The sequence below is a fragment of the Diabrotica virgifera genome, chromosome 3 (assembly GCF_917563875.1).
Source record: "Diabrotica virgifera virgifera chromosome 3, PGI_DIABVI_V3a".
In the NCBI taxonomy this organism is placed as follows: Eukaryota; Metazoa; Arthropoda; class Insecta; order Coleoptera; family Chrysomelidae; genus Diabrotica; species Diabrotica virgifera.
The window spans coordinates 75,865,189-76,009,367 of NC_065445.1; the positions used below are offsets into that span (position 1 = coordinate 75,865,189).

Genomic DNA, 144,179 nt, shown 5'->3' on the forward strand with positions numbered 1-144,179 from the left:
CAAACTCTCACTTTCCTTGTATCAGGGTAGAGGCAAAACCTAGGTTCATCTATGAATAATACAGAACTCCATTCCTGTAATCCCTAATGCACAGGTTGTTATCAGTTGCGCACCTAGAACTTTCTAGTATGGGCGGGGGCTTGGCTTGGGCACCAAATTTTTTTTGTATTGTTTGTGAAAGACAAAGTTACATTTATCTACTATTCACTATATATTTTGTATATGCTCTGGGGTGGGTTTAACCCCCAAACTCCCCTCTCCGGTTGCGCCACTGGTTGTTGTGTCACCTTAATTTGAGTCGACGATTTCCATGACGTAACATGACATGACGTACTATGGGAACATAGTCTGTCCTGCAAACTAGCTTCATGGAACGATATCTTTCTATGATCACTTCTTAAATTGTCTAGCATTATTAATTGTATGTGAATCATTTGTTAGGTATGTTATTATCATACCTAGTTAAAGACATGTAGTGGTATAATCATTGTTACGATCTTATATAACTTATATATCTACATTACATCTTTAAGAAAATCATGGTGGCAACTTACCAGCTTCCTACCTGCCAACGGAATGATGTTTGTTGTCGTAAATGGCGTCTTGGTTGCGGTATTGCTGATAAAAATATACTTGCTGTTATTTGAAAGATAATCGTTCAATCCCATGTTAAGCATCATATATATTCACTTCTTTGAGTTCCCTGCTGTATATTATTTTTCTATTAATATCTGACTCAGTATCAGTACGGAAAATAGCTCTCGTGTGTCTTGATTTCTGAATAAATTCTTGAAAGATGTTACATTTAAAAAAATACATTTTGTGTCTTTTTCTTCTGTGGTATCGGCATCGCTTGATTGGGACGGATCAAGATTTATCGTGTCTATATGTATTTTAAAATGGTCGTTTATAGAAACTGCACATAACTAACAATAATTCACTTGGGCTTGTAATCATTTACTGGTTGTAGATAAAATTAATATCTACACAATACGACAAACATGAAGAATGCCCTATTGTGTAGATATTAATTCTATCTACATAAGTGGTCCTTCGAGCCGGATCAAATTAATATCTACACCAGCGGTTCTCAACCTTTTTGAGTGATGTACCACCTACAGTTATTTTTATTAATTTTGGTACCACCTATATTTTTAAATTGTATTATCAATACTTACTAAGTACTACTATTTTAATTTTTTCCTTGTTTTGTGTATCACCGCCAATAACGATATGTACCACCAGTGGTACATCTACCACATATTGAGAACCTCTGATCTACACAATAGGACATTCTTCCTGTTTTTCCTATTATCGCAGTATAAAGAGGGACAGTAAAACCTCTTCTATGTCGGCACTTTGATCTTAAGAAGTAATACCGGCAGTACGCAATAAGTAATTCACCAGTGGTGGATGCGGGTTTTCCCTGTTAAAACCCGCACGCTTCTACGCGACTAGCAATGCAAGAGTGGTGGTCTAGCGACTGGGAACCTTGCGCAGTCGTCATGCGCGTTGAAAGATTTTACTTCCAATTTTTCGGAGAGTAGTTCTACTGTCCCTCTTTATACTGTCCTATTATGTAGATATTAATTTTATCTACACTGGTTAAACGTTGACTCACATAGCATATTTGCAAAAGTGTAAAGATTAAAAAACTATTTTATATTTCTTAGTGGTAAAACTATTGTGAAGCATAAAAATTTAATTACTTATGTAAAAAGAAGTGTCTACAATTACAAAATAAAATACATTGCTGATGTATTTACCCAATTCAGACACTACCCTGTACCATATGAATCATATAAATGAGTATAACAGTGCCCCTTTGATTGTAATTCTTTGAAAATAAGATAAAGGTATCAACAGTTAAGTACTTACTTCTATAATTTATTTGAGCTAGGATACTACTGCTAACAGCTACGATTTTGACTAAATTGATTTAAAATACACAGTTACTGTGGTAAGTCCAAGAATAATGTTCAGATTAGATAGCGATTATAATTTATTGTCTGGGGAATAGTCTTAGATAAAAACTGATGCAAAAACTGTTCTATTGATACAAAAGTGGTTCTCCAAAATTTGGATATTATGAAATGGTTCTCAATAACGTTATTTCTTCGTCAAATATGATTTCTTGATTTGGTTTTACAGTCGATAAATGTTGACATAGATATGAAACCAAAAAATAGAAGGGTTGACAGTATTATCTTTAGTAAAATTTATGGATTGAAGGAAGCTATAAGAAGCAATAGGTATAGATAGAACATAATATGTGTATATTTTCCTTTCCTGCTACATCTCCCTCTCTTCAGTCCTCCTGAAGAAGTATAGTTGTCATCATAATGTCGTGTATTGTCCGTTCCCAACGATCTCTGTCTCTGGTCATTTCTTTTAACTCATGCATAGGTCTTTTGGATATTCCTCTAATTTGGTCTATCCCTCTTGTTGCGGATCTTTCTCGTGATCTTCGGCCTTCTACCTTTCTTGGAACATAAGTCTATCGATGTTTCCTGTATATACTCTCATAGCATGTCCTTCTTCTTCTTAAGGTGCCGAGACCGCTTGTCGGTCGTTGGCTCTCATGTTGCCCAGCATATTAAAAATCAATGTCTTATTTACAGCCGCACGAGATAGTTCCATAATAGCATGTCCAAAGTATTTTAATTGTTGAAGATGGACTTTGCCGAAGAGACGTTTGCTGACCTTAAGATCATTTATAATTGAATTATTTGTCCTGTGGTCGGTCAACGGAATTCGTAAAATTCTTCTCCAACAGAAGATTTCAGTGGCATCTATCTTACTTCTTTCCGCGGTCGCGACATCGATGTCAAAACAAACCTTCATTTTCTTATGAGTCGAGAGACCACGATGCAAGGTCTCTCGCGACCTTGCATCGTGGTTTACAGCGATGGCGATGCCAAAACAAAATATGTAGTTGTTTTACATCGCGATCAAGCTGCTGATCGCGTGGTAAATTAAAGTTTATTGGTGGTTTTTAAACCACGTGACATTCGCCGGAGATACGGCTGGTGTATTTATTCATTTCTTGTTGTAATCAGGTTGCGACAAGTTTTGGTTATATGGAAACCGCAAAGAACACTGAAAGGAAGGTATCTTCGGTAGGTATGTTCATCGATGTAAACCTCGACCGCGATCGCGACCTACACCGCGCTCATCCATGTATTTTCGGCATGTTCGTATCCTAGTTGTCCAAGATTCACATCCCTATGTCAGTATTGGGAATAGTAAGCAGTTGATCAACCTCATTTTTAGAGTTCGTGAAATGTGAAAGTCCTTCCATATTTTGTCAATCTTTCTTATTCCTTCCTGCAGTGACTCTGTGTTTGTCATCAATTATCACAGATATAAATATGAGCTCACAACCTCAAATTGGTTAATCGTGCTTATCTGTGGATGATTGTTATTGTCCGACCGCTATAACTTTTCTCATGCGTCACGATTCATTTTCAAACCAATTTAAGGCGGGTTGACATTACTAGTGAATAACGAACGTGGCTCACGCTTACGTATTTTGGTTGTGTTATTGTTAGATATTTTATTATCTATTTTCAAACTCGAGCGGTACATTTGTATTTGTATGCAAATGCATAAATACAAATGTACTGCTCGAGTTTGAAAATAGATAATAAAATATCTAACAATAGCACGGGCAAAATACGTAAGCGTGAGCCACGTTCGTTATTCACTAGTAATGTCAACCCGCCTTTAAGTCAAAATATTAAGTGAAACGAACGTCCATGTGTAGGTACATAATATACATTTTGTATACTGTATACTATATATACTACACACATCTGCGTACGTTTCACTTTATGTTTTGACTTAATTTGTTTGAAAATGAATCATGGAAAATGACCGTTATAGCGGACAACTACATATTATATGTAATCTATCCATTAACATGATCTGTCTTTGATATACCGGGTGTCCACTTATATGTTCCCCCATTTTAACTGCCTATAACTTCTAAACGACTCAAGATAGAAATATGCGGTTTTCGCTGAAATATTTTATTTTAGTAAAAGTTCTGTTTGAATGGATTGAATTTTTTATATCGCTTTTAAATAAAAAAGGGCGGATTTTTGAAAAAAAAAAACGTTGTTGACTTGTTTTATTGAAACACCCAGTATATTTTTTTTTTGTAAATTGAAAGAACGGTCATTTACTGATCCAGCGATATAAAGTTTTTTAAAATCGGTTGTCACATAACTGAGCAATTAATCCAATGGGGAAATCACATAACATAATATCAAATTGTTAGTTATGTTATTTAGTTATGTGATATACACGTTGCACCTCTCATTTTAAAAATTAATTACTCAGTCATTTGACAACCGATTTTAAAAAACTTTATATTGCTTGATAGGTGAATGACCGTTCTTTCAATTCAATAAAAAATATACTGGGTGTCCCGTAAAAAAAAGGCAACAAAGCTTTTTTCAAAAATCCGCCATTTTTTTTCGTAACTGAAAGCGAAATAAAAAACTCAATCCATTCAGACAAAACTTTTACTAAAATAAAACATTTCAGCGAAACTATCTTGACCCGTTTAGAAGTTATAAGCAGTTAAAATGGGGGAAAATATAAGTGGACACCCGGTATTATACGAACCTTTTTTTAAGTTATAGGAATTATCACAGAACAGTTTCTACTGTCAGTTATTAAATGAAAATATACATCGAATAATTCAAAAAGGTACCAGAAAGATATTTACGTACTATTTGTTGCATGATAATTCTGATTTCGATATAGTTATTGTTTAATATGTACAACACAAAACTATAGCACAATCATATAAGTTTCGTATAAACTCTATGTACAGACTAAAAATGTTGAGACACATTCAGAAAATAATCTCGAAAATCGGAAAAATCCTTTACTATATCTTTATGTACTTTATCGATAATATTATATAACAAGATAGTTTTACAGATTATAACTATAGTATATATTTATAGTTACTCGAATAATATACTGATTAGTTACAAGATAAAATCAATTGACAATATATATAGTAACTCTTAAAACTTTTATTCATAGCAGTTTCCCATAACTTTATTTTGGAATACAATTTTGCTGTTTTTTGTAATTTTAAATTAAAGTTACGTATAATCGAGACATCGAAATGATTTTTTACGAAAATGTCGAGAAAAGATATTTCGCAATATAAATAAGATGTATCGTTCGTTTCTAACAAATAACACAGAGTGTTGTATAAGGTAAAAAAACAAAACTTAATTTTTACACCACATACAGGGTGTTTCATTAATAATTGTCCATATAGTAACTGGAGAAACCTTAGCACAAAATACGAAGATTTAACCTAAAGCACTTAAATAAAATGTGGTTCCTTACTGAGTTACAGGGTGTTTTATCCAAAAATTTAAAAAAAATTTTTGCTCAGCATTTTAAAACTATTCGACGTATCCTTTTCATACTTGGCAGAAAGTATAGGTACTAAACAAACTACTAAATTGCGTTAAACAAACGTTTCTGGCTATTACCAGAGGCGTACGACGGGGGAAAGTGAATGGTTGACCCTTTCCAAATTCTACGCCACTGGCGGAATTGCTATTTTAATTCAATTTTTGGATTCTCCAATACTTTCTATGAAAATAATATACTCTTGATTCGTAACGACAAAGTCATTAGTTTTCGAGATCTTTGAAGTTAAAAATAAAACGACACGGTTATTTTGGTTAATGTATTGTGTCGCTTCATTTTTAATTTCAAATATCTCGAAAACTAATCATTTTATCGTTACGAGTGAAGAGTATATTATTTAATAAAAAGTATTGGAAAATTAAAAAATTACACTAAAATAGCAATTTCGTCAGTTGCGTAGAATTTGGGAAGGGTCAACCAGCCACTATCCCCTGTCGTACGCCTCTGGTAGTAGTTAGAAACGTTTATTTATCTTAATTTAGTAGGGTGTACAGTCCCTACACTTTCTTCGAAGTATGATAAGGATACGCCAAATAGTTTTAAAGTACTGGGTACAAATCATTTTTAAATTTTAATCATATGAATCATATCATAAATTAATCAAAATAACTGTGCCGTTTCATATTTAACTTCAAATATCTCGAAAACTAATAACTTTATCGTTACCAATGAAGAGTATATTATTTACGTAGAAAGTATTGGAAAATCTAAAAATGGCACTAAAATAGTAATTTCTCCAGTGGCGTAGAATTTGAGAAGGGTCAACCATTCACTATCCCCTGTCGTACGCCTCTGGTAGTAGCTAGAAACGTTTGTTTATCATAATTTAGTAGGGTGTATAGTAGTCGCACTTTTCACCAAGTATGAAAAGGATACGTCAAACAGTTTTAAAATGCTGAGCAAAAATATTTTTTAAATTTTTAGATAAAACACCCTGTAACTCAGTAAGGAACCACATTTTATTTAAGTGTTTTAGGTTAAATCTTCCTATTTTGTGCTAAGGTTTCTCCAGTTACTATATGGACAATTATTAATGAAACACCCTGTATATGGTAAAACATTGAAATTTCCAAGAAAACATTAGTAATATGATAGTAATTTTAGCAGTAATTCTTTAGAAATATACCTCTGTGAAAATAAGTTTTCGAAATCCAATCCACGGTTTATATAAGATAAATAGCTTCAAACTTATGGTACATTTAAGGTAATGCGTTAAGTTTGGAGATTAATGTATAATATAAAGATATGGATACAGATAAATAGGAGGGGTGAATATGCGAAGCTAAATATTTGGGGAGAAAATTGAAACATTTGAAAAAAGCGTTATGAAGTCAAGGATGTATTCCAAGCAACCGAACGACATATATGTTCAAAAAGACGTACAACAGAAACACGCGTATAGATGAAAAACAACTGCAATATCGACCAACCATGAGAACCACAAGGCAGAGCTTTTTTACTGTATACTAAAAATTGGCAAAACCTTATTAAAACATATGTCAAACTCATCTTCAAACCAACGAAAAAAAAAATACTAGAAAGTCTAAAATCAGCCAAAGATCCAAGAAAACAATATGTAATTGTTAACAATTATTGTTCTTGTCCATGAATTTATAGCACTGCCTGTAATTGGTCGCGTCAGTCAGTTGTTCTGCCTAAAAGTTCATCCGTTGTAGAATAGATTACCAAAAAATATAACCAAATTTTAATAATAAAATATATCACAACCGTTTAATTTTCACAGAATATGTCGGCATCACAAAGTTGCCGCATCGCATTTGACATCGAAGAAATGTGTCCAGAAAACGGTCAAATGTGTCAGAGGTGTAACATTGATAAACTAACAGTTTTGGAAATACTTTATTGTAAAACTCAAACATCAACTGGTATGCTCTATCAACAATAAATTCTAAGACTTAATTTTTTTTGGTTTAAATGTTAAACGCAAATTGAGTAAAACGTGATTCATTGGGTTATCATAAATACTTAAAAAAAATTAACGAGAAATATACGAGTTTGTACATTTAAAAGCTAGTCACAACCACTTTCCTCAAAATAATTTTTCAGTAATAATCATAGTGATTTCTACTGACTGCGAATCTGTGTTACCCGTTAATAAGATGAGAGGAAACTGCTATGTAATATAAATACTGAAGTATTCGACAAAGTAATTGTTTTTATTATAGCGTATAAAAGGTGCTGTTACACATGGAACAGCTTTTTCTTTATTGTAATATGTCTAATATGTATTATACTACTGCTTCTTTAGTCCATTCACTAACTGTAAAATATTGCGAAACCTCTAAATTTTAAAGAACCCCTTGGATTGACATGAAATTTAGACATTTTGACATTTGATAAATTAATTGTTATTGTAATACCATACAAAAAACAAATAGTCTGGCTAATTGGCTAAGCCAAAGCCATTATAAAATAAAAAAGACATTGTGTGCTTTTGTCCTAGGGGGCGAGTTTCACCCCTTGAAGGGGGTGAAAAATATACGTTCAAAATAAATCCGGAAATGGATAAACTGACTAATTCTAAGCAACTTTTGTTTTATAACGTTTTTTCACTAAATTGATACTTTTCGAGTTATTTGCGAGTGAATATGTTCATTTTTCAACAAAAAAAAAATACGTTTTTAAACGGTTTTTCGCAAATAAATCAAAAAATAAGTATTTTATTAAAAAAATACTCTTAGCAAAAGTATAGATTATAAAATTTTTTAAAAAATAGTGTATGTATGAAATAGAAATATACCTAGAAGAAGCAGATTTGTATTTAATGAAAAATGGGTTCATATTTGTCAAATTCCAAATCGAATATTTCAAAATAACCAAAAAATGAAGCACTTTTTGGGGAAAACTCATTACAACCTTTTTTAAAGTGTTCTAAAAAAGATTTATTTTTGTTTATTTTTACAAAAGTTTCTAGCATCAAGAGTAAGCAAGTTACGCTCAACATAAGGTTTGTCTTTTTTTTTTGTTGAAAAAATCGTGAAAATCACCCTCTAATTAGCATCCCGAATGAAATTAATCGTTACCGCTTCACAAGTTACTTTCCTTATATATTGTGTATATGATCTGTAAGTTTCATCGGTTTAAAGTGCTTATTTTTGAAAGGCTTGAACGAGTCACTAATAACGAGTATATGCAAATTTTGAACAGCCATATCTTAACAAATTTTTGTGTTACAGAAAAACAAAAAATCCAAAATACTCAGAAAAGCAACACCTACATTTTTTTACTATTTGCGATTTTTGATATCACTAATAATTTTTAAGTTATTTAAAAAAAAGCATTATTTTCGAAATTAAAAATATTTTACTTTAAAAACATTTTTTTTTTCAAAAATAAGCACTTTGAACTGATGTAACTTACAGATCATATAAATAAGACTTAAGTAAAGCAACTTGTGAAGCGATAACGATTAATTTCATTTGAGATCTAATTATTCCTCTTCTTCATGTGTCTTGTCCATTGCGGACGTTGGCTATCATCATAGCAATTTTAATTTTGTTTGCAGCGTTTCTGAATAACTTCGATCGATGTTAATCCAAACCATTGGCGTAATTTTTGAAGCCATGAGAGTCTTCTTCTTCTGGGTTCGCGTTTGCCCTCTATTATCAGTTGAAGTATAATATGATATTTGATAGGAGGATTGGAGTATATGATGTAAGATCTAATTAGGTAGTGATTTTCCCGATTTTCTTCACACAAAAAGGGACCAACTTTATGTTGAGCGTAACTTGCTTAGTTTTGACGCTAAAAACTTTTTTAAAGACAAAAATAAAACTTTTTTTAAACACTTTAAAAAAGTTGTAATGAGTTTTCTCCAACAAGTGCTTCATTTTTTGGTTATTTCTCGTTGAAATATTCGATTTGTAATTTGACGAATATGGACCTATTTTTCATTAGCTACAACTATGCTTCTATTAAATCTAGAGACCTCATACATACACCATTTTTTTCACTGTTTTATAAGCTATATTTTTGCTAAAAATGTTTTTTTGATAAAATACTTTTTGAGTTATTTCTGAAAAACCGTCTAAAAGCGCGGTTTATTTGATGAAAAATGAACATATTCACTCGCAAATAACTCAAAAAGTATTGGCGGAGAAAGAAATAGAAGATATAGAACAAAAAAAAGTTAATTAGAATTAGTCAGCTTTAGTCAGACCGGACTAATTTTGAATGTATATTTTTTCACCTCCGAGAAGGGGGTGAAACTTACCACCAGGACAAAAGCACACATCGGCACAATATCACTTTTTTTCTTTGACATGTTAGCTATGTGTATGCAAATTTCATGTCATCCAAGCGGTTCTTTAAAATTTGGAGCAAAAACCGTGAATAAATATGGACTATTTGTAAATGCATTACGATAAATGTTATATTGTTTCTTGTGTTCCACGAACACATGCCTGTGTAACTAAACTTATCTGGCCAGTATGATCAACTGGTTTTCATGTTTTCCACATTTAATTTAATATATTAAATAATTTGTGTACTTGAGCAACCAAATTTCAAGCTATTTTCATCATGCCACTAAATACGCGAGTAATTTTGTTGGTAAAATGTCTAAGTGGGAAGCCAACGACCTACGAAACATTGAGCAACAAAAAACCGTTTACAGTGTATACCTCCCATAAATGTACTCTTTAATATAAGTGATCATTTCCTAATAGATCTCAATAGTACCTATTATATATTACAACCATAGATTATTACAAAGCTGTTGCGTGTAGAACAGCCCTTAAATATCTTTAGCCGTAGATATCTTATTATTTATCTAATCACTCTTACTTCAAATTATAAAAGCCAATGTCATATTTTAATCAAGCACATTTGGTATTTAACAAACATTAGACACTCGTGATGTCAGTTCGTTAAATTTGGGATAAGTCTCTAGGATTAAAGTAATTCACGATACATTCATATCGTTTTAACTTTTAAATATTTTTAAAGCTATAATCCCTCTTCAGTGTTAGCCGATATACGCAGTTAATACAGTGTATCGGAATCTGAAATAGTCGACCAAAATAAAATTACAACACACCTAAATCATAACGAAGTTAAGATCGTCATGTATAAAATATCGTTCAACTACCTGTCTCCTTTTACGAGCGAGCCGCGATATGCAACACTCGATCGGTTACTTTCGGCTGAGTGGAGTCACCCTCAATCCAACCAAAACCCAAATGATTGCCTTCAGACATCCTAATGGCACCCGTTACAAAAGGGCTAGGATAACCCTCCAGGGCTCTTTAATTTCAAAAATGTATAAACATTTTCAATTTCTTTGCAACACGAAAATGCAGGAGCTACATAATACTCTGGTTAAATCGGAGAGTGCAGGAAGAGTCTATACCGGTTTCAGAGGTCTGTTCCCCCTCATCAATAGTCCCATATCCTATGGTATGGGAACGCTATTTATTGTCGTTTTCTGTGCTACTTCGATTGATAACTTACTTTGTTTTTCGGTAGATGGTTCTAGTTCATCCGTGACATTTCTTTCTTTGCAATTCGGAAAGGCAAAAAGTGTGATACCTGAAGAAATCGGAGAGAAGAGGATATGGGACTACTGATGAGGGGGAAAAGACCTCTGAAACTGGTATAGACTCTTCCTGCACTCTCCGATTTGACCAGAGTATTATGCAGCTGCTGCATTTTCGTGTTTCAAAGAAATTGAAAATGTTTATACATTTTTAATTCATTTACTCTTTTGTAGGAGTATTAAGGAATCTGTCTTGTTGGAACTTTTACCACGCTGGGCAGATGAGTTGTGAATTATTTAAAATTCTCTCATCTTAATTTCCTCGGCATCCTGTTTGATTTATAAATTTTGAAAATCTCAGGAGGTGTAACCAAAGAAAGTATTCCACCTGTTGTCAATCTGGTGGTATGGGAACGATATTAAATATCGTTCGTTAACGAATAAATTTTATTGTCGTTTTCTGTGCTACTTCGATTGATAACTTACTTTGTTCTCTTGAATTTCGTTAATCGGTGGTCTATTTGGGGGTTCATTTTAACAGGACACTCAACTGGAACATTGATATCCAACACACCTTAAACAAGGTAAGGAATAGAGCTAAACTCCTTGAAACGCTATCTGGAAGGTTTGGAGGTACATCAAACAAGACTCTCCTTCACACCTACAAAACATACATAAGGCCTGTTATCGACTACAGAGCTTGTCTCTATGCCTCACTAAACCGACCACATAGCAACACCATCCTTGGTTGTGAGCGTAAAATACTCAGAAAGTGCCTCAGGAAGCACTGGAGCTATTCGTCGGTGTTAGTACATCTACTCGCAAAAATACCCCCTATCAACGAGAGAAATCCGTTCTCTCAGCAGCAAGTACGTCTCGCGTACGATTAACGTTAATAATCATCGAGCTAAAAATTTTCTAAAATCCTCTTGCAATCGGCGAGGTCACATATTCACCAGGATTCCAAAAACAAAGTTCCATTCCCTCCAGCTAATCTTCTACAATTGGCCAGAAACGAACTTCCTGATGAGTATTACGAAATCCTAGAACAAATCCTCTTAACATATCGCAGATAACTTTAACTGCATCCCTACATGTTGAATCCAAGAGCCGTTCCTCATTAGTGCAGCTTTAGGTTCTCCCTGACTGGTACGGGCAAGTTCACGGCAACCTTTCTTCTCCTTCATCTCCATAGCTTCTGTGCTTAAAACTACATCACCTTCTAAAGCCCCAGTTTCACTGGCAATCTTGCTCCTCCCTTACATCATTTTAACATTCACAAACTAGTTTACTTACATCGTCCTTATACTCCTGAAAAGTTGCTTCCAGTACCCTGAAGAGACTCGGGCCTAATAATCCAAGAGGCAGCGCTGAAAAATCTCTTTGAATTTACTAAAGCTACTTTTTTTCCTAGTTGATTTCTGTGATTGTGTAGAGAAACATACTGCGGTCGGTCAAGCGAAACGTAGAACAGGGGTTACTGAGAGGGTATCAAAGTTGCTTTCCTACGAAGGTAATTAAATCCATTTACTAAGGCTGAAAATCAATACACACATTCTAAATTAAATATAAATTAAAGTTATTATAGTCGGTCAGCTGTATGACGGGACAGAGCCGGTCGGTCGGCCCCAGTGAATGTACAGGGTTATTCACTATATTTTGACCCCCTTGTAAACTGCTTTATTTACAGAATTAGAAAAAAATGTAAAATACAAAAGTTATCCGATTTTTTTAACGCTTTTCTTTAGTTCAATAGTTTGCATCAAATCTTTATTAGACGTTAATTTGACTGCCTTTTCTTCAACGCAAATGAATGAAAATTTGCAGACATATGCATTCGCGTGAACAATACACGAATAGTCAATAAAATTTTTTGTTTATGTTTATTAATTGTTTAAATAAAAAAAAAACGATTTTAATGGAAAATGCTTAAATTCTCTTGATTTTTACAATGTAGAAACTTGAAACTTTTACGGATTGTAGCTAATGATATGAACTATACATAATTTCACTTTTTACTTTAATTGTTTACGTTATGCTTCATAGATAAACAATAAAGTTTCAAATTTTGAACGCTCATATATTTGTTTATATAAAAATCGGCGCTTATTCGTGTCAAATTTCAACACGATACGAAAAAAAACTTCAACCAAAACTCGAATTCAAAAAATTCGTGTTTTTATCGTCTTAGAAAAACTACCGGTAGAGACGTTTTGTGCTACAATTAAAATTATAATTCGTTTTGGCGTATTAATTAGTTAAACGATTTTCTTTAGTTCAATCGTTTAGGTCAAATCTTTGGACGTTAATTTGACTGCCTTTTCTTCAATGCAAATGACTAAAAATTTGCTGACATATGCATTCGCGGGAACAATACACGAATAGCCAATAAAAAAAAAATTATGTTTATTAATTGTTTAAATAAAAAAAACGACTTTAACGGAAAATGCTTAAATTCTCTTGTTTTTACAATGAACAAACTTTTACAGATTGTAGCTAATTATATGAACTATACATTATTTCACTTTTCACGTTAATTGTTTACGTTATGCTTCATAAATAAACAATCAAGTTTCAAATTTTTTGGCGATTCCTACTACTTTTCATGTTTGTACATCATATGTTTTTGTACATATTTTAATAAACATGACGATATATTTTAATGTTTGAAAAGTGTAAGACTAAAAAGTAAAAAATAAAAAAATACGAAAAAATTTTTGAAGAAACGCTTTTCTTTAGTTACGAGTGACTAAAATTTAAAATATTATAAAAAAAATCAACTAAAAAGCGGAATATAAAAAAAATCTAACATACTCGTTAAAAAAAAGCGTGAGCCGAACACCGTTTATTCGATGAAGACGCGCCACGCTTTTCTTTGACGAATGTGTTAGATTTTTTCAATTTTTTTTATATTCCGCTTTTTAGTTGATTTTTTTTATATTTTTAATTTTAGTCACTCGTAACTAAAGAAAAGCGTTTCTTAAAAATTTTTTTTGTCGTATTTTTTTATTTTTAAATTATGATTTTTTGACATATATATCGTACTAGTTACGTCATCCATCTGGGCGTGATGACGTAATCGACTATATTTTTAAATGAGAATAGGGGTCGAGTGCTAACTCATTTGAAAGGTTATTCAATTCCCTATGCAGTAATATAAACATTAACATGATTAATTATACAGGGGGTCCAAAAAAAAATTTTATAATTAAATTAATTGTTTAATTAATAATTCAAAAAAATTTTTTGGACACCCTGTATAAATAATGATATTAATAAAGATAAAAAAGATCAAGGCAGGTTTTGTCTATATTTGATTCAGAGTTGGACCACCATCTCCATATAGCTATTTCAGCATCCTTATGCCTCATCAGTGAAGCTCAGAAGTCTCAACTCTGAAGGAAATACAAACAATTCTGCCAATTTAAGTCAAATCATCGCAATGCAATGAACCCACCTCTGAGACGCAATTTAGCGACATCTCTCGTATTACGAGGAAAACAACGAAAAGCCCCAGATACAAAGTTTACTACCTTTTAAACAATTAGAATAATTCAAATAAAAATATAATAAACAATATTTTAAATCTAAGACTTTTCGTTAATAAACTGCTTTCTGGCTGCATCCCGTATCTCCGAATTTCACAATATATAATCACAAGAGACGACGAAAGTAGGAGAAAGCAAATAGAGGACGCTTAGGCCACGCATTTACCTTCCCTTCGTCAAGGAAAAGGACCGAAACACAGTTTCTAAATACTCAAACTGAGTAAAAATGAAAAAGATAAAAAAGATCAAGGCAGGTTTTGTTTATATTTGATTCAGAGCTGGACCACCATCTCCATATAGCTATTTCAGCATCCTTATGCCTCATCAGTGAAGCTCAGAAGTCTCAACTCTGAAGGAAATACAAACAATTCTGCCAATTTAAGGCAAACCATCGCAATGCAATGAACCCACCCCTGAGACGCAATTTAGCGACATCTCTCGTATTACGAGGAAAACAACGAAAAGCTCCAGATACAAAGTTTACTAGCTTTTAAACAATTAGAATAATTGAAATAAAAATATAATAAACAATATTTTAAATCTACGACTTTTCGTTAATAAACTGTTTTCTGGCTGCATCCCGTATCTCCGGATTTGACAATATATAATCACAAGAGACGACGAAAGTAGGAGAAAGCAAATATAGGACGCTTAGGCCACGCATTTACCTTCCCTTCGTCAAGGAAAAGGACCGAAAGACAGTTTCTAAATACTCAAACTGAGTAAAAATGAAAAAGATAAAAAAGATCAAGGCAGGTTTTGTTTATATTTGATTCAGAGTTGGACCACCATCTCCATATAGCTATTTCAGCATCCTTATGCCTCATCAGTGAAGCTCAGAAGTCTCAACTCTGAAGGAAATACAAACAATTCTGCCAATTTAAGTCAAATCATCGCAATGCAATGAACCCACCTCTGAGACGCAATTTAGCGACATCTCTCGTATTACGAGGAAAACAACGAAAAGCCCCAGATACAAAGTTTACTACCTTTTAAACAATTAGAATAATTCAAATAAAAATATAATAAACAATATTTTAAATCTAAGACTTTTCGTTAATAAACTGCTTTCTGGCTGCATCCCGTATCTCCGAATTTCACAATATATAATCACAAGAGACGACGAAAGTAGGAGAAAGCAAATAGAGGACGCTTAGGCCACGCATTTACCTTCCCTTCGTCAAGGAAAAGGACCGAAACACAGTTTCTAAATACTCAAACTGAGTAAAAATGAAAAAGATAAAAAAGATCAAGGCAGGTTTTGTTTATATTTGATTCAGAGCTGGACCACCATCTCCATATAGCTATTTCAGCATCCTTATGCCTCATCAGTGAAGCTCAGAAGTCTCAACTCTGAAGGAAATACAAACAATTCTGCCAATTTAAGGCAAACCATCGCAATGCAATGAACCCACCCCTGAGACGCAATTTAGCGACATCTCTCGTATTACGAGGAAAACAACGAAAAGCTCCAGATACAAAGTTTACTAGCTTTTAAACAATTAGAATAATTGAAATAAAAATATAATAAACAATATTTTAAATCTACGACTTTTCGTTAATAAACTGTTTTCTGGCTGCATCCCGTATCTCCGGATTTGACAATATATAATCACAAGAGACGACGAAAGTAGGAGAAAGCAAATATAGGACGCTTAGGCCACGCATTTACCTTCCCTTCGTCAAGGAAAAGGACCGAAAGACAGTTTCTAAATACTCAAACTGAGTAAAAATGAAAAAGATAAAAAAGATCAAGGCAGGTTTTGTTTATATTTGATTCAGAGTTGGACCACCATCTCCATATAGCTATTTCAGCATCCTTATGCCTCATCAGTGAAGCTCAGAAGTCTCAACTCTGAAGGAAATACAAACAATTCTGCCAACTTAAGGCAAACCATCGCAATGCAATGAACCCACCCCTGAGACGCAATTTAGCGACATCTCTCGTATTACGAGGAAAACAACGAAAAGCCCCAGATACAAAGTTTACTAGCTTTTAAACAATTAGAATAATTGAAATAAAAATATAATAAACAATATTTTAAATCTACGACTTTTCGTTAATAAACTGTTTTCTGGCTGCATCCCGTATCTCCGGATTTTACAATATATAATCACAAGAGACGACGAAAGTAGGAGAAAGCAAATATAGGACGCTTAGGCCACGCATTTACCTTCCCTTCGTCAAGGAAAAGGACCGAAACACAGTTTCTAAATACTCAAACTGAGTAAAAATGAAAAAGATAAAAAAGATCAAGGCAGGTTTTGTTTATATTTGATTCAGAGTTGGACCACCATCTCCATATAGCTATTTCAGCATCCTTATGCCTCATCAGTGAAGCTCAGAAGTCTCAACTCTGAAGGAAATACAAACAATTCTGCCAATTTAAGGCAAACCATCGCAATGCAATGAACCCACCCCTGAGACGCAATTTAGCGACATCTCTCGTATTACGAGGAAAACAACGAAAAGCCCCAGATACAAAGTTTACTAGCTTTTAAACAATTAGAATAATTGAAATAAAAATATAATAAACAATATTTTAAATCTACGACTTTTCGTTAATAAACTGTTTTCTGGCTGCATCCCGTATCTCCGGATTTTACAATATATAATCACAAGAGACGACGAAAGTAGGAGAAAGCAAATATAGGACGCTTAGGCCACGCATTTACCTTCCCTTCGTCAAGGAAAAGGACCGAAAGACAGTTTCTAAATACTCAAACTGAGTAAAAATGAAAAAGATAAAAAAGATCAAGGCAGGTTTTGTTTATATTTGATTCAGAGTTGGACCACCATCTCCATATAGCTATTTCAGCATCCTTATGCCTCATCAGTGAAGCTCAGAAGTCTTAACTCTACAAACAATTCTGCCAATTTAAGGCAAACCATCGCAATGCAATGAACCCACCCATGAGACGCAATTTAGCGACATCTCTCGTATTACGAGGAAAACAACGAAAAGCCCCAGATACAAAGTTTACTAGCTTTTAAACAATTAGAATATGTAATTGAAATAAAAATATAATAAACAATATTTTAAATCTACGACTTTTCGTTAATAAACTGTTTTCTGGCTGCATCCCGTATCTCCGGATTTTACAATATATAATCACAAGAGACGACGAAAGTAGGAGAAAGCAAATATAGGACGCTTAGGCCACGCATTTACCTTCCCTTCGTCAAGGAAAAGGACCGAAAGACAGTTTCTAAATACTCAAACTGAGTAAAAATGAAAAAGATAAAAAAGATCAAGGCAGGTTTTGTTTATATTTGATTCAGAGTTGGACCACCATCTCCATATAGCTATTTCAGCATTCTTATGCCTCATCAGTGAAGCTAAGAAGTCTCAACTCTGAAGGAAATACAAACAATTCTGCCAATTTAAGGCAAACCATCGCAATGCAATGAACCCACCACCGAGACGCAATTTAGCGACATCTCTCGTATTACGAGGAAAACAACGAAAAGCCCCAGATACAAAGTTTACTACCTTTTAATCAATTAGAATAATTGAAATAAAAATATAATAAACAATAACAGACTTCTGAGCTTCACTGATGAGGCATAAGGATGCTGAAATAGCTATATGGAGATGGTGGTCCAACTCTGAATCAAATATAAACAAAACCTGCCTTGATCTTTTTTATATTTTTCATTTTTACTCAGTTTGAGTATTTAGAAACTGTGTTTCGGTCCTTTTCCTTGACGAAGCGAAGGTAAATGCGTGGCCTAAGCGTCCTCTATTTGCTTTCTCCTACTTTCGTCGTCTCTTGTGATTATATATTGTAAAATCCGGAGATACGGGATGCAGCCAGAAAGCAGTTTATTAACGAAAAGTCTTAGATTTAAAATATTGTTTATTATATTTTTATTTCAATTATTCTAATTGTTTAAAAGATAGTAAACTTTGTATCTGGGGCTTTTCGTTGTTTTCCTCGTAATACGAGAGATGTCGCTAAATTGCCTCTCAGAGGTGGGTTCATTGCATTGCGATGGTTTGCCTTAAATTGGCAGAATTGTTTGTATTTCCTTCAGAGTTGAGACTTCTGAGCTTCACAGATGAGGCATAAGGATGCTGAAATAGCTATATGGAGATGGTGGTCCAACTCTGAATCAAATATAAACAAAACCTGCCTTGATCTTTTTTATCTTTTTCATTTTTACTCAGTTTGAGTATTTAGAAACTGTCTTTCTGTCCTTTTCCTTGACGAAGGGAAGGTAAATGCGTGGCCTAAGCGTCCTCTATTTGCTTTCTCCTACTTTCGTCGTCTCTTGTAATTATATATTGTAAAATCCGGAGATACGGGATGCAGCCAGAAAGCAGTTTATTAACGAAAAGTCTTAGATTTAAAATATTGTTTATTATATTTTTATTTCAATTATTCTAATTGTTTAAAAGGTAATAAATGATATTAATGTTTATAGTACTGTATATAGAATTGAATAACCTTTCAAATGAGCTAGCACACGACCACTATTCTCATTTAAAAAAATAGTCGATTACGTCATCACGTCCAGATGGATGACGTCACTAGTACGATATATATGTCAAGAAATCATAATTAAAAAATCTTTGTATTTTACATTTTTTTCTAATTCTGTAAATAAAGCAGTTTACAAGGGGGTCAAAATATAGTGAATAACCCTGTACATTCATTGGGACCGACCGACCGTCTCTGTCCCGTCATACAGCTAATCGACTTTTATATTCAATTTAGAATGTGTGTACTGATTTTCAGCCTTAGTAAATGGAAATAATTACCTTCGTAGGAAAGCAACTTTGATACCCTCTCAGTAACCCCTGTTCTACGTTTCGCTTAACCGACCGCAGTATGTTTCTCTACACACTCACAGTAATCAACTGTGAAAAATCTAGCTTTAGTAAATTCAAAGAGATTTTTCAGCGCTGCCTCTCCGTCTATAAACGGGGTATAAATAAGGTGTTTCGTTCGTTCGTTCGGCTGAGCTCATTGGCTCGCTCGTAAAAGAAGACAGGTAGTTGAACGATATTTTAAATGCCGATCTTACGTTGCTATAATTTATGTGTCGTACCTTTTATACTGGTCGACTATTTCAAAAAATGTAGTGTCGATGCACTCTACTAACTACGTATGTCCCGTTTTTATTTGGCTTATTCTGTATATGTATCTTAGGACATCGTTAACATAGATGAACAAGAATGTTTATAGAGTATTTTCAGTCAAATTTAACGACTAACACAATTAATTAGTACGTTTCATGTTTTAACCTTCCGATGACCAACCTTTTTTTTTACACGGATGACCAACGGGGGTAAAAAATGACCTCTAGTTAAAAATGACAGTTGACAAAAAAATGAGGTTGTTTTAAGAAATGTAATAATGTATTCGTAATTTTAATGTTACTATTTTATCAATAAATTATAAATAAACATTAGTAAAACACATTTTTAATTACAACTGAACAAAAACAGGAATCATCATTCTGAGCTTAGAACTAAAGACATTTTCAAATATACACTAATTACGTCGCCACAGGTTTAGCAAACAATTTTTTTTCAATAATGAAATGTTTCTTACATAAAATTCCAAATAATAGACGGTATTTACTTAATATAAAATTGGAATATGGAAGGCCATGGGAGTTCGTCTTTGACCTCAAATTCAGAAAATATATTTTTTTTTTTCATAAAATATAGGGATTTTTTTTATTACAATATATGAGGGTATGTAGAATGATATTAAAGTCAAGTAAAAAAATAATGAGTTTAAAATTGAAAATATTTCTAAATTTATTAAATAAAAATATGCATTGGGGTCCAAATTTACCCCTCTTGGTCATCCGAAGGTTAAAAACATTATATCTAATACGTTACAATCGATACGTTTTCATAACTTTATCAACGTTAAGCATTTTTAGTAATACATACACGATTATTATCTTGAATTAAATTCACATAGTTTATAATGGACGAATTTTAATAATTTTTTCTTTTAATTGAAGCATATACTTGATATACTTTCAAATATCTTTCTCATGTCATTATTTATATGGACGAAAGTTATAAATCACAAAAAAATGTCGTATGATGACTTAATTTTACCATATAGCACGACACTGATTTTGAAATTAAACAATTTCATTGTTTACTTTTTATCCTAGAGTCTAGAGTGATACAAAGTGCTAAATTGTATTAAAGTGAAAAAAAAATAAATAACCATTTTCAATTTCGTTGCAACACGAAACTACAGCCGCATCATTATTCCAGTTCAATCAGAGAGTGCAGCAAGCACGTCTACCGGTTTCGAAACTTATTAGTCTCTCATCAGGACGCACATAAGCTGCTCTCTCTGACCCAACTAGGACAAACCCAGGCGTGCAGTCACGGATTGTAACGAACGAAATGACAGGGATGCCCTAGCGCCAACTGCTAGCAAAAACTAAGTTTTCAATCTAATAGCATATAAAGCAACATCCAAAAATGTTACTCTACAATCGTTGCAATCCGTGACTTCACGCCGGGGCTTGTCCTAGTTGGGGGTCAGAGAGAGCAGCATATGTGCCTCCTGATTAGAGACTAATAAGTTTCGAAACCGGTAGAGGTGCTTGCTGCACTCTCTGATTGAACTGGAATAATGATGCGGCTGTAGTTTCGTGTTGCAACGAAATTGAAAATGGTTATTCATTTTTGATTTACATGTTTACTCTGATTGGAGTACGAAGGGAACCATTCTCGTTGGAACTTTACCGCGCTGAGCAATGAGACGTGAATTATAAATTGTAAAATTCCCTCATCTTCCTTAGTCTCAGCATCCCTTATGGCTTGCAAATTGTAGAAGCCTCGGAGGTGTAACCAGAGAAGGTTCCCATTGTTTTCAATCTGGTAGGATGTAGAGTAACATTTTTGGATGTTGCTTTATATGCTATTAGATTGAAAACTTAGTTCTTGTAATAAAGTGATTTATTGTATACAAAAGACACTATTTTTTTGTCAGGCCTCCACCAGGGGAGGAAAAACCGGAAATACCTACCGGTTATAAAATACAACCGTTTTCTATCCGCAATAATCGATTTTCCAGTAGTTTTTTGTTCATGTTATTACCGGTTTTTTCTTTTTAAAGTAATAAGTAGTGCACAACCAGATAAGTTACCTCTGGAAAAATAACGAATTCAGAAAAAATAGGTCCATATATTTAACTGTATTTTCATTAGTATGCCAAAATTGTGGATTACTGTAAATACAGAGCAAGCTCAAGATAATTAGCAAGAAAAAGATAACAGAAGGTCAACTCAACGTCAACCAAACCTCAGTAGAAAGTTAAACTACAGCTACCTCGGCACCATAGTGAATTAGACCGGACAGTATCGTCGCCCCCGCTAGCGAAATTATTCCGATTCGATTTTTTTGCACAAACTTACTCAAAAAGAGGTCTTTATAACATATCCACAGGGTGCCGGGCGGTGCCGTGGTCGAAAAATTGTTTAAACAATTTTTTTTAAACAAATTCACAAAAATAATTTTTTCATTTCGAACAAAATTTTTTTAGATAAATTGGCTTATTCTGAGCAAAAAAGGTCTCTTGTCATTTTTGTCTGAAATTGATTGTTGTCGAGTTATATGCGATTAAAAATTTGAAAAATGCGAAAATGGCCATTTTCAAGGCTTAATAACTCGAGTAAACATTATTATTATGAAATTCAAAAAGAGACCAAATCAAGTTTCAAACCCCTTCTTCAAGGTTCTAAAGAGATCTTTGTCATTATTTTATTACAAAGCTGTTATTTTTAATTATTAACAATTAGCGCTATAGTCCAGGATGTATCCGTCGCCCCCGTTAGTGAAATTATTCCGATTCCATTTTTTTGCAGAAACTTACTCAAAACAAGGTCCTTATTACATATCCACAGGGTGCTGGGCGGTGCCGTGGTCGAAAAATTGTTTAAACAATTTTTTTTAAACAAATTCACAAAAATATTTTTTTATTGCGAACGATTTTTTTTAGATAATTTGGGTTATTCTGAGCAACAAAGGTCTCTTGTGATTTTTCTCTAAAATTAATTGTTGTCAAGTTATATGGCCAATTTCGCATTTTTCAAATTATAAATCGCGTACAATTCGACAACAATCAATTTTAGAAAAAAATCACAAGACATTTTTTGCTCAGAATGCCCCAAATTATCTAAAAAAAATTTGTTCGAAGTGAAAAAATAATTTTTGTGAATTTGTTTAAAAAAAATTTTTTCGACCACGTCACCGCCCGGCACCCTGTGGATATGTTATAAGGACCTCATTTTGAGTAAATTTCTGCAAAAAAATGGAATCTGAATAATTTCACTAACGGGGGCGACGATAAATCCTGGACTATAGCGCTAATTGTTAATAATTAAAAATAACAGCTTTCTAATAAGATAATGACAAAAATCTCTTCAGGATCTTCAAGAAGGGATTTGAAACTTGATTTGGTGACTTTTTGAATTTCATAATAATAATGTTTAATCGAGTTATTAAGCATTGAAAATCGCCATTTTCGCATTTTTCAAATATTTAATCGCATATAACTCGACAACAATCCATTTTAGAAAAAAATGACAAGAGACCTTTTTCGCTCAGAATAAGCCAATTTATCTAAAAAAATTTTGTTCGAAATGAAAAAATTATTTTTGTGAATTTGTTTAAAAAAAATTGTTTAAACAATTTTTCGACCACGGCACCCTGTGGATATTTTATAAGGACCTCTTTTTGAGTAAGTTTGTGCCAAAAAATCGAATCGGAATAATTTCGCTAGCAGGGGCGACGATACTGCCCGGTCTAAATGAAGATTGAACAACAACCAGAATCGGAAATGATAGATCCACCTTCAACCGGATGAGGGTCTCCTTCAAGAACTACAACCTCGCTCTTGGTATAAAATTAAGAATTCGGCGATGCTACGTCTTTTGTGTCCTTTTTTGCGATGGAGATTAGTTAGTTGACTAATGTTTTCATCCATTTAATCAAACTAATGCTTCAGAAAACATGTGAAATTTATTATACACAGTAGAAATTAAAAAAGGGTTTTATGTTTAGTAATTACTATACTAAATTTACAATCAAGATGCAGTAGAAATAAACAAACCAAGACACGTTAAATGCTACTAGGAGCATTCCCGAATCATAATTTACAATGTAAATACATTGTAAATCACAAATCATGATTTCCAAAGTTTATAGATTATAAAATATGATTCGGGAGCGCTCCTAGTAGCATTTAACGTGTCTTGGTTCGTTTATTTCTACTGCATCTTGATTGTAAATTTAGTATAAGTTTATTAGTTACTAAGTTATTGGAGGAAATAATGTTTTTATTATCAGATCTCGTATACTTACATCCCTTTTCTATGATATTTTTCGTCCACCTTATCATGAATTAAAATGGCAGTAAATACAAAATTTGCTAACAATTATTTATTTTATATGTATAGAATATAAAACCCTCTTGATTGACAACAATACACAATGTAAAAATAACAAAAATCTGTAAAAAAAAATTATAAAAAACTCATAAATATGGATCAATGAAATAAGAATATCTAATCGATTTGCTCGTTTCTATAGAGCAAATATATAGCAAAACATGCTACTTTATTTGGAATCTCTTGGCAGGAAATTGGTAGAATCAGCACATTAACAACCTTTTTAGAGTGACTAGTTCAGAATTAAATTACGAAGAAGAACGATTTAGAATAGTTTTAATTTTATGATGACTAAATTACTTTGAGGATATTTTAAAATTATAAATATATTCTGAGGGATTCATTAGTGCTTATTGTAATGTATATATACATGTATATTTTGTTTTCTGCGGTTTTCCGGGTTTGACTCCTCGTTGAATAATTTCGGTTCTGAGAAAAAACATTATTTTGACGACAGTTCGTCAAAATCACACTTGTCATTGTCAAGTCAGGTAGTTCCGCTTCGCGATGCTGCTTAAAGTACAAAATTACACTTGCCATTGTCAAGTCAGGTAATTCCGCTGCGATGCTGCTTGAAGTAAACTGAATATTTATTCGCGATACGGTCATTTATATAGTTGATCCTGATGCGTTCGCCTGGCCTGCGCGGCTTCTGGCTCTTGTGATTGGCCCAGTATAGGTTGGGGTGGCAGGAGGGGTGATCCACGTCGATGTTATTGCCTGATTTATTTTGGTTTTTTTTTCTTCAATAACGTTTTCCTTGTTGTAGGAAGCCGTTGAGCATCATATCTTTGGTTTATACCGTTGGAATTTTTTTCAATTTCTATCGATTCTCTGATTTCACGTTTTTTTTATTTCTATGTTAGCTAACATCGTTGTTTCGTTCAGGTTTATTGTATGTCCTGTATTTGCGACATGTTGAGGAAGGGATGACGTGGATCCCTTTCGATGGCATTTCGGTGTTCTTCTCGTCTTACATGAATTCTTCGGTTGGTCTGTCCAATGTACGACTTTCCACGATCCCCACACGGAATCTCGTATACTCCTAGACTTTCTAACGATATTTTGTTTTTTTGGTGTTGGTAAAATAGTTGAGATCTTTCTGTCCGTGTTAAATATCGTTTCTATGTTGTGTTTTCTCAGCACTCTCCCTATTTTCTCTGTTGTACCCTTTACATATGGCAGAATGGTTTTGCCGATCGGTTTTTCGTCAAACCAAAATTATTCAATGCGGAGTCAAACCCGGAAAACCAACATATAGCTACCGCGGAAACTTCAAGTGTAACATGTATATTTTGTTATATTATACCGATCGGAGTGAATTTTTTTACAAAATCAGTGTCGCTATACATACTTTAATGCAATTTCCTAAAATTAATTAATGTTATAATAAACTTTCAAATAAAACAGCCTTATCTGGTATATAGAATAATAAAATTAATACAAACGATTTACAACAACTTTTTTACAACCAATCTTTTTGTACAATAGAGTGATGTATCTGAAAAATTTGAATCACCTTTTAACTAAAAATAAACAATACTTTATAATATTAAAGGAACCTTTATGTATACCTAAAAGCATATGTGCCATTTTAAAAATCTAAATTCAAGTTTTGTTTGTTAATTATTTGGCATTAACTTTAAAGAAAATTACTAATCGCCTCAATTTAGTCCATCATTTCTTACTCTTGGTCGGGATTGGCTCTCCAGTTTTAATTCAGTGGATATATTTCCTTTATGTAAAGTTCCTTGTTATGTCGGTCTCAGATTAATAAAATACGTTAAAATTGTTCAAACGGTTCAGCAAATTTTCGGTCATGGCCAGCGTTCACGTAGATGACACTTTTGTGGGAAGTTCCAAGACATTTAAGTATACAATCATCAATAGTACGATCATCAAAGTACTCACATCAATGAGAATATCGGTCCTGGAGTAGAAAAAAGTGAAAAACTTACTTTAGTCTTTTAATAAAAAAAGGTTTCGTGTTTTTTGTTTTTAGGTTAGAGTATGCAGAAATTCAGTTTTTGTCTCTTTTTTAAAATTCTCTGTAAAATGACATATGAGGTTTTCATACTAAGCCATCGATATACGGCTTTCGTAGAACTTAGAAGTTTAGAGTGACGATACATGAATAATAACTTAACACGTCAGAAGGTAAGATAATGATAACCACGTTCAACACATGCAGTTGTTGGGTAAGACGGAATTTATCGATTTCGTTCAACTCAACAAATCGACGGGCTTCGGAACACGTTCAACTTACCTGATTCGATGGGTAGGTAGTTACTCTCCGTTCAACGCACCGAGAATGGCCATTAATAGATTTCTGTTCGGTCTTGTATACTGTCAGTGACGGATAAGAACATGTTTTGTTGAATACATAGGCGTCCTCTAGACGATAAGAGTATATCATCGTCACAACTTGTTAGCATAATGTAACTTTAATAGCCATGACAAAAACTGAAAGTTTTGAAGTTTGTCAAAAAGAAACGAACTAAAATATTTTACAAGTTTTAGTTGTATAAATATGGTCAACACGTTTATAACGGTCAAATTCAAGACAACTTAGAATGGACTGTAGATAGGTTTAGTTGCAACGTTGCTGCTTCAAGCCTCGAGGTACGAATAAATGTTCCTTTAATTATTATATTAAGCACTGCAATTAAATATACAGTAGTTTACATTCTTTCATAAAAAATTAAAGTTTTGTAGCATGTTATAATTAAAACTAAAAATTCAAGTTACTTAAAAATATTTGATACACTCCAAAACCAAAAATATATTATCCTTATTAGATACTTCATTCCATAACAAAAACCTTGAAATACTAAACAGTTTATTAATCTCCAATTCCACCCCAAACACATTAATTAATATGATCTTGTTTAACACAGTCCATAATAAAGACATAACATCATCCCCTGCAACCTACACTGTTGATACTGATGGCTCAGCAATGATAGAGTCACTAAAACTCCAACTTTAAATAGAAATTTTACAATACCTTGCATCAAAGACATTTTTCAGGGGTTGACTATGATACTGAATAATTTAGAACATGAAAATAATAACAATGATAATTACATATAAAATAAGGAAGGTAAATTTTTCAATCCTAATAGCAACATTAATAATATTGAAAAATATTAAAAATATTACTAAGATTTTTAAATTGAAAACTTATTGGTCCATTTCCCTGGTAACACCTCCAAGGCTTCTAAAATTTGCAAGCCAGATGGATGCTGCAGTAAAGACAAAGGGAGGGAATTCTAAAAAGTTGCAATTCACAACCCCCGTCTGCAGCTTGGTAAAGTTCCAAAGGAAAATGGACCTAGTTACTCTATAGGAGTAATACTAATATAAACTAAAATAAAAATGTATACCATTTTTATTCACTTGCAATCCGAATGCAAAACAATCTTAAAATTTTAACTATTTAGAATGGGAAATAAGCCACAATATTATTAAAAAATGATTTTTATTAACGTTTCGACGCCCAAATAATAGTATTTTGTATTTTGACAACGGCACCCGATTTGGGCGTCGAAACGTTAATAAAAATCATTTTTTAATAATATTGTGGCTTATTTCCCATTCTAAATAGTTAAAATTGTAAAAATGCCACAAGAAAATAGCTTCAGAACAACATCAAAACAATCTTATTTTTCACTTAGAACAGGGAGCGCAGTCCAGCACTCTGAATCGACGATTTTCGACTCTTAATTGAGTCATCATCGGAGAGGCGTAGGCCTGCTGCTCTCTGCTCGAAGTGACCAAACCTTGAAAGCTTATCCCTACATTGCAACTGACGTGTATGGATTAAGTGACTAGCGTCATCTGGCAACTGAAAGGTAAAGTTTTCAATCCTAATAGCAACATTAATAATATTGAAAAATATTATATATATGTTACTATTAGGATTGAAAACTTTACCGTTTACTTTTGCCGTAAAGGTAAAGTTTTCAATCCTAATAGCAACATTAATAATATTGAAAAATATTATATATATGTTACTATTAGGATTGAAAACTTTACCGTTCAATTGCCAGATGACGCTAGTCACATAATCCATACACGTCAGTTGCAATGTGGGGATAAACTTTCATGGTTTGGTCACTTCGAGCAGAGAGCAGCAGGCCTACGATTTTCCGATGATGACTCCAATGAGAGTCGAAAATCGTCGATTCAGAGTGCTGGACTGCGCTCCGTATTCTAAGTAAAAAATAAGATTGTTTTGCCTTCGCATTGCAACTGAATAAAAATGGTATACATTTTTATTTTAGTTAACATATAAAATAGTTGGAGTATTCATTGTTTTTCTTCTGGCAGTGGTTTTTAATATTTTATATTGAATTCCGTATGAGATTAAAACAGTTGATATTTTTAGGATCCATTTTTTTTTTTCGGGCACGCGTATTTCCAAGTTTCGTGAAGTTTTCAATCATTCCTTCTACGTATCCAAATTATAGGCTATGGATTATGTTCAAAATAAGATAGCTAAAAGAAACTACAACGTTAACGGGGTTTTATTATTTCATATGGTCAACTGACATCTATATATGAAAAAACCGCGGAGTGCTACCATTTAAAGGGGTGCGTTTTTGAGAAATGGGTGAATTAGTCTCTGGGCACAGGTTACATTAGGGTGAGTTCTATTCACTTTTGGTACAAACATATCTACATAAAAATTGTTCCTGGTTAAATTTACTATCTAAATATCACTAAAGTCAATGATACTTTTTTTTACAAAAATATATTCAAAAGAAAAAGCACAAAGAAACCCAAAAGAAAGAAATTTTGTTTTTTGTCCCATAACTTTTGTCCACGAGGATATAGGTATAGACATTGCTTTACAGAAAAGAAACCGACATATTTCTTCTTTAAAATGTTGTTTAGTAGAGGTAATTAGGATTTATAGTTTTCGAAATATGATTTTTCAAAGTTCGCCACTCACAGCAATTTTGGGCAATTTTCCTTGTTATTTTGCAAATATTGTTCTGTAAGTTTTTTCTACGTAATTTTAGGTATATGCAATGGTACACGTAATAGGATTAGAAATCAATTACCTTAAAATGGTCTACTGTATAACGTTATACGACTTTTTTTTAAAGAGATTATGGTTTTTCAAGGTTTAATACTTTTAACGATTTTTTATAATATAATATAAGAATAAAATAATATTACGTATTTTTTATGGGAAATAAGCCACAATTTTACTAAAAAATGAATTTATTAACGTTTCGAAGCCCAAATCGGGTTTCGTTGTCAAAATACAAAATACTATTAAAATAAAACAAACATGTTGTTGCTAAGTAAAAAAATTCTTCTAATAATTTATTTAATCTGACTCATTTATATTGGCAATTCTGACGTATATTATACATTTTACAGTAGAAGACTTTAAAATGATATCGCCAATATTTATGAGTTGCGTTCCTGGGACGACTTTACTAAAAGATAATTATTTTTTTTGCGACGGATATTCTTGAGTTGGGATTGATTTCATGTAATCGAATGAACTATCTTTTAGTAAAGTCGTCCCAGGAACGCAACTCATAAATATTGGCGATATCATTTTAAAGTCTTCTACTTTAAAATGTATAATATACGTCTGAATTGCCAATATAAATGAGTCAGATTAAATAAATTATTAGAAGAATTTTTTTACTTAGCAACAACATGTTTGTTTTATTTTAATAGTATTTTGTATTTTGACAACGAAACCCGATTTGGGCTTCGAAACGTTAATAAATTCATTTTTTAGTAAAATTGTGGCTTATTTCCCATAAAAAATACGTAATTATAAAAATGCCACAAGTAAATAGCTTCAGAACAACATAAAATAATATTATTATATAATATATTATATATTATATAGTATTATATTATATATAGTATATATAATATATTATATTACATATATTATATATGATATAATACCTAATATAAAAAATACTATTTTTTACATTTTTTACGATTATTTTTGAAATCTCTCATTATAACTTTTTTTTTCTTGTACATGAATATATTATATATTGTTCAATAAATAAAGAGGGCTTACTTTTTGTTCTTTAAAATGGTGTATCATCTATATTTAAATACATAATGGAAACCGAGTGAACGATTCTTTAATATTTTTTTACCTGTATTATTTAAAATTATTTCTTTTACAAAAATTACATAAACATTAGTCTTAGAAAACATCACTTTAGTTAAAATTATTTAAACGTTGACATTTAAAAAATTTTCAAAATCAAAGTCCATCTTTTCGTTAGCATTAGCTTCAATATCTTCCTCTGACACCTCATTTATCTTAGAGTTCCCACAATTAGTACCCATGCACATGCACCCTTTGCAGAATATTGAACAACTAATTCCTATCTTTCTACAACCGCAGTTTTTTGTACATCCTTTGGTACATTTACAGGTTATTTTTTCAAGCAAAACTTGTGGTGCAGGAGCTTTGACAGTAAATATTGGAATTAATACATATTTTAAGTTTGTCCGACCGAGTCAAGTGGATCCAAAGTATTACCTATAAAAAATAAGATTCAATGATAACACACAATCACATAAAAAAGTTATAATGAGGAATTTAAAAAATAATCCTAAAATCAAAAATCGTTGCAAGTACATATTACATTTTGAAAAAGCATATCTTATTCAAAAATAATCCTAGAATTTTTTATAATACACTATTTTAAAGTAAACAGAATAAGCTTTCTTTTTTGTTATATAATATATACCTAAATGTAGAAAAAAAAGTTATAATGGGAAATTTAAAAAATAATCGTAAAAAATATAAAAACTCGTTAAAAGTATAAAGTCATAAAAAAAACCTCTTTAAAAGAAGTCGTACAACATTATACAGTAGAACATTTTAAAGGTAATTGATTTCTATTCCTCTTATATGTACCATTGCATATGCCTAAAGTTACGTAGAAAAAAGTTACAGAACAATATTTGCGAAATATCAAGGAAAATTGCCCAAAATTGCTGTGAGTGGCGAATTTAAAAAAAAATAATATTTCGAAAACTGTAAATCCTAATGACCTCTACCAAACATCATTTTAAAGACAAAATATGTAAGTTTTTTTTCTGTGAAGCAATGTCTATACCTATATCCCCGTGGACAAAAGTTATGGGACAAAAAACAAAATTTCTTTCTTTTGGGTTTCTTTGTGCTTTTTCTTTTGAATATATTTTGGTAAAAAAAAGTATCTTTGACTTTAAAAAGTTATAGTTAGATAGGAAATTTAACCAGGAACAATTTTTATGTAGACGTGTTTCTACCAAAAGTGCATAGAACTCACCCTAATATAACCTGTGCCCAGGGACTAATTCACCCATTTCTCAAAAACGCACCCCTTTAAATGGTAGCACTCCGCGGTTTTTTTATTTATAGAGATTAATTGACCATATGAAATAATAAAACCCCGTTAACGTTGTAGTTCCTTTATATAGTACATAATCAATAGACTATTAGAATTATGCTTGATATTCTTCTTTGGATCGTGGATCTTTTGTCTCGCCAACCACATTGGCATTACTATACGTTAGAAGGTTCCATGCTTTACCATGAGAATTCACTCAATAGGTTTTGTATTCAAGTCATTATGAAGTCAAGTGTCTTAATTATTGATTTTTGTTGAATCATATTGATTTTTATTAGCGATACTGATTAGTTATATTCATTTTTTATTACATTCATCCAAGGAAATAGATACATTTGAGATGAAATTAAGGTATATTTTGTACAGAGAGTTATTCAGTCAAACTTTATAGCAGCCGGATTAAATACTTTTAAAGTTCTTTCCTTCTCAAATTTTGAAAAACGGCAATATATACTACCACCATCGAAAATCTTAAATAAAATGTTGATGTTATAAGCTCTAAAAAATTAAAATGTGTTTGGTATTTGGAGTGTATTGATAAGTAACTTCATCACAGTAATAAAAATAAAAATAATATTGTATATCACTTAAAAATACAGTCGAACCCGCTTATTGGAATAGCTGTCGTGCCAATCAAAAGTATGCCTATAACCGGGATATTCTAATAACGGATCATTGGTCTCTAGTAGAAAAGTTTCGGGACCTCAAATTTCTATTCCTTAAACCGGTATATTCGTTTAAGAGGTATTCTAATAAGCGGGTTTGACTGTATAATATTCATGTAAAAGTTAATGTAAAAATTGAGCAAGTTCTTACACTGTAAAATAAATTGTTTAAAAACTAATCATTTAAAATAAAATTCTGACTAATAAAAATAAATTATGTTGGGTACAGAACATGACGTTTTCTAGAATCAAAGATAATCACTAAAATGTTTTTTAAAAGTATTTCTGTCAAATTAAACTGCATTCGTGTCAATTATTTTATTTACAGTTAGGTTTGCATTCCAAAAATGATACAAGTGTCAATAACTAATTTTGTACATAATATTTATGGTCTCTCAGAATTTGTTATAAAACTTTATTTAATATGTAAACAATTATCAATTAACAGTACGCCTATGTAAATGATAATTCCTTTGCACTACTTTTTATTTATTTGATTGTCAGTATGATTAATATTCAACTCTACTTGTTGAATAATATTGTATTCAAAAACGGCAAGGACAGTTTTGTAGCAAATATAACAGTCTCAAATTGGAATAAAATCAAGTAATCGGATATTTATTCCTCCGATAAAAAATAAACACTCTCTGATGAGGTAGGGTATACTGAAACATGTAAGCACTTATCAACACCGATTCATATATGTAAAGAGGGTTTTAAAGCGTTGATGAGACTTTTGCCGAAGTCCTACATTCACGCACATTTCATACAGCACAAAAGATAGAAACCGACTTATCGGTTCGTGTTTCGTTTATGGACATCAAAGTAGATGGCATTTTTGTAGCTATTTACTGGAAGTGGGAAGTTTCGAGACACTCGTTACCTTTTCTGCTTATGGATTCGTATCTACGCGAATTTCTGACGAGGTAGGATATACCGAAACATGTAAGATACTATTGATACCGACTCATATACAGAGGGTTTAATGATTTGTTCTCTTGTGCCGGATATATACTTCTTCTTCTTGTTTTTGTGTAGACATGACTGTCTGTTTTTCAATGTACCTCCAGTAAATAGTCATTCCATCGTTTCGTGGTCTTCCCACTGATCGTCTTCCTATTGGGAACCGTCTCTCGCCACCCTTACTATTCTATTATTATTCGGCTTATTGGTCGTTCCATTCTACTCTTCAGTTTTTTACCGTTATCAATGCTGTCCACCTTGCATCTCCGTCGTATATCTGCACTTCTAGCTCTAGCCCATAGTGTCTTACCATCGATTTTTCGAAGGGTTTTCATCTCTGCTGTTTCTAGCATTCTTTTTGTCCTGTTTGTATCAGGTCGTGTTTCTGCCGTGTATGCCATTATTGGTTTGATGACTGTTTTATAAATTCTGCCTTTCACTTCTTCTTCGATATTTTTATTTCTCCATATTGTTTCATTCAGGCAACCTGCGGCTCTGTTTGCTTTATTCCCTTGATGTTCCTCTTCTGTTTCGAGCTTTCCGTAGCTAGATAGTGTGATGCCTAAATATTTAAACTCCATGATTTGTTCTATTATCTGACCCTCCAGCTCTAATTTATATCTTATTAGATTTGCTGTTATAACCATACATTTGGTCTATATAATTATATACAGGGTGTCAGTAAATAAGTATGAAAAACTTTAAGGGATAATTCTACATGAAAAAATAATTACAGTTTGCTCTATAAACGTATGCCCGCAAATGCTTTGTTTCCGAGATACAGGGTGTTGAAATTTTTATTTCAAACTGCCTATTTTTTTATTGCTCTAAGACCGGTTGAGATATAAAAATTACATTTGGTGGGTTTCAAGAGGTAGTTATTGCGCATTTTTTGGTAAACAAATAACAATTTTATATTCATCATTGGCGCGCCTACGGGTAATGGTCTGAATTTTTTAAAGAAAAAAATAGTACGCCACTGAGATATTTTAAATTAAAAATTATTTTGTATTCCACATTTAATTTATGATAAAGAACCTTTCCTGTCTTTTTTTCATATCGTGCGCCGTTTTTATGCAAAAAAATAAAACATCTTCGTGCGTATTTTTCATTTCGTAATAAATTATCAAGAACTCTCCACTATAATAATACCAAAGTAGAACAGTAACAGAAAATATTACTAAAAAGATTTTAACTACGTACAAAGCTACAATAAATGTTCAAAATTACCTGATTAAAAAATCATATTTGAATTCCTCGATCAATTTACGACAAAAAATCATTCTTACCTTTATTCCATGCGGCGCCGTTTTTATACAAAACAAAAAATAAAACATCTTAACGCTTACAAATTATTCGAGGTAGATTCCATATGCATAGAAACTTATTTCAAATACTTTGTAAACGTTAAGATATTTTATTTTTTTGCATAAAAACGGCGCCTCATATGAAAAAAGACAAAAACGATTTTTTGTCGTAAATTGAACGAGAAATTCAAAAATGATTTTTAATTTGACATATCTCAGTGGCGTACTATTTTTTTCTTTAAAAAAATGGGGCCATTACCCGTACGCGCGCCAATGGTGAATATAAAATTACTCTGTCACCTTTAAAGGAGATAATTTTGAACATTTGTTGTCGCCTTGCACATAGTTAAAATCTTTTTAGAAATATTTTCTGTTATTATTCTAGTTTGGCGTTATTATATTGGAGAGTTCTTGATAATTTATTACGAAATGAAAAATACGCGCGAAGATGTTTTATTTTTTTGCATAAAAACGGTGCACCACATGAAAACAAGACAGGAAAGGTTCTTTATCATAAATTAAATATGGAATACAAAATAATTTTTAATTTAAAATATCTCAGTGGCGTACTATTTTTTTCTTTAAAAAATTCAGACCATTACCCGTAGGCGAACAAATGATGAATATAAAATTGTGTGTTTGCCAAAAAATGCGCAATAGCTACCTCTTGAAACCCAGCAAATTTAATTTTAATAGCTTAAAAGGTCTTAGGGATAAAAAAAATATACAGTTTGAAAAAAAAATGCAACACCCCGTGCGTATCCTGGAAACGAAGCATTTGCGGACATATGTTTATAGAGCATACTGTCATTATTTTATCATGTAGAATTACCCTTTAAAGTTTTACATACTTATAACACCCTGTATACTTATAATAATCATATTCACATTAAAATTAAAATTATTCTTTGGCATTTTTCACAGAGATAAAAACAAATAATCAGTTATAATATAGAATAATCATTTCAAGTACCTTGTTTTTAGAACAAAACCTTTGTCACCGATCTACAGGTCTATGCTTTAAATCTAATGCTTTATCTTTCGTTCCAGAAAACGACATTTCTAATAAATACGCAAAAATGTGTGTGGCATATCTACATTTTTATATAGTTTCATTAAAAGGAAGAGGAGACATAATAATTACCTTAATTTCTAATTTAAAAAGATACATTTCTAACCTTTCAAAAAGAGTTTGAAAAGAACGCATGCAGCTTCTTTCGCCACATTCGTAACTATCGGTATAACACATATTGAAATATTTTTAAATACCTCTATTATTCATTATATAATTTACATTACATAAACTGTCAGTTTGGAGAAAGAGAGATACAAGATATAAAATATAAATTGTGTCTTTACCACACTTTAATAAGAAAGTGAGTCCAATCTAACAAAAATCAAATACCACGTAACCAGCTGTACGTAATCTTTACATACTTTGATACTTACTTTTTAACTACCGACTATACAAATCTCTAGATTTTGCGCTTGTATCAGTTTTTCTCGAAAAAGCTAATTATTATTTCCCTTCTTCCCCTTCTAAATCCAAAACCCGCGACAGATTCTTATAATTGTTTTATAAATACCTAACCTAAAATTTGATCTAGAGTTAGGCGTCTTCGGGTTCGAGCAGATGTTGAGCTTCGACGATGTTGTGATGGAACGTTTGTGGAAAACGTTTGTTCAGAGCGGCAGCCGTTGTGATGGTCTGCTGTCGTTTTATGATTATTAGGGCGATCGTGGCAGCGACGCTAATGAAGAGAAGAGCTACCAACACTCCACCTACTAAAAACACAACTTGTTAATTTATTAGGAATTCACTCAACATAGGTAATTTATTTTCAGTGGTATAGTATAAGCAATAGGTTTGTTCTAGCATCAGTTTCAAACGGTTTAAAACCATCAGCGAATAGCGGACCAGCGCTAGTAGAGGGGATAGCACTGGTGACTGTATTATGTTTTCTCACTGACCAACTGTTTGCTAACGGTTTCTGACTAGTTTGACTGTTTGCTAGAACGAACCTATTGTTTATATAGGGATAGTTGGTCAGTCCAATAGGAAAATTTGTTTGATTCAAATGGAGATAGTCACCAGATGTCTCCACAATTTCTGTCAGATTCGCAACGTCAAAAAGCATAGACACCAAGTTGGATACGATCCTATTCATAACACCCCAACTCGCATACATATGAAGAAAAATAAATATATGTGGAAAAATAAATATTTAGAAATTGAATTAATGATGTCATGCTATTATGTATATAATGTATAGTAGCATGACATCATTAATTCAATTTCTAAATATACTCTTCTATATATTTATTTTTCTTAATATGTATGCGAGTTGGGGTGTTATGAATAGGACCTGACAGAAATTGTGGGGACATCTGGTGACTGTCTCAATTTGAATCAAACATTTACCTATTGGACTGACCAACTATCTCCCTATATAAAAAATGGTATAAGTCAGAAATATAATAGAACGGTCAAATTTTTAAGTTTTGGTAATTCTGCTATAGTGCGGCAGCTGATTTTTCTGGAAATTAAATATGTAACTAATATTTATTTTTGAAGTTATACTTCTTTAGGCACGATTGAAAGTAAAATTTCATAATACTGCGCGCATGCGCACACAGACAGTATGGCGTTTAGTTGCTAAATCTTTCAAGTTATGTATAAATATATCAGTGCAAGAAAAGTTGTGAAAAGAATATATTAGTGTTTTTAGTAAATATATTTATTATAATTTTTGTGTCTTTGGATTTGTCTTCCTCAGGAGTAAGATGAGTATTATTAAAACATTTTATTGTATATTTATTATACTTCACATTGTCTGTTTGTTACCGTGAATTGTCATTAGGTACGTCCGAACCGATACAGACACAGTCCTCGTAGCGTATTTGGTATAGCATTCGGCCAGAGATCGAGAGGTCTTGAGTTCGAATCCGGAGCAATCCTATACTTTTTTTTATTTTTTTGAAAGCGGTAAGCACAAAATTAGTTTGTTGTCTAAAAAAAATTAAAACAAACTGTTTAAAGTATATTATTTTTAAGAAATCATATAATAGAAGTATAAATTCTTACGTGCGTACAAAGTACACACACATTCTTTTTTACTTACGTAAATACCGTAAAGCAGTACATATTGTACGTGCTAAAATTAATTTTAACCATATTTTATTTACAGGGACCCTCCCTCTTATAGCATGGTTGCATTGTTATACAACTTTATAAAAACATAGTTAAATATAAAATTAACGGTTAAAAAATTATAAAATTCGTCAAAAAATGCAAACATGGCCCCACTCATTTTTAATTTATTTTAAAAATACAAAACCTAAAACTAGTTTTTTAAACGGAGAGTCTTTTCATTACTACACTGGTAATTGGTCGCAATATTAATTGTACAACAGAACAGTTAAAATACTGATACACTTAATTAATTTTTCATTTCTCTATTTTTTTTTGTGCCACTATCATCGTCCAATTCAATAATAAATTTATTTCTACCATTATTGCGAAAGTACCTAATCTTCTTATAATATTCTTCAACTTCGATCACTTTGGCGATACTTTTCTGCCAGTCTTATTTGGTAATATTAGATACTTATTTTTTTATTATCTCAATTAATTACCTTCGTTATCAAATTTAGGAAATGTATTTGCACGCCTTATGAATGGTTTTAATTGTCCCCAAATTAATTCAATAGGATTGAAAACACAAAAAGAGGGGAGAAGTCCCAATATAGTGTGTGCATGCTTTTCGACAATACTTTCTAAGGCGTATGATTTGTTAAATTGCTTCGTGTGCAGAACTTCAAAAAGCTTTGAAGTTCAGCTTTCTTTAAGATGTATTTGGTATCTTTGTGAGCTGTCGGGAACGATAGGAAGCGTTGTCAAGCACTATTACACTGTTTGTCTCCAAGTTTGGGATAAGTGAATTTTCAAAACAATTTTCAAAAATATCAACTTCCATACTCTTGTGGTAGTCAACGTTATAATCGTCTATTTTCTTTCCACATAATTTTAAGGCATTCGGAACCCATCACTTACATCATCGCATTGTATAGTTATTAGACGCGATTCTTTATTTGCAGGCATTTTTTATATAAACATGTTTGAACCAACTGTCCATCCTTTCTTAACTGCATCGTGAGTATCATACCAAGTTTCATTGGAACAGTAGATTTGCCTATTTTCTTGCCTATATTTAGTAATTTGCTCTAGGTACATTTAACGTTTTTTGACTAGTCTTTGGCTTTCTGCTTGATGTTTATTTATTGTTTTAAATTTAAAGCCCATCTTCTTTATCCAATTTTGAAGTGTTTTCTCACAGCAGTTCATATTTCGACTGGTAGCTTCCAATGTCTTTCTTATTATTTCTATTGTAGATATTTCAGGGGATGGGTACGTATTTTCGGCTGCAATGCTATTCAAATGGGGATTCATTTTTTTCGAATCCTGAGAAAACTAATAAGTATTTTTAAGTATTTTTAGCGAAAGCCGAAAGTCCCTAAGAACTTCTATAATGTTTATTTTAATAAGTTACAGGGGTGAAAAACTAAGAGAAAATTTAGTGTGATTTTTAATTTCAAATATCTGATTCAAAATAAACTTTTTATTTATTCTAAGGGATTTTCGGCCCTCGGTAAAAATTTGGTCTTTCATTCTGCGTTTAAATTTTTCAAAAATATTTATTGGTTTTTTCAGGATTCGAAAAAAATGAACACAATGTCCGTGGTAATATTTTCCAAATCTATCTTTGTCTTACAACGCACTCAGTCAAATAGAATATTGTCAGTCAGACACTGACAATCAGTGACAATTTTAAATATTTGACATGGCATCCGGAATATTTTGAGTTGTTGATTAAATAATATTGATATGTAGTGTATTTGATAAATATTTGATTTAAGACGTGAACTTAAGTTATTTATTTTGTATTATTTGTGGAAGATCCAAGCAGAGAATACATCAGGGTAATATATTCTGTGATCAAAGTATTTTGTTGTTAAAGATGTTCAAAATTGAAAGCGTTCCATAGTAACAAAATATTATTAAAAAATCACTATTAACTGAATTAATAATTTGCAATTATACAAATAACAGTTATCCAAGAACATTCAAAAGCCATCTCTTTAAGTTAATGATGACATTTTCAAGTAGAATGCCATTCTAGTAATGTTTACATATCCATACCAGTGTGAATTTTACTACACGTAATTTGCCGTGTAAAGACAGAAAAAGTAGGGATAGCCGTAATATATTTGCGAATTATGTACCGATGGCCTTCATTGCTTTTATAACAATCGTATATTGTGAATTTCAGGAGCTTTATAAGTGAAGAATTTATAGTTCTTGAAAATTTGTAGTCTTATCGCTTCTTGCGATGATACAGTTCATTTTTAACTATTTTGTATACAGTTCAAAGTGAAATTTCTGTTAAATTAGAAGTTGCTTGTACACATGCATACACTGAAACATACGTGCTATGTTTTAGCATTTATATGCATTCGAATCTTTACAGATTCTTTATTTTAGGAATTACATTCAAACTCAGGCGCGGATCTAGAAATTCATAATAGGGGGCCAGGCTTACCTCAAATTTCAAATATTATATTTTCCAGATTTAGCCATACGACTCACACTTACTCTAAGGATAAAATACACTATATAATCCCAGATACCTACGGTATCAAAAGGATTGATAGACAATTCACGACTATTTATCTCACTGGCCGTTCTTTACCATAAAGATTAACCTTTCTACCATCAATGGGTAGGTACGCATGGATTATCTAGTAAAATACAAATTTTTATATCTTTATTGTATCGCAAATTTGAAAAGTGACTTTTCATGAGATCAGGTTTATACCCAGTGTAATGTATTTGCATTTTAAAATATCATTTTTGTTATTCTTTGAATTGAGAAAAAGATTTCCCTTATTTATGGTTCCACCGGTACCCAAACAAATGCGCCTGCAGATTATTCTTCAGAGAAGGGTGTTTTATTAGATTTTATGGCTTCTTTCAATTCTTTGGAAGCGGTTGTCGTGTAATTTAGTGTTGTACTGATGGCTTAAAGTTTAAAGTTAACAGAAAAAAACAATAAATAATAAAAAAATACTTATAGACTAAATACAATAGGGGGGTCCATGGACCCGTTGACCCCCCCCCCTGTATCCGCGCCTGTGTTGTGGTACCTACAAAATCAGTGTTCTTATCGTACTCAACATTTACCACATTATCCCACGGATGCCACATCACTATTCAAAATAAATAAATTACAGTAATGAACACTTTACACTCAACCAAAGAACCGAAATTCACACACCTATACTCCAGTAAGGTACTACCACCGAACCAAACGTTTTGCCCAAACCTTGTAAATGTCTTTGCGAGCCGGTTGTGTCAGTTTAAAAAACAGATGGGTTCAAACGAACCGTTTCTTAAAGCGTTCTAGTATATTTCTTACTTACACTAAACTAAAATAAACTCTTTATTTTAGGGAGAAAAAAATAGGAGGAATTAAAATTCAAATGTGAAATACACATTATTTCCTTTAAAATTGGTTGCATGCATTCAATGACAGTGTTACGTCCTCATCATACCACTGTTTACTGTGTTAACTGTTTAGAAATTCCCTAGCAATAATAAGAAGCACTAGCAATGATAAGCCCTATTATTTCCTAGCAATAATAAGCCCCATTTGATTGTAATGAAAATTACATTTTATAATTTTTGACGTTTCGATTTCCACTTCCGAAATCCGTCTTCAAAAAATATATTTTAAATTAATGAGTTGTTATTATAACCAAGTTGTTGAATACCTACCCTTTTTTACGTATTTTATTTTATTTTTTTAGTATTATTTACACTTTACCTCTTACTAGGGTGTTGATTTCTTCTTTAATTAAATATAGTATGCCTAAAAGTGACGGTTTAGATAACCTGGACCTATGTGGGCCACGACTAACGAAATGCGCTATCTTCAATATATCATGGCCTAATACATCGGCAACTTCTTCAAAATTATTGATAACATCTATAAAATACAATTGTAAAAATATAAGGAGAAACATTACAATCATCGATGCATTTGAAAGTACAAAAAAACTAAGTTGAATATTATGTTTATATGGGATCAACCACAGGTTTTAATGACAATTACATATTTTACCTAAAACTACTTACATAATGTTTCGATTTCCAATGCGGAAATGGTTATAAAAAAATTTAAGAGTTTATTGAAAGTGTACAACCGCAACAATTGTTGTTATTATTGAGGATATGTCACATCCAAGTCTACAAATAGTGTACTTTGCCTATGATGGTTGTAGGCAACACCCAGCTTTGGCTGTAAAGATATGATGGTGGATATTTTTATGCTCTGTGATACATCAAATTCTGAGTATTCTGTATATTGCAATAATTATGTGGGTTATGTGATTCTACGTTTGGGAGTGTAATAATGAATATTTTGGGGTTAAAAAGTTGTAAGTTAAGTTTTTATGTATTGTGTGTTGCATATGTGTCGTGTATAGTGATGTTAAAAGAGAATATTCTCGAGAACGAGAATATTCTCCAGAATATTCTCGGCCAGAAAATTCTCTCGAGAATATTCTCGGCAAAAATTTTCTATATTTTCAAAAACCGAAACAAAAATAAAAACTAGATACGGGTCAGATTATTATAATTTAAAAAATATGTAGATATATTGTTTTTGTCAATCCCATGAACCACTAGCAAGGGTGTTTACAGTGTCAATATTTATTGTTTTGGTGCAATATTGACGTGCAAATATTTAGAATGGTGTTCATTTAAGCAGAGAAGAACAAGTTGAGGAAACTGAGTCTGTAGATAATTTAGCAACTTTAATATATGGTGATGAGTCGGCTGAACTAATGGTAGATTTGGCACTTTATCGGTTTCAGAAGGTATTTTTTGGAAAACCATACGTTGTAAAATCAATTGAAAAACTAGACTTAATCATATGGTGAAAAGGTACATGTTTCGGAACAAAATTAACTAAAATAGTAGTTGATATAATATTAAGCATGCCTTCATCCAGTGCAGCGACTTAAAGAAGTTTCAGTACTTATGGTTTTTTATCCACTCCTCTAAAAGAAACCGGTTCACTGCTGAACGGGCTCGTAAGATAACTCTTATTGCTCACAATTTAAAATTGTTAGACGTAGACCAATCCATGACTGAGCTGGCCACTCGTGAAAAACAAAATCCCACAATTCATTAGTACATTGAAATGCAGATTGTAGATGACTAGGATGAGCTAATGATATAAATAAATTCTGAATCTGAGGTCTCATCTTTTATCATACCACATCGATTATTTGCTGTTAAGAAGAAAATTTCATTTTTTATCAAAGAAATTATGTGTTTTTTGTTGTTTTTGTATTTTTTTATATACAAAGAACACTGTCGTTTCGTCTAATAATTTTGTATATAAGATCATGATTTTTAAAACCCTATTTTTCATCTTCAACAATATTCTTAAGTGCGTCATGGGGTTCATTATTTCTCAGAAAATTCTCCATATCGAGAATATTCTCCGATTTTTTATTCCCGAGAATTTTCCAACACTAGTCGTGTATGATAGAGATATGTGTTTCACTTTTTTCTACACTCTATTGATAGTAAGTTTTTGTTTTTCACTTCTTCTTTAAGTATTGGCAACCCTACAAATGATAAAACAACCATGGGGACATTTGCAGACGACACTGCTATTTTTGCCAAGCATGACGATCCTATTGCAGCAACACAAAATCTCCAAGAGCATCTAAACTCACTTGAAATATGGCTGAAGAAGTGGAAGTTTAAGGTAAACGAAACAAAATCATCCCATATAACATTCACTCTCCGGACTGGAACCTGCCCACCAGTAACCATCAATCAAATAAAAATACCACAAAGTAATCAAGTCAAATATCTAGGGCTACACTTTGACAATAAACTCAACTGGAAACACCATATAACAAAGAAAAGAATGCAACTTGACCTAAAAACCAAAGAACTTTACTGGCTCATTGGAAGAAAATCCCACCTTTCAATAGAAAACAAATTGCTAATATATAAAGCAGTGATAAAGCCAATCTGAACTTATGGCATTGAACTGTGGGGCTGTGCTAGCAAATCCAATACTGTGATTATCCAGAGAGCGCAATCCAAGATACTTCGAGCAATAGTTAATGCACCATGGTATGTATCAAACCAAACTCTACACACGATCTAAAAATTCCATATGTAACCGAAGTCATCCGAGAAAACAACAGAAAACACAACAACAAACTAGAAGACCATCCTAATCCACTACTTCATCCACTACTGCAACCTGTCCACAATAGAAGACTCACAAGAAGCTGGCCCTCCGACCTAAGAGGTAACTGAGGAAACATCGCTGGATGTTTACCTCTCCACGTCACCACATTTAATTTAATGTAAGACCAACAAATTAACTTATAGATGTTTGTTTTATATCTGATTGTCAATAAAGGGAGATAATAAAAAAAAAGTATTGGCAACCAAAGTCTGCTGTATTCTGCTAATGGATTTGCTACAGCTTTTTCTTCATTTAGTAGGATGGAGACTGCTTCTTTGATTTTTCTCTTTTAAATGAAGAAAAATGTGTAGCAAATCCATCAACATAATGCAGTAGACTTTGGTTGCCACTACTTATGTCAAGCACATATCTTTATCATGCGCTATACACCTGCAACACACAATACATAAAAACTTAACTTACAACATTTTTATCAAAACAAAACCCATTATTACAAACACTCCCAAACATAGAATCACATAGCACACATAATTACTGTCCAAATACACAGAATAATCAAAATTTGATGTATCACAAAGCATAAAAACATCCACTCTCATCTTTCCAGCCAAATCTGGCTGTTGCCTATAACCATCATAGGCAAAGAACACTATTATTTGTTGACTGGGATATGACAACCTTAATAATAACAACAATTGACAATTGTAGTTGTAGACACGTTTTTAACAAATTTCTCTTAATTTCTTTTAATAACGATATTCTTTTGAAATGTTAAGTATTTTTAGGTAAAAAATGTAATTGTAATTACAATCTAACTGTGGCTAATCCCATATAAACAAAATATTTAACTTAAACATGCCAAAAGCCAACAGCTTTAGAACCCAAGAAAAACTAAATTTAGAAAATAACCTAGAATTCAATAAAAGATACAATGTTTTCGGATATTTATTCATAATAGAGATCTTTATTACTTTGCTGAGATTACGTCGTCACTTTTCTAATTATTAACTTGAATGGGCCGAACACATAAATCTTACACGATGACAAATCGAGAACATAAGAAGGATACTCTAAGAGTGTCCAATTAATTTGTTTCCTTTTCCACTTTTGTTTATTCGAAATCATTGTTGAAGAAGGATAATCATATACTATTCACCACTAAGATATACATTTTTATTTAAACACGAATAAACTAATATTCCTGACTAATTTGAAAGAAAGTATAGATACTGTTTACAATTGCTAGTTGAGCACTTTCGGTTTACAAAGCCATCTTCAGAGCTATGGTCAAAGGTTTAAAGTACCACTAAAAATATAAAGGGGTCCCATAATCCCATTGAATTGCAAAAAAATCCTTATGTAGTTTTTTTATAAAAAACTGGAGGGAATAATGTGTAGATGGGAAGAGTATGTAGTAGAAAGAAATATAGTGACCCGTCTGCCCTCGGAAATCTTATAGCAATTTGGGGTCGGAAAAAAACAAGAGTTAGCCAAGAGAGGCTGATAGGAAAGATTAAAGACATTTCACTCAAGACAAGTTGAAAAAGAGTAAAATGTGAAGGCCCTTATGATCCGCCAGATGCGTTTCATAAGCGTATGAGTATTGATACACTTTTGTATTCCCGCTCATACTTCGGAGTATTGCTTACAGACTGTATGGCTCGTTCAGCACGCCATAGCATGGAGGATAGGGTGCGCGCCATTTTACAATGTAGACACCCCAACTCCATGGCCTGACCTAACTCAATGCATGTTTAGAAGTCCATAAAATGGATTCCATCAGAAATCAGCAACTGGGATTGATTTAGAGAATCTATTACCTCGACTGAAAAAGCCATTCCAAGAGACTACAGTAAACTAACGTATGTCCCTAAAGTTTTCGGAAAAAATATATATGTATTTTTTAATTGTAAATTAATTTTCTTTTATTAGCTAAATACAAAAAATTAAGTCTACATATTTAAGGTTTATAATGTATTTTTATAGAACAGAAAGATGTCCGTGATCTTCGATGGCACGTAAATTTGGTCTTGCATGTGCAATAAGTCTTTGGACTGTTTCTAAATCGATCTCACGAAATTTTTGCAAAATTCTTCGCCTTAGCTGATCTTCATTTTGGGTTCCCAGCCATTATTATACACCATTCGACTCAAAACAGCCCAAAACTCTTCTATAGGCCTCGCCTGAGGCACATTTGGAGGGTTGTCGCGCTTGGGAACAAAATTTATATTTTGAGCAGTTAACCAATCTGTAGTTCTCCTGGAGTAATGGCATGACGCTAAGTGGGGCCAAAATATAATTTCATCATTGGAGTGATGAGTATTTATAAATTGAACAAGCTTTGTAAGACACCTGTCAATGTAAATGTCAGCATTGAGAGCTTCACCGCCAACACGCCCAACAAACGGCTGTGAAACACCAGCTTCTGAGATGGCACACCATACCAAAATTTTATCGGTAAATTTCACTTTTCCCTTAAACCTAACTTCGTCCGGTGCATCTTGTACATTGCGTGTATAAAATCCGTCGTTGCCCTTCATTTCGGAATTGGATAAAGTAAAATACTTTTCATCATCCATAATGAGAATTTTACCAGGAAAATGGATGCGTCTCAATGCACGGCAACATCTAGGAATTTTTTCTAACTGGGTTGGTGTGTACTTAGGAGATTTTTTTCTTTTATATCGTTTTAAATTATTTCTAGAAATTGTTCTACTTACAGTCATTCGTGAAACATTATATCTTCGGCCAACATTTCGCAAAGATTTGCCTAATTGGTTCTCCATACTCTGAATTAATCTCTGTTCTCGAGCAGGAGTTAAAACTCTTAGTCTTCCACTTTTGGGCAAATTAAGGCATGGTATACCATTTTCGCACTCTTTAATTGTCCGGTAAATCGTTGACACAGAAATATTTTGAGCACTAAAAATTCTTACAATATTGCGTTTTGGTACATGTCCAACTAAACGATAAATACTTTGACGAATATTAAGTTTGTACGACATCTTAACGAACCGTATTTGTCAAAACTGACATTGTTGATATTGTTTAAGTTGTTTACTAATTTTGGTTTCCAATGGCAACTTGATCCAACGCTTCCTACCAATAATAATTTTAAATCTAAAATTTTCCGAAAACTTTAGTGACATACGTTATATACCAGCGTGGCATGATGATGGAGAAGATTTAAAAGACCAACATGTAAAAAACTAAATCTTCACTTACACTATATACCTAGAAAACATAACGAGTGTAATCACATTGTTATAAAATATGTAAATTAAGTTACCTATTTTGTGTTATTCTTTTATGTAAGTCACACGGTACATAAATGTGATTAAGATCAATTAAAAACGATATCAGTCACCAAAGTTGCCATAGCTACAAAGAACTAAAAGAGGCTTAAAGGAAATGCAAACAACCATATAAATAATAATCGATGGAACTACATTTAAATAATCACTAAAACGTCAAAAGAGTATTCTTAGGTTACACCTAAAACACATTACAAGATCTTCTGTAAACAAATCACCTAGTTACCTTGGGAAGACAGTGCCACAAAACATACCAATGGATCGAAGTTATGAGGTTTGTCTTTTTAGTTTTGTATATAGCCGCTTGGAGGGCGCCACAAATAAAACCTTCCGACACAAATGTAACCTCAATCTTTTGTTGACATCAATCCAGAGTTTCATTGCTATATAAGTCGTGTAGATACAGTGAATTTTTCAAATTAGCAAGTCGGTCGAAAACCGGATCTTAGCCGAGAATATTTTCGAGCAATAATCTTTTACAAATTTAGGAGAGGATTATCCCACCAGCAATGTCTTGCTGAAATGGTTTGTGTTTGGGAATGAAGCATCATGCCAGTCAACTTTTTTCCGCTGGTATTTATTGCGAATTTCAACGTGGTCGCTCCAGTCTCAGCGACGAATCCAGGCCAGGTCCACCCAAAACAGCAGTCATACAGCAAAACATTATTGCGGTTCGTCAGCTGATTAAGCATGACTACCGTGTAACATACCGGGAGATAGAGGCATCATTAGGCATTTCAAAGACCTCAATCCAAAAGATCTTACATAAAGAACTGGGTGTTACGAAGTAGGTTTCCCGTCGGATCCCTCATTTGCTCACAGAAGAGCAAAAAGCAGTTCGCGTCAATTTGTGTCAAAAAACATTAGAACGCTTCAACAAAGGGAGCTCAAAAAACGTTTATAGTATTGTTAGTAGCGATGAATCTTGGATTTACTCCTACGAACCGGAAAATAAACGCCAATCCGCTGTGTGGGTGTTTCACGATAAGGAAAAACCAACAAAAGTGAAGAAAATTGTCGCAACATTTGTGTCAAAATCTGGTCATGTGGCAACAATTGCTTTAGAAGATCAAAGAACGGTTACTTCTGATTGGTGTATAACCGTATCTGTAACCCAGAACTTATCGTGAAAATACTTATTACAATCAAGTAGCCTCTATCCAAATTGGAGACAGTCGTACTGAAAAACTGCCGATAAAACGTGGAGTACGACAAGGTTGTGTTTTATCACCCACCCTTTTTAATCTGTACTCTGAAGAAATCTTTAGGGAGGAAATATTGGATACGCTGACGATACTGCCATTCTTGCTGAAAATTTACAAGATCTTCAGACACTACTGAATCTAGTCAGTGAAGCAAGTTATCGGAGAGGCCTTAAAATCAACATTTCAAAAACAAAGTGGATGGCAGTTGGAAAGATTAATATAGATCAAGGTCAGCTTTCTCTTGATGGAGATGAGTTAGAACGGGTAAATCATTTCAAACACCTTGGCAGCTGGTTAAATGTAAATTGTGACTGATGAAGAGATAATAACTAGGATCGAAATATCACGGAAGGCTTTTATGACCTGGAAACCAGTTTTATGCAACAGAAACCTGTCGATGAATATTCGAAAGAAGGTGCTGAAATGTTATGTGGGGTCTATCCTATTGTATGGTTGTGAGACATGGACGTTAAAAATCACAATGCTAAACAAAATAAAAGCATTCGAATTGTGGTGCTATCGACGAATCCTAAAGATGGGTTTCGCACACTTCCGATGAAGATGTTCTTCAAATGCTGAATTCAGAATGTCTGCTCATAAGCATCATAAAGAGGAGAAAAACAGAATACTTATTTCGGCCATATAATTAGAGGACCTAAATACCATCTGCTTTGCCTTATAATACAAGGAAAAGTAGAGGAAAAGAGATGGATTGGTCGAAAAAAACTTTCATGGCTGCGTAATATTAGACAATGGTGTGGCTGCACAGTAGAAGAATTATTTCGCGCAGCAGCCGATAGAGAGAGATTTCAGGAAATAGTAAACGTGATGACGGGCAACGTCTGAATACAGACACGGCACCTAAAGAAGATCGCGAAACTCGGACAAAGCAACACACAACGACGAATCATCCTACATCAGGACAATGCAAGTGCTCACACAGCCCAAAAGACAACAGAGTTTTTGGAGCTTCAAAACATCGAATTGTTAAACCATCCACCGTATAGTCCCGACCAAGTCCCAACGACTTCTTCACGTTCCCAAACATCAATAATTCAATGAGTAGCCATCGGTGACTTTAAAACAGCAATTTTGCAGGTGTCAACTGAAGACTGGAATAACTGTTTTACCAACTGGTTTGAACGTATGCAAAAGTGTATCTACCTTGGTGGGACATATATTTTTTTCTTTATGGCTATATGCAAAACTAAAAAGACAAACCTTGGAGTAAAAATAAAAGGCCTACAAAAAAAAATAGAAACAACAGCATGCAGATCTCATACGATCTATACAAATGGAGATGTTGACAGACGAACAACCAGTGCTTAAAAAAGGACATTCTTCGTATTATCAATTTTTTGTAACTTATCATCGTTAACCGTAGTATAATTGCTTTAAGAGTGTTTATTTACTTACCAGTAACCATTAAGATAGATCCGATGCTATATCTCCCTTGTTTGTCATTGAGGATATCTACAATATTGCCCATCGATCCGTTGTTGGGCAATGGAGGTATTTCGAGGATTTGCGTGAAAAGATTAAAAAGATCTACGGTGTGGAACGGAGCTACTTTGTGCTGTTTCTTGATTTTTGGTCCCCTGGCCATAAAAAATGGGTGCATGTCACTTACGTTGTAGTCGTATCCATGGACGCCGAATTCTGAGCTATTTGTTACTATAAACAGTATAAACTATTATTATTATCAAACTAAGATTAACATCGAAAATTAAAATCTAGAAAATATAAAAATTACGAAATAATTGGATCAAAACAAGAAACAGGCCATAATCTAACATCGATGTAAAATTTTGTGTAATAAACTATACAGTATAGGAAATAATTTAATGTGGGTATGCAGTTTGAACGATGGAAATGAGCACAATTCTTATTATTTAGTTGAGGTACCCGAATTTAAAAAAATGTTTTATAACCAGTTAAAGTGGTCGTACTCGTAAAATACCGCCACGGAAAAGTGGTGGGAGAACTCTCCGCAGCAATATCTCAGCTTGTTTCTTGTTATTGGTCATAGAAAATTCTGTTTATTTCTGAAAAGTGTATTTTTTTATCAGCTTTTCATTGAGCCTACTGAAAAGCGTGTGACATAAAAATATCAAAGTCATGATAAATGTTTATAAGATAAAAATGGATCGCTTTGGCAACGATGGAGTTAAATAAACTCGTTGACTGCCTACAGATGCATAGTCAAATGTAGAACAACCTCATCATACAAGATACTTTGCTATATTGTACGATGAGGTACAAATCGTCTCATTGTAGCTCACATACCGACCAGCTTGATTGTGTGCGTGATTTCATCGTTAATATAGGGATTTTGAACACCAAAAAAAGCCCTATCGATATCTTTTGTTACATATTTGAAGATTTGATAGATTTCACTTAAGGGGAAAGGCGCAAAATGTCGCCTGTCAAAATTTTCAATGTTTTAAATGTATTCATTTTTTTCGAATCCTGAGAAAACTAATAAGTATTTTTGAAAAATTTAAACGCAGAATGCAAGATTACGTTATTACCGAGAGTCCCTTAGAATAAATAAAATGATTCTTTTGAGTGAAATATTTCCAATTAAAAATCACCCTAAATTTTCTCTTTTATTTTCACCCCTATAACTTATTAAAATAAACATAGAAGTTCTTAAGAGGAAACAGTAGCGATCAACAGGTAGCGAAAACGCGTTCCAAGATTGCGGCTGTAATTTTGACTATTTTCTGGAGGTATTTGGCACACGTATTCGTAATATAATAAACAATGGCGGTACAGAGCCCAATTTGAAAAATATATTAATATGTGGAAATTACTCTGTAATTAAATACAATATTAAAAAAACGAGCCTGTACCGCCATTAAGAAGAACAAAAAAATACACTTTCTTCAAATAAACTTTTTTATCCGATGCCTAGATTTTGTGTCATTTTGGAACTACTAAAATTTTTTATTTCATTAGTAGTTCCAAAATGACACAAAATCTAGGCATCGGATAAAAAAGTTTATTTGAAGAAAGTGTATTTTTTTGTTCTTCTTAATGGCGGTACAGGCTCGTTTTTTTTAATATTGTATTTAATTACAGAGTAATTTCCACATATTCATATATTTTTCAAATTGGGCTCTGTACCGCCATTCTTTATTATATTACGAATACGTGTGCCAAATATCTCGAAAAAATATTCAAAATTACAGCCCCAATCTTGGAACGCGTTTTGGCTACCTGTTGATCGCTACTGTATCACCTTAAGGACTTTCGCCCTCAGTAATAATGTAATCTTTCATTCTGCGTTTAAATTTTTCAAAAATATTTGTTAGGTTTCTCAGGATTCGAAAAAAATTAATACATTTTTAAAACACATTGAAAATTTTGACAGGCGACATTTTGCACCTTTCCCCTTAATGACACATTGCAATGAGTCTGTTTTGAATAGAAGTGGCGAATACGGAACAATCTATGAGTTGTTGCCCACACAATCGTTTCCTATCACTTTCGTTGTGATAGTTCTATCGTTATCACATCCGGTGATTGACGCTGATACATTGCTAATTAACCATGATTGCCAATGATAAAAGCTATTCATATATTTTTTCACGGCCCAAGTGATCATCTAAAAGATTCATTACGCAAAATTAGTCAGGTTCGGACTCAACAGAAACTGCTTCTTTACTTCTCAAATTATTTGAGTGACTTCTTCTTCTTCAGCCTATGATCGTCCACTGCTGTACATAGGCCTTTTCCATTTGTTTCCATGGATTTCTACTCTTGGCAATTATCATCCACTGCTTGCCCGTCACTTGTTTGATATCATCTGTCCACCTCTTCTGCGGTCTGCCTACTCCTCGCCTGTTCTCTCTTGGTCTCCAGTTTGTTAATATCTGTGTCCACTTGAGCTTTGCTATGCGTTCTGCGCCATCACTAATCTTTGTTCTTTCACAAATGTCGATATTTCGAATCCTGTCTCTCAAACTAATCAGTATCACGGCCCTCTCCATCGCTCTTTGGGTTGTATTGAGCTGCTCTAAGGTTTTCTTTGTAAAGGCCATGGTCTCCAGTCCATATTCGGCTATTTGGTTTTCTTTGTCGATTTTAATGGCATGTCCAAGATATACATAAAGGTCTACATTTTCAAGACTGAAGTTGTCAATAACAGGATTCGTTTGTAAATTACTCATTATTTTTGTTTTCTGAAGATTCATTTCGAGACCTATTTTATTTGACTACTGGATTAATTCCTTCAACATTTGCTCTAGTTCCTTGATATCTGTATTAAATAATACTAAGTCATCCGCAAACCTCAAATGACTCAAACGTACATCATCAATGTTTTTCCTCCCAGTCGAGCTGTTTGAATACAGTCTGAATACAAATTGATTTGCAATGTTAAGGTAAAAAGCTTTGGTGAAATAGTATCACCTTGTCTAATACCTTTACCAAGGCGCATTTTTTCAGTTTTTTCAGTTTGAACGACTACTACAAAACATGAAACAAATAATTTTATCTGATCACCTAATGCCAAATTATCAATTTGGTTTTCGAGCCTCAACAATTATTTTCTTTAAATTTAGACCTTGTTGGGTTGGAGATTTCCCCTATTTCCCCCCGTAGATCCGTCACTGATCAGAAATTGTGTAGAACACAAGAACATTAGTACTGTAGCATTTTCAGACAATCAGCAAGCATCTAATAAGGTTTAGGACCAAGGACGGTTATTAGATCTAGACTATACTGTAAGTAATGGAAAGGAGCTGATAATAAAAAAAACCAAAAAAGGCAGATCTGAGCAACTGTAGAAATTGGCGTGCAATAACACTATTAAGTGTCATATCCAATGGGCTCACAAAAATCCTGCTCGAAGAAATGAAAGAAGAATTGGGCAAGAAACTGAGGAGTAACTAAGCAGACTTTCGTGCTAAACGCTCCACTATAGATTACATATGTACCTTAAGAATCATCCTCGAACAAACCAATGAATGGTAGAAAGATATAAATGTAAGTTTTATCGACTTTGAAACAGCTTCCCATCGAGTTAATAAGGAACACAAAATGTGGAAAATTTTAAGACAGTATGGACTACCAACAAAAATTATTATTAATTTGATTAAACTGTTTTATGAAGAGTACAAAGCTAGACTCGAACACGAGGGAGAGACCACAGAAGAAATAGCTAGTGAAAGCGGTGTTAAACAAGGTTGCATCTTATCTCCTACGTTATTCCTAACCTTGGAAGATTGGCTTATAAAAAAAGTAGCAGATGATCGGACAGGCATTAGATGGAACCTCTTTAATCTTCCAGAAGATCTTAAATTTGCTAACGACATCTGCCTGTTAACAGAATACAGAACTCACATGCAAACAAAAATCGATAAGCTCACACAGTACTCCGACATGATTGGTCTCCAGATAAATGCAGAGAAGACAAAAATCTTAAAAAACGATAATTCGCAAATTAATAAAATTAAAATAAGAGGTAAACAAATTGAAGAAGTAGAGAAAGTCACTAATTTGGGATCAATCATGGAAAGAAAAGGAGGATGCACGAAAGACATACAAGCAAGAATAACGAAGACACAATAATTCGCCTTCAATGCGTTAAATAAAGTCTGATGAAGTGAAATACCCGAAACAACAAAAATCAATGTATTCAATACCTGTGTCAAAAGCATATTACTCTACGGAGCAGAAACTTAAAAGCACGACGAAAGCACAACAAAGAGGCTACAGACTTTTATAAATAGGTCCTTAAGTAAGATCCTAAAAAGGACCAGGCAACACTCCTTATGGAAAAGTGGTCCCGGTCAAATTTGATGAAAGTTTGGTCAATGATACTTCTTGATGTGTAGATTAAAAAAGTCCATAGCACCTGGGTCTGAATAACTATTATTCTCGAGTTACAGCCTTCTGAAGTTATTGGATTCGAGTGCTCGGTTTACGTCAAGTGCACTAATTTACGGTCAAGTGAACGAAAATATTTATTATTAGAAGAAGATAAACTCATGTTCTTCATACATACTTGCGTGTTGTATATGAATTTGTGGTCAAAAATAGTTATATCGCATTTTAGTCTTCAGAAAACCTCCGAAATGTCTTCAGAAAACTAAAGAAATGCGGTATAAAATGTGCTGCTAGATCGATATAAGCATTATCATGTTTTCATGAATGCTTCTCAGTTATGCAATACCAGCAAAACTGCAGTTCGGCTTTATCTTTAGAAAACTACTGAACAGTGGCGGATCTAGGAGGGATAGGGGTAATTCCACCGGTAACATGTTCCAGAATTAATGAAATAACTTTATTTAACGAAAATGAACGAGATGGAGCCATCAAAACACATTTATAACCAAAGAGCGGATAGTGTGACGAAAAGACGTAAGCCCAGAGCAGGGGGCGCCCATATAAAAATTTTTAGGGGGGTGGCAAACGTGAAGATGTTGCACATTATATTTTGTATACTTTGAATAACCATATATAATTCAAAGCACCCGAAAAGCCAGGGGGGTCACGGCCCCCCCCTGCCCATGGGTATGGGCGCCCATGGCTCAGAGTACGATTTAAGGACCAGAGAAGATGAGTTACGGGTGTTAAGAGTACGAAGTTGGAAAACCAAGGCGGAGGATAGAATGGAATGGAAGCCGATTCTCGAACAGACCGAGGTCCACCAGGGGTTCTACAGCCAATGATGATGAGCTTTTTAATACAAAACATTATGGAGAATAATTTTGTAGGGTTATTTTTATAACAACTATAATATTCATACTTAGGTATAATCATATAGAAGAAATGGTCAATGGAGAAGGCTTCATAATCATGATTTTGCTAACTTTCCTATTTTCGACTTAGACTACCTAAAAGACCTTACGATTGGGATATATCAAATTAAACTGGCACCATCTTACATACAAGATAAAATAATAAGAGAAAATGACGAAGAGTTTCAAATTGATGAGAATATGGATAAACCGGGATTCATAAGAGTTCGAATATTTTCTAGGTTTCGACAAGCTACAAAACACCAAGTATTCATTTCCTATACGATTGATGAAGATAATGATGAAGATGAGCCTGTAGAAGAACCGATTAACAGGTACTACTGTACCTGTCAATCTGGTGCGAGAACTGTAGGTACTTGTGCTCATATCACCAGTGTGTTATGGTTTTTAGGCTTTGCAAGACATCAACCCAATGTTAAGTATCCTGATAGGTCGTTAGTTAACACGACGTATGATGCATTTAACCGAAATCAGCAAAATGTTAACATACGAATAGTCGAAGATGATTTAAACCCGATTTTTCCATAGACAATTGTAATTAATATTTAACATTTACAAACTACCATTTACTTTGTTTCTTTTTTTATTGAAATCAAGTCCATGTTCTCTACCTGTCTTATATCTGGTATCCGGGACAAGTTTCATGTCAACTAATGTATTTTTTTATGTTTCAACAATTTTTTCTTTAATTATTCTGGAACATGTTACGAGTGGAATTACCCCCATCCCCCCTAGATCCGCCACTGTAGTTTTCTAAAGATAAGGCGTAACTGTAGTTTTGCTGGTATTCCATAACTGAGAAGCATTCATGAAAACATGATAATGCTTATATCGATCTAGCAGCACCTTTTATACCGCACTTCTTTAGTTTTCTGAAGACTTTTCGGAGGTTTTCTGAAGACTAAAATACGATCCAACTATTTTTGACCACGAATTCATATACAACCCGCAAGTATGTATGAAGAACATGAGTTTCTCTTCTTCTAATTATAAATATTTTCGTTCACTTGACCGTAAATTAGTGCACTTAACGTAAACCGAGCACTAGAATCCAATAACTTCAGAAGGCTATAACTCGAGAATAGTAGTTATTCAGACCCAAGTGCCATGGACTTTTTTAATCTACACATCAAGAAGTATCATTGACCAAACTTTCATCAAATTTGACCGGGACCACTTTTCCATGAGGAGTGTTGCCTGGTCCTTTACTGGCCTAATAAAATAACGAATGTAGAACTACGGAAAAGAACAAAACAGACCAGTATAATAACAATTAAGCAGACGAATTGGAAATGGATTGGCCATATATATCAAGAAGAGATCCTAAAAACATCACAAGACAAGCACTCGGATATCAACCTGAGGGGCACTGGCGAAGCGTCCATTAACCACTTTTACCTTTGGTTACAGTTAAAAATCCGCAAATAAATATTTTATGACTACTGTGAAATAATGCCATTTTATTTTTTTTTGTGAGTAATATGTTTAGTTGTGTAAATATGAGTGTTAAGAGCAAACAGTAGCGATCAACAGGTAGCAATACACGCGTTCCAAGATTGCGGCTCTAATTTTGAATATTTTGTCGAGATATTTGGCACACATATTCGTAATATAATAAAGAATGGCGGTACACAGCCTAATTTCAGAAATATGTTAGTATGTGGAAATTACTCTATAACTAAATAAAATGTTGAAAAAAGGAGCCTGTACCGCCATTAAGAAAGACAAAAAAATACACTTTCTTCAAATAAACTTTTTTATCCCGTGCCTAGATTTTGTGTCACATTGGAACTACTAAAAATCGATTTTTTTATAACAAGAAATCGAACGTCACTGACTTGGCAACATTTCGCGTCTGTGTGTATAAAAATTATTGTTTTTGATAGTATAAACGTCACTGTCAGTGTCAAATTACCGACGCACTGTTGCCTAAATGAAAGGGGTCTAGGACGTTTCATCGCCGCGCGCCGCCGTTTCGATGCCGCCAGTTCGATGCCGATGCCGGCCGATTCATCGCCAGTCAATTAATCGCTATCTGATATATTTCCGAATTTTCGACAGTTACAATTATTAGTTATTTTTAGTATTAATTAGGAATTCTAGGAAATGCGAGATATGACTGCGATGAAATGGACTGGCGATGAACCGGCGGCATCGAAACGGCCGGCGATGAACCGGCGGCATCGAAACGTCCCATTCCGTTTGAAAGTTCGCAGAACTATCGCAATCTTGGACCGCGTTTGTTGCTACCTGTTGATCATTACTGTGTGCTCTTAATAGCAATTCACTAAAAAGCCAACTAGACGCACGAAAATATCCGCGAATTTATGCGACTCGGTTGCAGGTTAATCTTACCACTTTTAAATGTGGATATAAATGAAGGTCCATCGGCTATCGGTCGGACGGTCGGAGACGGCTCGTGTATGAAAATTTTGAAAGGCGAAGGCGTAAGCGCGCTGTGGATATTAGTAGGCACGTTACCACTTTTTGGAATGGTTACAATGGTTACTTCTTCTTCCTAACGTGCCCTATCAAGTCCCCTTGACGTTGGCGATTAAGGCGAAACTGTCTCTGTCTCGAGCTATTCTAAATAGGTGTTCTGCTTTTTTTATTCCTATCCATTCCCGGATATTCTTCAACCAAGAGGCCTGCTTTCTATTAATTCCTTTGGTTACCTACCAATGGTTCCTTACCTATTACAGTGTGCGTGCAATTAAATATGGATGAGTGTCGTTGACGACTTTTTTTTTAAATTGTTGACATTATGATTATCCAACTTAAATAGGTTTTCTAATTTAAAGCAAAAAATTTCAGATAGGGCCTTTCATCAATTTGTACAGCTATATGGATAAAAATTTGACAGTAAAGTTAAAAAACAGAATTGACAGTTCTTTATAATGACCCAGATTATATTAAATTAAAAAAAAATGTACAAGAGTTGTATCAATATTTAACGTCTTCAGAATTTGATAATGCATTACAGGAACCCTTTAAATTGGCAAACCTATTTTTAATAATTCCGCCTACAAGTGCATCCGTTGAAAGAAGTTTTTCAGCAATGAAACGGATTAAAACATGCCAAAGAAATACCCAGTGGCAAGATCGAATGTCGTCATTTTCTTTAATTTTCATTGAGTAACGCTTTTTAAATCTACTAATGACAGAACCCTCTTTCTACGATTCTATTATTAACATATTTCTAGATAAAATAAACAAAAACTTATATCAGTGGCGGATCTAGACATTTCCTTTGGGAGGGGAAATTTGCCTTAGGGGGGGGGGGGAAACTTCCAATGCAACACCAACCAAAAAATATAGTAAAGATAAACCAAAACAACATAAAAGCCATAAATAATAACTTATATGCATTAAGTTCCCTTAATTTTCCTAAAAAAAAAATCTTGAAAAAAAAATCTTGAAAGCTTTGAGATGTAGTGCTACCGCCGTATACTACGAATAAGTTGGGTGGATAAAATTACAAATGAAGAAGTAATACGCAGAATAAATAACGAGCCAGAAGTTCTACGGAGTATAAAAAAGAGAAAACTTGAATACTTAGGCCACCTGATGAGAGGACAAAAGTACACATTCCTACAAAATATAATGCAAGGAAAAATCCAATGACGAAGAAATCCAGGCCGTAGAAGAATGTCCTGGATGAGAAATTTGAGAGAGTGGTTTGGCTGTACCACTAACGAATTGTTCAAAACAGCAGTAAATAAAATTAGAATCGCCCTAATGATATCCAATCTCCGATAGGAGAGGCACTCAAAGAAGAAGAAGAAGCGTGTTTATTGGGTTGAATTTGTCTGTCCGTGGTTTAAGTTTCATGTCAGCTAATATATTTTTATGTTACAACAATTTTTTTCCTTAATTTTGGACTTTGTTAGTGGGGAAATTTCCCCTTTTCCCTCCCCGTAGATCCGCCACTGACTTATATTTGCGAGGTTCTTTTAAACAAGATTTTTGACATCTGGGTTTGGTAAAACTTTAGAAAAAGTCACGCGTCGCCACTGCTGAGGGGACAAGAAAGAGGGGAAGCTCAGATAATACCTGGAAGAAAACAGTAACCAGAGAACACAGCGGAATCGGCTTAGATAGGAGGAAATGAAAAGCAAAGCTGGAAACAGGGGAGAATGGAAGGAAGTAAATAGTACGCAGATTAACCAGAGAATAAACTCAAAAGAAATGCGCTGAGCCGGCCACCAGCCGTCTTACACCATCGGCCAAGAAACGCAGATGCGCCCAATTAATACTCCACTAGGTGTGATGGCCCAAGAGAGATAATGTAAATTATAATAATACTTACGTGTAAAATTATATTTCTCAGCATACTCCGGTGCACCTTTAATATAATCATCTAAAGCGTAACCCACATCGGCCATTACCAGAATGGGCGGAGATCGTGTACATTTTTTGTAGTGCCACTGTTTTGGATAATTCTTCTTTTGATATACTTTGAAGTGTCCGTTCTTTAAAGAACCAGCCTTTAAAGCGTCATAAATTTCTTGTTCATGTCCTGAAAATGATGTGTTTTATTAGGTTAAGGAGCAACAGAATTTTTAAATAAACTTTTATTGGTACAAAAAAATACAAGATCCTTTGTAAAAAGTATATTTAAAAGACCCCAATAAGGGTTACATCGCAAAACAAAACGTTTTCGGATTAATAGGTAATCCATCATCAGTGTCAAGCTAATAGCATGCATGCGTGAGCCACCAAAAAGTTATGGGTAAGAACCCTTTAAAAGTTTCAAGATCTTAAATGATATACCCCATTCCACGAATATACGACCCTCTTGGATTATCGCGACAACGAATATTTTATTGTGCAAAATATGAAGAACGAAAGTAAATTGCAAATTATATTGTTGTTTATTGGAGTAATTATTAGAGCAAAAGACTTTCGTACTTCTTATGTTGCACACTAAAATATTCGTTGTCGCGATAATCCAAAACAGTCGTATATTCGTGAAATACACCATACTACATATTTTTATTAAATCAGATGGATGTTGCAAATATTCCTGGATATAACCCAGGGCAACACAGGACTCTAACCCACGTCGACGTGATATGCAAGGAATGAACCTCATATATTGAAAAGGCACATATGAACCTCTTTTTCAATATGTGAGGTTCATTCCTTGCATATCACATCCACGTGGGTTAGAGTCCTGTGTTACCCTGGGTTATATCCAGGAATATTTGCAACATCCATCTGTTTTAATAAAAATATGTAGTATTATTTAAGATCTTGAAACTTTTAAAGGGTTCTTACCCATAACTTTTTGGTGGCTCACGCATGCATGCTATTGGCTTAACACTGATGATGGATTACCCATTAATCCGAAAACGTTTTGTTTTGTGATGTAACCCTTATTGGGGTCTGTTAAATATACCTTTTACAAAGGATCTTGTATTTTTTGTGATTTATGGTATACAGCCAGCTACAGGAATTTTATTATCCTCGTGGATTTTTATTTTTTTATTGATACATTTTAACATTTCTTACCTAAAAACATTTTTGAAACCTATATTTAAGTTGTATGGTGCCACTGGACATCTTTTATTTTTTAGAGATTTAGATTCTATTAGAAGAAAAATTATTTTTTAACTTTATATACAGGGTGTTACCGTTTTGAGAAAAAGGATACACCATTTTCTAGAAAAATCAATTTGAAAATGTTTTGTTTTTTGAATTTGAAAAATTTTTTTTCAAACAAAACGGTTAATTGTATTGACTATTGATTTTATTGACTATATTTTATTTTATTGATAAATTGAGGGTGTCCCGAAAAGATTGGTCATAAATTATACCGCACATTCTGGGGTCAAAAATAGTTCGATTGAACCTAACTTACCTTAGTACAAATGTGCTTATAAAAAAAGTTACAGCCCTTTGAAGTTACAAAATGAAAATCGATTTTTTTCAATATATCGAAAACTATTAGAGATTTTTTATTGAAAATGGACATGTATCATTCTTATGACAGGAACATCTTAAAACAAAATTATAGTGAAATTTGTCCACCCCATAAAAATTTATGAGGAGTTTGTTCCCTTAAACCCCCCCCCCAAACTTTTGTGTACGTTCCAATTAATTCATTATTGTGGTACCATTAGTTAAACACAACGTTTTTAAAACTTTTTTGCCTCCTAGTATTTTTTCGATAAGCCAGTTTTTATCGAGATACGGCTTCTTTTTCAATATATTTACGTAAAAATTTTATGGGGGTGTTGTTCCTTTAAACCCCCAAATGTTTGTGTACGTTCCACTTAAACTATTATTGTGGTACCATTAGTTAAACACAGTGTTTTTAAAACTTTTGCCTCAGTCTTTTTTTCATAAGTCACCTTTTATCGAGATGTAGCTTCTTTTTCAAAATATAACTAAAAATGTAAATTGTAAAAAAAATTTCAGATTATTAACAGGTCTCTATAATCGTACTTAACCATATACAAATATGTGGTGGATTCAACAAATATCCAAAATATCTCGATAAACACTGGCTTATCGAAAAAGTACTAAGAGGCAAAAAAGTTTTAAAATGATTGGGTTTAACTAATGGTGCCACAATAATAATTTAATGGGAATGTACACAAAAGTGTGGGGGGCTTTAAGGGAACAAAACCCCCAAAAAATTTTTATGGGGTGCACAAATTTCACTTTAATTTTTTTTTAAGATGTTGCTGCCATAAAAATGCCACATGTCAATTTTCAATAAAAAATCTCTGAGAGTTTTCGATATATGAAAAAAAATCGATTTTCATTTTTTAACTTCAAAGGGCTGTAACTTTTTTGTGTGCACTATTGTATATAGGTAAGTGAGGTTCACTCAACCTATTTTTGACCTCAGAATCTATGGTATAATTTATGACCAATCTTTTCGCGACACCCTGTATCCAGGGTGTCCAGAAACTCTACCGACAAACGAAGACAGGAGATTCCTCAGATAATTTTAAGACAATTTAACCCAATTCACCTAGTCCGAAAATGCTTCTTAAGGGAGCTAGAGCTCTTTGAAGATGGCGTCATGAAATTAGTTTTTCTTAAATACCTCCAGAACGCTTCTATTTAGAAAAACAAAAATTGGTATGTATATTTACTTTTCAGAGATGAATCGATTCCATCCATTGTAAATTTCTAGTACCGGTCATAGGCGTGCGTTTTGGGTAGAGCAACGGGCATTTTATCGCATAACTTTTTTGTCCTTAACTTTTCTGCATTTTTGACACCGGATTATTAAACTGTGAGGTATTCTAGTACTAAAAGGTACTCTTGATTTAAGTCGGTAGGACACACCGTTTTCTAGAAAAATCGATTTGAAAGTTTTTCGTTTTTGGAATTTAAAAAAAAAATTGAAAGAACTTTTCAACAAAAAATGAAGTATTTTACCAACATAAAGTAAGAGTAACTTTTAGTACTCGAATACCTCATAATTTAATAATCTAATGTCAAAAATTTTTTTTTTTTTTTTTATTTGCTAAGTGCTACAATCTGGTCTTTGACCAATGAGTAACTTTTTATCTATCCTATCTTACTAACTACTTAATATCTAAGAGTCACCCTTTGATGTCTTCTTAGTTGTCTTTATTATTACTGGCGCACTTTTTGATTGCGCACTATCACACAAAGCTCTGCTTTTCACTTTATCACGCACTACACCAACACGTTGCTTGCACACTAGTCGCGCAATGCTCCGCTATTAGCTTTGTCGCACACTACACCAACTCGTGAGGTTTGGTCCTCTTCAGTCTTCTTTTCTGGTTTGAGTTGTCCAGGAGCTGGATGGCCTCAATATTTTCGTGGAGAAGAAGTCTTTTTTCATGACTTTCTGCGTGTTTTCGGATTTCTTTGTCGACGGGCTCCATTCGTAGATCCTTGTGGATATCGTCATTACGGATGTACCAGGGTGCGTTAACTATGCCCCTTAATACTTTGTTTTGAAAAGTTTGTATTATTTTCAAGTTTGTCTTTTTTGTACATCCCCACAGTTGGATACCATACGTCCATACTGGTTTTATAACTTGTTTGTAGATTAGCATCTTGTTATACGTTGACAACCCTGAGTATCTTCCCAGTAGCCAGTACAATTTTTTATATTTAATATTTAATTCTTCCTTCTTTTTCTTTACATGGACTTTCCAGCGAAGCTTCGTGTCTAGGGTTAAGCCCAGGTATTTGGCTATGTTGGCATACGGAATGTCTTGTCCATTAATTTTTATTGGTGCGTACAGAATTTTTTTATTAGTGAAATCAACATGTACTGATTTGCTTTCATTCAATGTAATCTTCCACGTCTTAGTCCATTTTTGGAATTTGCTTATCGCATTTTGTAGTTTATTGTACTTCTACGTTATCTTTACCTACTGCTAATATGGCGGTGTCGTCGGCAAAGGCAGCTAAACAGTAGTTATCGAATTCTGGTAGATCACATGTATAAAGGAGATATAGGACCGGGCCCAACACGCTACCCTGGGGGACTCCGGCTTTTATTTCTTTAAGTTCAGAATAAGCATCATCTTGCTTGATTCTGAAATATCTATCAGTTAAGTACGATTTAATTATGTCTGTGTATGATTTTGGAAGAATAGTCTCTAATTTATGAAATAGTCCTTCATGCCAAACTCTGCCAAATGCCTGGGCAACATCTAAGAATAAAGCTGAACAAACTTTTCTTTCCTCTAGTGCATTTTCTATAATATCGGTGACTCTGTGGAGTTGGTCTATAGTTGAGTGTTTTTGCCTAAAACCAAACTGGTGATTTGGAATTAATTTTTTGTTTACTATAATTGGTTGCAATCTTCTGAGGAGAAGTTTTTCAAATAATTTAGACATTGTGGGTAGCAGTGATATTGGTCTATAGGAAGAGGTTATATGTGGTGGTTTGCCTGGTTTTGGTATCATTACTATTTCCGCCACTTTCCACAATGAAGGAATATATTTTAATCTGATCGCAGCATTAATTAAATAGGTCAACTTGACAATTGCTTTTCTTGGGAGCTGTTTTAATATTTGTCCTGTTATTAAATCAAAGCCAGGAGCTTTTCTCGGGTTTAAATTATACTTGATTTCTTTTATTACTTCTTCTACAGTTACTGGCATTATGTTCTCTTCTTCTTGCAAATGGTTGCTCTGTAATGCTTCTTCTTCTTGTTGTTGTTGATGCGGTTGAAATATTTTTTCTAGATGTGTAGCAAAGCATTCTGCTTTTTGTTCGCTGCTTCTAGCCCAAGTGCCGTCTTCTTTTTTTATGGGTGGTATTTGCATCATTGGTCTTTTTAATCCATTGGTTGCCTTCCATAGTGAGTATTCTGTGGATCTTTCATTCGTTAGGTTGTTTAAGTATGTCCTAATGGATTCTTCTTTAAATTCTTTTATCTCTCTTTTTAGTTGTTGGGTGAGATTATTTACAATTGTTTTATCTTGAGGAGCTCTACTTTGGAACCATTTTCGTCTTGCTTTCCGTTTTTCGTATACCAGCGTTCTAATTTCTGCCGGGTAGTTGCATCCTTTTAGGCGTCTTTTGATGTCTGGAGTACATTCCCAAGATATTCTTTGGATGTCTTTATTGAATTGGTCAACTTCTTTTTCAATGTCTTTTACGGTTCTAAGAGAAACGTTTAAATTAATTGTTTCTTCTAGCATTTGTCTGAAGCTTATCCAGTCGGTGTACTTATTAGTTAGCGAGGGGTTATTTTCTTTATATATTATGTTTTCGCTTAGTGTTAGTGTTATTGCTGTATGGTCAGAACATAACTTATGACATTCATCTATTTTCAGGTAGTTTTGCGATATATTTTTGGTTATGAAAAAATCAATTAGGTCAGGTATCTTGTTATGGTCAGTAGGCCAATAAGTTGGCTTCCCTGTTGACAAGGTTATGGCTCCGTATTCATTCACAGCTTTTAAAAGTTCTCTGCCTTTTGTTGTGGTTAACCTTGAGCCCCAGTGGGTATTTTTAGCATTATAATCGCCTCCTACTATAAATCTATTTCCCAGCTCGGTAAAGAGATCAATATATTCCTCCTTACTTATTGCATGTTTCGGAGGACTATAGATTGCTGCCACTATCAGTGGGTATCTAAGAGTTCTAAGTGTTACTGCAGTTAACTGCACTTTTTCTGTTACGTAGTTGGCTTCTTCGTAATGTTGTAAATTTTCTTTAATTATCACTGCACTTCCTCCTTTTGCATTATTATCAGGATGAATCGCATGATAGACTCTATAACCGTGAAATTTGATAAATGAGTGTTTAGTAAAATGTGTCTCTGAGATGAGGCATACATCTATATTTTCTGTCTGTAGAACTAATTGAAGCTCCTGCTGGTGGTTCAGGAGTCCGTTTGCGTTCCACACTAGTACCTTAATTGAATTAATATTGTTTCGATTTAGGTATAGCTCCTTTGGCACTATATTCTAATCTTTTTAGCCTCTCATCCAGTGTTGTTATGATTTGTTCTTGATTTTCTAGCTTCGCTAATATGAGTTGCAGACTTTGTTCGATATTATTAGTTCGTTCCTCCTTTTTGCCACTTTCCTTTTCGTTGTTTACTGCATTGGCAAATGTTAGATTTTCGTTAACTTGCCTGCTTACTGAAGGATGTTTATTAACCCCCCTTTTTTTATCTATTGCTCTATTCCTCATGTTTTGTAATTCAATAGCCACTTTACAGCCACGATAGTTAGCTGGATGCTCTTGTCCACAGTGTACGCATTTAGGTTTGACATCTTTTGATTTGGTACACTCCTTAGTATGATGCTTCCCTGTGCATTTGACACATCTCGCTTGTCTGGCGCAAAATTTTTGGGTATGCCCATATGCCTGGCAATTTTTGCATTGAGATATTAATTTGGAGGATTTAAATGGTTGGATTTCGACTTTACATTGTAGTATATGCTGTATACTATGTATTTTATTTATATCTTCGCTATTGTCAAAAGTCACTATGAACATGTCAAGTGGTTGCTTGGTACGCCACTTAATTTTATTTATAGCATTCACTGCTTTAAAACCTCTCCTTACCAATTCTTCAATTATGCTGTCTGGTTTGCACGAATGCGGGAGATATTTGACTATTACCTTAATTGGTCGGGTTCTTTTATCTTCGTATGTGAACCAACTGTGTGGTGTTTGCTCTCGTAGTATTTTTGTCACGCCACGATACGTATCCTCATCGTTGGCTTTAATTTTGAAGTTCTCTTTATTTACCATTTGGATTATAAATTTATTTATACCTATTTCCTTTGTGAGCAGTTCGATAAATTTATTATATTCTTTAATTCCTTCCACTATTATTGGTGGTGGAGGTTGGACTTTTTTTTGTTTTGGTTCAAGCCTATTGGTTATTTCTTCATTTTTTGTAGGAGTAGGTGGAGAAAATGAGGTATTCATTATTTTCCTTTTTTTTTGCCTGTTTCTTACCCTTACCCATTCTGTTTCTTTAGCCAGTTCCTCTTCATCAGTCTCGTATTCTTGCCTGGGAGGAGGCGTTGCCTCAGTATTTTTAGCGTTATTATTTGATTGATTGCAAATCTGTTTGATTTGATTTTCTAGCATACTTATATGTGTTTGCATTTGCGTGATCATACTATGTAGTTGATCTTTTTCATTGCTGACTTTTACCCATTCTGTATATAATAATTGTTCGTTTTGGGAACGTTGACAATTTTCTTGAAATAAATTATTATTTTGTTGCATTAAAAACGCTTCGTTTATTGTAGTCGGTTGCATTCCTCCTGCAGCCATATTTATATTTTATTCTTTATCCAAACACGGTTAACCTGTATTTGTTTTGAATTTAACTTTAATCAACATTTTCGATAAATGTAATTCTTAAATTATATTATTTAAAATAACCACTTACCGACCTGAATCGAGTGGTCCACAAAAAGAAGTTTCTGTCCAAGTAGTAGTTAAGCACTTAATGAGTTTTTAATTTACCGCACTTAAACTACAATAGTTTGTAAATTTCGCGTATGAAGAAATTTTGCCCACTTCGACAAAAGGCGCAGATTTCTTCTTAAAAACACTATTATTTAGTTTGTTTTATTATAATTAATAACTTTAATTTAAAGTCTAAATAACTGTTTCATATCACAACAGATTTATTTTAACACTTCAATTACATTAAAGTATAATTAGGTATTAATGGGAAACTGATAACAGTAATTATTATTTTTAGCACAGGTAAATGCTTTATATACATCCGTTCTCGGTCAAGTTTTGACGACGACTAATGTCAAAAATGCTCAAAAATTTAAGGCAAAAAATTATGCTATAAAATAACTGTTGGCCTACCCAAAACGGAAGCCTATGACCAGTACTAGAAATTCGCAATTAATGAAATCGATTTATCTCTGGAATATAAATAAATGTACCAGTTTTCGTCTTTCTAAACAGTTTTTTTTTTGAATTTTTTTTTTATTCAAAAAGCGAAAAGTTTTCAAATCGATTTTTCTAGAAAACGGTGTGTCCTACCGATTTAAAACAAGAGTACCTTTTAGTACTAAAATACTTCCCAATTTCAAATCCAGTATCAGAAATGCATAAAAGTTAAAGATACAAAAGTTATGCGATAAAATAACCGTTGCCCTACTCAAAACGGACGCCTATGATCGGTACTAGAAATTTGCAATAGATGGATTAGATTTATATCTTGAAGATAAATATGCGTACCAATTTTTGTTTTTCTAAATAGAAGCGTTCTGGAGGTATTTAAGAAAAACAAATTACAAGACGCCATCTTCAAAAAGCTCTAGCTCCCTTAGGAAGCATTTTCGAACTAAGTGAATTGGGTTAAATTATCTTAAAATTATCTGAAGAATCTGCTGTCTTCGTTTGTCGGTAGAGTTTCTGGACACCCTGTATATACCGGTATTTTAGGCGTCAACGCCCTTCCGGTAGGGATCTCTGGGGAAGTATCACCGAGCAGCAAGCCCTTATCCCTTGCCGTACTGCTCCCTCATAGGCCGATCAGATGCCCGCATATTCCAGTCTAAGCGCCAGATTCATATTTGGAATTTTATACTGACGCGTTAGCCTTTTTTGTTTTTCCGATGGCCTGGCTGGGCTTGAACTCACATACTTCACGTCGAAGTGAAGTGCGGGTCAGCCGCTAGTCGCACTGAGCTATCCGATCGATACAGTAATAGAATACCTGATAATTTAATAATCTAGTGTCAAAAATGCTTAAAAGTTAAAGACAAAAAGTTATGCGATAAAATAACCATTGGCCTACCCAAAACAAACGCCTATGACCGGCACTACAAATTCGCAACTGATGAAATCAATTCATATCTGGAAGATAAATAAGCGTACCAGTTTTCGTTTTTTTTTTAATAAAAGCGCTCTGGAGGTGTTAAAAAAACTAATTACAATGCGCCATCTTCAAAGAGCTCTAGCTCCCTAAGGAAGCATTTTCGGACTTGGTGAATTGGGTTAAATTATCTTCAAATTATCTGAGGAATCTCCTGCCCTCGTTTGTCTGGAGAGTTTCTGGACATCCTGTTGAAAATAAGGGTTGATTAATGTTTTTTATCCATCTTTTAAGATATCTTAGTGAATAATGACTAATGATATACCTTTATTGTGAATTTTACCTTAACTCAAGTTCTAAAATCTCTCGAAGTTATGTATGCCTTTATGATAGACCTGCTGTGTCAATCTATTTAGCCCTATACAGAGTGCGGCACTCATGTAAAAAAGTCCAATAACTCATTGGTCTTAGATCCAAGATTTGTCCAAGAGAAATGAAAAAAATTAAAATAAGGTAAAACTTAGGTCATAGATAGTACGGTACTTTAAAAATATTTTAAAATATACAGGGCCACCCATATTGACAACATTATCTTGTGGAAAAACTTTATCTTGTTTTTAATGGAACACCCTGTATATTCTTACATTTTGAACTATTCTCAATGTTCTTGTTTTTCTTTAATATCAGGTTTTTCAATGTTATACATACGAGGTAGTTTAAAATATAACTACATTATTCTTATTAATTTCGTAGCAATGTTAACACCCTATACAAATTTAGAGATTTGATGCAAAAAAATCTATTTATATACAAATGATTTTTTACTATTGTACAAAATTGTTAACATATCGAAATATTCAGTATTGGCATTTAGTATACAAATATAATTACCTTCCTTAGGATAAATTTGTAAACACGGACTAGCACCAGCCATATCGTAAGTTCCATATTTCATGTACTGAGTCATATTTATGAAATATGGAGGAGTCACACCGACTAAACCATGGTCACTCATGTGAATCACGTTTGTTCTTTCAGCTAAATTGTATTTATCCAATTGGTCCTAAAAGTGTTAACTAAAATTAACATATGCATCATATACCTACAGACTGTTTAGTTTTAAATTAGATATAGACATGGCAATACTGAGTGCCGGCGAGTACTAACGAGACGGTCCTAAATTCCCACCTATGCACCTGAATTCACGCCTATTCTAATTAGTGTGGCAGATTCGTGCAAATATTATAAGAATTGTGCATTTAATGATAGAAGCATATAATTTGGACCACATATACTACACATATAAAGGTTCAAAATTAGATATGAGGCCATCTCAGATTTTACCGATTACAAAAATGGCGGGCATTCAAAATGGCTACGATACATATGTGACTAATAACACGATAACTTTTAAAAGAAAAGTCCGACTTCAACCAAATTTGGTATATGGGTTCTCTTTTTGATGTATAAGATCTAGCTCCTGAAACGGAAGAATAGCTTTACCAGAAGTTGTGTTTTTCCTGATTTTTTATGTAAAAATATGTTGTTTTTTGAAGTTATACTTCTTTACGGGCGTAATGACGGTGAAATTTTATATGGGAAAACCTAGCGACCGAGCGCATGCGCATTATAACTTTGTTCTGATTGGATGTTCAAATGACATGACAAAAATTATCCAATATGGCAGCTGTGGCACAGCTGTGGGACTGTGCATGGTTTGGTTATAATGTATGCTTGTTGCGTTTTAAAATTTGTAGGAAGAGAAACAACAAACAAAAAGTTAGTTAATGGTTATACTGCCTTTTTAAATAGTTTTCATATTATATTTTTGGACTTATTTACATAGAAGAGATGATTGTTGCATGCCAATGTGAAAGCTCATCAAACTGTGCCTAGTATGAGTGCCGCAGATCTCGCTTATTCAAAGCTAAAGAATCTTTCACTGGTAAGTGTTTTATAAATAGTTGATCAAATTTTGTTATGATATTTGAACATAGCCACTTTGCACGACGCAAGTGATTGCGAAATTTATTAGTCGTTATACGGGCTCCGATACCTACCTTGAACCTACCAAAATACATAAGTACTTACATAGTACATAGTTCTTACTCTATGTTTTGTTGTATTTTTTCAATTCTAAATCATTTCAATTCAAAATCAAAATAATTTGATTTACATAAGTTAAAAATGTCAAAAGGTTAATCTGTTTAGTTAGACGATCTTCGCACATAATGACAAGCTGTCTCTGTGGCGAAGTTTTAATGCGGGTGAATCCCAATACAACGCAAATACCAGCCGCTGGTAAGTTGGTTCGAATCCCAATAGAAACTTTTATTTTTTTATTTTTTTTATACATTTTATGATTGTAAGTATATTTATTATATAATTTTATTTTCAGAAAATACGTATTTAGTTAAAAATTTTTCCGACAATTAATGTTCAGAAATCATTTGTGGCATTTTTAATGTGTTTTTTGGCACTGTTTTAATAAAAATGTTTGAGAAGTAGTAAGTATAAATTAATTTAATATTTAAATAAAATATAAATAAAAAGTATATTAATTTCGTTTATAATCATATAATCATATAATAGAAGTATAACTTCTTACGTGCGTACAAAGTACACACACATTCTTTTTTTTTTCAATTTTTTCTCCCTGTATATATTAATTTTTCAAAAAGGTAATACCGGCATTGAAAAGAGCGTAAAAATATTTTTTAAGAAATATTTCGAGCTTTTTAGTTATGATAATTACCATGTAATAAATACATAACTATTCTTCACATGTACCTATGTGCGACAGTTTCGTGCAAATATAAGAATTATTGTGCATTTAATGGTAGAAGCATATAATTTGGACCACATATACTACACATACAAACGTTCAAATTTAAATATGAGGCCATCTCAGATTTTGCCTTTTACAAAAATGGAGGGCATTCAAAATGGCGACTATACATATGTGACTAATAGCACGATAACTTTTGAACGAAAAGTCCGATTTCAACCAAATTTGGTATATCGGTTCTTCTTTTAATATATAAGATCAAGTTGTTGAACCGGAAGAATCGGTTTATCAGAAGTTGTGTTTTTCCTGATTTTTTTTGTAAAAATATGTTGTTTATTTTTTCAATTCTGTCACCCTGTATATATTAGTTTTTCAAAAAGGTATTACCGGTGTTGAAAAGAGCGTTAAAATATTTTTTAGGAAATATTTTGAACTCTAGTTATATTAATTACCATTTAATAAATGCATAACGTATCTTCACATGTAGGTACCTATGTGCGGCAGATTCGTGCAAATAATAATATAAGAATTATTGTGCATTTAGTGATAGAAGCATCTAATTTGAACCACACATACTACACATACAATGATTCAAATTTAGATATGAGGCCATCTCAGATTTTGTCTTTTAGAAAAAATGGCGGGCATTCCAAATTAAACCGCCGCCCATAGGTACATGTGAACATACGTTATGCATTTATTAAATGGTAATTAACATAACTAAAACGTTCAAAATATTTGAACGTTCAATATTTGAAAGAATTGAAAAAGGAACAACATGTTTACATAAAAAAACAGTAAAAACACAACTTCTAGTAAACCGATTCTGCCGGTTCAACACTTCGATCTTATTCATTAAAAAAAGGAGCTATATACCAAATTTGGTTAAAATCTTATGTCTAGTTCAAAAGTTATCGTGCTATTAGTCACATGTGTATATGCCCGCCATTTTTGTAAAAGAAACAAAAACTGAGATGGGTTCATATCTAAATTTGAACCTTTATATGTGTAGTATATGTGGTCAAAATTATATGCTTCTACCATGAAATGCACAATAATAATTCTTATATTTGAACTAATCTGCCGCACATTGGTACATGTGAAGATACGTTATGCATTTATTAAATGGTAATTAACATAACTAAAAAGTAAAATATTTCCTAAAACATATTTTTATGCTCTTTTCAATGGTGGTATTAACATTTTGAAAAATTAGTACATACAGGGTGAACGAATTGAAAAAAAAACAACATATTTTTACATAAAACCCAGGAAAAACACAACTTCTGGTAAACCGATTCTTCCGGTATAAGACCTCGATCTTATACATAAAAAAAAGAACCTATATACCAAATTTGGTTGAAATCTGACGTCTCGTTCAAAAGTTATCGTGCTATTAGTCACATATGTATAGTGGCCATTTTGAATAACCACCTTTCTTGTAAAAGGCAAAATCTGAGATGGCCTCATATCTAAATTTGAACCTTTATATGTGTAGTATATGTTGTCCAAATTATATACTTCTATCATTAAATGCACAATTGTTTCACAGAGCGGCTGCACTAAATCGTCCGTCATAGGGCATCCCAATACTTTGACGTTTATGACAACGCTGGTAGACAAACATTGTATTTAGAAAGACTAAGTTTTCACTCTAATGGCATATAAAACAACATAATGCTATTCTACACCCCACCAGAATGAAAACAATGGGAACCTTCTCTGGTTACACCTCCGAGGCTTCAACAATTTGCAAGCCATACGGATGCTGAGACTAAGGAAGATGAGGGAATTCTACAATTTACAATTCACGTCCCATCTGCTCAGCGCGGTAAAGTTCCAACGAGAATGGTTCCCTTCATACTCCACACAGAGTAAATTTAAATAAAAAATGAATAACCATTTTCAATTTCGTTGCAAAACGAAAACACAGCCGAACCATATTCTAGTCCAATCAGAGAGTGCTGCAAGCACCCCTACCGGTTTCGAAACTTATTAGTCTCTCATCAGGAGGCACATATGCTGCTCTCCCTGATCCAACCAAAACAAGCCCAGCGTGCAGTCCCGGATTGCAACGAACGAAATGGCATAGATGCCCTAGCGGCAACTGCTAGCAAAAAGACTAAGTTTTCACTCTAATGGCATATAAAACAACATAATGCTATTCTACCAGATTCTATTCTGCTATTCTAACCAGAGAAGGTTCCCATTGTTTTCATTCTGGTGGGGTCTAGAATAGCATTATGTTGTTTTATATGCCATTAGAGTGAAAACTTAGTCTTTTTGCTAGCAGTTGTCGCTAGGGCATCTATGCCATTTCGTTCGTTGCAATCCGGGACTGCACGCTGGGCTTGTTTTGGTTGGATCAGGGAGAGCAGCATATGTGCCTCCTGATGAGAGACTAATAAGTTTCGAAACCGGTAGGGGTGCTTGCAGCACTCTCTTATTGGACTAGAATATGGTTTTCACCTTGTGTTTCTTAAGTTTTTTACTTTTAATAGTTTTTTAGTTGTATTTTCCGAACATTTTGTTGTTGATTTTGTGTAGTTTTTAGTTGTAGAAGTACTTGAACGACTTTATTTAGTTTTAAGCAGTGAAGAAATAAATATGAGTGAAAATCTTCGAAAGTTGTTGGTAGATAATACAGATGTTGCTAGTAGGTACGAGCCAAAGATTGGCAAAATAAATAATATAGATTCATTTTCCCTCAAGAAGTCTGAATGAACCTACAGTGGAGACAGTTTTCCAAGAGTAAGTAACATGGACATAGTTATCTAGCATTTTTATAGGACACTTTAGAGCATTTAACCATTGTATTTGTCTCTTAGATGATATCTTATTTAGTTCAGTTTTATGCAAATGTAGCACTGATGGTTACCACGAAATAACTGAACTTAATTAATTCTGTCAGTGAAATGTTAAATTAATGCTTGTACAAAACAAAGTTACAAAGAAACGTAACTAAAATTATCTAAAACACATTAAGAACTAACAGAATAACATTTGTTTGCCTCCCAGCCGGCAGTTGGTTTTAATTTTGACAGCAAGTTGGATGCTCTATTATCATCCTCATGGCCGACTATAGTGGAATAAGCAATGTTGACGATTTTAGCGCTTGTTGATTAGGTAAAATTACAATATAGACTGCACTCAAAAGAGTCTGAATAATGGACACCTCATCACAAAGGTTATTGTCTCTAGCATAGTAACAAAAACTTTGCACCTGCATACTTGCACAAATACAGGGTGTTTCATTGGGAAAGTAACATACGTTAACTGTAGAAAGAGGACACTTAGGCGGTCTCAAAAAGACCATACTTAATGGGTCTAACTCCATTAATAACAAAGATACTGGGTGTTTTATCTATTTTGCCATTTTCTTATTTGGTTCATAACTTTTTAACCACACCGTATATTTATTTTATATTTGGCACTCAAATATCCTTTAAGGTGTACAATAAATTAATTTATTTACAAATGTAAAAAATCCTGTACATTAAATTAAATACAAAAAAAACAACACCCTGTACATTAAATTTTTTTAAAATGGATTTTTTAGTTGAAAAGAGGATGAAAAAGTAAATTTAGTGGTATACTTTGAATTTTCGGCAATATGATTTTTCTGGTCAAATTTTGAATTTGAATTCTGAAATTATGTATGTGAATTGCGAGAGCTCTAAGTAGAAAAAAAATTAAATACAACTTACAACTTGTTAACCGCACTGTATATTTATTTTATATTGAACACGCGAATATTCTTTTAGGTGTCCAATCAATTATTTTATTTAGTTATAAAAAATCCAGGTGTGGATTAAAAAATATTGTAAAAATGTTCCGACCCAAAAAAACACCCTGTATGTTTTTTAAAATGGATTTTGCATTCAAAAAGAGGATGAAAAACTAAATTTAGTGGTAGACTTTGAATTTTCGGCAAAATGATTTTTCTGATAAAATTTTGAATTTGAATTCTGAAATTATGTCAATTGCGAGAGCTCTAAGTAGAAAAAATTAAAATGCGACTTAATTTTAATTAATACCATTATTTAATCTAAATTGGTAAAATGTTAACAACATTTCAGTGTTTTTTTATTATCTGTGACAAATAGTTTATGGCGAATATTTATCTTTAAATAATGAATAAATAATAAAGAGTCAATAAAGAATACATCACTTTAATCAACAAAGTATCTAAAAATTATAACAAAACAGAGAAAATGTGCAATAACTATTAAAAACTAAAGTATTTATTCAAAATTACCATCATCAAAAATTATTGTTATGTGTCAAAATGTTAATATTTTACCAATTTAGATTAAATAATGGTATTAATTAAAATTAAATCATATTTTAATTTTTTTTACTTTGAGCTTCTCAATTCACATAATTTCAGAATTCAAATTCAAAATTTTACCAGAAACATTATTTTGCCGAAAATTCAAAGTATACTATTAAATTTAGTTTTTCAGCCTTTCTTCAAATGCAAAATCCATTTTAAAAAAAAATAATATACAGGGTGTTTTTTTTTTGGGTCGGAACATTTATACAATATTTTTTAATCCGGACCTGGATTTTTTATTTGTAAATAAATTAATTGATTGGACACCTAAAAGAATATTCGCGTGTTAAATATAAAATGAATATACAGTGCGGTTGACAAGTTGTAAGCTGTATTTCAATTTTTTTCTACTTAGAGCTCTCGAAATTCACATAATTTCAGAATTTAAATTTAAAATTTGATCAGAAAAATCATTTTGTCAAAAATTCAAAGTGTACCACTAAATTTAGTTTTTCATCCTCTTTTCAACTGAAAAATCCATTTTAAAAAAATTTAATGTACAGGGTGTTGTTTTTGGGTTGGAATATTTTTCCAATTTTTTTAATCCGGACCTGGATTTTTTACAATTGTAAATAATTTAATTTATTGTACACCTTAAACGATATTTGCGTGCCAAATATAAAATAAATATACAGTGTGGTTAAAAAGTTAGGAACCAATTAAGAAAATGGCAAAATAGATAAAACACTCAGTATCTTTGTTATTAATGGAGTAAGACCCATTAAGTATGGTATTTTTGAGACCGATTAAGTGTCCTCTTTCTGCAGTTAACGTATGTTACTTTCCCAATGAAACACCCTGTATAATCTAAACGAGGACATTATTGCAACACTACATATTTGGCAATTCATTTAATTTGCAGAAAATTGAATAAACTTTTAATTAAACTATTATTCGACATGTTTCACAATTATAACCGGAAACTATAAAAAATTAGGAAGATAAGATTAATGTGAGATTACAAATTAAGGTGGAAAAGAAGCCACAATTAAATTGAAAAAAATAATTTTATTAACGTTTCGATGCCCAAATCCAAATCTTTTTGAGAGTAAACTAAATGTAAGACCAAATACTTACGACGTCGAGATAGTATCACGAGGTTTTTTCCTGGTTTCTCCTTGTGATTTACTATGGAATCTCTAACGCGAGAATTTTACTGTCACCGTTGCATTTGCTTGTCTTTTTAAAGACAGATCATATGCTATGATTTTTTTGTGGCGGATATTCTTGAGTTGGGGTTGATTTCATGTAATCGAATGAACTATCTTTCAGTAAAGTCGTCCCAGGAACGCAACTCATAAATATTGGCAATATCATTTTAAAGTCTTCTACTTTAAAATGTATAATGTATGTCTGAATTGCCGATATAAATGAGTCAGATTAAATAAATTATTAGAAGAATTTTTTACTAAGCAACAACATTTTTGTTTAATTTAGTAGTATTTTGTAGTATTGTGGCATATTTCCCATCTAAATAGTTAATTATAAAAATGCCACAAGGAAATAGCTTCAGAACAATACAAATTAAGGGATTAATTTGTGATTGCACAACTCTAAACGAAGTCAGTAAATTTGTTCGATGTTAATTTTTTTTTTATTGAAAGGATATTGGAAATATAATAGATATAGTAGAATAGTCTACTACAGACTGAAATGTCTATGGATTTTTTTTAACAAAATTTTAAGAGCTGAAAAAAAAAATAAAATTTTCAGTGATCTATAAATAGGACTTATGGATTAATAATTGCCGCTAAAAATATTCTTTTCAAAATCAGTGTCACGATTTTTGTTCATGATCAGTTTGGACCATAATAACAAATATTTATTTTGGTTTTTTGGAGAAAAAGAGGCTAATAGATTATAAACTTTAAAAAACAATCTTTGACACACAATAAACATGTTATCACAGTTAAGCATATTATCAGAATTCCAAGTATGAACAGTGACAGGGTCAATTTGATCACAAAAACAAAGAGATTTTTTTAATCGTAATACAAAATGACCTTTAATCTAAAATATACAGACGAAATTTACGGCCGATATGAATTAGAATTTGAATAAGAATGTGTAATTATTATTATTTTCATTCCTGACTAGGATTAAGGGTATCTTTGAGATTAAATATTTTGTTTACAAACAGTAAAGTAGTATCAATAATTAAATATATATACATACTGGTGAAAAAATTAGGAAAATATTTTTATACACCAATAAATTTTGCAACGCTTCTGTTTTTCCAGTAATTAATGTAACATGACGTTGGCCTTTTGAGTTTGTATTCACTTCCTTATCACCTGTATCTTCACGACCAGCACGAATAACTTCATGGCTTCAGCCTCTTTTTATTCGCTTGTGTATCATACTAGAAGTGTTTAACCATGGATTATTTAATTCTTCACCCACCACCAGCCAAAATCTTTCGTCTTGGTCACCCCTCTGACCACCTAGTTGATAAAAACCCCTTTAAAAATTTCCTCTGACCTACTAAAGGCTTTTAATGATCAGTTATTTGCATTTTCTCTCACTACCATTCAAAATACGTCACTTTTAATACTCTATAATCCAACCCTATTTCTGTACCATTAATTCAATTCTTTTTTCCGGAAAAATTCTTGGGCATTGATCTTGCTCCCAGTATCACCAAAAATTGGTTATGACCAAGGTATGACCTATTTTGGTTATTTAATGAACATACAGTCGATAAAAATCCTATTCCTATTCCCTTAGCAACAAACTGACCTGCTAAAACGTTATACTAAACTGTTTGACATGTTACTATGATCCTTCGAAGGTGTTCTTGTCTTTCAAGAAATCCACAACTTGTCAAATAGGCTAGTTTCTTATCGCTTCTAGGTAAGAACCTTTTTCCAGTTTCTTCTCTCCAATTTTTCAGACAGCGCAAGGCATCCCAATGTTTCGTTCACCGATTGAACTCGTCCGGGGGTGCCTTGTCGGAAGAAGGGGTGGTTTTAGTTGGTAGGCGACTGGTCAGGACTGCATTCGGCGAATATAATCCATATTTTTGGATGCTATGTTCCAGCGTATGTTCCTTTCTGGATCGAATCCAACAGTACTAGGGACACATTCCCTAGTCGGTTTAGAACCTTTCCACCTCAATCCAAAAAAAACTTGTCAAATGGAATTAAGAATTTGAAGGCTTTACTCTTGTAAAAAATTATGGTAATTGCTGGAATATGTGGCTTCGTATTATCGTGCTACATGTTTCAGGTTTCTCGTAGAATTAGTGACCTTATTCTTCATGTAAACAAAACGTTGCTACATATACAGGGAGTCCCGAAAAGAATGGTCATAAATTATACCACACATTCTGGGGTCGAAAATTTTTTTTTTTTAAGCTCCATTTAATTTACAATCTGTTATCACTCGTAACAATAAGTAAATTTTATGACAATTATTAGAAGAACAAATGACATGTAGGAATTCTCTCCAGTGAGAGGCTTCCTTTAACATATAATTAACAAACTAAGTTAATAATGTAGTGGTAAATGTTAATTAATTTTATTTAAATCTGTTTAATAAGTCTGTAGGCTTAAAACGCTTTAGTCGACGCACTTCATCGCTGTCATTAAACAGTTCGCGCACTAAGTGATTAGAATGAGCACTAGTTTTGTTTTTGTATTTTTCACTGTACTTTGTGACTTCAGTTTTTACGGATTGAACTTGTAGGTCTTTTTCTATTATGTTGTTCGAAACATACCACGGAGCATTGACTACAATTCGAAGAACTTTGTTCTGGAATCTTTGTAGGATTTCTAGGTTTGAATTGCTAGCAGAACCCCATAATTGAATTCCATACGTCCATATTGGCTTCAGTACGGCTTTATATATTAAGAGCTTATTTGTGAGATTTAATTGTGATTTTCTGCCAATAAGCCAGTAAAGTTGTCTTAGTTTGAGACCCAATTGTTTTCGTTTTGTAAATATATGTGTTCTCCATGTTAATCTTCTGTCAAGATGTAAACCTAAATATTTGACTTCATTTCTCTGAGTAATCATTTGATTATTTAATAACACTGCTGGACATATACCTCTTCTTAGTGGGTCGAAAATAGGTTGATTGAACCTCATTACCTATATACAATAGTGCACACAAAAAAAGTTACAGCCCTTTGAAGTTACAAAATGAAAATCGATTTTTTTTATATATAAAACTCTCAGAGATTTTTTATTGAAAATGGACATGTGGAATTTTTATGGCATTTTTCTGTACGTTTTAAATTATTATTGTGGCACCATTAGTTAAACACAGTGATTTTAAAACTTTTTTGCCTCTTAGTACTTTTTCGATAAGCCAGTGTTTATCGAGATTTTTTGAATATTTGTCGAATCCACCACATATTTGTATATGGTTAAGTACGATTATAGAGACCTGTTAATAATCTGAAAATTTATTTATAATTTACATCTTTAGGTATATTTTGAAAAAGAAGATACATCTCGATAAAAGGTGACATGAAAAAAAGACTAAGAGGCAAAAGTTTTAAAAATACTGTGTTTAACTAATGGGACCACAATAATAGTTTAATTGGAACGTACACAAACATTTGGGGGGTTTAAAGGAACAAAACCCCCATAAAATTTTTACGTAAATATATTGAAAAAGAAGCCGCATCTCGAAAAAATACTAGGAGGCAAAAAAGTTTTAAAAACGCTGTGTTTTACTAATAGTACCACAATAATGAATTAATAGGAACGTACACAAAAGTTTGGGGGTTTAAGGGAACAAAATCCCCATAAATTGTTTATGGGGTGGACAAATTTCACTATAATTTTGTTTTCAGATGTTCCTGCCATAAGAATGATACATGTTCATTTTCAATAAAAAATTTCAAATAGTTTTCGATATATTGAAAAAAATCGATTTTCATTTTGTAACTTCAAAGGGCTGTAACTTGTTTGATGAACACATTTGTATTAAGGTAAGTTAGGTTCAATCCAACTATTTTTGACCCCAGAACGTGTGGTATAATTTATGACCAATCTTTTCGGGACACCCTGTATAATAAATGGACGGCTATAGTCGAGGAAATGAAACTGAAACCTCGCAATTTTTTCGTCCAGCATCGATTTGTACAAAAATTTGGGATTAGGATAATTTAGACCCTCTACTTCATTTTCTATATTGAGCCGTTGTACGCTTTTGGTTTTTTAAGGGTGAAAACTACCCCTAATTGTAAAAAATTATAAAATAACATTTTAAACTTTAATATTGTCAACATTTCATTCTGATTAGTTATATAATAATTGTTTTATGCTTCAAGATAATCATAATATTTCAACCCTTGCAACCAACCTTGTTGGAGCTATATATAAAAAATAGACTTATCCTAAAAGAATAATTTCGGCTTGCATCGATTTACATAAAAATTTGAGATTAGGATTTTTGTGTCAATATGTAAATGTTTTTGTAATTCTTTAATTCCATTTTTTTCTGTATAGATCTATTAAGGGGGTATAGTTAATTCTGCGTTTTTTTTTGCATAATTTTAAAACGTTTTCCCTTGAAAGTGGTGGGGTTAAGTTAAATGGGTAAAAGGCTATCTTAGAGAACAACACTTAAAGATTATTCAGTTAAATTTTTATTGAAAAATATTTAAAAATGAAGTGGTGGCGTCATTTTTAAGTAGACAATCCAAAAAAAGATGATTTGCGGTGTACACTATATCTTCGGGCAGAATCATCCGAAACATACAAACCAAAAAGAATATTTTAGTTTAAGAGTTTCTTGAGGTAGTGACGTCGAGTTTTTATGATTATATTGATTTTTAAATTCATGGTATAACTTTAAAGTGAAAAAATTCAAAAAGGAAAAAAAAAGTGAAGTGTGTTAGGTAAAGAGTAAAATGGCAATATAAAAAAAATTGTTAAAAGAAGCAAAAACTCGACGTCACTACCTAGTAAAATATCTAAAAAAGAAGTGTGCAAAATTTCAGAAAGATCGGTGCATTACTTTTTGAGTTATGATGTACACCGCCTCAAAAAAACATGTTTTTCTGAAAACGCGTTTAATAAAAAATGTAGTTTTGTCAATAATACTAAGAAAATTTTTGTATATATCCATATCTCCGTCAATTTTGCTCTCCGCTTGAAAATATTTACAATCGAATAAGCCAATAAAAAAAATCGAAAAAAATAATCAAAAATACTAAGCCCCCCCTTAAATTATCTACTTATAAAAATTGCAAATGGTAAAAAAATCACTTAAATCGGACAACAGGTTTAGAAAATTCGAGACATCAAAATGACCAAATTTTTAAGGGGATCGATTTTTTTTTGCACCTGAGTGTAAATCGATTATATATTGTTACTTGGGAAATAGATAAATGTATATAAATTAAATTTTATTGAAAATAGTGAGTTTAATAAATTAAATAAAGACTACATAAATTAGGTGACTAAGATTAATTCTAAACTAAAAGAAATAAAATCAGTTCCAATCTTTCATATCTATGGCGAACATTGCGATCCGAGAATAGAGAGTTTTTGTGCAAGCAGATACGTATACGTAACATATCTTTTTGACATATAAGCATGCGCATTAATGGTTGAACTAACGTATCTAGATACGTATTACCTAACGTAAAGGGCTGCTACATACCTTCATACGCATCCCTATCGAGCCGACAGCTACCGAATGCACAAGGTGATCTTGCCCAATTGCCAAAATATCAACGTTTCATTCGATGACATTTCATCAGCCAGCACCCGTATATAAAGTTTAATGTTATATCGGTTTCGTTTGGCTCTTTGGATAATTTAAGTAATTATTATACTGTGTTCGGTATTACAACTTTATAATAATTGATTTAAAAGGGCCTAGCCGAGTAAGATGATGAAAAGTGCCCCCAACTCGATTCGAATTCCATATAGGTCACCATTTAGCATATATAGTGAAACTAACTTTCTGAAATTTTTAGCCCCCTAGGTGGTCATGTGACCCACCTAGAGCCTAATTAGGGTTTTAATGTTTTTATTTTTTATCTCAGCCGCATCGAGAACTAGCGAAAAACTTTGAATAAAAAAGTTGTAAGCTTTAAAAAGTTCTGTCCAGAATTTTTTTTTTAATTTTTGCTGGGAAATTTAAATTTTAGAACGATTTTAAAATTTTAAATAAGTATAAAAATAACTAAGACATTCGTTTTCACGGAAAAAATATATAACGTGTATTTTTGCATAATGTTTCACCCTGAATTTTTTCAAATTTTTAAAATTGGTGAAACGCAGCTTTAAAAATAAAAAACCGCATTTTTTCGGTTTTTTTTTTCGTTTTTTGATACAATTGTATACATATTTTTCAAAAAAGGTAACACCGTTACTGGAGTAGGTAAAAAACTGAAAAATAATTGGGGTTTGCTTAATAAAAATTTTTTGTAACGCCATTCATTTTCAAGATAAAGTTGAAGAAAACAAAATTTTACACATTTTTTACGATTTTGCCGAAACTACTGGCAACATTGTAATAACACTTGGCGGGTTTTAAGAGGTAGTTATTGTGCATGTTTTGACATACAATTAAGGATTTGATATTAATCATTGGCGTGCTTAGTGGTAATGGTCTGAACTTTTCAAAGAAAAAAAGATAGTACGCCACTGACATATCTCAAATTAACTATCATTTTTGAATTCCTCGTTCAATTTTCGATAAAAAAACTATCTTCTAATTTTTTCATACGAGGCGCCGTTTTGCTGCAAAAAATAAAATATCTTAACGCTTCCAAAGTATTCGAATTAGTTTTTGTAATGGATGTACGAGTTTATTATAATATGTAGTAGATGTAGAAACTACTAATACATAGTAGTATTTTATTTCATAGAAGTTCGAATACTTTCTAAGGGTTAAGGGCACCCAAAGTCCCATTTAACGACAATGTTAACATTATGTCATATAGCTCTGTAACCAAAGCACTTAGAGACCTAATTTTTGTTTTATTTTGAAACTACATGTATTGTTTAGTCCCGCGTAGATTTTTGTAAAGTTAGAGTGAAAGAAACATTTATTTTAAAATTTTTTAAAATACTCTTACAAAAAAACCCAAAAAAGTTTAGATTTTATTTTTTATTTTACTTGTTTTTGTACATTTTTCAATAAAAATTTACGCGGGACTAGAGATTATCTATCTACAATTACTGTAAAAATTTGGACTTTTTATCATCTCAGGAAACAAAGATATCTGACATCAAAAGTTAAAAACCTAGTATTCGGGAAATCGCAAAAACATAAAACACTCTAATAGGCTATAAAGCTACCGGTACACGGTAAGTTGAGTGCAGACGTTCAGAAAACAAATAGTTTTGTAACCATGGATATTTTATACTATAATGTGTTATATATCGTTGGAAAGAGAAAATTTCAGAGAATAATTTTCAATCATAACCCAAAAAAGTTAAAAAGTTAAATTTTTGGACTTTGGGTGCCCTTAAGATGTTTTATTTTTTGAATAAAAATGGCGCGTCGTATGAAAAAATAGGAAGATAGATTTTTTGTCACAAATTAAACGAGGAATTCAAAAACGATTGTTAATTTGAAATATGTCAGTGGCGTACTATTTTTTTTCTTTAAAAAGTTCAGACCATTAGCCCTATGCGCGCCAATGATAAATATAACATTCTTAAAAAATGAATGGGTTGCATGTGTGAGCCCATACTATTGTAGTAAAGAAAAGAGAGATGTTCTCACAAACAATTTATTTTACAACTGACGACCGGTTTCGCTGTCTACAATATTCAAAGTATCTTCAGGTCACGGTAAAAGTAAAATTAAATGCTACAAATAACAAAAAACCAGAGTTAGTTAAGTGGTCTGGTTGAAATCAAAGGGTAATGATCAAGTCAATATTAAAGTATATATATTTATGCATACATATAAATACTAACATGTACGTAAATATGGTTTACAACCCTCACACTCACATACATGCACGCATTCAAATGTAGTGGCAAGAAAAGTATGTTAAGTATAAGTATAAAATATACACTTAGTTTCCGGTATAAGGGAAGAATATAGTAGTATTCAATATCATACTTTTTCTCTATATTATGCTAAAGGGAGAGATGGTAGAGGGACAGATTTGAATGTAATGCATTAACAAAACAAAATAATTGGCAGGATCTTGAGGGGATTAGTAAGGAAACACGACATTAAACCGTGAAACCAAAAAAATTGTTAGTTATATATAAAGTGATGTTATTTTTATATTTTTAATTAATAGTGTATTAGGTCTGGATCCCGCGTATGAAAAAAAAGTTGATTAATAGCAAGGTGAAAATTTGTTAATAGCTTAAGGGTGTCTAGTATGACAAACTTTGATATATGGGAACACTGGAACAGGGGAAGTTTTAACTGTGGAACAGGTTAAAAATTTGGAACGCTCGGACCACGAAAACGGCACATGTATTTTGTCCGACAAAACAGACTTAAACTCTCCGAAGAGAGATTAAACTCTCATGCAAAAATCAGACTGCTATTTATCACCAAATGGGCGTTTTAATGAGTGGAACATGTAGAATATGTCATATGACAGGAATTATGACAGGTGATAAATAGCAGTCTGATTTTTGCATGAGAGTTTAATCTCTGTTCGAAGAGTTTAAGTCTATTCTGTCGGACAAAATAAATGTGCCGTTTTCGTGTTCTGACCGTTCCAAATTTTCAACCTGTTCCACAATTTAAACTGCCCCTGTTCCAGTGTTCCCATATATCAAAGTTTATCCTACTAGACACCCTTAAGCTATTAACAAATTTTCAGCTTGCTATTAATCAACTTTTTTTTCATACGCGGGATCCAGACCTATATATTTTAATTTAGTTGGGATTATTAGATGTTGTTCTGGATGTTCAAGAACTAATAGATGTAAGATTGGTTGTGCAATTTTCCTAAACCAGAATTGGTCAGTTGTGTATTAGTTGTGGTGTGATTGTGAAAATGTTTTAATTTGATTTGTTGGAGATATTGAAATTAAATTGAACAATAGTAATAAGGTAAAAATTTGCTAAAATTTTTTTTTAATATTAAATGTGTCAAACTATTATTTAATTATTTAATTACTATTGTTCAATTTAATTTCAATATCTCCAACAAATCAAATTAAAACATTTTCACAATCACACCACAACTAATACACAACTGACCAATTCTGGTTTAGGAAAATTGCACAACCAATCTTACATCTATTAGTTCTTGAACATCCAGAACAACATCTAATAATCCCAACTAAATTAAAATATACACTATTAATTAAAAATATAAAAATAACATCACTTTATATATAACTAACAATTTTTTTGGTTTCACGGTTTAATGTCGTGTTTCCTTACTAATCCCCTCAAGATCCTGCCAATTATTTTGTTTTGTTAATGCATTACATTCAAATCTGTCCCTCTACCATCTCTCCCTTTAGCATAATATAGAGAAAAAGTATGATATTGAATACTACTATATTCTTCCCTTATACCGGAAAGTAAGTGTATATTTTATACTTATACTTAACATACTTTTGTTGCCACTACATTTGAATGCGTGCATGTATGTGAGTGTGAGGGTTGTAAACCATATTTACGTACATGTTAGTATTTATATGTATGCATAAATATATATACTTTAATATTGGCTTGATCATTACCCTTTGATTTCAACCACACCACTTAACTAACTCTGGTTTTTTGTTATTTGTAGCATTTAATTTTACTTTTACCGTGACCTGAAGATGCTGTGAATATTGTAGACAGCGAAACCGGTCGTCAGTTGTAAAATAAATTGTTTGTGAGAACGTCTCTCTTTTCTTTACTACAATAAAATTCTTAATTGTATGTCAAAAAATACACAACAACTACCTCTTAAAACTCGCCAAATTTTATTACAATGTTGCCAGTAGTTTCGCCAAAATCGTAAAAAATGTGTAAAATTTTGTTTTCTTCAACGCCCTGTATCTTGAAAATGGATGGCATTACAAAAAATTTTTATTAAGCAAACCCCAATTATTTTTCGGTTTTTTACCTATTCTAGTGACGGTGTTACCTTTTTGAAAAACATGTATAAAATTGTATAAAAAAAAAAACGAAAAAAAAAAAGAAAAAATGCGATTTTTTATTTTTAAAGGTGCGTTTCACCAATTTTAAAAATTTGAAAAAATTCAGGGTGAAATATTATACAAAAATACACGTTATATATTTTTTTCGTGAAAACGAATGTCTTAGTTATTTTTTATACTCATTTAAAATTTTAAAATCGTTCTAAAATTTAAATTTCCCGCCAAAAATTAAAATAAAATTTTTTTCGGACAGAAATTTTTAAAGCTTACAACTTTTTTATTTAAAGTTTTTCGCTAGTTCTCGATGCGGCTGAGATAAAAAATAAAAACATAAAAACCCCAATTAGGCTCTAGGTGGGTCACATGACCACCTAGGGGGCTAAAAATTTCAGAAAGTTAGTTTCACTATATATGCTAAACGTTGACCTATATGGAATTCGAATCGACTTGGGGGCACTTTTCATCATCTTACCCGGCTAGGCCCTTTGCATTTATTTAAGTTGTCTATTATTAAAGCAAGACAAGCAAATCTTGTATTTAATAATAAATATAGTGATCACCACAATCATTTAACTAGACAAACAATATGACATAATTTCAGTAAAATTTTCTAATAAATATGGAAAAAAGTCTATACATTATACTGAAATTCTGATGTACAATAATTTACCACAACTAAAAAGTATAAACATAAAAAAAATCAAAATTAAAGAAAAATAATTTTTTTATATTTAAATAGAATCAATTAAAACCGTATAAAAATCAAATTAAACATAAGTAAGCACTTAGATTGTCGTTGTTTTGATAGATCAGGAGTTGAAAAAGAAATTACATAAATAAATGATCTCTTTGAGCATGTCCTACAATTATTATCAACGGAATTTAAAAACGATTTCAAAAATTATTTTTAATTTTATAAAGGTTAAGTGACAAGACTTGTTAATGACTTTTGATGAGGGCAACACCGCCAACACCATCGTTGCGTTACGTTACGTTACGTGCAGAACTTTAACTCTTTAGTTAGAGACGTTAGTGCTTTACGTATAACATACATTGCGTTAGGCAGTTACAAAAACTCCATATTATCTACTTCACTTTTGACATTTGGCTGCATCTTGTGTATTTGTGACGTACTTGAATCAGATTTGTAATAAACCTATAACTTATGTACATACCTCTAAATAAGCAGTTAAGTTGTCCAATTTCTGTAGCAATTCTTTGATTTCCGGTGCGTTAGGTCCATAGGCGTGACCGTGAGTGTCGGGTTCTTCAACATAAAACATAACCAGATTAGCAGGCTTGTCAGGGTTCATTAGCCACGAAATAATCTAAAATAAAAGGTATAATAATATATTAATATAGTCTGTCATAAATCCAAGAGCTGAAAAAAAATGTAACTATTAAATCTCGGTGATCTGGACGGACAAAACATTGTAGCGGGTGACATATAATTCTGACACAAAGATTTGTAATATCAGACATACTCAGGACTAGTGAGGACACAACTCAACATTTCACATCCTGTTGGTGGGTTGGGGGTCAGCATAAATAGGAACCTCCATTTTTTTTATTGCAAATTTACATTCCGAATTGTTGCTAGATGGCGTTATAATCGGAAAACAGCGATTTATCCTAATACCCTAGGGAAATTAAGGAAAATCTAGTATCTCGAGAAATACATTTCTAAATAAAAAACTAAAAAACGCACGCGTTTAATATTTGTCAAAAATCTATCGAATGACACCCAACATGACCCTTATCTTACCACCTGGGGATGGGGTGGAGCAAATTTGAAATCTTAAATAAAAACCACCATTTTTTATTACAGATTCTACTACTACTACTATCGGTCTACAGCGTTCTCCGACGCCTTCCGACTCCTAACCGCCATTCTTCTCTGTTTAACCATAGACCTGGAGGGATTTCTCTTTCGTCTAGTTCTTTTTCAATTCCCTCCCTCCAGCTTTTTCACGGCCTTCCTCTTTTTCTTTTCTCTTGTGGTGTCCATGTCAAAATCTGCTTAGGGATCCTCTCATCCGGCATTCTCTGTACATGGCCGTACCATACTAGTTGTTTTGTTTTTATGTCATCAATTATTGTATGTGTGACTCCCATCATTTCTCGTATTCTCTCATTTGGTATCCGATCTCTTCTTGATTCTTCTCCAGAAGTCCATTTCTGTTACTAGTAACATTTTCTCCGTTCTTTGTTTCAGTGACCAAACTTCACTGCCATATGTGATTATACTTTTAAGTATGTTATTGTATATGAGCTGTTTCTTCGCTTTAAATATTGTCTGGTCGCACAGAATGCCGTTCATCATGGATATGGCTTTTCTACCCTGTATGTTTCTGTCTTTTACAGCAGCATCGAGTGTTCCATCTTGAGTTATCTTCATGCCCAGGTACTTGTATTCATCGCAGTGTTTAATTTCTACCCCATCGTCTAATGTAATGGACTGCTTTGTTCCAATACACCCCAATACACATGGCTTCAGATTTCTTAATGTTGACTCCGAGACCCCATTTGTTATATTCTTCTATTAGCTTCCGCGTCATGTAACTCAAGTCGTCATGATCCTGAGCAATCAGAATTTGCGAAACATAAACGAAAATTGAGCGAAACATAAAGTGTAAAGTGTTGTGTCGTCATTCAATAGGACCTGTCCTTCCAATCCATTTGTTCGGATAATTAGTATCCAGTGCCCAACGGAAGCTGGATAGTGAGGAGATGCTCCATCTTGTTGGAAGTGCAGCAAATCTTCGTATAGAGCTTGGTTGCCTTGGTCGTCCCTTTGGTTCTCTAATTCATGCACAATTAAAGGTTCGATGGTGTTTTCCAGCATATCGAGATAAATGTCGGCCACTTAAATTACCTGGTATGAACAAGGGGCCAATTATAGCATCGCCTAATATTCCTGCCCAAACATTCAGTTTTTGAGGATAATGAGTGTGACCTCTGAATCGATGCGGGTTCGCATCACTCTAGTAACGACAGTTTTGTTTATTTATATTACCATTTAGCATAAAAGTACATTCATCAGTGAAACAAATATTTTTTAACATTCTCGGTTCAACGCGAATTTTTTCACTCATGCGTTCACAAAACTGAATTCGTCGGTCTGGATCATCATCGCCTAGTTCTTGAAGAATTTGTGTTTTGTACGGGTGAAACTTATGTAATTTCAACACGTTTCTAACCGACTCATGTGTAGTGTGACCAACTAGTCCGAAAAATCCGGGACATGGCCCGAATTACGAAGTCGTGTCCCAGCGTCCCGGACAAGGCTTCCGGGCCATCCGAATTTTCAACGTTTTAGTTAAATTCTGTTTTGACATTTTGAATACGTTATTCTTCTAACAATTCACATCAAACTGAATTAGTGGGACGAAAAAAAGTCGACAATTTCTAGAGTGTAATACTAATTCATCGCAAGGCAAATATGATTTTAAGAATCAAGCAATGTAACCAATGAATATATTTTGTTAAGGTCAATTTAAATTATGAATGGATGGATTTTTAAAGGTGTTCTTCTCACTTTTAAGCAAATTTAATCGTTCGACAAATATGATAGTAAGAAGTAATCAACAAAAATGATCTGAAGCAATTTTCTGGTGGCATGTTACACAATTATACACACAATTGGTTGTAATGATAATTACATTTTTATATTAACCTAAGCTTATATTTACATGAAAATCCAACATCAGTTGATTTTTATATTTTTCCTTTTTTGAGAATGATTTCCGGATTAGAAATAACCAACATTAGAACCAATTATGGCTTAATTCTATCAAAAATATCACTTTCAACATAAAAATGTTAAATAATCAATAAAATGATATTAAATTTCTATATTTAAAAAAAATGGCCCGATTTTCATTGAAAAGTCCCGGATTTCATGTACTTTTTTCAGCATTGTCCCGAATTCGACTGTATTGGAGTTGGTCACACTACTCATGTGAAAGTCCTGTCATTGCAAACACTTGACGTGAGCCTACGATTCAGTAGGCTCTATTGCAAAATTTCCAAGGACCTCAATTTGGGATGCTTCATTCAGTAATCTTGGGGCATCCTTTTTTTTTATTTTGCACTGATCCCGTTTCTCTAAACTTTTCAACTAAATAGCGGACGTACACGTAATTTACATTTTTGTCCGAATGCTTTTCATTAAATATTTGAGCTGTTCGTAAATAACACTGGTTCAGGTATGCTGTAAACCATCGTGACAACTACAGTTGAATGACAGTAGTACCTACCGATCGTAAAATGATGAAAACTAATGACATTCAAAAGTCTCAAATAAACCAAAAAATAGTGAATCTGATAGAACCCAAAAAACAGATGTTTTCAACTTGTTTTGCAATAACCGCAAATTGTTTTTATTTAACAAAAAAAAAGTACCGACGGACACTTATCATTTAAAATAATATTACGGAAGATAGCATTACAAATACATACAAAAGTCATAGTAAGACGGCTGATATTAACACCCTGTATAATTATTATTTATACCATTGGATAGCATTTTTTACAGTCTTTTCAATGATGTATCACAAGTAGGGGTTTGCAATTTAAAAATTTTTGGTTGTGGTGGGTGGGGCCTAGGGGGTTGGTGGGGGTGAGTTCACTTTCATGTCATTTTAGTTCCCCCTACTATCCTAGAAACAGTTTCAAGCATTTTTCGATATCAGCTTTTGTTCGTCAGATATAGCCCATTGTAAGTTTTAAAATTGACACCCTGTATATAGACGTAACGAAAAGGCAATATTCATATAATGAACAAAGAACAAATTGGAGATATGTATTTAAGAATGTCTGTACAAAGAAGTTTCAAAATAAGAATGTTGCATTAAGAAATGAGAATAATCGATAACGGCCGTAGCTAAATACAAATGGGTTACTAAATTTTACATGCATACCCTATTTCCAGATACTTTAAATGTTAATGCAATCGTTAGGCTTAGCACCAAAAGTATTTATATTAGGTGGACGTTCGTGATACACAACATTCTATAATAGTCTAAGAGCTGCGAGCGGATTTTGTGCGTGATAAGTAATATGGAAAAACTATACGGGGATATGTTGAAGTAGTTGTGTACATGACTTTCCCAACGGCCGGAAACCAGAGTGGGGGACGAGGGTAGTTATAAGAGGTCAAAGTCGCAGTTTTTATTTTTTGAAGTTATACTTCTTTACCGGCGATAGAGGGTGAATTTTTATATGTTAAAACCTATCAGCCCGGCGCATGCGCATTATAACTTTGTTCTGATTGGATGTTCAAATGACATGTCAAAAATTATTCCAAATGGCGGCTGTGGCACAGCTGTACACTAGGTTCGCTTTCAAGATGCAGTAGAAATAGAAATAAACAAACCAAGACACGTTAAATGCCACTAGGAGCACAACCGGATCATAATTTACAATGTATATACATTGTACATTCCAAATCATGATTTCCAAAGTTTATATATTGTAAATTATGATTCGGAAGTGCTCCTAGTAGCATTTAACGTGTCTTGGTTTGTTTATTTTCTACTGCATCTTGAAAGCGAACCTAGTGTAGTTTGATTATTTATGGTTGTTGCGTTCAGAAATTTGTGTGAAAAGAAACAAAGTTAGTTAATAGTTATACTGCCTTTTTAAATAGTTTTCATATACCTATATTTTTGGACTTTTGGACTATTTTGGACAAGGAAAACTCATTCTAATTTCGTAATTAGTTTTTATTATAATCATATTGTAATTAAACATTTGGATTAGGTTGGAATACATACATTTATTTTCTCAAGAATGGGGATTTTAGAGAGAAATCCCAAATTAGGTCCGATTTTTATTTTTAAATTATGATATTTTGGCGTAGATTTATTTATCTAGTAGGTATGTAATGCTTTGATTTACATACTTAATTTGATTACCAACAAAAGTTCTACCAATTTTCATCTAATATATTGTTTTCTTACTGTTTTGTTATTTAATATTTTCTTCCACAAGATTTAAACTACATACCTAATATTACATATATATATTTAAAACAACTGTCAAACAGTAAAATGTTCAGTTACCCTATTTTTCCACATGAGAAATAATGTGGGATTGGACGAGTGAGTCTAGGCTTCGATTACGAATCAAAGCGGCATGAAGTTCACGGGTTCGATTCCCGATGCAAGTTTTTATTTTTTTATTTTTTTTTTCATTTTATGATTGTAAGTATATTTGTTATATAATTTTTTTTTCAGAGAATGCGTATTTAAAATTTTTGCCAACAATTATTATCGTTCAGAAATAATTTTTTCTTTGTGGCCTTTTTCAATGTGTTTGTGTGCGTTTTATTCTTTAATTTTTTAAAATTTTTGGTATTGTCTTAAAAATCACATAATATGTAGTAGAAGTATAACTTCTTACGTGCGTACAAAAGTACACACACATTCTTTTTTTTTGTGACGCTCATGATCGAGATCAGTGCACCAAAACTTTGGAGTAAGTAGGTCATGACGTAACTAAGTAAAATCTCCAGTGGCGGAACGCTGCTTGGGGTACAAAGGGGTGGTAGGAAGGGGTGAGTATAAAAATACCGGGTGTCCACTTATATTTTATATTAGGTGGACGTTCGTGATACACAACATTCTATAATAGTCTAAGAGCTGCGAGCGGATTTTGTGCGTGATAAGTAATATGGAAAAACTATACGGGGATATGTTGAAGTAGTTGTGTACATGACTTTCCTAACGGCCGGAAACCAGAGTGGGGGACGAGGGTAGTTATAAGAGGTCAAAGTCGCGGTTTTTATTTTTTTTTTTGTGACGCTCATGATCGAGATCAGTGCACCAAAACTTTGGAGTAAGTAGGTCATGACGTAACTAAGTAAAATCTCCAGTAGCGGAACGCTGCTTAGGTTACAAAGGGGTGGTAGGAAGGGGTGAGTATAAAAATACCGGGTGTCCACTTATATTTTCCCCCATTTTAACTGCCTATAACTTCTAAACGGCTTAAGATAGAAATATGCGGTTTTCGACGAAATGTTTTATTTTAGTAAAAGTTTTGTCTGAATGGATTGAATTTTTTATATCGCTTCCAAAAACGAAAAGAAAAATGGCGGATTTTTGAAAAAAAACGTTGTTGACTTTAATGGAACACCCAGTATATTTTTTTGTAAATTGAAAGAAAGGTCATTCACCTATCCAGCGATATAAAGTTTTTCAAAATCGGTTGTCAAATCACTGAGTAATTAATTTCTAAAATGAGCGGTGCAACGTGAATGTCACATACCTAAATAACATAACTATTCTCCGTTTCATGAACATTTTTCAGTGCGTCACAAATTATAGAAAAAAGGTAAGTCCGTGATAATACACATTTATGACATTTATTCTAACGTGACATTTTAGTTAAATCTGACAGTTGTCAAATTTTATTTTCAATTTGGAATAAAACCAAATCAATTGTGTCTATTGCATTTATAAAATGGTATTTTCTTTCATTTGTATAGTCTTATAAATTGTACAGATTATATTGATAATAGTATTATTTTATTTAATAAATAATTCTTTTTTGATTATGGCGCCATCTATCGACAACTAGAATAATCACCAAACTAGAATAATTACCAAAGTATTCACAGACGTGCCTTTTTTTCTGTCACATACAATTTAATGCGTTAGAGAGAAATCGAAAAACTGTGACGCACTGAAAGATGATCATGAGAAAAAGAATACAAGTTGAGTCCGTGAGTCTTTACCCGTGCGTCATCACTTAAAGCATACGAAATAAGTCGGAAATCTATTTCACGCAACAACAACTGACAGAAAGTGGCTACTGTTCCGATTACGGGTTTTATTATAAAATTTGACATCAAATATATAGAATGTCAAATATAAGTTTTGCTTCAAAATTTTTGCGCAGAATTACAGCTACATTTGAAGTAGCTTAATAAATTCTTTTATTATTATTGATTAATAAATAAATAAACAATTTATAAAAAAATCCAATAACATATTTTATTTTTGTTATTTTATTCCCTTTGACGGAAATCTAAACACAGTCATTTCTTTACTGTGTGAATGACGTTAGATTTGTATGTTTTAAATATTAATTGCCTAAATATAATTATTTACCTTAAAATTTCAAAGCCCAATATAAAATTAGTTGTGAAAACAACTGTTTGTGTAATATAAAGAAACTTCAAAACGCAAAAATTCGACAAAAACCGCAAAAAGTTCAACTGACTGACAGCCACAAAATTAAACAAATCAGAAACGTCAAACAAATTGTGCTTAAAATATGAAAACATACCGAATCGTCTTTTTTTGTACCTATCTCTTTTCAATGCACTGAGTCTAGATGGTTCATAAAAATAACATGTGTTGTTACTTAATAACAAACGGCAGCTGGTTTGTCATGAGTTTCATGCATGGAAGAGAATGATGCTAGATAAAAAGTATGTGTTTTATCTCGCCAGGTATTAATGACGCACAGGTAAAGACTCGCGGACTCAACTGTAAGCAAAATGATATTATGTTATGTGATTTCCACATTGCATCTTTCATTTTAAAAATTATTTGCTCAGTCATTTGACAACCGATTTAAAAAAAATTTAATATCGGTGGATAGGTAAATGACCGTTTTTTCAAGCTACAAAAAAATATGCTGGGTGTTTCAATAAAAAAAAGTCAAAAACGTTTGTTTTTTCAAAAATCCGCCATTTTTTATTTAAAAGCGACACCAAAAAATGGTCATCATCATCATCATCATACAACCTCTTCTGTCCACTGCTGGACATAGGTCTCTCCCATTCTTCGCCACTCTTCACGGTTCTGTGCTTCTTGTTGCCATTTCTTGGATATTCGTTTAATGTCGTCCATCCAGCGTGTTGGTGGTCGTCCTCTGCTGCGTTTGTCTTCTCTTGGGCGCCAGTCAATTAGTTTTCTGGTCCATCGTGAGTCTTTCAGTCGCGCTATGTGACCTGCCCAATTCCATTTCAGCTTGGCTATACGTTCAACGACATCAGTGATACCTGTTCTTTTCCTTAAGTCTTGGTTCCTTATTTTGTCTTTTTTTGTCACGCCGAGAATCGATCTTTCCATGCGCCTTTGTGCCACTCGCATTTTTAGTGCTGTTGTTTTTGTGAGCGTGAGAGTTTCTGCTCCGTATGTCATAATAGGAAGAACGCATTGGTCAAATGTCTTCCGTTTCATAGCTGTCGGGATGTTGCTCTTAAAGATGTCTCTTAGTGATCCATACGCCGCCCAAGCAAGTGTTATTCGTCGTTGAAATTCGCAGGTCTGATTGTCCTTGCCTATTCTGACTTCATGACCGAGATATATGTACTTTTCTGTCAATTCTACCACTTGATTTTGGATGGTTAGGTGTTCGCTGGGAACTAAATTTGTCATAAATTTGGTCTTACTGATGTTCATTTTTAGACCTATTGTTGAAGACACGTTTTCTAATTCTAGTAGCATTTGTTGTGCTTCACCCAGATCTTCGGTAATAAGTACTATATCGTCGGCAAAACGCAGATGATTGAGCATTTCTCCATCTATCTTTATTCCTCTATTTTCCCACTTTAGCATTTTAAAGGCGTATTCGAGGACCGCTATAAATAATTTAGGTGAGAGAGTGTCGCCCTGTCTCACACCTCGCTTGATATGAATTTCTCTGGTAGTATCATGTAGTTTTACACGCATTGTGGCGTTTTGGTATAATGGTCATTTACCTAAAAAATGGTCATTTACCTAAAAACTTGAAAAAACAGTCATTTCCCTATCCAACGATATAAATTTTTTTAAAATCGGTGGTCAAAGGACTGAGCAATTAATTTTTAAAATGAGAGATGCAATGTGGAAATCACATAACATAATATCAATTTGCTTAGTTATGTTATTTAGGTATGTGATATCCACGTTGCACCTCTCATTTTAAAAATTAATTACTCAGTGATTTGACAACCGATTTTGAAAAACTTTATATCGCTGGATAGGTGAATGACCTTTCTTTCAATTTACAAAAAAATATACTGGATGTACCATTAAAAAAAGTCAACAACGTTTTTTTCAAAAATCCGCCATTTTTCTTTTCGTATTTGAAAGCGATATAAAAAATTCAGTCCATTCAGACAAAACTTTTACTAAAATAAAACATTTCAGCGAAAACCGCATATTTCTATCTTGAGCCGTTTAGAAGTTATAGGCAGTTAAAATGGGGGAAAATATAAGTGGACACCCGGTATAAGGGATTTTTTTGCCGTTCGTGATCGAGATAGTGCACCAAAATTTGAAAATAAGCAGATCATGACATTACTTAGTAAAATCTCCAGGGGCGGAACGCTGGCTGGGGGACAACTGTTGTGCTGCGTCACAAAAAAAATAATACAAACTGCGAATTTGACCCCTTAAACCTACCCTCATCCTCAACTCTGGTTTCTGCCCCTGGAGATTTTGCTTAGTTACGTCATTATGTACCTACTCCCAAATTTTGGTGCACTATCTCAATCACGAACGTCGCAAAAAAACCCTTATATTTTTTATATTCACCCCTGCCCCACCCCTTTGTAGGCCACGCAGCGTTCCATCCCTGGAGATTTTACTTACGGAGTTACGTCATGGCCTACTTATTCCCAAATTTTGGTGCACTATCTCGATCATGAGCGTCACAAAAAAAAAATAATAAAAACCGCGACTTTGACCCCTTATAATTACCCTCGTCCCCCACTCTGGTTTCCGGCTCTGGGGATTTTACTTAGTTATGTCATGGTCTACTTATTCCCAAATTTTGGTGCACTATCTCAATCACGAACGTCGCGTCGCAAAAGACCCTTTATATTTTTTATATTCACCCCTGCCCCACCCCTTTGTGGGCCACGCAGCGTTCCGCCACTAGAGATTTTACTTAGTTACGTCATGACCTACTTATTCCCAAATTTTGGTGCACGATCTCGATCATGACCGTCACAAAAAAAATAATAAAAACCGCGACTTTGACCCCTTATAACTACCCTCGTCTCCCACTCTGGTTTCCGGCCGTTGGGGAAAGTCATGTAAACAACTAATTCAACATATCCCCGTATAGTTTTTCCATATTACTTATCACGCACAAAATCCGCTTCTATCTCTCCAACTATAACATTCAGCACATTTCTGGATTAGCGAATATTGTGGCAGACGCACTATCTCGAATCGATAGCATCAAGAAAGATATCGACATCAGGGATTTAGCTCTCGCACAAGAAACAGATCCAGAACTGCAAACTTTCTTAAGAGAGAAAACATCACTACAAATGAAGAAAATACGCTTTTCCGAACAAAACGTGAGTTTGTACTGTGACATCAACATCTACAGCCAGACCATTTGTACCGAAACCACTCCGAATGGCAATTTTTCGCACCATGCATAACCTAGCACATCCCGGAATCAACAATTCCGTGAAGATGATCACACAGCGATATGTTTGGCCTTCCATTAAATCAGATGTGAGGAAATGGACTCGAGCGTGTCTACAGTGCCAAAAATCAAAAATATCGCGCCACACTGTTTTACCTACTGAAAGTTTTCTACCACCTTCCAGCCGATTCGAACATGTCCAGATAGACATTATAGTGATGCCGATTTCAGAAGGAAACAAATACTGTCTAACATGCGTCAACCGTTTCACACGTTGGCCAGAAGCTTTCCCGATGCCTAATCAAGAAACAGACACATTAGCCAGAACATTTTTTTCTGGTTGGATAGCTCGTTTTGGCACTCCCAAGCGCATCACAACAGATCAAGGCCGACAATTCGAATCGCATCTCTTCAAATCAATCTGCAAATTAACGAACTACCCATTTAAAGACAACCACCTATCATCCTCAATCCAATGGTATGGTAGAAAGGTTTCATCGACAGTTAAAAGCAGCAATTCGATGTCATGAAAATATCCGATGGACCGAAAGCCTACCTTCAGTGTTACTGGGCATACGAGCAGCGTGGAGAGAAGATTTAGTTACTTCAGCCGCCGAACTCGTGTACGTAGAACCATTGTGTTTACCAGGTGAACTATTGTTTTCGTCGCAAAGTAATGGAATGCAGCAACTTGTAAATGAATATACAAGAATTTTTAAAGATTCAAAATCTATGATTGATCTTGTCATAAGTAATGACTATACGTTAACTGCTCATGTAGAAAAAAATTACATAATATCTGATCACTGTATTGTCCATGTGCTCAATAATAAAGTAACTAAAAGTGAAGTCATTGAAACAAAACAAATTCGTTCTAAAATAATATATGATAATATGGTAAACATGTTGATTGAAAAAGATTGGGCATATTCTTCGGTAAACATCGATGAAGTTACTGATACTTTCGTCAATAATATCGTAGATGTTTTGAATAGAGTGTCACCAGTTAAAACTGTGGAAGTTAAGAACTTTGGTAATAAATGGTTTGACAACACTTGTAAATTGGCAGTTAAGAATAAAAATATTGCTTATAAAAGATTTTTGTTTACAAACGATTGCGTAGATTGGAATAACTATAAAATTGAAAGAAATAACTGTGTTAGAATTTTAAAACAAGTTAAAATTAGATTTTATGAGTCAAATATTGATAGAAATAGGGGTAATTCTAAACAAATGTGGAAACATCTCAAACAGTTAGTAGGAACTAATAAAACTATATCACAATTTCAAAGTCTTGAACATGAAGGTGTAACATATAGTGTAAATTTGGCAAACATATTAAATCAATATTATGTTGATAGTATTAAAGATATTATTGTAAGTTTTGACCAAAATAGTGATATTAATTTAAATTTGCAGACAGTTGTTTCATCTGATGTAAATTTTGAAACTTTTGAGAGCATATCACTAAACCAACTATATGATATAATCAAATTACAATATAAAAAAAATAGTACGGATGAAGTAGGTCTTGATATTATCAAAAATCTATTTCATGTGTTAGGTTATCCTTTATTAAATTTAATTAATATGAGTTTAGAGAAGGGCCTGGTGCCCAAGCAATTTAAAATATCAACTATAGTTCCTGTTCCAAAAGTTCCTAATACTAATAATATGCTCCCATTTTGTGAAAAAGTTTTAGAAATTGTGGTGTACAATCAGCTGATTAAATTTATTACTTCAAATAATATCCTGTATAATTACCAGTCTGGATTTAGAAATTCTCATTCATGTGAGACCGCATTACAGTTAGTTGTCTCAGATATGAAAAGTATTTTAGATACGACAGGGGTCGGTATATGCGCAGTTTTTATAGATCTCAAAAGAGCATTTGAAACAATAGATCGTCATATACTTCTTTTGAAATTAAAGAAATATGGTTTTAACGGGACAGTTTTTAATTGGCTGGAAAATTATCTGTCAAATAGGTACCAAAGGACTAAATTAAATAGTGAAATGTCAAATCCACAGTTAAATGATATTGGTGTGCCGCAAGGCAGTGTACTTGGACCTCTACTTTTCATATTATACATTAATGATTTGGGAAACGTATTAAGCAAATGTAAAATTCATCTTTTTGCTGATGACACATTAATATATTTTTATGGGGAAGATTTTGTTGATGTAGTGGACACGATGAATCGTGAATTGCATTTATTAACTGAAAGATTTAAGTTAAACAAATTGAAAGTCAATGAGTTAAAATCCAAATACATGTTTATTGGTAATAATACTCTTTTCAGGAAATTCTTAAGTTTGGATGTTCACATTAAATTAAATAATGAAAAAATTGAAATGGTTCAGGAAATAAAGTATTTGGGATTCATATTGGATAGGGAACTAACTTTTAGTAAACATGTTGATTACATTTGCAGAAAGATAGGGAAAAAATAGGTTTTTTTCGAAGAGTATCACCATTTTTGACATTTCAAACTAAATTAACAATTTATAATTCGTTAATATTACCTCACTTTTTATATTGTTGTTCAATGATTTATACAGGATGTTCTAATTATGACAGGCTTCAAATTCTCCAAAATAAGGCTATGCGAGTAATATTGAGATGCAATCGATATACTCGAATTCAAGATATGCTGAAAACTTTAAATTGGTTAAAAGTTGAACATTTTATGTATGTCCAATCTATGACATTCTTATTTAAGATGGTAAACCATTTATTGCCTGAGTATTTGAACAGTCAGTTGGTCCCGATAGCAAATGTTCATGAGCATAGCACTAGAGCTGCAAATTCAATAAATTTTTATGTTAGAACAACCAACAAGTCCAGTTCAATGAAAAGCTTGTTTCATAAAGGAATTGTACAGTTCAATAATATACCTTATCACATTAAAAATAGCCATAATGCAACTATCTTTAAGAGATTATTAGTCCATTATATTAAAACTAAGACCTAGAAACCAATTGGCAATGTTTGTTGTACTTCCAGTGTTTTTATTTTTATTTTATTTTTTCTTTTTTTATTTATATATTGAATGTTTCTGATTAATTTAATTTGACAATGCTTATTTCTTTATTTGTTTAGTCTCATGTTTTTAATTTTTGTAAAAATTTTTGTAATACTTTATGATAATTATACAGCGCTCCTTGCCTTGACAATTCTTATGTAATTTGTACAGGTGTGGAGTGCAATGTTTCTGTTTTGTGTATTATCTATTATGATAAATAAATAAATATCTATCTATCTATAAAGAAACACCGACGACAGTGCTCACATTTACTTAAAAACACTTCGAAACCATTTCGAAAATCTCCGTCCTAAGCAACCGTCGCATCATGGATCCAAAAGCACCTTCATTTTCAAAGACACCACCTCTCACGTTTTCTTCCGCCGCGATACAATCAAAAGCAGCTTAGAAAACCCATATCACGGTCCTTTTCCAGTTATTAAGCGAGGAGACAGGACTTTTGTCGTCCGTGTAAATGGAAAAGAAATAACAGTTTCCATAGACAGATTGAAACCGGCGTACGAGCTTCACGAAAGTATCCATCATGAGCCAGAAAGAATGACAGTGTCCAGCAAAACGAACACAGACAATGAAAACAGCAAACCGAAGAGGAAAACGAGATTTACTGGAAGTTATCAAGAAAGTGTCGGTTAACAGTGAATTAAGTGATTTTTTTCTCCTCGTATAAACATTGCATTTTTTTTTCTGTTATTTTCATTTTTTTTTCATCATATGTATATATTATGTAATATCTATCGTCTAGTGATGAGCGAGACTGGTCTTGGTCTAGCGAGACTGATCTTGGTCTTGCGTCTTGGTCTTGCAGCAAGACCAAGACCAAGACCAAGACCGCCTTTTGGTTGCAAGACCAAGACCAAGACCAAGCTTGCAAAGACCGAACCTTGCAAGACCACGCGAGACCAAGACCAACCTGCAAGACTCTTGCACTTTTTTGAGAAAAATTTGTTTTTATTATTTAACTTTATTTTTTTAGTTCAATAATATATACTGACATTGTAAGAAACCTTAAATAATAACGAATTTTTAAAATACATAATATTTTGGTTATATTTTTAAGTCGTTTTGATTAAGTCAAACGGTTTGCATTTTCTCAACCTTCAAAGTGTCCAGAAGGCAAGTTTTCAAACGGCGACAGTTCAAAGACAATTGAAATTACTTGTAAGACAAAAAAATGTAATTATAGATAGGGTAATCCATTAAAAAAAATGCAATTAAAAACGGTTTTTATGTACCAGTAGTTTTAGCTTTTTTGTCTAATAAAAATACTGACACTTATTTCAATTCTTTTCGCATAATCGAGGAAAAATGTAGGTCGTTAAATTTAAAATGAATACAAAAAATATCATAATAGATTTTGAAAAGGGATTCACAATGATGTGAAAGCATTGTGGCCTGAATAAAAAATAACTGGTTATCGATTGTAATGTATCAAGCTTGGTATCGCAAAATCCAAAGCTTAGGTTCAGTTTCTGAATATAATGACAAAAATTCAGATACTGGGAAATTTTTAAAATTATTTTTTGGATTAATTTTTTACAATCAACGAAAGTTGGAAGTTGAATTATTTGTGAAAATCCCGGATGACAAACGTGTAAAGAATTTTACTGATTTCATAGTTGAAAACTATTTGGAAGAATCTAGGTTTTCCCCAGAAAGGGCCAGTAGTACAAATAGTATGTGCCGCACTTGAAATGCATGCGCATCATTTCAGTGTGTTTTAAATTCTAGTTATATTTTCAAATTAAATATTTTAAATGTCATAATGGGTATTCAATCCAAAAATATGTGAAAATAAAAAGTGCGAATAACTCGTGTTACGCGAGCAATGTAGTTTAAATAAAATTAAAGAACTGCAAGATAACAAATTACAGAATTAAGCGTTTATAACTCCCAATTAGGTTTAGTTATTATGTTATAGTATTAGGTCTATAAATAGGTATGGTAAATATGTACGTATTTACTAAAAAGTATGTTTTAGTTAGTTTATAAAAAAAGTTAATTATATTAAATAATGATTAAATAGAGTAAAAAATATTTGATTTTTGTGTTCTCTTAAAAAAATTTAATTTATGTTCTTAAATTTGACCCTCGTAGGATAAATACTACAGTGTTCAAGTGAAAGGAGCAGATCATTATCTGTTAACAACTATAAACCGTTTATCCCTTTTCGTAAAATCCGTGAATTGAAGGTCCCCGACCATTTGTGGCACCTTTAAGAAGCTCTTTTTCTTTAACATTTTATTAAAATACAGAGGCAATAAACAATAATCCACACTCAAAACGTGGTCTGAAGGCAGGCGGCAGGTATCGACAGCATGCAAAACACAACGTGACACAGCCGAAGGCCGGCAATTGCAACAAGGGTTGTAAATGCAGGTTTTTCCTACTGATAAACATTACCATTATAAAAATATACTCTAATCTCTTTATATAGAGAGAAATAATTAGGTCATTAGGTGAATGTATAATGTTAAAATTGGAATCCGTTTGAAACTACATTCTACATTCTGTTAAAATTTTAAAGCAAAAAATATAGTTTCATTCTTCACATCTTTATTTATTTAAATGAGACAAGACCAGCAAGACTCTTGCAGCAAGACCAAGACCAAGAACAAGACCGGCTAGTGCAAGACCAAGACCAAGGCTAAGACTGCCTTTTAGCTGCAAGACCAAGACCAAGACCAAGCTTGCAAGAACAAGACCAAGACCAAGACTAGCCTGGTCTTGTTCTTGTTTTGCTCATCACTACTATCATCTTATTCTCTCAAACGGGGGTGTTATAGCGATACGCTTTAATTACTATTTTTGCTAAAATTTTAGTACCTTTTCTCAAAACGAAATAACATTTAATATACAAACCATATGCTAACAAGGGCCGTTAAGTTAAGAAACGAAAATGTATCCCTAAGCAGATTGTATAAAATTAATGTTTTTTTCAAGGAAACACTAATAGATTCCGAGGCCAGATTGCCACACTCTTTATGTCAACTTCTTAAAATACAGAAAGTTTCTCATCTTTTAAAACGCAGATGTTAGTAATTTATTGCCTTTCTAGTCATAGTGTAACACCGCAAGCATCATGACATAATAGTGTTGTGGTCTGGCAGTATCGACACAGCGGGCGAATGATTCAATCACACCCTCACTAAAAACCCTTACGAGATAATAAACGAAGCACGCTTGTTTACCCAAAATAAATAAATAAATTACTGTTCATTGTTTACACTTATTTTTAATTCCGTAACCTACCATCGGGATATATTTAAAAATCCTTTCCATTTTCTGATAAGTAATCATTCATATATATCTATTAAATTTAAACACTTACCATATCAGCTCTTTGAAACCAGTCCATATTGGGATCAAATCCTTGTATGTGTGTTATGTTTTTACCTTGGTAAGGAAAAATTGCACCAGGCCACATCATAGATGCGGAATATCTATCATTACCTTGATCTTCGTTCCATTTCTGTAACCAATAATGTCTAGTGCAATATGGCTACAGATATTTGTTTAACACATTACTATAAATAGGTCATGGAAAGGATGGTAAATAACAATTGGGTTAAAACAAAGGTTAACGAGATTAAGCTAATATTGATTACAGACATACATCTGCATTATGTATGTACGTTATGTATTTGCATTATGTATCTGGCTAAATAGCTGTACTAAAGCCACAAATAGAATATGGCTACAGAGCTGAATGATCATGTATCAATTGAAATAATTTAATAACTCATAGACCTGGATCCTGCATACCAAAAAAAAGTTGATCAAAGCAAGCTGAAAATTTATTAATAGCTTAACGTCTAGTCGGACAAACTTTGATGTATGGGAACACTGGAACAGGGGAAGTTTTAATTGTGTAACAGGTTAAAATTTACAGGCTAGTCACAGGCAAAAAAATACACATTCTTCAAATAAACTTTTTTATCTGATGCCTAGATTTTGTGTCATTTTTTAACTACTAAAATTTTTTATTTCATTAGTAGTTCCAAAATGACACAAAATCTAGGCATCGGATAAAAAAGTTTATTTGAAGAAAGTGTATTTTTTTTGTTCTTCTTAATGGCGGTACAGGCTCGTTTTTTTAATATTGTATTTAATTACAGAGTAATTTCCACATATTAATATATTTTTCAAATTGGTCTCTGTACCGCCATTCTTTATTATATTACGAATACGTGTGCCAAATATCTCGAAAAAATATTCAAAATTACAGCTGCAATCTTGGAATGCGTTTTGGCTACCTGTTGATCGCTACTGTATCACCTTAAGTCAGCATTAACAATCCAATAAAGAAGAAGAGTGTGGACATAACATTTTTATTATTATCTCGGTTTTTTATAGCGTTCTCCATCTTCCGGTTGACAGTTTCCAGCTTCGTCTGTCGTTGCATTCGTAAGGGTGAAGGTTCCTTTCCGACTTTGCCTTCTGAATGCCGCCTAGCCAGGATTGTTTCGGCGTTCCTCTCTTCCTTCTTTCCCTTGGCGTCCATTTTAAAATTTGTTTTGGCAGCCTGTTGTCATCCATTGACGTCATACCATACATGACCATACTAGATCAGTTGTCTCCTTTGAATTTCATCTATGATGGTTGACTTGACATAACATTTTACCATCCGATATTATATTTGCAGATTGAATCTTTAGTTACTCAGAAATTTCCTCATCTTCAAAAAGGCTGCTCTTGATTACTCTATTCTTGATCGAATTTCTGAAGTTCATTTTTATCTGTATCCTTGTTATGGCTTAATATAATGAACCATATTAAAAATTTCGTAATTTTACTGGGAACAAATTGTTCTCATGTACACACCAGAAAGACAATTTATTATTATTAACGGTCAAATGTCTTTCTCCAAATGCTTTAAAATGATACTTATAGTATTTTTGTCAAAAAAATTTCTTAGGCAAAGAAGAACCTCCATCAAAAACATTAGCGTACATACTGGGTATAGTCCTCCGGCCCGGGAGATATTTTGAAAAATTTCATTTTGGCCCGCGCTTAAAAGTATTTGCCCACCCCTGGTCTAAAGCATTACAATTTTTTAAATAAGGTATCTACAAGTCCTAACAACTATAGTCCTAACATATAGAAAATTCAGATGTTTAACTGTCAATTATATAATAAATAATTAATAAATAATCAACAAAAAAAAACTAAAATAAAATACAAAAAAGAATGCATTTATTTTAATATTAATATTTTTATTTGTAAAATGTACATACTATGTGTTCTTGATAAACATTAAGTAGTATAATATATTTATATTTTTTAACATAGTATGTAAGTACATTAGCTGTATTGAGTAGGTAAATAAGAAGTAAAAAATTGTAATAATATTATAATAACCAAGTTTCACTAATTGGCAATATCTTTAATACATTTACTTTTGATTGAGACTGGCTGAATGACCATAGTCCAAGCCAAAAAAGAAAAAAAAACTGTCAATTTTTTTTAATAATTGTAGTAGTTATATAACAGGGGTGGCCAAGCTCCTTGATAATCCGAGCCATTTTTAAAATTTTGAAATTTTTCGCGAGCCGCAATAACAATTATTTAAAAAGTGTAAAAAAGTTTTTAAATTTTTCTCTCACTGTTTGGATTCACGAATTTTGAAATAAAATGGTTCACATTGTTGTTTTAAATATGTAAATAATTCTACAAGCAGTTTTTACTAATTTAGGATTCTTCGATTCTTCATATTATCATCCTTCCATTTATTTCTGGGACAGTCTACTGATCTACCGTCTCTCAAAAAACACTGTCTTTAACACTCTGTCATCTGTCTTCCTCTGATCTTACCACATAACCTTCCCATCTTATCTTAGCTTTTATATGTCTGACGATGTTTTCAGTGCCATATAGTCACCAACTCAGCTTTGCGGCGCCTTCTTCACTCTCCTGTCAATCCATCTCTTTGAGGCCCAAATAAGAGAACTTTCCTTTCAAAAACCAGCAGCATATTTATTTCCCGATGATCCAGAGTCCATGTTTTACTTCCATGTAACAATTGGGCGAATAATTTGCATGTACCTACAGTCTTAATTTAGATTGTCTTTTTAGCATCTTAGATCTTAATCATGATGATAGGGAGTATAATGCTCTATTCCAAGCAGCTATCCATGCTGAGACCTCTTTTTATATGTGGTTGTCATTTGTCATCTGTGATTACCACAGATATTTAAATTTTTTTTACTACTTCAAATCTCTTTGTCTCTTTGTCCGAGTCCTGATGTTACAGTTTGTCTTTGTTATTTGTTGTCAGTAATTTAAGACATTTTGAAATACAAAAATTTAAAGTAATTCAGGTACATTTATTGAGAGCCACAAATAATCCTTTAAGAGTCACATGTGGCTCGCGACAGTTTGGCCACCCCTGTTATATAAGCCATATAAGCACTATCTAGAATGATAAATAATCACAACATATAATTAAAATATTGGATACAACCCATTTAATTAATTTCTTGTCAAATTGAGTGAATCACTACAAATGCAAAAATTCGTGAGTGGCAAATAAAAATTATTGCCACTTTAAAAGAATCCATAAAGTGTGAGATAAACTTAAGATTTCTAAAACTATAGTTTGAGCATTACAGGGAAACAGGAGCTATCCTTTTCTTTTCTCTATCTCTATCTAGGAAAATTAGAAGCACAGGAGATGTAGCTATAATGGAGAAAACTTAGAATCCTGTGGACTGAGTCACAAATGAGGATGTTTTCAAAAGAATGAACAACAACCGAGAGGTACTGACCACTATCAAATCTCAAAAGTTACAATACTTCGGACACATTGTATACACACATCCTGCAAGAGAAATATTTAGAAAGTGAGGTCCAGGAAGAAGAATATCCTAGTTAAAGGGCATCAGAACCTGATTCAACACAACATATGCACAGCTTTTCCATGCTATAAGATAAATATTGCCATGATGATAACCAATATTCATTGTGGATAGGCACTTCAAGAAGAAGACCATGAAAAACATACAATAGACGTTCAAGTATTCAATAGAAAAAAAAACAAATGTAAGATATTATTAGCAAAAATTGTATACTGGAGAAAATGCTGTTGCAGGCAAAAATAAAAAAGTAAGTACAAGTGATTTGAAAAAAATCACAAATAAATGACTTGTATAAATTTCGATTATATTATATGGAAGAAAAACCTTGTCATCACACAACAAATAGATGAATAAATACTAGGTATAATACAATAATACCACAGTGAGAAAGAGTTAAAAACGATCTTGTACATATTATGTAGATAACATGCAAAAAAACCGCTCCCACAAGTCTGACAACTGTATATATGGTATCTGCCTTACCTTCTTATCATTTTAAAATTAACAATTAACTGCGCTCGGCTTTAATTTTTGTATTTATCTCATTTAAAAATGTGAAATTTTCACATCAATTTCAAATTATGGCCGCCATTACAGTATGCGCAGATCGCTTACGTATGGATTGATGACAGTTTATTTCTGCAATGTTTATGTCTGCAATTGATATAATATGCAGTTTATGTCTGCAATTAATATAATATTAATTATTAATAAAATTAAAAAATTAATATATTATGTATTATACAGTACAATTTCTCAAAGGAGGAAGACCTAACCCTTCGGTCCAAACCTAACTTTCGGGTATTAGAGTGTAGAGTGTTTTGTTAATTATTAATAAAATTCAAAAAAAAATAAAGCACCTTCTGTCTTTGCACAAGAAATTATAAAAAATTTTAAATTAGGCAACATTGCAGAAATAAACTGTCATCAATCCATACGTAAGCGATCTGCGCATACTGTAATGGCGGCCATAATTTGAAATTGATGTGAAAATTTCACATTTTTAAATGAGATAAATACAAAAATTAAAGCCGAGCGCAGTTAACTGTTAATTTTAAAATGATAAGAAGGTAAGGCAGATACCATATATACAGTTGTCAGACTTGTGGGAGCGGTGAGTCAACACTAAATAATTACCAAAAAGAATTATCAAATGGTTATTGGGGATATGGTAAAATAATTGAAAAACCTTGTTAACAGACTGTAAGGACACTTACCCATATTGGTATAATATCTTTATTATAACTGAACATCTCACTTCCTAATCTTTTAATCGTTCTGGATGTTGTATCAAAGTAACTATTACCTACAATTCCATGAGTTTCTGTATACAATCCTGTGGCAATGGAGTGATGGTTGGGGAACGTTTTCGTTGGAAACACGTTTATTAAATAATCGGCATAAGTTCCAACTTTCTTCAATCTTTCCATGTTAGGAACCAATTTAGTTTCAAAAAAGTTGTATCTGAACGCATCATAGGAAACGATTATGAGTATTGGATGGCGCGATACTGAATGTACAATGTTTAGCAAGGAACATATTACAGTAATTTTGAATATCATTCCCAATTTCTGTATATTAAAGTATACACTACGTATTTATTTGGACTGGCTCTAGCTCTAGCTTCTGATATTCTGATGTCTTCTACCTACTTTACGTTTTGATTTTTAGTTGACATAACAATCGCATTGACAGTGACAGATACGTCAGTGTCATCGTTGACTCTTGACAGATAAAAGAAGAACGAAGGACTCTTTTATAAGAGGATACCCATCCCAATATTGGAATAAAAAACAAAATTAAAAATAATATACCTATTTTGTTGCATCGTTTTACTTCTACAATATATTGTTATTTTTATGTTCAAAAAGTTGGACAGGTTTAAAATGCATGGTTTTTGAAAGAAATAAGGTTAAATTATATACTCACCGGAGGGACCGCAGACGTTCGGGAACAATAGGGAACTTGCACATTTTTTTTTATTACATAATAATGTTCAGTTTTGTATAAAAATGAGATTTCCAAAATTTCACGCTTCAAAAACTCATAAAACTTATTTAAAGTCTTCGGTATCTTAAAATAGGTCAAACGGCCCGTGACGTCACTCAGTTTAACTATTGGCTGTGAGTTTCGACGGTAGCGCTATCTCGCGGTTTGAAACTTATACTTTTCTGATAAAATTTATGTATGTGAAATATGCAAAACGAGAAAAATAGATACTTATCTAGAAAGACACAAATTATGAACTGAAATATTATTGTAACCTGATTACTAAACGAATACACAGAATTAATAGTAAAATTAATTATGTTTTTTTTTATTTTATTCATTATAATTTTAATATTTAATATATAAGTTTGTGCGACTGGATGACTACTTACGCAAGAGACCATTGAGAAAAAGAATAAGTTTATATGAATTATTTAACATTTTAAAGGTTACCTCTGTTTATTTTTGTGTGCTTACCATGCCCCGCTCACTCTAATAAAAAACATGTAATCGTATTTATTTTCCTTCCATTTAGTCAGAGGCGCTGATGTCGGCATTGTGATTGGTGGAACGTGACTTTTGACAAATCCTGCGCTATCTGTGAATCTGCAATCTGTGTTCGTGTTCGTTCGTTCGTTGTCGTTCACTGTTCACTTATTTTATTTTTATATGGTCGGTTATGTGATGTGTTTGTGTCACCATAAAAAGCTGATATTCAGTCGTGTTTTTTGATATTTTTGTTATTTCATAATCGAGTACCTTTTTAAAGGTAAGTTTTTCTGATTGTAGGTACTGTTTATCCAACAGTTTTAAAATACACATTTTATTTCGCGTTTTGTTGTTAGGTCTAATGGCTCCGTTCAGCTGTTGTGTGCAGACGGTGAAAAAATTCGACAAGTAAACATTTATTTAATCCAAATTACTCATATTTCTATGTAAAATGTCACATTATTGTATAAATAAATAAGTAAAAAACAAAAGTTGTTTGTGTTTTACCTTTATTGTCCACTAGAATAAATAAAATATTAAATATTGGAAGTACCGTATGGAGGCAATGATGTACCTAGCATGGAGGCTAGATTATGCCACTCTTCCTATCCAATCAACAGCAAGAACGTTTAAAATTTCACACCTATCATGTCGAAGCTACAGACCACTTATGTGGAGGCCAGATTTGTAGTATCCTTCCATTTAACCAGGTGCTGAGATGGCGCTGAAATAAGTGACATATTTTTTGAAGGGTAAGATCGCATTCTACCAAATCACACAACACTTTTTTCTATGGTGCTTACTGCTTTGCTTATTAAAATTTGTAATTTGTATGAATTGTAATTTGTTTGAATTCTATCAAATAGATATTAAACATTATACTGGATCCAAGTCTTATTTCCCATGATCCATGATATCCAATTTCAATTAGCAACACCAAAAAAGGAAAGGATTTAGTTGATACAGGACATGTACGCAATGTTTCCGAATATAATAACTGGATCCAGTACTGTTATATTCAATATTTTTACATGAATCAATACAACAGCTACAATATATTGTTTTCTTTTTTGAAAAATCCATATTATCCGCCATTTCAGTTTGTGACGTTTATCAAATGCACAAAACAAAACTGCCAAGGCCAACTGCCACTAACACAGCGTTGCCACATTTTATTTAGAAAATCTACTGTAAGTTTAGCTTACTAAAATTTACTTATCAAAAACTAAAATACACTATAAAACTTTATTAATATATTTGTATATAATTTAGGACTTTTTATAATAAAAATAACAGCTGACTAACTAGAAATTTTTTTTATTTAGCTAATGCCTCGACAACTAATGGGCATTGGCATGGTGATGGTACAGTGGATTTTACCAATTAGGTAGCTAGTGTTATGTGTAGTGTGTGTGTTGAGTAAGTGTCTTGTTACTTTGCAAAGTCGATGTCATTGTCTCTGCAGAGACGCTAATTGTATCCGAACGTCTGCGGTCCCTATCCGGTGAGTACCGATCCCACAAGGATAGAAACTATTTTCATTTATTAATTTATAATAAACGAAAAATTCTCTACCCTGGTGAGATTCGAACTCACGACCATTCGGACCTTTCGATCCAAAGGTAGGCGCTCTTACCACTGAGCCACAGAGGGAGTTTAACTAGAAATTAATATGACTGTTTGTAAACAAAAACCAAACTTTTTTATATTTTAACTGGGGAACAAAATGACCAACTATAATTAATTTTTATCAGTTTCATATTTAATATTTGTATATAATATTTTGTCATCCACTGATTTTAACATCTGCATGTCTGGATCACATTCTTCAAACAATTATTTCGCATTTTACATTAGAAACACGCAAACACAACATTTGTTGTTTTGCAAAGTTACATATATTATAATTATAATATATATTATATAATATATATTATAATGGGTCATTCCATTTCAAATCACTCAATTTTGGAGCAAAAAAAATTTTGGACCTCCGATTTGTCTGAAAATTGGTATTCTCCTTTTCATGAACATTTTTCAGTGCGTCACAAATTATAGAAAAAAGGTAAGTCCGTGATAATACACATTTATGACATTTATTCTAACGTGACATTTTAGTTAAATCTGACAGTTGTCAAATTTTATTTTCAGTTTGGAATAAAACCAAATCAATTGTGTCTATTGCATTTATAAAATGGTATTTTCTTTCATTTGTATAGTCTTATAAATTGTAGAGGTTATATTGATAATATTATTATTTTATTTAATAAATAATTCTTTTCTGATTATGGCGCCATCTATCGACAACTAGAATAATCACCGAACTAGAATAATTACCAAAGTATTCACAGACGTGCCTTTTTTTCTGTCACATACAATTTAATGCGTTAGAGAGAAATCGAAAAACTGTGACGCACTGAAAGATGATCATGAGAAAAAGAATATATAGCTTCTGTGGGACGTAAAAATAAGATATTTAAGGTCAAAAAATCTTCTTCGTTTTTTTCTCAAAATGTTATTTTATGCGATTTTACAGTGATTTGGTGTTTATTTATACAAATTTGCATTTTCTATTGTAAAGTATCAATGTAAAAAATAATATTTTAATAGAAGGGACTCAAAAATGTCATTATAACAAGTTACTTTGATTCAAAACAAGGTTTTGATCAAATTTTATAGTGTAGAAAACGTTAAAATACCGTTTTTTACATTTTTCTCGATTCCCAAAATACATCAAAATCGATTTGGCTGAAAATTTGCCCACAGATAGACAAAACATAGGACTTTAAGTGGTGAAAAGGATTTGAATTATATATTACAATACCAAAAGAGTTACATGCAATATTATAGTCAAAAATATAGGCATCTACTGTAAGTACAATTAACTCAAAAATATCGACTTCACGACAAAAATTGTTAGAAAGAAATTGTAATAATTGTAAATACGATTTACTTGGAACAATTTCAGTTCCTACCATTTTTGTCGAAAAGTTAAAAATGGCGGAGATATTGAGCAAAACAGGTTCTCCTTTAAAATCAAGATGGCGGCAAACGTAACGGAGGAATTAATTCGTGATTTTAAATTTAGGCTACTATTGACTCCCCTAAAGATCAGAAAAATAAAATTTTGGGCAGCTCGGCATTCAAGGTCAAATGCTATCCCAACTGGACTAATATATACTTTTGAGTCTGATATTACTGCATGTAACTTTTTTGGTATTGGAATATAATTCAAATCCTTCTAACCACTTAGAGTCCTATCTTTTGGCTATCTGTGGGCAAATTTTCAGACAAATCAATGATGATGTATTTTGGGAATGGAGGAAAATGTAAAAAACGGTATTTTAACATTTTTTACACTATACAATTTGATCAAAAACTTGTTTTGATTCAAAATAACTTGTTATAATGCCATATGATGACATTTTTGAGTACTTTCTATTAAAATATTATGTTTTTCATTGATACTTTACGACAGAAAATGCAAATTTGTTTAAATAAACACCAAATCACTGTGAAATCGCATAAAATACCATTTTGAGAAAAAAAGAAGAAGAAGATTTTTTGACCTTAATTATCTTATTTTTACGTCCCGCAGAAGCTATATACCAATTTTCAGACAAATCGGAGATCCAAAATTTTTTGCCTGAGTGATTTGACATGGAATGTACCTAATATATATTATATTTTAGTTTTCCATCGTTAGCTTCTAACAGGCTCACCGAATACCAGAACTCTTCAATAACACCTGAAATAGGTACTGATTGCACTGCTACTTGAAATCTGCAAGTTTGTTACACCAGAATCCAGTTTCATTTCTGTTTAATATTCATCTTCTACGTCCTGGGGCTAGATAATCAACACTGATCACTATCAAATATTTAATTACTGTCACAACTGTCAATGTCAACTTTGGTTGGGTTGCTGAAAACATAATTTATTATAATTATGAGATTAGTTAATCAATTAACATAATTGATTAATTAATTTCATAATTGTAATCAATAAAATTGTTTTCAGCAACCCAATCAAAGTTGACATTGACAGTTGTGAAAGTAATTAAATATTTGATAATGATCATTTTTGATTAGCCTTCGAACAACCGGCCCTTAGTAAAACAAGAAAATATTAGAATTACAACTAAAAATTCAAATATATTGACATTGATAGAAAGCGGTCGGCGGTGTTAGCAATTGTACACAGAATCCCACCACTGAATCTTATTTTCGGTAATGACATTGGGAAATTGTAACAAAATGTCTAAAAATTAATTTAGAAATGGGGTAAATACTATTAAAAAGCAAATTTTATTTTAATCATAAGAAAATGTTGAAATATACCAAAAATCTACTAATAAATATTGCCTACTAGAATTTTTTAAAATATATCAAAAATCTACCAAAAAAGTAGAAATCTACTAAATGTGGCAAAGCTGCATTAACAGCGCTGGTGAAAACCGTCAAATTCCCTCTCCTCTACCCATGGCGCGCCATTTGAATTTATCAGATAAATGCACAAAACTGCCACTAACAGCGTTGGCGAAAGCTGTCAAATCCCCTCTTCCCATCGGCTCATGGCGAATATGCTTGCGTTTATGGTTATAATTAGGTATATTCTTCTTCTTTAGTTTATTGGCCTCCACCTATTTTGGTATACCTCGTCGCGAAATAAAGGAAAAATATTTATATTCTATTAACATTTATCGTATGTCATTGTAATAATATATACCAGTTTGTTGACATTGGAGGTTGATATAGTTATTGAAGGAAAGAAAAGAAGGTTTACTACGGAAAATAAAACCATTTTGTAAAAGTACAGTTTTCTATGAATAGTTCAAACGATCAAAACACTTGTAACGTCAAATAAATGTATTTTCTACTGACGTTTATAACGTCTAATTTAAAATTCTGTTTACTTTGTTGGAAAAATGTAAATGTACAAACGAATGACGTCACGACGCGTTTTAGGCAACCTGTTTTAATTTGAATTTTTAATCGCCTTTGGGGGCCAAACGAAAGACCTACAAAAATTTTTTATCTTTGATACATGTTTTAAATTATGTTCTGTTGTGATTTATAACATTTTTTTCGAATTTAAAAATGTATGCAAGTTCCCTATTAGCGTCTCTTTGCAAAGACAATGACGTCGACTTTGCAAAGTAACAAGACACTTACTCAACACACACACTACAACACATGACACTAGGTACCTAACTGTAAAAATTTACCGTACCTACATGCCAATGGCCATTAGTTGTCGAGGCATTAGCTAAATAAAAGAAAATGATTAAATTATAAAGCAACTTTTAAAATTTTCTTAAAAATCTTCCTCTTTCTGCATGTAACTCAAAAATGATATGATCACCTGATAATTCGTCTATCCACCTCCTTCTTGATCTACCTACTGGATATTTTGAGTTACATATGGAGAAAAAGGAAGATATTTAAGAAAATTTAAAAATACGCTTTATAATTTGATCTTATTTTTTTCAACCGTCCTACTTTTTGAACCTAGAAATAACTAATAAAAGGTATCGTAGAAGGAAAATGATGTATTTAAATTCTGGTGGATGCGGGGTGAAACTAGAAGTGTTTTAATCGAAGACATCCGATACGTGAGGAGGCCATGTCTTATCATACACTAAGATGAAATTACTTCCTATATATAGTACGAAAGGAACAAAGTGGTCAAAGAAAGAAAATCTGTGCAATGTACCTCTCGCTATTTAAAGAGCCTCCACCCTCCACGTAGACATCAAATCCGTACTTACTCTCAAGGAAATTCCACCCCAAAACATCACAGAGCCTCCATTAAACAATTTCTGCTCTATTATGTTGCGCTTGTGCATACCGCTCAATTGGTCGACAAATAACTTAAGGTGTCGACCAGATTTGTTAACGTTATGTGTCTTTCTGTTTTAAAGTTTTGTGAACTGTTATTCTTATTGTTAATTTAGTTTCGTTTCAGTTAAAACACCTCATGTTAAAGGGTAAAGCCGTGTATTTTATTTGTTTCTAAAGATATCAGGGATATTCAAAACATAAAATGTTCACAAAAAGACTACAATACGATTTCGATGTATCTATACCCACACTTATACCTTGTCCTCCCTACGTGGTGTCTCAAACATAAGAAAAACATGTCTTTTTTTCCACCGAGTATAAGATAAAAAAGAAGTTTGAGACACCTTTGCACTTTGCGCAACTGTGTTAATACCAAAGAAAAATCTAAAATAATAAAAAAATAGCGGAATCCGTTAATCTGTTCAAGAAAAAATCAACTATAATTTTTTTTCCTTAACCTTTAACTACACGCGCTGGCGTATTTTGTACGCCAAATATAAGAATTATACTGCAAATATATTTAAAAATCTTATTTTTGGTCTTGTTATCTCTCTAACCTATCACTGGAACGTGCTTTACAATTTGGTTTTAGTTTCGTTATAATCGGCGTTCTGGGAAGATCGTAGTTTACAGTTTATTATTTGTTGTTTCCTGTGGTGGACAATATACGCCACGATTATATTAATATAAGTAGTAATATAAGTACATATTTCATTTTTTTTTAGTCATTATGGCACAAAATATATTTTTCTTTATAAACAATACCTTTTCTCCCGTAAAAATCACATTTCAAAAAAATTTTTATTAGTAATTTTATTTATCATGGAATCCAGTTATTCCATGATTCCAGTTATAAATCCCAATTGGTTTACTGAGAAGGAATTCTAAGTATTCACTGAAGGCCCCGTCTCACCATCAAATAATTGACAGTTATTTGATCAAACTTGACAGTTAGTGACACAAAGTGAAAGTTAGTGACGTCACATCCTGAACATCTGATTCAAGGCATAATTCAAGGTCAGTTTGCTCAAACTCGACAAATGACAATCAGCTGTTAGACATAACATGATGGAATTTTAATTTTTAGTAAATAAATTAATATTCAAACAAATGAGAAGCGTTGAAAAGTCCTATTTTATGAACAATAATATTATTATATTACTGATTCTGATTACTACAACACCTAGAGTGACTCACAGCTTAAATTCTGAAATGATGCAGTCACTAGCTCAATATTGATTAGAAAATAATTACATACTGATACTGAAAGTAAGTTACTATAGGTCTTCTAACATAGCACAAGCTATATGTTTTGGGTTTTTAATGTACCATACTTAAATACCTTGAATTATTTTATGTATGATTTTGATATCAGCTAAAATGATAAAGCAAACTTTTAAATAAGAATGAGAAAATAAACACAAGGCAGTGAACTATGATTGCTAATATTTTATACATCCTTCTTTATTATCAGTTACAGTTGGGGTACTATTTATGTTATTTTTTAATGTCACAAATTTTCAATAACATTCAAATCTGGTGACTGGGCTGGTGTTTTAATGACATTTCAGCACTTATAAAGCAACCAAATATGAACCCGATATAACATAACATATCGATACATTTTTGGCAAAGTAATGTAAGTGACATTTTATGTTTTTCCATTAAACTAAAGCTATTATTGTTTAGAAGGTACTGCCAAAGTGTAATAAGCCTAGAATTAATTCAAACATAATATGTCTAGGCTTACAACACTCCGGCAGTACCTTCTAAACAATAAGAGCGTTTGTTTAATGGAAAAACATGATTCGCCAAAAATGTCACTTACGTTACTTTGCCAAAAATGTATCGATATATGTTTTGAAAATCCACAAGGAAGAACTTCCTGTAGTTGGCTGTATACCATTAATTACAAGTGAAATTTAATAAAAAATTTTCTTCTTGGTAAATGGTATATTAGTTTAAAAAGCCCTAAAGGGCTACAAACATGTGAACAAAACATTTTCGCTCTGTAACAAGAGCATCATCAGTGTTACAAGAACATGGTGAGCCAACCAAAAAAAAAATACAAAGGTCAAAGCCCTTTAAAAAGGAGACAAAAGTCTTATATAAATAACTACATTTGAAAAATCCAAAGGATGGATAGAAATTCCTAAGGATACGGCCCTAAAGCAACATATGACTCCCACATGTTGTAAGTGGGTCAAAAGGTAATTATGTTATATTGTTGCCTGCCACCTCTTAACTATGCTGATGATGCTCTTGTTACAGAGCGAAAACGTTTTGTTCACATGTTTGTAGCCCTTTAGGGCTTTTTAAACTAATATACCTTTTACCAAGAAGAAAATTTTTTATTAAATTTCACATATATGTTTTGGATCAATGTCCTGATAAAATGGGTAATTATCATCGATACGTAATTTTTGAGCACTAGCAGTGAGACGATGTGTTAGTATATCCAAATATATGTATTGGTTCATATTACTGTTAATAAAATGCATGTTACGTACTCCTGCAGACAATATACACCCCCACATCATCACTCCACCTCCTACGTGCTTTCATTTTTTTTAGTTTTAGTTCTTTAGTCTATCGGACCCAAACAAGTTTATTTTCATCAGCAAATATTACTGAATTCCAAAAGTTACAATCTTTGTTAATATGCTCCCTAGTGAACACAAATAATGTAATATGCCCATTTCTTTGGCTGATAGAAGATTTATTTCTTGCAGTTCATGTAGATTATTCTTTTGTAATATCCTAAATAATTAAATTTATTTCAAAGGTTTATTAATATTTATGTATGGTATACTTGAAACCCAAAACAGCTTATGCTATTTTAAAAGACTTATACTAACTTACTTTCAGTATGTAATTTTTTTCTAATACATATTGAGCAACTGACACAAGCTAGTTTTATAGAGCTTTTCATTCACAGTCATTTGTTTCGAGCGTCTGTCATATGTTGAATAATCCCTGTATATTAATATTATACAACATATGACAGAAGCTCGAAACAAATGACAATTGATGAAAAGCCCTATTGAGTAGTGACTGCATCATTTAAGCTGTGAGACACTGTATATCAGTGGTGGCTTCGCTACATATTAAAATTGTTTTGTTGATCTTTCCTTCCTTGATTTCCTTCTTTGCTTTCTTTAGCGTGCATACTAAACAAGTTATTTATGTACAGCAGCTTTTGTAGCCAATGGTTACTCTTGTTTGTTTTCTAGATTTTTTCTCATCAGGACTTCTGATTGCTTTTTGGTTTGTTACTTTCTACCTTCTACAATTCAGAGACAGAGTTTGGGGCTTATTATTCGTCCAAGTGTTGGAATGCTTGTGGGTTTTGATATATATGTACCAACTACCTACTAGGTTTAGGTTGAAAGGCTAAGGATTTGGTTGTGATAAATATTGTGGGATAATTGATTGCATTTGTGTGGATAAACCTGGCATCTGTTGATTTTGATCTTGGTAGTCCATCTTGAGCTGTGCCATTAGCACTAGGAAATAACTTTGTTGATATGACATATATCATTTACTTGATATCCAGTTTAAAAATACAGCACACCATTTTTAAATCCCTTTTTAACATCACTGCACTAGTAGTAGGATTGTTTCTGGTTTGTTAGTCGAAATAAAACACTTGTTTTATTTATTTTGGCCACTCATAATATTAATAAAACTAATTATATTAATTATCAGTGTAATAATAATTGTAAATCTTCAAATATACAATAAGGTTTAACTAAAAACGCACTAAAATAATTTACATTTTAAACTTATTCACAGCCGAATTGCTAACTGCACCAATAGCTATTAAAAAATCTGAAATTCAAATCTGATATATTTGGATCATTTCTTCTTATATCTGCAATAAGAAATTGACCATCTGCATAATATAATACAGCAAAAAGTAATGGCTGTCAGTTCCTTTATAATTTCTATAGTATCCCTTCTGAGAGGTTGAAAGTTCACCATGTTTCCATCCATAGCTTCTAGACAATGTGAAAACTGCCATTTGCTATTAAATTTATTGCTAATTTAGAAAAATTATATGCAATTGTCGTGGAAAAGCTTACCCTTTTTAATGTGAGCCCTGTGCCTACATAGCGTAAAGCAACAATTAATCTGTAAAGAACAATATTGTTTAAATATAAATACATAGGTTAATTTAATTGATTAACTACTGTTAATTCAATCTTTGATTCGTACCTGTTCGCACTGTTGATGCTTTCACTCATAGATGTATTTTTCCCAATGTCTTCTTGTACACAATTTAGTTTTTATTAGGGCTTTCATTTCATGGAAAAAGTCCAGCTAGCCTACATTCTTTCTTTTCTATTTTTTCTGCCTGATATGCTCGAACAGTGGTAATAGGTGCCCTACTTAGTACTTGACAACAAAGTAAAGTCACAACTCCCTTCAGCACTCCTCACTCCAGCCTTTTCATTTCATTTTCAATTTTCATTGTGGATTAGATTAAGTTCAAACAAGTTAGACAACTCTTAATACAGAAAATTTGATCAAATTAGACTGATCGTGAGAACACCGATTTTTAGAATTTCAACAAACTGCAATTGTGACGTCACTTTGACGTACTTCCTCTCGTACGTCAAGTTTGCTCAAACTGTTTGATCAAATTATTTGATGGTGAGACGCGGCCTTGATGCCGAATAAGGTTTATAACAAACAACTAAGTGTATTTTTTCAAAAAAAAAACAAATCCGCTGTTTTTAAGTGTATTTTCTTCTGGCGTATAAAGTACGCCACGCGTGTAGTTATGTTATAACTTGATGCGCGGGTAGTTAAAGGTTAATACATTTTTATTTACAATCAACTTCTTAGAGTTTTAAGTAAAGGGCCTAGCCGGGTAAGATGATAAAAAATGCCCTCAACTCGATTCGAATTCCATGTAGGTCACTGTTTAGCACGTATAGAGAAACTCACTTTCTGAAATTTTTAGCCCCCTCACGTGACCCACCTAGAGCCTAATTAGGCATTTTATGTTTTTATTTTTTATCTCAGCCACATCGAGAGCTAGCGAAAAACTTTAAATAAAAAAGTTGTAGGTTTCAAAAAGTTCTGTCTGAATTTTTTTTTAATTTTTGGCAGGAAATTTAAATTTTAGAACGATTTTAAAATTTTAAATGAGTATAAAAAAATAACTAAGACATTCGTTATTACGAAAAATATATATGACGTGTATTTTTGCATATTTCACCCTGAATTTTTTCAGATTTTTAAAATTGGTGAAACGTGTACTTCAAAATAAAAAACCGCACTTTTTCACTTTTTTTTTTTCGCTTTTTGATACAATTTTATACATGGTGTTCACACCGTCACTAGGATAGGTAAAAAACTGAAAAATAATTGGAGTTTGCTTACTAAAATTTTTTTGTAATTCCATCCATTTTCAAGATACAGGGCGTTGAAGAAAACACAATTTTACACATTTTTTCCAATTTTGTCGAAACTACTGGCAACATTGTAATACAATTTGGCGGGTTTTAAGAGATAGTTATTATGCATTTTTTTACATAAAATTAAGAATTTTATATTCATCATTGGCCAGCATACGGGTAATGGTCTGAAGTTTTTAAAGAAAAAGGATAGTACGCCACTGACATATTCCAAATTAACAATCATTTTTTAATTAGGTACTCGTTCAATTTGTGACAAAAATCTATCTTCCCATTTTTTCATACGACGCGCCATTTTTATGCAAAAAAAAACATCTTAACCCTTACAAAGTATTCGAGTAGGGGAGCCCAAGCATGGATTTTTGCAGTTACTCGAGCGCGTCAGATTATTACATGGGGAAAACCTTGTACCCTGAAAATGTACCTCTACCATATATTGGCTCTTAATGCAGGTGAGTTCGTTAAGGGGGGGGCCGAAAAAAAAATCTATCCTTAGAAAAACTCGAAATCGTCAGATTAAGATAAGGTAAGTTAAGTACATGTAAAACAGTGTATACTTAAAAAATCTGACGATTTGAGCGGGTAAGGAAATGGGTGCGTCACAAAGTTTGACAAGAAAAAAGTACCAAACACGACTTCCCACGGAGAGGGGTGGGGGGTAAATTTAATATATTAAATACGAATCCTGCGATATTTCGCGAAATGAACATCAGATCGAAAAACTGAAAAATAGACTTATTCAATATTTCTGAAAAATCTATCGAATGGCACCAAACACGACCCCCCACGGGGGTGGGGTGGGGGATTACTTTAAAATCTTAAATAGGAGCCCCCATTTTTTATTGCAGATTTGGATTCCTTACGTAAAAATAAGTAACTTTTATTCGAATTCGAGACATTTTTTCGAATTATAAATGGCGCTATAATCTAAAAAAACGATTATTGGAAATGGAAAATTAAATTAAAAAATGAAAAGTCCCCACTAAAATGGAAAACTTTACTTAACATTTTTTGGTTTAATGACCTACTCTTCACAACCCAATAGGTCCCCAAAGCGCTCGAGTGACTGCACATTTAGCATACTTTGCTCCCCTACCATAAGTTTCTATACATCTACAACATTATACTTGTACATCCATACAAAAACTTGATTAAAATACTTTGGAAGCATCAAGATATTTTATTTTTTGCACGAAAACGGTTGCATGAAAAGAAGGGAAGATAAATTTTTTGTCATAAATTGGAGGAGGAATTCAAAAATGATCGTTAATTTGATATATGTCAGTGGCGTACTGTTTTTTTCTTTAAAAAATTCAGACTATTATCCGTATGCGCGCCAATGATAATATAAAATTCTTAATTGTATGTCTTAAAATGCACAATAAGTACCTCTTACAACCAGCCCAATTTTATTACAATGTTGCTAGTAGTTTCGGCAAAATCGTAAAAATGTGTAAAATTTTGTTTTCTTCAACGCCCTGTATCTTGAAAATGGATGCCATTACAAAAAATTTATATTAAACAAAATCTAATTAGTTTTCAGTTTTTTACCTATTCTAGTGACGGTGTTACCTTTATAAAACACTCTGTTTTTTTATTTTTAAAAGTACGTTTCACCAATTTTAAAAATCTGAAAAAATTCAGAGTGAAATATTATGCAAAAATACACGTTATATATATTTTTCGTGAGAACTAATGTCTTAGTTATTTTGTTATACTCATTTAAAATCGTTGTAAAATTTAAATTTCCCGCAAAAATTAAAAAAAAAACAACTTTTTCGGACAGAACATTTTGAAACCTACAACTTTTTTATTTAAAGTTTTTTGCTAGCTTTCGATGCGGCTAAGATAAAAAATAAAACCTAAAAAGCCTAATTAGGCTCTAGGTGGGTCACGTGACCACCTAGGGGGCTAAAAATTTCAGAAAGTGAGTTTCTCTATATGTGCTAAATAGTGACCTACCGTCCGTCTAATTTACTTACCGTTGCACGTCATTATTTACGTTAGAGATCTAAGTTGACATTGTTGCCCAATCACAAAAAATTCTTGAATTCATTTTAAATCAAATACATCACATAATTTTTGCGGAAGTGGATTATACAGCAAAACAAATTAATATTCAATGTAAATAAATGAAAACTTTAGAAATAGAAAACAAGAATTAAGTTATAATCGTACGTTAAAGTACATAATAAAAACAGTGAATATAAAGAAACAAATACTTACAGTAAAGAACAAAAACAAATATGAAGTGTCATCACCGCAACTGTCAAATAAATGTTACCAATTTATGCCAAAATATCACCTTCGTTCGATTACAGTTACAGTGTGTTCCGAACAAATGTGCTTCATAAAAACGCTTTATAATCCATCTATACAAATTAAATGAAAAATATTATTGTGTATTTCTTTAAGTTAACATTAATAGAAATATTTAAAGATTATTTCTACGCGTACATAATAAAATATGTCTAGTGGCTGTAATGGCAGTGTACTCGTCAAAACTATTCTAAAAAAGAACACCTACCGCCTAAATATTTCGTGTTGGTATCATGTGACGTCACAGGCTATGACGCGGATGACGTGCAACGGTAAGTAAATTAGACGGAGTATATAATAATATGGAATTCGAATCGAGTTGGAGGCATTTTTCATCATCTTACCCGGCTTGGCCCTTTGAACTGTTTAAGCCAGGAAGGAGAAGCATCCAATGATGCTCCGCCTTATACGTTTATTTCACTGTTTTATTAAATCTTGTGACCACGTTCGATGGAGTCTTCTGATTATTGGTCCATTCTGGTAGAGATGTTCAACGAGTTCGTTGTCATAGTTTCTTGTTCGACTTTCATGGTTGGACGCTGTCAGCTGTATTTCGTCTCTTACGAAGGGAATATTCAGATCATTGTGAATTGTGAGATTACTGACATACCAGGCTGCGCCAGTAATTGATCTAAAGGCACGATTGCGACATCGCCGGCAGGCGTCAACTGCAAGCGGCAGTTAGAGTTGTTACCATAACGACGTCATTACTTTGCACTATTTGTATATTTATTAGCAACTGCTGTTTGGCAAGGGGTTCAAATGGGGTAGTGAAGCGCAATACATGCTGCTGTTTCCAGTTAGCATCTCTAGCCTCTCCTACTCAATTCCTATCCTCACCTCCACGAAGTGCGGTTTAGGCTGCACGGGTGAACCCCAGAGAACATGAGCAGCCCTGCTGGAGATTGGGTAACCAACCCCAGTGGAAGGCAGGGTCAGGACTGACGAGGAAGGGAGAAATGGTCCTCCGAAAAAGGGGTTTTGCTATGGACCAGAAACCCATACAAGGTCTATTGCCTCGGAATAGACATGAAACATGGATTAGACCCAAGCTACGAAATTCTTTTAGGCACATGGAACGTACTAAGCTGGTTCAGGCCCGGAATTGCAACACATGCCATAAAACAGCTTCAAAAATATAAGATGGACGTAACTGCGATCCGGGAAATGAGATGGACAGAATCGAGAAGCCTGCAAATGGAAAATTCCCTCGTTTGCTGCTCAGGAAAAGAGGAAAGGCACGAATTTGGATGTGGGTTTGTAGTTAACGGAAAACTCAAGTCTGCCATAATTGATTTCAAACCAATCAACAAGCGCCTGTGTTCTCTAAGGCTTAAAGGAAAATGGTTTAACTTAACCCTCTTCTCAACCCACGCACTAACTGAAGAAGTAAATGAAGACAAGGAGGAATTTTATGAAATTCTAGAACAACAGTACAGAATGGCACCCAGACACGACGTCAAAATCATACTGGGAGACTTCAATGCCAAACTAGGTAAAGAGGACCATCTTAGAGCGGTGATCGGCACACATAGCTTACACGATAACACCAATGATAACGGATCAAGACTGGCAGAGTTCGCTGTAGCCAACAATATGGTAGTAAAAACTACACAGTTTCAAAGGAAAAATATACATAAAGTAACCTGGGTGTCAAATGACGGAATCACACAAAACCAGATAGACCACGTGCTCATCGACGGAAGACACTCTAGCAATATCATCGGCGCACACAGTTTGAGGGGAGCAGAAAGTGACTCTGACCACTTCCTTGTCAGAATAAAAATGAGAACAAGGCTAAACACGAGACATCCAAAGCAACGCCAACAAGGAAACAGATGGGACATTTCAAGACTCGATCTACCTGATAATGAACGCCAATATCAAGTCACTGATCCAAAATAAATTGCAGACACTGGAAGAAGAAGAAACATCAACACCAGAATTGACCATAGACCAGAAATGGCAAAATATAACAAACGCCATAGAAAGCGCCGCAGCGGAAACTATAGGGAAACAAAGGAATAACAATAAGAAAAACCAGTGGTTTGACCAGGAGTGCGAACAAAGCTTACAGCAGAAAGCAATCAAGAGGCTGGAGTTACTAACACGACCTACAGAAGAGAACAGGGAAGACTACAACAGAGTAAGGACTCAAACAAGAAGACTTTTGAGAAGAAAAGAGAGTACCTAGAAGCACGAATACAGCAACTCGAGGAGGAACATAGAACCGGTCAGTCTAGACAGTTTTATAGGGACCTAAAAACAATGACGGGCAACACGATCAACAGCCCAAGATTTATAAAAGACGATGCAGGACAATTGCTCACAGACGACGAAGAGATAAGCCGCCAATGGAGAAAGTATTTTGAGCAACTCTTAAATACAGAAAACCCCACAACGACAGGGCAACAAAGACAGTACCAGTTAGCCGAGCCTGAAATACCAGGGCCCACACTAGCTGAAGTAAAGTCCGCAATTTCATCCCTAAAAAACCATAAAGCTCCAGGCCCAGACGGCGTACAGGCGGAACTACTAAAAAAAAGGGGGAGAAAAACTACATCTTGAGATATATCATCTTATAAGAGAAGTCTGGGAAAGAGAAGAAATACCGAAACACTGGCATGAAAGCCATATAATACCTATTCACAAGAAGGGAGACAAACAAATATGTAGGAACTATAGAGGAATATCGTTAATACAACATACAAGATTATATCAATAATACTGTTTAGAGGACTAACTCCATACGCAGAGGAAATAATAGGCGACTACCAAAGCGGGATCATGGGAAGTACAGAAACCAATTTACGTCTGCTTTATAGATTTTGAGAAGGCGTTTGATAGAGTTCAACATATAGGTTGTTTGAATATCTAGAAATGATTGGAATAGACGATAAAGATCTGAGACTTTTACAACATCTATATTGGTATCAAGAAGCTTCTATTCTGGTAGACGGCAAAGAAACAGACAACATTTGCATTCAAAGAGGTGTCAGACAGGGTTGTGTGTTATCCCCAACTTTGTTTAACGTATACTCAGAAATCATTTTTAATGAAGCCTTGGAAGGACAATGTGGAGTTCGAATCGGGGGAGAAACTATTAACAACATCAGATATGCAGACGACACCGCGATCATGGCTGAAAATATCAAAGATCTTCAATTCCTTATAGATCGAGTCACTAGGGAATGCTCCAATAACGGACTTAACATAAATGCAACAAAGACAAAGTTACTTGTGGTTAGTAAACAAGACGTCGGCCCTATGCAACTAATTGTCAATGATGAATCAATAACAAAAGTTAACCATTTTAAATACCTAGGATGTTGGATAAACGAGACACTAAATCCGGATGAAGAAATTAAAACTCGTATAGAAATTGCAAGAGGAGCATTTATGAAACTTAGATCTATTCTGAGCAACTCTCAGCTGAACTTACAACTAATAATCAAGTTCCTAAAATGTTATGTGTATCCTGTATTACTATATGGATGTGAAACCTGGATCATGAAGGTTAACATGATGAACAAATTAGAAGCCTTTGAGATGTGGTCGTATCGTAGAATGCTCAGAATATCTTGGGTTCAACGCAGTTCAAACAGAGAAGTCTTAAACAGAGTAGGTCAAGGCGAAGGTGACTTAATGAAGATGATAAAAAAGAGAAAACTTGAATCATCATCATCCAGCCTCAAAAGTCCACTGCTGAACATAGGCCTCCTCCCCTCGTTTCCAACCCCATCTATCCTGCGCCGCCCTCATCCAGTTTTTATTTACCTTTCTTAAGTCGTCAGTCCATCTTGTAGGCGGTCGACCGACGCTTCTCTTGTCTTCTCTTGGCCTCCATTCCAATAACCTCTTCGTCCATCGCCCATCTGTCATTCTGGCTACGTGTCCTGCCCATCTCCACTTCAACCTGGCTATCCTCTCGATGACGTCAGTCACCTTTGTTCTTCTCCTGATTTCTTCGTTTCTGATTTTGTCTCGCAGAGTTATTCCTAACATTGACCGCTCCATTCTTCTCTGCGTGACTCTTAGTTTGGTAGCCGAGGCTTTAGTTAAGGTAAGTGTTTCTGATCCGTACGTCAAGACTGGGAGGACGCACTGATCGAATACCTTTCTCTTTAGACATGTGGGTAACTCACTTTTAAAAGTTTCTCTCAGTTTTCCAAATGCTGCCCACCCAAGACCGATTCTTCTCTTCAGCTCATGAGTCTGGTTATCCCTGCCAATCGTAATTTCATGTCCCAGGTATTTATATCTATCTACGAGTTCTATTTCCTTCCCACCAATACTGATGTTCTGGTTGGGTACCAAATTTGTCATTATTTTTGTTTTTGAGATGTTTATATTTAAACCAACATTTTCTGTAGCTACAACGAGTTCTTGTACCATCTCTCTTGCCATACCTAGATCCTCAGCTACTATGACTATATCATCGGCGAAACGTAAGTTGTTTAGGTATTCTCCATCTATTTTTATTCCCTTTGTCATCCAATCCAAACTCTTGAAAGCATGTTCTAAGACCGTATTAAAAAGTTTAGGTGACATTGGGTCTCCTTGTCTAACCCCCCGTTCTATTTTTATGCGATTACTGTTAGTATGTAATTTGACAGTGGTTGTTGCCTGTAAGTATATTTTGTGTAATAATTTTGTATACCTATAATCTAGCCTGCATTCTTTAAGCGCCTGTAATATTTTGCTAAGTTCAACTGTATCAAAGGCTTTATGAAAATCGATAAAAACTAGAACTAGGGGTTTATTGTATTCCACTACTTTCTCTATCAGGGTTTTTATACTTTGTAGATGGTCATTTGTTCCGTAATTTTTTCGGAATCCTGCCTGTTCTCTTGGTTGATAAGTCTCTAACTTTCTTTCCATTCTCTTAACTATTATTCGCGTAAATAACTTATATAAATGGCTGAGGAGGCTAATCGGTCTGTAATTCTCTAAATTGGCTTTGTCTCCTGCTTTGTGTAATAGAATCATATAGTAGCGTTGTTCCAGTCTGTTGGAATATTGGCGTTGTGAAGGCAGATATTGAAAAGTTGTTTAATTTTTTCAAGTAGTATATTTCCTCCAATTTTTAGTGCTTCTGATACTATTCCATCTTCACCTGGGGTTCGATTATTTTTCATTTTCTTCAGAGCCTTTTTGATTTCTGATTTTGTTATATCGGGCATTAAATCCGATCCTTGATTTAATACTCCAGTTTTTACTGTAATTGGAGGTTGCGCATTGTCATCTTTTTTTCTTGATTTGTATAACTCTGTGTAGAACTCTTCGACTATTGTTAATATTTCATCTCTGTTTGTAGTTTCTTTTCCAGTTCTGTTTCTTAGTTTGTTGATTTCTATTTTTCCTTTTTGTACGCTTACGTTCTTCAAAACTGTCATGTTCTTATTTTGCTCTATTGCTTGTTTTGTTTTTTCTACATTGTAAAACTTGAATATCTGGGGCATATAATGAGAGGTAGCAGATACAGGATGCTGCAGTTAATACTCAATGGAAAGATCGACGGAAAAAGAGGAATTGGTCGAAAGAAATATTCATGGCTCCGAAACCTTCGTCAATGGACTGGCTTATCAGCAGATCAATTGTTACATGCCGCACAAGATCGAGAACGATATCGGCAAATTGTTATGGAAGCTACCCACGCCTAAAAATTTGGGCACGGTACTTAAAGAAGAAGACCAAAGCGGATTCAGACCGGGAAGGTCGACCATAGACCAGATCTTCGTCCTACGCCAGGTGTTGGAAAAAAACTGGGAATTCAACCGCGATGTACACCAAATCTTCGTGGACTTCAAACAAGCTTACGATTCTGTTAGCAGAGAAGCATTGTGGATGTGGGAGACTATGGTAGAAATGAGAGTACCTGGAAGCTGGTACGATTAGCAAAGGTGAGCACGGAGAACGCTTCCGCACGAATCAGAATTGGCAGCACCACGTCGGAGGAATTCCTCATTGACACCGGACTTAGAAAAGGAGATCCTCTCGCCCCCCTGCTGTTTCGCACTGGAACATGCAGTAAGGAAAGCTCAGCCACAACTGACAAACGGATTTGCCGCCCAAGGATCAAAAATACTATTAGTCTATGCGGATGACGTGGACACAATTGCACAATCCACCAGAGATGCAAAAGAAGTTTTCACCCTATTCGAGAACGGAGCCAAGGAAGTTGGTCTTAAGGTCAACGAGGACAAGACCAAGTACATGGTGGTTACGAAGAACCCAAGACCAAGGGTTAGACAAAACGTAACAATTAATGAATACAACTTTGAAGTCGTCAAAGAATTTAAGTACCTGGGAGCGATCATAACATCTGAAAATAAATATGAAAAGGACGTGGCAGCCAGAATCACTGCAGGAAACAGGGCATATTACTCATTAAGGACCCTACTTAAATCAAAAATACTCTCAAGACCAGCAAAAATAAGAGTATATAAGACAATAATTCGTCCCACAATAACGTATGGAAGCGAAACATATGGACTCTGAATCAGCGGGAAATAAAATTACTGGTACTTGAAAGAAAGATACTGCGAACTATCTATGGGCCTTGCCGAGAAGAGACAACAGGAGAATGGAGACGAAGACACAATGATGAACTCCAGACAATATATGGAGATGAAAACAGTACGCTACATTAAAGCAAACAGAATACGATGGGCGGGTCACGTGCTAAAATCAAGTGACGAAAGACTTCTAAACGCCACATTATGGGAAAGGCCCGATGGAAAGGTCAGTTGGTCGTCCGAGAAAGAGATGGAAGGACGCAGTAGCCAGTGATCTACGCAAAATGGGAGTGCAGCAATGGGAAATAGCTGCTCAGGACCGACAACAATGGAGGGATATAGTAAACGCGGCCAAGACTCACATATAGTTGTAGAGCCAAATGATGATGATGATGTTTGGCAGAACGTCAGTTGCTAAGAAATATACAAATTACTAGTGCAAAGTAATGACGTCGTCCAGGGGACAACTGCGACTGCAGTCGATGTCGGAATCGTACCTTTAGGGCTTTCGACTGAAATCGCTGTATGGTTGTGAACTATAAAAATGAGTTTAATTTTAGGTTTTACATGATGCATAACTTTTGAAACTAGGTTTAAAAAATTTATATGTAAGATAGCATAGGTAGTTGCGTTCAGATCTTGAACAGAAGCGGAAGTGACCGACAATGCCTGTGATTAATATCGTAACAGGAAACTACTATTTCATTTTATCTTATCACAACCTACTAATAGTAGTTATCATTATAAAAAATAATAGACGGAAAAAAGCAATATAACCAATCATGATTGTTAACTCAAAATAGTAGAGCGGCTTGAATGATTTTTGTAGATTTTGATGTGTCAGAAGGTTTGTTCCAACTCGATACAAAACCGTTCTTGAACGGTTAGGCGCATGCGCGATAACGAATAATTATGCACAGTAACGTTACTGCGCATAATTATAACCGCTCAAGAACGGTTTTGTATTGAGTTGGAAAAAAACCTAGAGTCTTTACACACCAAACCCATATTTGGTAAAATAACTTCAATGCCGTTATAAAAACCCAATATTGTGACCGTAACCCGAAGTTTTTAGTGCTTTTATCTAAAGCAGAGGTGTAACTGGTAAAAGCAGACCATACCTACGAATCTCCTTACCCGATATACCTACCCTAACCCAGTGGCGTGCTGGCCATATAAACGAATCGGTGCAATTACCGAGAGGCCGCGGCCTCTTGAGGCCGGTCAAATAAGTTTGATTTAGATGAAACAAATTTTTTTTAATTTCTAATTGAATGATATTAAAACATTTCAAAAATATTTTATTTCCATACATAGTGTTCGAGCCATTTGAAAAATATTGCTTTAATTCCAGTTGTCTGTTTATACACACCCTGTATTTCAAAACGGTTAAAATTAAGACGTTCAATTGAGTCATGAATAGGCATTATTCGGCGGATAATATAAACACAAACTTTTACACAAAATACGACTCAGCAATTGTACCTATATATTTTGTTCAGATATGTGTTTCTGGGAAAACTTCGTTAAGTATTTTTGGATGTTTTCGGTTTTGCTGAGTGGACAGAACCAGGCGGTGTATAACGGTTATCTTGAAATTAGCGAGGATAGATCCATTAGAAATATATAAATATGTATGTAAAATATAGATTTTATAATATTTTCTATAAATGGAAAAACAACTTAAATAAATCTGTTATGCAGACGATGCAATACTAATGTCTCAAAGTAAAGATGATTTACAACGTATTTCTCTCGCTTGTCGTTTCCCCATTACTGAAGATCGTGATTTTCTCCAATATTCCTAACAATTTTATTCCATTGCTCTCTATATTTAGCTGCTCTAAGAGCTTCGCAGAATGACTTTCCAGCTGAATTCTTAATTTGATCGGACCATCTAATTGGTGGTCCTCCTCTTGATTTTCCGGAAACAATTAATATCTCCAAACTATCGTCACCTCCCACATAACAATGATGTTCGCATCATGTTCTAAGCATATCCTACCAACATTCGTCGAAGTATATCCTTTTTAGTATATGCGTAGTACAAGCATAGCATGTACCATAAAAAACATTCTAAATTTCATGTTCTTTGCATGTGCCTCAAAGAATATTCTTGCACCGAATATACTGAGCACATTCGGGTACGTAGTATCTCGGAATGTTCGTAAAAGTTTATTCTTAGAATATACCTTAATCGAATATTCTTAGTATATGCGTAAGTATATGCAAAAGTATATACTTAACACATACCTACTTGTATATACTTTTAAAATATCTAAAAAATAATATACTGTATGTACGTAAGTACGTACCTATAGGAAGAAGAATAATGTGAGCCTATAGATTATCAACTTCGTGTTAAGAATAATTAATAAAATTTATGTATTTTAGTAGGTACTACCCACATAACAATGATGTTCGTATCATGTTCTAAGCATATACTACCAACATTCGTCAGAGTATATTCTTTTTAGTATATGCGTAGTACAAGCATAGCATGTACCTTAAAAAACATTCTAAATTTCATGTTCTTTGCACATACTTTAAAGTATATTCTCGTACCGAATATACTGAGTACATTCGTGTACGTAGTAACTCGGAATATTCGTAAAAGTTTATTCTTAGAATGTACCTTTACCGAATATTCTTAGCACATACTTATAAGTACATTCTTAACACATACTTATAAGTAGATACTATTCTCAGAATATACTTTTACCGAATATTCTTAGCACATACTTATAAGTACATACTTAACACATACTTATAAGTAGATACTTTTAAAATATCTTAAAAATAATATATATGTATGTATAGGAAGAATAATGTTAGCCTATAGATTATCAACTTCGTTAAGAATAATTAATGAAATTTAAAAATTTATGTATGTAGGTACTATTAATTAAACTACCGAATTCATTATTTAAAATTGTTTTAATTGTATGGTAAAAATGTTTAAGAATTAATTGTATTAACGAAAAAGGAGAAATTGTCGTTTCGCTTTCATAACTGAAATGCATTTACTATTTTGATTAAGTTTATTGAGTATTCTTATGAAGAATTTTATTTTTACATGGAATTGACATTCAGGTAAGCTGTGTGGCTGAGCCAAAACCCACAACCGGCACAAACAAAGCGGAAACGACCGCTGCATACCTGCATAGGGGTTAGCGGGTAGGGGGTTGGGAACAAAGGAAAAATACAAAATATGAAAATAGTTACTGAATAGGCATTTGGCATTTGTGTCTACACTTAACACTAACAATGTCTATGCTGTGTTGTGAGGAAGACCAAGTATTTCAACCAGGAATAGGAACATGCATAATTAAACGTTTTATTTTGTTTGCGGTCAACTTACAAATAAAAAATTCATTTTGGTACTTCAATATTACTTAAATAGTAAGTATGTATATAGGTACATATAAGCAACATATAAATTTTAGTTATTTACATACATATGTTACATAATATTTATTTGGGTACGATAGGTATATGAATATGAATATATAAATTTATATATTCAGCATTTTTATTTTTATATGCACATAATAACTAAATATATATACCTACTTACCTATATAATATTGATATAACTAACTAAAATTTATATAATATTTTATATTTACTTTTTAAGTAATATTGTAGAATGTACTAACTACATTCTCATATGTAATATGTAAATTTAGTAGAAAGTAGAACCTAGGATGAGATTCGGTGATGCTGAAAACATGCTTCTGAGCAATATAGCACTTCCTTGTAATATTCTTCCCATATACTAAAAAGTACATTCTTCCTATATACTAAAAGATGTGAGGTAGTACATTCTAAGTATATAAATAGAAGGTTTATAGCACCTTCTTAGAATATCCTAAAAAGTATATTCTTGGTATATACTGAGAAGAAGTGCGGTAGTACATTCTAAGTATATACATAGAACGTTTAAGTACTGTAATGTAGTATATACTCAGTATGTGCTCTGCACATTCGCAATGGTAATTACGCATATTCTTAGTATATACTTTTTCTGAAAAGTATGTTCTATGAATCTACTAAGAACATGAAATTGTTATGTGGGTACTGAACTATCTAATTCATTTTTTTAAACCGTTTTAATTGTATGGTAAAAAGTTTAAAACTTAATTCTATTGTGAAGAAAAATGAGAAATTCTCGTTTCGTTTTCAGTTGAAATGAATATACCATTTTGATTTGAGTTTATACCATAAGTAAAATAATTTTCGGGAATCCGGAAACGGCCATTCTTGTCATTCTGACCCTTGCATTGCATTTTATACCTGCACAAGGGAAGGGGGTAGGTAACAAAAGAGCAAAATATGAAAATAGTTTCCAGTACAGTTATGCATTTATGTCTACGCTGTTAGGTAGGACCAAGTATTTCTAGCTACAAGGACTAAAACATTTTTAAGAACATAAAAAGCAGTTTGAAAATAATAAATTCATATTGGTACTTCAATATTTCCTAAATACCTAGTAAGTAAAAGTATGTATAATGTATATAGATACCTATAAATTTTAGTAATTTACATACATATTATAATATATTTGGCTATTATATAATTATATAAGCAGCATTTTTATTTTGATGTGCACATAATAACTAAATATATTACTTATATTTTATATATAGGCTACTTACCCATATAATATTTATTATACATAGGTACCTATATAACTAACTAAAGTTTATATATTTTATACTTACTTTTTACGTAATATTGTAGAATGTAATAACTACATTCTCATATGCAATTAGAATATGTAAATATAATATATTAGTAGAACCAAAGAATACTAACACACCCACAGGGAGAACCTATAGGATGAGATTGGGTGATGTTGAAAACATACTTCTGAGAAATACAGCACATCCTTGGAATATTCTTCCCATATACTAAAAATATGTGCGATAGTACATTCTAAGTATATACATAGAAGGTATATAGCACTTCCTTGGAATATTCTTCCCATATACTAAAAATATGTGCGATAGTACATTCTAAGTATATAACTAGAAGGTATATAGCACTTCCTTGGAATATTCTTCCCATATACTAAATATGTGCGATAGTACATTCTAAGTATATAAATAGAAGGTTTATAGCACCTCCTTAGAATCTTCTAAAAAGTATGTTCTTGGTATATACTGAAAAGAAGTGCGGTAGTACATTCTAAGTATATACATAGAACGTTTAAGTACTGTAATGTAGTATATACTCAGTATATGCTCTGCACATTCGCAATGGTAATTACGCATATTCTAAGTATATACTTTTTCTGAAAAGTATGTTCTATGAATCTACTAAGAACATGAAATTGTTATGTGGGCTATGCGAACCACGTAACCGAAGAATTGCAGAATTCGTTAAAAATATATTGTGGAGTCTTTTTTTTTAATTTCGAGTTCGTTTAGAATGGAAAAGTTTATCCTATGAGGTGTCCAAGGTATGCACTGCATTCTCCTCCAGCAACACATCTCAAAGGCATCCGCTCTCAAAAGCACCACACTTGGACTCAAAGAATCGAAGTATCTGCCCCGTATTGAAATATTGAGAATACAAGGGCATTCACCAGTCTCATCTTGATAATTTGAGAGATAAATCTGTCTTTCCAAACTTTAGTTAGGCGACTCATCGCATTTTTTGCCATACCAATACGTCTACGAACTCCTACTTCACAGTTACCATCGTCAGTTATACTAGACCCGAGATAGACAAAGGTGTTTACTATCTGGTATTCCTGTAACAATGTTAGTAAAATCCACAAGGAAAAGAAAAAGTTTTCCTGTAGTTGGCTGTATACCATCAATCACAAAATTGGAAAGAAATCCTTTGTAAAAGGTATAAAAATTTTTATTAAAAATCCCTTAAAAGGGCTACATCACAACAAAACGTTTTCGATTTTTATAAAAAATCATCATCAGTGTTCGATAAACTGGATGCTAGCTGAGCCACAAAAGAAAAATATCTGGGTAAAAACCCTTTACATAAAATATAGATGCCTTAAAAGTGCATACTTCAAGAAAAAGGCCTGTGATGGTCACATGGCAAACAGAATAATGCCCTAAGGTAAGGTATACAGGTATTAGTTGCCATTAAGTCATTGAAATGTGATCAACTCAATTTGGATCCCACGTATTGGGAAACCTGTATACCTTACCTTAGGGCATTATCCTGTTTGCCATGTGACCATCACAGGCCTTTTTCTTGAAGTATGCACTTTTAAGGCATCTATATTTTATGTAAAGGGTTTTTACCCAGATATTTTTCTTTTGTGGCTCAGCTAGCATCTAGTTTATCGAACACTGATGATGATTTTTTATAAAAATCGAAAACGTTTTGTTGTGATGTAGCCCTTTTAAGGGATTTTTAATAAAAATTTTTATACCTTTTACAAAGGATTTCTTTCCAATTTTAATGTTAGTAAGTTTATAATAGTGTCGAATCTGTCTTACCTTTATTGATTTTCACACCAACTTTATTGCTTTCGTACTCAACTCTTCGCAGGAGATCAAACATTTTTAACAACGTATGCTGCACCAATTTAACATAACCGCCAGAATATTTAACATGTTAATTTCCCCCAAAAAGACAAAACTCATGGTTATAACAGCAAATCCATTAAGATGTAAATTGGAGCTGGAGGGCTAATAGAACAAGTGATGGAGTTTTAATATTTAGGCATCAAATCATCTAGCTACGGAAGGCTCGAAACAGAAGTGGAAGATCAAGTGAATAAAAATATCGGAAAAGAAATGAAAAGCAGAATTTACAAAATAGTCATCAGACCAATGCAGAAACACACCCGACACGGAGAGGACCAAAAATTGATCGAAACAGCGGAGATGAAAACCCTTCGAAAAATCGATGGTAAGACACTATGGGCTAGAGCTAGAAGTGCAGATATACGACGGAGATGCAAGGTGGACAGCATTGATAACGGTAAAAAACTGAAGAGTAGAATGGAACGACCACATAAGCCAAATGACAACAAATAGAGTAGTAAGGATAGCGAGAAACAGTTGAGAGACAGTTCCCCAATAGGAAGACGATCGGTGAGAAGACCATGAAAACGATGGAACGACAACTTACTAGAGGCACATTGAAAAAACAGACAGTCATATTTATATAAATATAAGAAGAAGAAGGCTGGGAGGCCGCTTTTCTATAAAATCACCGAGCCGCTTGAAAAGTTCCAGCACGCCACTGCCCTAACCCTAACCAATGACATGTTAGGGTAAAATCTTAGAAGCCAATTTCAGACCTCTCATACAGATTTTTCTCTAGTGACTGCTATGAAATGTGATTTCAATAACTTTTATAATAAACGAATAATAAACACATAATAAGAATGATAACAGGACATGGTATATTTGGAACTCATTTACATCGGATCAACATTAGAACACTTCCATACTGTGAGTGTGGACAAGAAGATCTAGACCACATTTTTCTTCGATTAACTATTTGGATAGGAAATAAGCCACAATTAAATTGAAAAAATAATTTTATTAACGTTTCGACGCCCAAATCGGGTGTCGTTGTCAAAAATACAAAATACTACTAAATAGCGTCGAAACGTTAATACAATTATTTTTTCAAATTAATTGTGCCTTATTTCCCATCTAAATAGTTAATCGAAAAAATGCCACAAAGAAATAGCTTCAGAACAACACATTTTTCTTCATTGTCCAATCAGTAAAATCAATTCATGGGATATACATAAAGCGCTACAAGCTGCAGGAGCAGCTGACACTTCTAACATTAAGTTATATTATAAAATATTAAACAACAAAAATTTTAAATAAATTTTTAAGCATCAACAAGATGAACATATAACGTCGGTATACTGCGAAAACCAGATAAATGACAAATTTTAAAATATTGAGTTAAGTATACCAAAATTCTTAGCTTTTTACGCTCTACATACAGGTAAAACTCAATAAATGATACGACTTACTATTCAGCAGATAATTTGTGTAATAAACAAATAAGTTACACCTAACCAACTTTTCATTTTCAAATAAAACAATATATCGCTACTTACTTCCATAAAATCAAAGTTCTGATGCATATAAAACCAACTATATATATTTCTACTGCTGTATATCTACCATATTCAGTAAAAAGGTGATAAGTGTCTTTAATACAGTGTGATTTATTTTGATTTACAGGTAAAACCAGGTAAGTGATTCCACCTGGATCTTAAATTTAGGCCTTAACCAGCTAGGTCTTTTAACTTTTTCAAACTAATGATAGAATATTATTTTTCACTAGCATATCGAATATCAAACACAGCTGGTCCGCTTAATTCAAAATAAAGCACTAAACTTTAAAAACGTTTTTTCTCGATTTCGGTATTTCGACATTTACCTGGTTTTCGTAGTATACCGACGAAATTATTTTAAAAGAAGTTTAACCTCAAACTCAAAGCGTTCCAAATTTATACTTAACTCTTCTGGGTTCTTATAAACCTAAACAACTTTTTAGACTGCGTAATTCTCCGCTGTTACCCTAGAGAGAGAAAAGTTTAAACTCCTTTATTGTGCTATCTATGTTTTACTGAGCTTCACCAATACCATTAAATTTAATTTAATAATATCATAGAAACAGTATTGCATATGGCCACGAGCAAGCCCAAATGCAATACTAAGAAATGTGCTGGCAAATGCACTAGTATGGACGCCAAAAGTGAAGGAAGAAGAAGTAGAAACGAATAACAAATCAAAAATTTTATAAATACACAAATTTCTTGTTACATGCCTAAATGCATTTCAAATTAACTTTCCCAAAGAAACTGTCTCAAACAGGGCCGGATTTACATGTTGAACCCAACTATTATTATAGGCATTAATATTTCCTGGCGCTCCACGCTTTGATCTATCCCCCTCCCCCAACGCCCTTATAACCAACCAACTTTTGGCTTTAGCTGCTGACTATTTTAATAAAAAGTTATACCCTACTGTTCTTTTGCACTAGGTATATAACAATATTCTATGGTTATAAAAGAGAAGTGTGCTAATGATTGAAAATAATAAATACAAAATTACCGTAATTAATGTTTTCTAAGGCACATCAAAGAAACATGAAACGTAAATCCCCAGCAAACAGGTTTGAGCCCAGTTACGTGATGATTACGTTAAATTTACGGCAAATTTCAACGAATACGTAACTCGGTGATTTATGACGGGAAAAAAACGTATTTCAGTGCCAAATCATTCACCTATATATTAGGGCTTCCTTTATACATTTTTGACATTAGAAATAATATAAAATCATAATGACGAATATAGTACATGTTTTTTATAATAGGTGTGAATGTCGGTTACATCGCAAAGGTACGTTTATTTCACGTAATAATCACGAAACAGAAATAACTTCCTTTGGTTAAATTTTGAGAAATATTTTGGAAAACAGAATTTTACAACGGTGTTGGTTAAATACGTATCGCTTGAATTTTACTCACTGTATTTTATGGACGTCGAAAAATTAGATGTATTTCACGTAAAAGTAATGTAAATAATACCAATATTTAAACAAAACGTTTATGATTTCGCTTTTAAAATCATTTAGCATAACTATTTCAATCCAACCTTGATTTGAAGCTATTTTTTTCTTTAAAAGTATCACAGGAGCTAAAATGATGAAAGTATCACAGTTGAGTCTAATTTTCAAATCGCGCGCGGTGATGACATACTACCAAGCCTTTCTCCTAGGCGGATGTCCAGCAAACGACGGCACTGTTGCCAGATTTACGTTTTTCCTTTTAGCGGGAATTTTAAACTTAGTCTAATGCCACTTTGGTTTTAAAAGAGAGTTCTGCATTCTTAAATTTATAACCTTACTTTTACAAGTAATTAGGATTATTTTATGTACATGTAAATATTGAAACAAGTATTGTACTGTGTCATAATTTAAAACTCATGCTGCAGTATTTTGAAAAAAAAAAATGAAGCTCAAAAGAAATATACTTATACAGTACAAATTATTTTTTAATGGGAATGGAGATTTACGATTTCAAAGGTGAAAATGTGTTGGATAATATAGATGGACACTTTTTTATTTTAGTATTAAGTGGTTACATAATTATTCAGAATATTAATAAAATTACTGGTAATTTGAATTAGTTTTAATATGTACTAATTCTCATCATGTATCTGGCTAAAGAGCTAAGCGCTAAAGCAAAATAAGAAGCGCAAAATAAAAAAATTCAAAAAACATTCTTAGTGGCCTAGCACCTTTACTTTACCTGGGGGCGAGGCGAGCTAATAAATTCTATTTTCTTATTGCAGTCATTTTGTGACGGCTTAAGAAGTTACATAAATGACGTCTTTAGGCTGTGAAATTTTAACCGTAGAAAGACATATTTATGACTTGTATTTACATGATATAGGGCTTTTCATTCACAGTCATTTGTTTCGAGCTTGTGTCATGTGTTGTCTAATATTAATATATTTAAGTCATATGGTATTGCCAATGATACAAACCAAACACATATGATGTAGATATATTAATATTACGTGACACGTGACCGAAGCTCGAAACAAATGACAATCGATGAAATGCCCTATTCAATAGGGCTTTTCATTCACAGCCATTTGTTTCGAGCTTCTGTCATGTGTCACATAAGATTAATATATCTACGTCGTACGTTATTGGTATATACCAATGATACAAACCAAAGACGTATGACATAGATACATTAATATTATGTGACTCATGACAGAAGCTCGAAACAAATGACAATCGATGAAAAGCCCTATTGGCGTCTGCATATCAGGATCCGGTAATACTATATTATTTATCTATGATCAGGATATTGCTGGGTGTACACAAGTAAACAACACTTTTTTGATTAAAAGGTTTATTTCATTAAATCAAAACTTACATGGATACAATTTAAATAAGATTTTTTCTATTTAAAGTCATATAATATAAGATATATAAGATATATAGTCAACCGACCCGATATTATCTACCAGCTGTATCTATCCTACACTCCGAGTACAACCAGAAAATGCTATCCCTCCTTCATCCTTTTTCCCACTAAACCTACACCCCCAACACACAAGGTAAAGGTGTAATTGTACCGTGCCCAGGCCTGCATGGCAGTTGTGTGTCTAAATTGAACTGTCTCAAACGGTCGACTGGGGGAACCAGGCCACACCCCCTTTCATTTAAGGCCTTGTACCGGCACAGGGAGCGCTGCTGGTATGGACAGTTTATTTCTCCCATACTCGTGGGATCAATATGGAACCATTCAAAAATTTAAAAGATTTAACCCTAGGGGTCTCGCAGGAGAACCCAACAAACAATCAACTGTTCGGCAGAATCTGGAAGAAAATAATCCCATCACATCGGGTAATAAAAATACTGAGGACGCAATGCGGACTCCTTTAAAAGATGCTGAGGATGAGGTTTCTCGGCCAAAAATATCTGGGGCACAGAGAAGAAAGCTTCGGAAAATGAGAGAACAGGGAATTGACACTTCTAAGGTCAAATTACCTCCTAGACCTCAAAACAAAACTCCTGGAAATGCCGAAATCACACAAGCTGTCAAACGGACTGTGTCTGATAGAAGCACTCCTGAGGAGAAATTAACAAAAAAGAGCAGAACTGCTGCTGCCTCTTTCAAAAAGCTCAGCAGCAACTACAAAGCAGCTCTTACGGGAATAAAGACGGCAATAATTCCCAAAGAATACCCAGACATATCTGTAACGGAAAAAGACGTTGGGGCAATAAAAGAGGCCCTAATTAAACTTATCGATGAGGTTCCTTGCGCACCTCGTTACGAAGGTAATCGGCTCATGGATGGATACTATGGGTTGATATGTGCTGACGAGGAGTCCTTTAAGATCACAAAGGATTTCTTGGAAGAAAATACGGAGTGGAAGGTCGTTAAGGCTGAGGAACTCCCAAAATCGAAGCGTGTACTGATGTACCTTCCAGAGACTAAAAATGAGGATCTGAAAGTGCCACTGGCACGAATTGAAAAACAAAATCCTGAACTAAGGACCAGTCGTTGGGCAATTCTGAGTTCCAAACCAGCAACTGACGGAGGACTGCATGTGAGTCTCCGAATTGATAAGGAGTCAGAGGCACAGCTCGAAAGGCTTCAATGGAAGCCTTATTACCTTCTACAGCGAGCAAGTATTATACCGTTGGAAGAGGGTAAACCAAGACAGGCTGGGAACATTGGGGAACCAAAACCTGCAACGATTACTTCCGAACTGCAGGAGGCCGAAGGGAAATCTATGCAGGTGGAAGAAATTACAAGAGGGCCTGTTAGAGACCCCAAAAATGAATAAACTGCAAAATTAAGATCATACAGATCAATTTGCAGCACAAAAAAACAGCTTCGGCACTTTTGTGCCAGGAAGTAGCTGAGAAAAACATTGATATGGTGCTTATTCAAGAACCGTGGATAAATGAAGGTAAGATACGGGGATTAAATGTTAAGGGATGGGAACAAATTTTGGGAGTACCTGACAATAAAATCAGAACTTGTATATTTTGTAGATCTGACCTTAACCTGGTACCAGTTATGGAGCTCTGTACGGGAGACATGACAGCTGCCAGAATTAAACTGAATTGCAATGGGTTGGTTACAGAGTTGATTGTTGCATCTCTCTACCTTCCTATTGACAGTAAAGAACAACTTCCAGGGACTAACCTAGAGAACCTTCTAGAATACACCAATGATAAGCATACAGAACTTATCATTGGAGTCGACTCCAACGCCCACCACATCATTTGGGGAAGCAGAGATACAAACAATAGAGGTAAGTTACTTTTTGAGTACCTTTGCACTACTGAACTTGATCTTCTGAACAGGGGTAATAAGCCCACCTTCAGGACATCAAGAGCAGAATCACTAATCGACCTAAGCCTATGCTCTATGGGGATTGGGAACATAATATCTGACTGGCATGTGTCGGATGCGTTATCCTTATCGGATCATGCATACATATGCTTTGAGATAAACTCAGTCAAACCGGAACCAAGGTTCTATAGAGACCCTAAGGTGACCGATTGGGAATCCTTTAAGAGGGATCTTGGAACAAGGGTACGGAATTATCCTAAAAGGCCAAAAAACAATGTTGAGGTTGAGATGGCAGTAGACTGGTTGCAGCATGCAATAGTCGTCTCATATGAGGAAAACTGCCCGTTAAAAGAAAGTCACCCTCCCAGGCACGGAATGGGACGTTTCGGCGTCGCCGTTTCGGCGTGGCCATTTCGGCGTGGCCGTTTGGGCGTAGAGCCGTTTCGGCGTAGGCCGTTTCGGCGTAGGCCGTTTCGGCGTCGGCCATTTCGGCGTCAGAAATTTTATTTTAGTTGACTAAATACCTACATTGAGGTTTATTGGTCAGGCAATTTTTTGGAAAAAAATCTTTTAATATAGTTATTTAAATACATTGGAGTTCATTGGTCACACAATTTTAACATTAATGGTCAAGTAGAAAAATAAACTAAATATATTTCTTTTATAAACATTTTGTTATATTTTATTCTGCAAATACCTATATTGGATTTTTTATTAATGCATATTAATAATAATTGCTGTTCTCTTAATTGTCCCAGAGCTAATTAGATGATAACTGACATTTTTCAACTTTAATTAGACATACATTATATGGTATATAGACGGAGAATTTTAATATTGTTAAAATATCTTTTTTAAGCAAAAATATTTGCAGAATGTATATTTTTAAAAAAAATTAAATTATACAATATTTTCTTGAAAGGAATCTGCTTTTAAAATATTTACCATTAGTTAGTATAATAATAGTTATCCCTATATTTATTGCAGTTTCTTCGAAAATTTAAATACAAAATTCTATAAATCACATAATAATGTTATTAACATTTCCTCGAAAACTAAATTACCTGTTAATTCCAAATGACATTATCATGTATCAATTAGTTGTTGATTTCAAAAATTACATTATAATGTCATTAACGAGAGATGCAAGTTATTTGTTGATTTTAAATATT

At 33.2% G+C, this 144,179-nt stretch overlaps 1 protein-coding gene across 3 annotated transcripts; it reads right to left on the reverse strand.

Annotated features, from left to right (window-relative positions):
• Positions 1-34,293: 34,293 nt before the first annotated feature.
• Positions 34,294-109,252, reverse strand: LOC114343960 (bis(5'-adenosyl)-triphosphatase enpp4-like). Of its 3 annotated transcripts, none has more exons than XM_050645222.1 (8): positions 108,800-109,252; positions 104,057-104,197; positions 87,478-87,630; positions 69,021-69,192; positions 59,177-59,386; positions 49,514-49,771; positions 41,164-41,325; positions 34,294-36,061 (listed from the first exon to the last, which is right to left on the reverse strand). In XM_050645222.1, the coding sequence occupies exons 1-8, from the start codon at positions 109,142-109,144 to the stop codon at positions 35,889-35,891; spliced, it is 1,614 nt and encodes a 537-aa protein (XP_050501179.1). In that variant the 5' UTR covers positions 109,145-109,252; the 3' UTR covers positions 34,294-35,888. The 3 variants fall into 3 exon arrangements, with proteins under 3 accessions (XP_050501179.1, XP_050501178.1, XP_050501180.1); XM_050645221.1 differs by having other exon boundaries at positions 34,294-36,064; XM_050645223.1 differs by lacking the exon at positions 41,164-41,325 and having other exon boundaries at positions 34,294-36,064.
• Positions 109,253-144,179: the final 34,927 nt, after the last annotated feature.

Coding starts and splice junctions, on each gene's coding strand:
- LOC114343960 (XM_050645221.1), bottom strand. CDS start 109,144: ATGATATTCAAAATTACTGTAATATGTTCCTTGCTAAACATTGTACAT. Junction 87,631..104,056: donor GGTTTCAAAGAGCTGATATG/GTAAGTGTTTAA, acceptor CTTTTATTTTAG/ATTATTTCGTGGCTAATGAA. Junction 69,193..87,477: donor ACTTAACTGCTTATTTAGAG/GTATGTACATAA, acceptor TAACACTTTTAG/GACCAATTGGATAAATACAA.